Consider the following 109,658-nt stretch of genomic DNA (forward strand, 5'->3'; position numbering starts at 1 on the left):
CCCCATGCCGCATCCAAGTGATGTCCATACATATATAGGCTACAAAACCTCCTTCACATCAGCCACTGTAACGCCTTTGCAAATACTAATAGTAAGCTAAGCCTATAGCAGCCTATGACTCAATGTTACCGCTATAGTAGCTATAGGCTAAATTCCCTGTAGCATAACAAGTCATTTATGTATTACAAGTGTGAGAAAAGTATCTCCCACCATAGCAACCTATCTACAGTGGTCTGCAAAGTATTACTACATAGAACTAAGCAACCTACCTAATAGATGTAATGTCATCAGCAACTATTTATGCGCTTCTCCCTTGTCCGGCAGACAGTGAAACAACTGCTCCAACACCGCGAGATGACGCAGTTGGCCTATAAGAGAACACTGTAGCCACTCGTACCAATTACTTTTGTGATCTTTCTTTTTACAAGTTCATGTAGACCTGTTGTTTCTGATGAGTTGACTTTGCTAGAGAGAGAGGAGACTTAGTAACATTTACATTCAATAAGTCCCTCAGCGCTTAATAACATTTTTGAGGAGACCATCATTAGACAGGCAAGAAAGATCATATCGGACTCCACACGTGTACTGAACATTGAGTCCCAGTTGATGCAACCAGAAAGGTGTTATAGGGCAAGATTTCTCGATTTGGGGTCCGGGGACACTGGCCAAATCTCAAAATACTATAAATACTTATTTTCCACCATAATTTGCAAATAAATTCATTAAAAATCCTACAATATGATTTTCTGGATTTTTTTTTCTCATTTTGTCTGTCATAGTTGAAGTGTACCTATGGTGAAAATTACAGGCCTCTCTCATCTTTTTAAGTGGGAGAACTTGCACAATTGGTGGCTGACTAAATACTTTTTTGCCCCACTGTACATGAAATTAGTTGCAAAATGAATAGGAAATATAGTCAAGACGTTGACAAGGTTAATAAATAATTATTTTAAATTGAAATAATAATTGTGTCCTTCAAACTTTGCTTTCGTCAAAGAATCCTCCATTTGCAGAAATTACAACCTTGCAGACCTTTGGCATTCGAGTTGGCTTGATGGACACTTCTTACGTACCATACAGTCAAGCTGCTCCCACAACAGCTCAATAGGCTTGAGATCCGGTGACTGTGCTGGCCACTCCATTATAGACAGAATACCAGCTGACTGCTTCTTCCCTAAATAGTTATTGCATAGTTTGGAGCTGTGCTTTGGGTCATTGTCCTGTTGTAGGATGAAATTGGCTCCAATTACACACCGTCCACAGGGTATGGCATGGCGTTGCAAAATGGAGTGATAACCTTCCTTCTTCAAGATCCCTTTTACCCTGTACAAATCTCCCACTTTACTACGACCAAAGCACCCCCAGACCATCACATTGCCTCCACCATGCTTGACAGATGGCGTCATCACTCCTGCAGCATCTTTTCATTTTTTCTGCATCTCACGAATGTTCTTCTTTGTGATCCGAACACCTCAAACTTAGATTCGTCTGTCCATAACACTTTTTTCCAATCTTCCTCTGTCCAGTGTCTGTGTTCTTTTGCCCATCTTAATCTTTTATTTTTATTGGCCAGTCTGAGATATGGCTTTTTCTTTGCAACTCTGCTTAGAAGGCCAGCATCCCTGAGTCACCTCTTCACTGTTGACGTTGAGGCTGGTTTTGCGGGTACTATTTAATGAAGCTGCCAGTTGAGGACTTGTGAGGTGTCTGTTTCTCAAACTAGACACACTAATGTACTTGTCCTCTTGCTCAGTTGTGCACTGGGGCCTCCCACTCCTCTTTCTATTCTGGTTAGTGCCAGTTTGCGCTGTTCTGTGAAGGGAGTAGTACACAGCGTTGTACTAGATCTTCAGTTTCTTGGCAATTTCTCTCATGGAATAGCCTTCATTTCTCAGAATAATAGACTGACGAGTTTCAGAAGAAAGTCTAAAGAAGGACAGTTTTATTGCTTCTTTAATCAGAACAACAGTTTTCAGCTGTGCTAACATAATTTAAAAAGGGTTTTCTAATTATCAATTAGGCTTTTAAAATTATAAACTTGGATTAGCTAACACAATGTGCCATTGGAACACAGGAGTGATGGTTGCTGATAATGGGCATCTATCTGTACACCTATGTAGATATTCCCTAAAAAATCTGCCGTTTCCAGCTACAATAGTCATTTACAACATTAACAATGTCTACACTGTATTTCAGATCAATTTTATGTTATTTTAATGGACAAAACATGTGCTTTTCTTTCAAAAACAAGGACATTTCTAAGTGACCCCAAACTTTTGAACGGTAATGTATGTATATATATATATATATATATATATTTACATGTAATTATTTTAAGAATGTTACTAATAATAACAGATTAAACACATTTTGGCCAAGGGATCTGTGGATTAAGTTCAGAGGGGACAATACATGTAGGCCTAATATTATTAATCTACAATTCAGGTTGGTAGTCTTGTCCTGCAGTCAAATGACTACTGGCCTCATGGGTGCAATGTTATTCATATTTTTCATAAATAAACCTCGTTTTTTTTAAACAACTGGTTTTGTTATATTTCAGTCTTCTGTGATGTATATAAAGTATAATATTGGGTTGCATACTCAAAATTCAAAAGATTTCAACTCTATATCTGACATGGTACAGGTGTCTCCTTTTTTAAAGCCCATAACCATGTGTGTGAGGTGTATACTTTGGTTTCAAAGTAGATTTGTGTAAACAAATAAATAATTGATAATTGATGGAGTTCTGTGGATACCAATATCCCTGTGAGCCTCCCATGCCCATGTTGCCCAGGGTTAACCTTTTACTGCAGTGGGCTAAATCAGGGACACAGAGTGTTTCTTGGCAGTTTTAAACAAATGCACTGCAATTTTTTCACATTTTTTTATTGAACCTTTATTTAAGTTGGCAAGTCAGATAAGAACAAATTCTTATTTACAATGACGGCCTATACAGGCCAAATCCGGATGGCGCTGGGCTAATTGTGCGCCGCCCTATGGGACTCCCAATCACAGCCGGTTGTGATACAGCCTGGATTCGATCCAGGGTGTCTGTAGTGACGCCTTAAGCACTGAGATGCAATGCCTTAGACCGCTGTGCTACACGGGAAAAACTGTACAATGTGTGTAGAATTGCAGGATATTAGCTTTAAAGTTGGACCAACAAACAATCTCTCTGCCCCATGATAAAATGCATAGAACTGCAGGAAATTAGCTAGAAAACTGCTAAATGTTCTCTCCGATGCCAGTATGTGGACCTTTAAAATGTTCCATCACAAGGCCTGAGACTTGGTTCGTCCGGCCATGTACAACACTGGAGTTGTGTTCTGATTATCAGGGGGGTCCCTTACAAATTTGCTTTCACAAAAGGGTTCCACAGCCCCAAAAAGTTTGAGAACCCGTTATGCCAAGATGCAGGCTGAACAGATATAAACATTATTTTGTCCCCATGCCAATAGATTTTGTAAACAGCAGGGGAAACAGAGGTTGATTAGGGAGATAACAAGTCACAGCCTTGCTGGCATACATTCTATGTCTGTTGTGTCAATTGATTGTATGTATTTATGTGGAATCAGCAGCACTCTTTAATCGTGTCTAAATCGTGTCTATTCATTTTATTGACAATAGCCTATAAAAGTGTTTTTTCTTTACAACTTTCTTTGTGACACAATATTACAGTGCATGATGAAGAGTCAATTAGTGCATAATGTAGCCCTTTTTCTTTTACACATGATGTGATCTTCAATATACAACAAATAGCCTACACGATATAGGCAAATACCATGTATACAGATTAGTACATTTTTGTCATTTAGCAGACGCTCCCATCCAGAGCGATTTAGCGTTTGCTAAATTAAGTAACTTGCTCAAGGGCACAGACAGATTTTTCCCCCTAGTCAGCTCGGGGATTCAAGCCTGCGATCTTTCAGTTACAGCCCCAACGCTCTACCTGCTGTCCTACCAAGTAAGTATTAGTATAGTATATAGATAGAAATACATAATAATAGCTGTCAATATGACCTAGTACTTTAGTAATAGCCTACTATAAACATCAACTAGGGTGTTCTTCAAATGTGAAAAACAAGTTAAACTCATCAAACCCGTGTGACCTGTATAAATCAAACCCCACTGCGCACAGACGTCAGTTACACGTCTAGTTCTGAATTGCACAATTCAACAAAAAAATATCACTATGTCATTGGATTCAGGTTAAAAGAGACAGAGTGCCCTTACGTTGATGACTTTTTGCAAATCCAATCCGTTTTCTACTCATTCAACGTAATCACATAGATTTTTCGGGGGTTGAAATAACGTGGAAACAGCGCTGATTCAACCAGTTTTTGCCCAGTGGGAGTGGGACACCAACTAGTGGAACTGAAAGGAACCATGATAAAAGACTCAATAATGTTATTGTAAAAATCAGTGTACACATTGTACAGTGCAAGCAGTAATTGACACACGAAAACACAACACAAACCAAGCCTGTTCGTGTTAATTCTACTCTACATGACGTCCTCATCATGGTCCAATGCGTTTGGTACTCCCTGAACCTCTCGAATGGGTTGAAGACATCCGTATGTCAGTACTGCTGTCCAACTGTAAATACTCTGCAGGATCCGCGTCTTGGACATACATGAGACCACCAAATGAATCCACCATTCCCATCAGCGCGGCGAGGACAGTGAACGCTGTCCCAATAAAAAACATCCTCAAGACGTCTGTCATCATAGCTTCTCCAGTGAAATGGACGTGGTCTTGGGTTGGACAACCGCAGCGTCACCTTCATAAATATAAATAATATTAATTACATGTATTTTCCAAAACGTATACTAAATTACTATTACATAACCGGAAACGCAACCACATATTAACCGCGTGGTGGGAAAGTAGACTACCAAAATAAACGCTGCCAGAAACTGTTGAGTACTTACAATATGCCTGCCGATTTTAAACTTCAACTTGTGCAGAGTAGTTTAACTCCCGATCCAAGGTTGCCGTGGAAGACAGACTTTCCTTGTTATGACGACACAGGCTTTAGATATTCCTCAAGTTTTCTTTAAAACAGTCGAGGTAAATACGTTACTCTCCTCTTGATATCAGACGGCAATGTCATGATGCATCGCAGCGCTCTCTTGCTTCAAAGCATGTGTGTAATGACATCATCAAATCGATGGGAATTTCCAATTGTTGATACATAGGCCTGCAAATTATTTAATTTTAGTCTCTTTCACAGATAACTCACGCAAGATGGCAGAAAATGCTACCGAAGTCTGATTGGACTTAGATGGACTACTTGCCTGTGTGATAAGACAAGTGCTCTACATATTTTATATTTAGCCTATTCCCATTCCACCAAGAAATAAAATGACATAGCAGTTAAGGATATAACCACCATAGACTCTAGTTGTTTGACAATCCACTCAATAAGTAGCTCTGGGAAGTTAGGAGTTGTTGCACAATGCATTCTTTCCCACAGTTCTGAGACACATGTTGCTTTAGGCTATTTTCTGTGTGAGTCAAAGAGAGTGATTACACATACATTTATAGGTTCAGCTTCATACTCTGTGGTTTTCTTTTACAGTGCTATAACATACACCAACATACCCCTTGAGTAACCTTTCACTTTCATATATAATCAGACAGATGTACACTGAAAAGGGGACTTCCACATTAGGCTGGTGATTTGGGTACTAGTTTCGCCCATCAAATTTCACAATTTAAGCTTCAGCTTTCTGTAGAATCAGTGAATCAAACAACCAATGAGTATTGTTGTAGGCCTATTGTGGCCTCTCTCCTGCTATTTGCGGTCAGTCAGTCATACACTCTCATGTTTCTCCAAGGACTTGACATTGACCACAGGGAGCAAATGGACGGAAATTCACTGAGCTGCTAAAGGCACTCTGGGTAAAAGTTAACCAAGGATGGGACTTACTGGTTAAATAAAGGTTAAATAAACAAATAATATTCTGAATAATAGCATATAAATTATATGACTTTGGTCACATTGTTTTGTTTCTGGTCACGCACACTGGGCAAAAACTGGTTGAATCAATGTTGTTTCCATGTAATTTAACAAAACATTTAAATTGCTGATGTTGAATCAATGTGTAAAACTGATTGGATTTGCAAAAAGTAATCCAAATAAAATATGTTTTCCCTTTTTTGTCAACCTGTCCAATGACATGGTGACATTTTTGGTTGATTTTAAGTTGAATTCACGTTAGTTGACAACTCGACCAAATGTAAATAAAAACTAGACCTTGAAATGACGTGCCCCTGGAGTGCCCCTGGAGTGCCCCTGTCTATCCGTAAAAAAAATGAATACAATTTGTGCTATCTGGTTTGCTTAATATAAGGAATTAGACTTTAGACTTTTAAGTAGTATTTTACTGGGTTACTTTCAGTTTTACTTGAGTCATTTCCTATGAAGGTATCTTTACTTTTATTCAAGTATGACAATTGGGTACTATTTCCACCACTGGGCAATCCCCACCAGACATAATATAGAACTACAAACTAAAACTAGTAACTGTATTAGTAGGCCTAACAGTATTTTCTAAAGGATAGCTCTCCAAAGATGAGTGACACCATATTTAATATTCTCTAAGCTAACAAGGACCTGCCTAAATGACTATCGACCCGTAGCACTCACGTCTGTAGCCATGAAGTGCTTTGAAAGGTTGGTCATGGCTCACATCAACACCATTATCCCAGAAACCCTAGACCCACTCCAATTTGCATACCGCCCCAACAGATCCACAGATGACGCAATCTCTATTGCACTCCACACTGCCCTTTCCCACCTGGACAAAAGGAACCCCTATGTGAGAATGCTATTCATTGACAGGTCAGTGTTCAACACCATAGTGCCCTCAAAGCTCATCACTAAGCTAAGGACCCTGGGACTTAACACCTCCCTCTGCAACTGGATCCTGGACTTCCTGACAGGCCACCCCCAGGTGGTAAGGGTAGGTAACAACACGTCCACCAAGCTGATCCTCAACACAGGGGCCCCTCAGGGGTGCGTGCTCAGTCCCCTCCTGTACTCCCTGTTCACTCATGACTGCACGGCCAGGCACGACTTCAACACCAGCATTAAGTTTGCAGATGACACAACAGTGGTAGGCCTGATCATCCCACAACGATGAAACAGCCTATAGGGAGGAGGTTAGAGTCCGTGTGGTGCCAGGACAACAACCTCTACCTCAACGTGATCAAGACAAAGGAGATGATTGTGGACTACAGGAAAAAGAGGACCGAGCAAGCCCCTATTCTCCACGACGGGGCTGTAGTAGAGCAGGTTGAGAGCTTCAAGTTCCTTGGCGTCCACATCACCAACAAACTAACATGGTCCAAGCACACCAAGACAGTCTTGAAGATGGCATGACAAAACCTATTTCCCCTCAGGAGACAGAAAATATTTGGCATGGGTCCTCAGATCCTCTAAAGGTTCTACAGCTGCACCATGGAGAGCATCCTGACTGGTTGCATCACTGCCTGCTATGACAACTGCTCAGCCTCCGACCGCAAGGCACTACTGAGTGTAGTGCGTACGGTCCAGTAAATCACTGAGGCAAAGCTTCCTGCCATCCAGGACCTCTATACCAGGCGGTATCAGAGGAAGGCCCTAAAAATGATCAAGTACTCTAGCCACCCTAGTCATAGACTGTTCTCTCTGCTACCGCACAGCAAGAGGTGGTGCCAAGTCTAGGTCCAAGAGGCTTCTAAACAGCTTCAACCCTCAAGCCATAAGACTCCTGAACATCTAATCAAATGGCCACCCAGACTATTTGCATTGTCCCCCCCTCTTTTACACCTCTGCTACTCTCTGTTGTTATCATCTATGCATAGTCACTTAATAAATCTACCTACATGTACATATTACCTCAACTAACTGGTGCCCCCGCACATTGACTCTGTACAGGTACAGAGCTCTGTACAGAGCTGATGGCCCTGTATATAGTCTCGCTATTGTTATTTTACTGCTGCTCTTTAATTACTTGTTAATTTTATTTCTTATTCTTATTCATATTTTTTTCTTTAAACTGCATTGTTGGTTAGGGGCTCGTAAGTAAGCATTTCACTGTAAAGTTTACACCTGTTGTATTCGGGGCGCATGTAACTAATCAAATTTGATTTGATTTGATTTGACTAGGGAATGCCCAGACAAATGTCTAGTAGCTTGTCCTCAGAAGGAAGGTTTGGGTGAAATCACAGGGATATTGCATTAAAGGTCCGTGACCACTAGATAGCGATGATTAACAGTAGAACACCAGGGCAGCAACCTGGGCCCGTTTTGTACACGTCTCAGTCTATTGGGGAAAGGGGAATACCTAGTCAGCTGTACAACTGAATGCATTCAACCGAAGTGTGTCTTCTGCATTTAACCCAACCCTTCTGATTGAAAAAGGTATATTTAACAATGCCTCAGAGTAGGAATGATGATCAAGTATCACTTTTGCCTTTCAGATCACAATGGATCAGATTATCATGGACAGGGGTAGAGGACCTGCTCCTAGATCCACACTCCAGCTCTGAGACTCTTGATAAATACTGGCACAGGGGTGTCAAAGTCATTTGACTCAGATTACTATATTTCTGTTCCAGGTAATGCCAGCAGGGGAATAAAGATAACCTAATGGCAGCAGGGGAATAAAGATAACCTAATGCCAGCAGGGGAATAAAGATAACCTAATGCCAGCAGGGGAATAAAGATAACCTAATGCCAGCAGGGGAATAAAGATAACCTAATGGCAGCAGGGGAATAAAGATAACCTAATGGCAGCAGGGGAATAAAGATAACCTAATGGCAGCAGGGGAATAAAGATAACCTAATGCCAGCAGGGGAATAAAGATAATCTAATGGCAGCAGGGGAATAAAGATAACCTAATGCCAGCAGGGGAATAAAGATAACCTAATGGCAGCAGGGGAATAAAGATAACCTAATGGCAGCAGGGGGATAAAGATAACCTAATGGCAGCAGGGGAATAAAGATAACCTAATGCCAGCAGGGGAATAAAGATAACCTAATGCCAGCAGGGGAATAAAGATAACCTAATGGCTGTCCGGTACAAAATAACCCACTGTAACACAATATACATTAAAGCAGTAACTCAATGAAAAATAAAATCGGCAACAGCACATTTTAAATACTGTATTCAACGAGGCTATATTGCAGGGGAGGTTGGTGAGAGGAACGGGCTGGAATGGAATAAATGGAATGGAGTCAAACATGTGGTTTCCATATATTTGATGTTTTTGGTACTGTTCCATTTATTCCATTCCAGCCATTACAATGAGCACATCCTCCTATATCTCCTCCCACCAGCCTCCTCTGGTTGAGAGCTGATGGCCACAAGATTGTGGGCCATATTCTGTGGCCATATTCAATGCCCTACATTAGACTATTCATGGTCAAAGCTGGCAAACATGAGGATCAAGCAGTGAATGTTTGGAGAAAATGTTTGCGTCTCATGGCGATCCAGCGTACCAGTACTTGCATTGAGATTAAAATTGGAGGGCTGCACCTCTGTACTTTTGCAACGCAACGTCGTTTTGCATCTTGCATTGCAAGAGAGATGTGAAGGCCAACAGATAGGATTATGTCTAGAATAAAAGAGAAGAAAGTGAATTTGACAAAGTAGCCTAGTGTTGGCCTAGGGAGTGTTCTGTGAAGAGAGAGCACTGTTCTATCAAAGTGGCTGAATGTGACATGAGTTAGGCAGGGGGACTCTGTATTCAGGTCATCTGATGGAGGATGTCCTCAGTCTACACACACACACACAGGGCTCTGTTGTTGGGCTCGGTCATCGCTGGGTTGAGGAGTGTCCACACAAAGACTGGTCTCATTCATTGAGTATACAAAACATCAAGAACACTCACTCTTTCCATGACATAGACTGACCAGGTGAATCCAGGTGAAAGCTATGATCCCTTATTGATGTCACTATACTACTTCAATCTGTGTAGATGAACGGGAGAAGACAGGTCAAATAAGGATTTTTAAGCCTTGAGAAAATTGAGACATTGATTGTGTATGTGTGCCATTCAGAGGGTGAATGGGCAAGACAACATATTTAAGTTCCTTTGATTGGGGTTTAGTAGTAGTTGCCAGGTGCACCGGTTTGTGTCAAGAACTGCAATGCTGCTGGGTTTTTCATACTCAACAGTTTCCTGTGTGTTTCAAGAATGGTCCACCACCCAAATGGTCCATCCAGCCAACTTGACACAACTGTGGGAAGCAATGGAGTCAACATGGACCAGCATCCCTGTGGAACACTTTCGACACCTTGTAGAGTCCATGCCTCGATGAATTGAGTCTGTTCTGAGGACAAAAGCGGGGTGCAACTCAATATTAGGAAGGTGTTCCTAATGTTTGGTATACTTAGTGTAGAGTGGACGTAACAGTAAATGTAAATCAAGGGCACTCAAATTAGTATGATATGTTACGTTTGGTATGGTTACATAAGACAGAAGGTTAATAACCTTTTACTGCAGTGGGCTAAATCAGGGCCACACACAGTGACATACACTTTGAAACAATAGTATACACCTCACATACATGGTTATGGGCTTAAGAAAAAAGAAGACACCTTTACCATGTCAGATATAGAGTTGACATTTTGAGTTTGCATCCCAATATTACACTTTATATACATCACCATCACGCCTATTCCCGCTAATCCCCTCTGGCGTTCGACGGCGCCGGTTTACTACCCACCGGTCCTGGCAACCATCAGTACGCACACCTGCGCTTCATCATGAGGCACACCTGGACTCCATTACCTCACTTATTACCTCCCCTTTATCTGGCACTCCATTAGGTTCTTTCCCCAGGCAGTATTGTTTCTGTGTTTCATGTCAATACACTATTCCTATGTTGTATAGTTATTTGTTATATTAAACTTACCACCTGCACCTGGTTCTCGACTCCCAGCGTCTGTTTCTACAGCAATAGTGGATTCCGGTGCCACGGGGAACTTTAGTGACCAGACTCTTGCCTCCTCTCTTAAACATCACCTCATACCTGCTCTCCTCTCCTTTCCATGTTCAGGCCCTCGATAATCGGCCATTAGGTCCCGGGACCGTCACACACATCACCGAACCACTCACCCTCACTGTGGAGTCCATCCATCAGGAGAACATTCCCTTCATCACCAGCTCACAAGATCCTCCTCGGCCTCCCTTGGCTTCAAAGCCATAACCCCACCATCTCATGGTTGAGGATGAAAATCATCGACTGGGCACCCAAATGCAGAAGGGCCTGCTTTCCCATCCCCTTTGGATCCACGTCGGTTGAGAGTCCTGTGGTTGCCCTTCAGCCCAACATCCCGAAGGTATACCAGGACCTGGGGAAGGTATTTTCCAAAATCTGCTCCACCTGTCTCCCTCCTCATCACCGCTGGGACTTTGCCCTCAACCTGCTTGCAGGCTCTGCACCCCCACCCAGACGCATCTACCCTCTGTCGGTGGCTGAAACCAAGGCCATGGAGGAGCACATCCATGAGGTGCTCCAACAAGGTTTCATCCACACGTCCACTTCTGCAGGCTTCTTCTTCATGGCCAAGAAGGTTGGAGGGTTACCCCTGTGTATTGATTACAAGAGGACTCAATGACATCACCACCAAGTACCGTTACCTTCTCCCATTGGTGCCATCGAACAGCTCTGTGTGGCCCGGTTCTTTACCAAATTGGACCTGCGGAGTGCATACAATCTCATCCGCATCCGGGAGGGGGCTGAATGGAAGACAGCTTTTAGCACAATGTCTGGTCACTACGAGTACTTGGTGATGCCATTTGGCTTAGCCAATGCTCAGTCAGTGTTCCAGGCATTCGTCAACGAAGTGTCCAGGGATATGCTAAGACGCCAGGTGGTCGTGTATATCAACGGCATCCTGGCTACCTTGGAGGATCACATTGCTCAAGTCCGAGTAGTCCTGGAACGCCTCCTGGCTAACCACCTGTTTGTCAAGGCTGAGAAGTACCAGTTTCATCAGGAGGCTGTCTCCTTCCTAGACTACCAAATCAGCCCGCAAGGAGTGAAGACGGACATCAAGAAGGTAGATGCAGTCAGGTTATGGCCAGTCCCAACCACCATAAACGGGTTACAACGTTTTTTTGTGGTTTGCGAAGTTCTAACACCGTTTCCTCAGGAGCTTTAGCTCCATCGCCGCTCCTCTCTTCCAAGGGTGGTCCCCAAAGGTTGGTGTGGAGTCCCGGTGTACTACCCACCGGTCTTCTTTAGCTCCATCGCCGCTCCTCTCTCCTCAAGGGTGGTCCCCAAAGGTTGGTGTGGAGTCCCGGTGTACTACCCACCGGTCTTCTTTAGCTCCATCGCCGCTCCTCTCTCCTCAAGGGTGGTCCCCAAAGGTTGGTGTGGAGTCCCGGTGTACTACCCACCAGTCCTGGCAACCATCATTACACGCACCTGTGCTTCATCATGAGGCACACCTGGACTCCATTACCTCATTTATTACCTCCCCTCTATCTGGCACTCCCTTAGGTTCTTTTGCTTGTGTTTCATGTCAAGATGCTACTCCTGTGTTGTATTGTTCCATGTTTGTTATATTAAACTTACCACCTGCACCTGTTCTCGACTGCCAGTGTCTACGTTAGAAGACTAAAATTGAATAAAACTGTTTGACATAGAAAACACCGGAATTTTATTGTAAAAAAATAAATAATAATAATTAATAACATTCCACACATGAGACCAAAGAGGGTGCTTTTGATCACTGACTGCAAGAAAGGGGTACGGCCAACACCACCTTGCCACATACTGCACATGAAACAATTAACATTATGGTAATCCAGTGAATGTGTGGGGGGGGTTCACACACATGAATACATGAGCGGAAGGGTCACAAAGACAGAGTACAGATAATGGACTAAAGTGACCCAACTCCCTATGCCATTGTGTGTGTGTGTGTGTGTGTGTGCATTGGTGCGTGTGTGCGTGTGTGTGTGTGTGCGTGTGTGTGCGTGCGTGCGTGTGTGTGTGCATTTGTATATATGCTTTCGAGGTAAACAACACAGAGGAGCACATCTGAACTTGAATTGAGACGCATATCACATAGATAGCAGTGTGTGATTTCCACGAAAGTTAACAGTAACAAGCGTGCTGATCTCACGCTAGGCTTTGGCTCCAGTGTTAACCTAGCTGTGAAAAGAGGGTTCCATGGAGAGGTTGACTGCACGGACAAGGATGGGGCGTTGCTATGCTCTCCACGGGCAGCATAAGAGGATTTTCCGTCCTCGAGTCTGAGCAACTGTCACAAACACTCAGTCACCTGTTCCTGACCCCTTTCAGACACCAGGTCTGGAGTGGGAGAAAGGGGGATGGGGAGATACCTCTTTCTCACTGGTACCTATTTCTTTCCCTTTCTCTTTCTCAGCCTCTTCCTCTGACAATGTTTTTTAAAAATGAAGCGAAGAGCCCATTTAAGAGATGTTTTCCCCAATGCAACTTTCTGTCGACATATACAGTGCATTCAGAAAGTATTAAGACCCCTAGAATTTTTCCACATTTTGTTACGTTACAGCCTTATTCTAAATGGATTAAATCATTTTTTCCCTCATCAATCTACACACAATACCCATAATGACAAAGCAAAAACAGGTTTTAGAAAGGTTTGTAAATTTATAAAGAATAAAAAACAGAAATATCTTATTTACATAAGTATTCATACCCTTTGCTATAAGACTCGATATTGAGTTCAGGTGCATCCTTTTTCCATTGATAATCCTTGAGATGTTTCTACAACTTGATTGGGGTCCACCTGTGGTAAATTAAATTGATTGGACATGATTTGGAAAGGCACAAACCTGTCTATATAAGGTCTCACAGTTGACTGTGCATGTCAGAGCAAATACCAAGCCATGAAATCGAAGGAATTGTCCGCAGAGCCCCCGAGACAGGATTGTGTCAAGGCACAGATCTGGGGAAGGATACCAAAAAATGTCTGCAGCATTGAAGGTCCCCAAGAACACAGTGATCCTCCGTCATTCTTAAATGGAAGAAGTTTGGAACCACCAAGACTCTTCCTAGAGCTGGCAACCTGGCCAAACTGACCAATTGGCGGAAAAGGGCCTTTGTCAGGGAAGTGACCAAGAACCCAATGGTCACTCTGACAGAGCTCCAGAGTTCCTCTGTGGAGATAGGAGAACTTTCCAGAAAGACAACCATCTCTGCAGCACTCCACCAATCAGGCCTTTATGGTAGAGTGGCCAGATGGAAGCCACTCCTCAGTAAAAGGAACATGGAGTTTGCCAAAAGGAACCTAAAGACTTTCAGACCATGAGAAACAAGATTCTCTGGTCTGATGAAACCAAGATTGAACTCTTTGGCCTGAATGCCAAGCTTTATGTCTGGAGGAAACCTGGCACCATCCCTACGGTGAAGCATGGTGGTGACAGCATCATGCTGTGCAGATGTTTTTTAGCGGGAGGGACTGGGTGACAAGTCAGGATCGAGGGGAAAATGAACGCAAAGTACAGAGAGATCCTTGATGAAAACCTGCTCCAGACCGCTTATGACCTCAGACTGGGGCGAAGGTTTACCTTCCAACAGGACAATGACCCTAAGCACATAGCCAAGACAACACAGGAGTAGCTTCGGGACAAGTCTCTGAATGTCCTTGAGTGGCCCAACCAGAGCCCGGACTTGAACCCGATGTAACATCTCTGGAGAGACCTGAAAAAAAGCTGTGCAGCGACGCTCCCCATCCAACCTGACAGATCTTGAGAGGATCTGCAGAGAAGAATGGGTGAAACTCCCTAAATACAGGTGTGCCAAGCTTGTAGCGTCATACCCAAGAAGACTGGAGGGAGTTTGCTTCAACAAAGTACTGAGTAAAGGGTCTGAATACTTATGTAAATCTGATAATTCCATTTTTATTAGCAAACATTTCTAAAATGCTGTTTTTGCTTTGCAATTATGGGGTATTGTGTGTAGGGGGAAAAAAATGTGAATCCATTTCAGAATAAGCTGTAACGTAACAAAATTAGGAAAAAGTCAAGGGGTCTGAATACTTTCTGAATGCACGGTATGTGGGGCCCATTCTGGAATTGAACCCACTACCTTGGTTGTTGCTATAGCTAGCTCCATGCTCCAGTCAAATGAGCCTTTAACATTCTATTTTGTAAGCTTGTAAAACCCTGTCTGGAAGATGTTAAGAGTACAGGCCTCAGACTGTCCTATTTAAAGGTACATCCACACACAGTTTTTGGGAGCAGAATGGTTTGTACTGTGCATATACTGTAGATTGTACTGAACATTTGAGGAGTATTTCAGGGGCTATGTAAGAAGCTGTCACCCTTGTGTTAGCTACACTCTCTCCTGTGGTGCAGTGTGAGCACTGTTTGTACCTCCCTGAACCTGTCTGTGCCCAAGGCAAGCCAGGCATCCTCCTCAAGGCCATACTTTGGTACTATCTCAAGCAGTTTGTGGAATTATTTTATATTAGTGTGGGTTTGTCCCACGGCCACACACACACAGACACACACACACATTTGCAACAGTGCTAGTCTATTTGGAGTGTGTTTAAGTGCCCTCTCTGCCTCCTGCATGTATCTCCAGCCCACTGTATTCTAATTCCCCAATCCTCTTTGTGAAAGCGACGTGTGCCACTGACAGGAAACAGGGTTAAGCTGTACGCAGAGAGATTCATAGAGCAGCACTCGACTGGACAAAAACACACTGAGTATCCCATTCTGCTTCTCCTCTATCCTTGCAGGCATTTTCTTTCTGTCTTTCTTTCTATCCACCTCTCCCTCCCTCTATTAGTCTGGGCCATGTCTCTCTGCCATCTCACTCCTCCCATTCCCACCACAATCTCCCTTCAGGTCAGTGATTATTAGTTCTCTCACAGGGGCAAGGGGAACGTTGGGACGGCAACGACTCCACGACGACAAGCCTCTCCGGCATCATTTCCACGACGACGCCATCTCGGCAGGAGCATTACCACGGTGACACCCTCTCCTGACACGCCTAGCGGACACTGTGGGTTGGTTTGCAGGTGCACCCTGCGCAGAGATGGGGGAGGGAGGGACATAACTACCTTCTTTCTGTCTCTCTCTCTCTCTCTCTCTCTCATATCTCTCTGAGTATTTTTGTATCTGACCTGGGATTCGAAAACAAAGTTGACGGTAAAGACAACACTGGAGCTATGAGACCAAGATAAGAATGTGTTGAACCAGAGAACGTGTTGTGTCTCTCACAAGTAGCTCTGTTTTTCAAACTCAGGTCCTCAGCTCCTTTGACTCGTCTGGTTGGTTGGCTGAGATGGTTCTAATTTGTTCTGTTCTGTGGGAATTGTTTTGAGCTGGTAGCCCGGTTCAGGAACACCCAGTCCCTACGTGACTTGAGTCCACTTGAGGGACGTCACCGACAGAAGGGTCAGAGGGCGACGGTGAGGTCACCGACCAGAGTGAGAGACTGGAGCAAGAGAGCTTGGCAATTAGACCCAACATGGAGGGGTACGGCTACGAACACTTTGGGGTGGATGGAGAGCGGGACAGCCACCAGATGGACTACCGGAGGATCGTAGGGGACACAGAGCTACCCCGTCCCAGCTCCAACCCCTCACCCCAAGACGCAGAGCACCTCTTCCGCCTCAGCCCCCATGGGCATGGGCACGGGCACGGGCATGAGACGGCCGCCCAGCGATACAGCGCCACCCGCATCCAGGCTGGCTTTGGCCCTGAGAGGTGAGTCGGGCAAAGCAAGATTATGGTTAAAGCTGTACTAGAGTATTACTTAGTGAAATAAACTGGCATCCATTTGAAAAGAACAACATATTAGTGAAGGGCCAGGCAAAGAAGATTTTTAGATACTTGCTGAAATGTAGAATAGTTTACTAGCGTAGCAACTCTGGAGCTGACTCATGTTGAAATCCAACCTGAGTTGGAGTTGCACCACACGGGGTTGGTGGCACCTAATTGGGGAGGACAGGCTCATGATATTGACTTGAGCCAATGGTATCAAATATATCAAACACATGGTTTTAATGTGTTTAATGCCATTCCATTTACTCCCTTCCAGCCATTATTATGAGCTGTCCTGCCCTCAGCACTTCCTGTGAGTTTCACCCCGTTTTGCCCTCAGAACAGTCTCAATTGGACAAGGTGTCGAAAGCGTTCCAAAGGGAAGCTGGCCCATGTTGACTCCAATGCTTCCCACAGTCAAGTTGGTTGGATGTCCTTTGTGTGGTGGACCATTCTTGATACACACGGGAAACTGTATAGCATGAAAAACCCAGCAGCGTTGCACATCTTGAGACACTCAAACCGGTGGCCTCGCACCTACTAGCATACCTTGTTCAAAGGTACTTAAATATTTTGTCTTGCCCATTCACAATGGCACACATACACAATCAATGTCTCAATGCTTAGAAATCCTTCTTTAACCTGTCTCCTCCCATTCAACTACACTGATTGAAGTGGATGTAATAAGTGACATCAATAAGGGATCATAGCTTTCACCTGGATTCACCTGGTCAGTCTATGTCATGGAAAGAGCAGGTGTTTCTAATTTGTTGTATATTCAGTATATATTTGACTAATGAGCATTCAAGCTGTGGCATTAGTTCCTCCCACTTGTTTTGACTACTTTTCATTACTCTGCTTTCACCATGGTTACAATATGTAAATACAGCCCATTGAGTAGTATCAGTTTACACTGCCACATAGCCCTGTGTTTAGCTTGGCTTGTCAATAACCTTGAAGTTAAATCTCCTCGTTAGCCCATAATGAAGCTCTAGGACACCTGTGTCTTATATGGTTTATGGCGAGTCATTCTGAGGGCGGCCCCTAAACACATTGAAAAGCTATGATTCAGTGGCCTACTCTGATGCCAAAACAACAGAAACTGCCTCAAAGCTATTTTTGGAGTGGCAGGTCCCCCTTATGCCTTGCAGCTAGGGCAGCAGGTGGAGAGCTTAATGGGATCGGGTTTGAATCAATGCTTGAAATAGCCACCGGGTGTGCATAGAGGAATCTCTGACCCATATTGTGGGCGACCCACATTTAAAGCAATGAACTCAAGCACAGACACACAGTACCCGCCAGATCACCTTGGTACTTGTCAAGGCTGGGAAGGCCCTCTGTGTTTTGCGTAGTACTGGAGGAGGGGCTCCTGGTATAGTGCCACACAGGGAGTAGACCAAGGGACAATATACATCCCCATGATAAATGTACTTGGGGTGAATTCTGTTTTAATGCAGGGTGGATCACTAGTCACCATTACAAATGCATTTCGTTTTATTTGCTCTGAATATCTGTGTGTTGGTTGAGTGCACACAGCGACAGCAGTCCCACTCCATTTCATGCACAGGATCAAGAGTGCATGGGTTAGAATTCCCCACTCTCCAGGAAACGATGGTGACAAGGAAGAACAAAATGTGTATTTATTGCGACATTGCTTGCGTGATGGTAGGTTGCAATTGTTTGTCAGTGACTACCGTCAGCCACTGATGGTATTGACAGCAGTGAGCTGTCCGTCCTCCTTTTACAAAGGTGTGTGCTTGTGAGGGAGGTCTACTTCATCTGCCTGTGTATGTCTGTGTGTGTGTGTGCTCCTCTTCCCAACCCTGAACCATCACAGACATGGGAGAGTGTGGAACTGTTTGGTACGCAATGCTTGTGGATTCACAGGTCAACATACAGCACAATAGGCCAAGCCTAAATAATTCAGTCTGATTCTCCCAAATCCGTCAGCTTGAACGCCAATGGTCTATTGACTTTTGTGCTTTTATTATCTGAATGGTCTCGGCAGATAATAAAGGAGGGGGCCATTCTCTCTTTCTGTTTTAAACAGTCTGTCCTGTATTTGAAAGTGAAAGTCATAGGCCATGATATACAAGATAAGAAGGAGAAAATTTGGGTAAATTCCATCAATGTGTAGCCTCATCTATTGTAAATGTGTCAAATGTGATCTAGGCTATTTAAGGAGGTATGTAGCCTGGCAGGCTCTACTGGTCAGTTGAGGTCAATCTAGACCAGAAAATGCCACTGTCATCCGTATAATTGGTTACTAGTAACTGGTTGCATGTGACTTGTAAATCTGACAGTGGTGCTGTTCAGTTAATACCACCAAACGTTGCACCTCACTGAACCATCTGAGAATAGTTGATTTGTGGGTTTTGTCAAAATACAAAAGTCACTTTAGATTGATAAGTAGATAAGCATTATAAAAGTTGATTTCTACACATTTGAATGATTTATGATTCTTGATTGATCCAAAAACGGATGGTAGGAGGGCTGTTTATGTGGTTATATGTGGGTTATAAAATGATAATATATGGACTTTGGCACTGCCAGAATATAGTGCCAATTTCCCTGTAGCCTAAATGCATGATTTTCTCCTCCAAAAGATGTATGGTCTGCACTATGCATATTAGGTATATTACATAAATTACAAGGACATAATCTCACTAACCTGTAAAGTCTGTGATTGAGTTGGGATTTTACCCTCATGTTTTCGTATTCAATGAGCGCCCCACGTGGGAGGAGAGGGGATGTGACGCATCCATTTCCGACGCTTCTGCGAAAATATTCTTCTTCTTATTTAACGCGTATACACTAGCAGCGAAAGGCAATCAAATTTGGACCAGCCTCGCATCATCACTTGAGTTTGTAGTAGGGGAATTAATTGTGGGTTGGTTCCCTCCATAATAGAGAAAGCACACATTGCTTCCGCTCATTTTGGACTTGCTAGCTACAGCTGGAAAGTTCGCATTTCCGAACACCTTCAACGTGGTCAGCTTCAAGAGGTAGAAAACGGGCTGGAATTGATTTTTTTGTTTGACATTTTCTTAACGTAGCTAACATTAGGTAACTGTAAGTAAGACTAAGAACGTGGTGAGGTGGCTAATTGCATAGAATACAGAGCATCTTCAGTAATGAGTTGAAACATGTTAGTTAGCTTGCTAGCCGGCTACCGTTAGCTGACACATGCTCCTGCTGAATAACGCACTGATCATTTTGACCTGCGTGGCAAGAAATTAGATGGCTAATTTATAGTGCCGCTTTGGTGATAAAATACATTGCAAACGATATGTTAAAGACATCATATGATGGATGGAAATCTATAAATACTTAGGCTGCGGACAGTTTGCTAGATTAGTCATTAATCGTTAATATAGCCATGTTTTATTCTCCCCGCATGTATTTTGGGCTCAAGGCATTGTAACCATTGTTAGGTACTCAGCTGTACAGTAGCCGGTTAACGTTAGTAAGTGCTAGCTAACTACTGTAGCTAGCTACGGTATTGACAGGCATTGCTCACGGTTGCCTTTCAGCAGCTACCCAGAACACTGTAGGTAGTCTGGATATATATGTGCTTGAAGGAAACGGTTTTGCTGAACACATCATTGTTTAACACGCTTGATGGCTGTTTTGTTTGCATGGACAGCCACCACAAGCAATAAAGATAAAGATGTGCTCTATTTTCCTGGTGTTTATCCAGTAAATTGTCAAATATATATATCAAACATGAAAAAATGTAAAGCAACGTGTTTTATTTAACATTAATGCTGATGCTATTTTAGGCATGTATATTTACAGAACCGTGCATGAAAGGGTTAATTTCGTAAGGCTATATTTTGCCAGCATGCCCCCTCTAATAGAAAGGTTTCTTATAGATGTTAGTGGGTCATCCACATTTTGAAAACGCATAGTCGTTAGGGCGCAGCGATCTGGGTTTGTAAGTTTGGCTAGGTTTCAGTTTGACTATTTAAAGAAGTCATGATTTCAGGTTCGATAATAACACATAATGAGACTGTGAATAAAATGTCCATGATGGTAGTGGCTGCTTATCACTTGTTTTATTTGATGACTATTTAATTTCAAGTCATCTCCCCTCTATAGAGCTGCTGTCTGACAAAATCACAATTTTAGTATTTCTTCAATGTAAACAAGGCATACTTTTTTGACTGCTGAATACCAACTGTCAATTTCAGGTAGAGATACTTTTGTGTATGTGGACACACCTTCAGATTAGTGGATTCGGCTATTTTAGCCACACCCGTTGTTGAGAGGTGTATAAAATCGAGCACACAGCCAAAGCAATCTCAATAGACAAACATTGGCAGTAGAATGGCCTTATTGAAGAGCTCGGTGACTTTCAACGTGGCACCTTCATAGGATGCCACCTTTCCAATAAGGCAGTTAAATTTCTGCCTTGCTAGAACTGCCCCGGTCATCTGTAAGTGCTGTTATTGTGAAGTGGAAACGTCTGGGGGCAAAAACGGATCAGCCACGGTGTGGTAGGCCATACAAGAACACAAAGCAGGAGTGCTGAAGCGCATAGTGTGTAAACATTCTGTCCTCGGTTGCAACACTCACTACCAAGTTCCAAACTGTCTATGGAAGCAATGTCAGCACAAGAACGGCTCGTCTGGAGCTTCATGAAATGGGTTTCCATGGCCGAGTAGCCACACACAAGCCCACGATCACCATGCACAATGCCAAGCGTTGGCTGGAGTGGTGTTAAGCTTGCTGCCATTGGACACTGGAATGATGAATCATGCTTCACCATCTGGCAGTCCGATGGACAAATCTGGGTTTGGCGGATGCCAGTAGAACGCTACCTGCCTGAATGTATAGTGCCAACTGTTAAGTTTGGTGGAGGATGGATAATGGTCTGGGGCTGTTTTTCATGAGTGGAGGCTATTGTAGCAGCAATGTGTCCGTATAAATGCCCATAATTTTGGAATGAGATGTTCGACGAGCAGGTGTCCACATACTTTTGGTTGTGTAGTGTACCTCGTGAAGCAACTGCTCTCCTTTCGAACTAGCCTTATCTCTTTAATGTAGGAAGCTAAAAGAAACACAGATGGACAAGTAGGCATGAAATGGATTATGGTCATTATAGGTAAATACCACGTTTTCCATGCTAAACTATGTAGAATATTGGCCTTTTGGAAACTACAACTCCCTACTACATCGAATAGTTTGGGCTTGTTATCATTTGTCTCATTGATATCACAGAAGAAACCTGAACGAAATGCCTTGTTTAAATAATACAATAACAACAAAACACCAGCGTTTTGGGTTAATCACTCAGCACTAATAGTCATTCACAGGCACCTTTTAACCCTTCATCTATTGATGGCTAGTTATATTTGAAAATGCATCGAATGCTACAATCTAATGCCTGCTTGTCGTCCTTTTCATTTGACAGCATGGCTGATTACCTGATCAGTGGTGGTACGGGCTATGTCCCAGAGGACGGACTCTCCGCACAACAGCTTTTCTCCGTTGGAGACGGCCTCACCTACAAGTAAGTTCAGTTCAACCACAATACAAATGCCAAACAGAACCTCTCGTACTGTCCAAACCTAAGCGCAAGCGATGATGGACGATATGCGGGCGGCGCTTTGTAATGATGGCCAACACGTTTTGAATCGCAGATCTGCTCAACAACAGTCTGTTGTCGCTGATGGTCAAACGGCAGAAGAGCTATGCTCTAAAGGCGACGGGTTGACTTACAAGTGAGTAAAACGGTTGACTTTTCAACCATTTTGACACTATATACACTATACTGTAAAAATCTCTTGTCTCCAAACAATGAGTTCATATAGGGGAAGCAAATGATTGTCCCATTAAAAATAGATTTGAATCAATAAAGTACCTTGTTGATGAATTTGGCAGAAGTAAACACCACATTCGCCACCAATTGTATTTGAATTTTTAGCTGGCTGAGAAAAACACTGATCTGTACAGGTGAATGAGTAGGACAGGGGTAGTGGGGGTTGATTGCTTATTAACCTGATCTGTACAGATGAATGAGTAGGACAGGGGTAGTGGGGGTTGATTGCTTATTAACCTGATCTGTACAGATGAATGAGTAGGACAGGGATGGTGGGGGTTGATTGCTTATTAACCTGATCTGTACAGATGAATGAGTAGGACAGGGGTGGTGGGGGTTGATTGCTTATTAACCTGATCTGTACAGATGAATGAGTAGGACAGTGGTGGTGGGGTTGATTGCTTATTAACCTGATCTGTACAGATGAATGAGTAGGACAGGGGTGGTGGGGGTTGATTGCTTATTAACCTGATCTGCACAGATGAATGAGTAGGACAGGAGGGGGTTGATTGCTTATTAACCTGATCTGTACAGATGAATGAGTAGGACAGGGGTGGTGGGGGTTGATTGCTTATTAACCTGATCTGTACAGATGAATGAGTAGGACAGTGGTGGTGGGGTTGATTGCTTATTAACCTGATCTGTACAGATGAATGAGTAGGACAGGGGTGGTGGGGGTTGATTGCTTATTAACCTGATCTGCACCATAGGATGATATTTGCTTCCGGTAATGATATGACTGCATCTTGAACTGCTCTGAATAATCATAGTGCATGAACTGCTATTTGATTCTTTGAGACATTCAATCACTATCTAATCTTCTAGTAATGACATCTGACTGCACTCATATCCTAAGGCCCTTTATCTGCTCATTTCATATTCACTTGTTTTTACTTTCACTGAATAACCCTCAATCCACTTTCACTCTGTTTAAAACTAACTTGATTTCAACAAGCGAAGCATTGGACTGCCCCAATATGGCAGACGGTCATTGCATTGTATGTTGCCACAGCAAGCTACTTCACTAATTTCACCCCTTTGCCCAAGACTGTTGCCCAAAACTCTCTGCATCGTTTTGCTTCGTGAACATACCTCTGGCTAGAGGACTTGACAAAAATGACTATCTGCTATAAAATGCTTCCAACACCTACTTGTTAAAATAGAGTAACAGTCGCGTCCTTGTGTTGATGTTGTAGCCTATGTCTTTTGACTATATGTGGCTCCGTCCCAAATGGTACCCTGTCCCCTACAAAGTGCATTACTTTTGACTATAGGGAATAGGGTGCCATTTAGTATGGAACCTATGTTACAGATTAAATGGATACCGTAGGGCCTCCCAAGTGGTGCAGCAGTGCTCTGACGAGCCGGGCGCTTGCAAGCTGACACGGTAGCCAGTTGGACGGTCTTTCCTCCGACTCATTGGTGCAGCTGGCTTCCGGGTTAAGCGAGCAGTGTGTCAAGAAGCAGTGCGGCTTGGCAGGGTTGTGTTTCGGAGGACGCATGGCTCTTGACCTTCGCCTAAACAGAGTCCATAGGGGAGTTGCAGCAATTGTACAAGACTGTAACTGCCAATGAAATATCATGAAATTGGGGGGGAGGTGGGTAATTAAAAAAAAAAAATCTATATATATTAATTCTAAACCGATTTATGTGGCGTTTGTGAGAAAAACAATATTTAGACAACAAGCAGGTACAACTCAACCATTTTGTTTCTTACAGTTGAACCCTAATTGCTGCTGTAAGTTGCTCTGGATAAGAGCGTCTGCTAAATGACTAAATGTTAGGGTTCAGACTTAACAGCCACACAATAATGGTATTCACTATTTACACTACACATTTGAATGGAGAGTTAGTCCCAGTTCACAGGGGTTAATTGATTAGGCAGTGTGTGTGATACCGGCGCGTCCCTCCACTCCTTAATGAAGCACATCCTGCTTAAAGGCAAGGCAGAGCACATGACTAGCCCGAGGTACTGTCATGTGAGCGTCTCGGGGGACGACATCAGAGGAAGTCTGGGCCGGTGTTACCTGTATCATACAGCTGTGTCTCCACCATGGCAACCACAGACAACTGCCTCACAAACATGGCAACCCAGGACGGTAGCGACAGTGGCTCATTCTCAATTCGTCTTTCCCTATCTCCTCGGCTCCTTTTTAACCCTACTAAAGGAGAGGGTCTAAAGTCACTCCCCTCTGACTTTCTTCTCCAATGTATTTTGAGAGGGAGGCGGGGATGCAAGGAATCGAAGGCAAGATAAATTGAGAAAGCCAGATGTATTCTCACTGGCTCTAAGGCCTACTGGCTTTGAGGTGTTTGCTTACCTGTTGCTGCTGTAATCTGGCAGGCTTACTGTCCACACCAACACGCTGGAGCTGAATACACGCTCCCTTATCAAAGTGTTCGCCAGGGGGCTGAGAGTCTGAGATTTGCTGGATCAGGGTGAGCTGAGATGTTCTGAGGGTCCATTTCACCAAGCTGGATCAGGGTGAGCTGAGATGTTCTGTCAGGGTCTCAAGACCATTTCACCAAGCTGGATCAGGGTGAGCTGAGATGTTCTGTCAGGGTCTCAAGGCCATTTCACCAAGCTGGATCAGGGTGAGCTGAGATGTTCTGTCAGGGTCTCAAGACCACTTCACCAAGCTGGATCAGGGTGAGCTGAGACGTTCTCAAGACTATTTCACCAAGCTGGATCAGGGTGAGCTGAGATGCTCTGTCAGGGTCTCAAGGCCATTTCACCAAGCTGGATCAATATTCTTTCAGCAACTCAACATTTTCTACTACAGCAGACGATTCTGCTGCATGTTATTATCATATATTACCCCTGTCAAAAATAATTTGTCAATGCAGTCATTTTCTGTCAAAGGCTTCATGGGAGGATTCCATTATGATGTCTTATGATCACAGCCACCTAATCATCCTCGGCTTCTAATTAGCCCCGTTCAAGCCCCCTCATCTCTCCAACGCAATATTCTCCTGGGACATTGGTGTAGAAGACAATGTATTCTCAATCCACTTACGTGGCAAAGGGACGAGAAATGAAAAGATTACAATCGTGACATAATTCTACATGTGTAGTGCACTGCCTTTGCAGAAGTGTAAAACCATGTTATGAAGTAGTGCTATCCAGGCTTGTGTCAAATTGTCTGCATGAAATGAAGATGAATCAAGTCGCACCCAGCATTACTAGGTCCCGAAGCGGTTTTAATAACAGAACTGTCAGGCAATAGATATTTAAACATTAATAGTATGCAAGTCTAGACAGGTAAGTGCACTCTAAATCAGACCTACCCACTTTCTCTACTTAGTGGTTGAATGGTCATAACCATTTGGCTCATGCTGGTTAGGGGTTGGTCTGGCTAGTGAGAGCTGATCCAGAACCAGTGGAGGTTTGTGGTTTCCTTAAATGCTGGCAGATATTTTCCCCTCTGCCTCCCTGTGCCAGAATGTGTTGATGTTTGTGAGGTGTCTGGCAGTTGCAGGCGGACCCCTCCCTGTCCCGTTTTGGTAGACATATTTTAGGCCCCATCTCTTCACCCACACAGGCGGAGGAGAGAGAGGAATGTTCTGACGGATGATAAAGGACAGGGGGCCATTCTCTCTGTTTTTGTTTCTCTCGCTCGCTCCTCCCGTTCTATCTGCTTTAGAGCCATTCTCCTGCTCTCCATCTTATTCTGGTTTTCACTTTTTTCCCCATCTCTCTCTCTCTCTCTCTGACAAAGGCACACTTATTCGTCTCTCCCTCTCTGTCCAGTCTGTCTGTTTTCACACCCATCTGCCAAACCACCAGATCCACCCATTTGTGAAAAACACATCATCCTTCTTTTTCCCTCTGTCTCATATGCTCTCTACCGCTCTCTCTCTGCCTGCCATTGTGTTCATACAGTGTAAGAAATTAAGTTGAACCCCAGATGCTTTTGTCAAGCACTGGACTAATAGGGTGAGACAGTGTTTCTCTTTAGACTAGAGTACAAGGGAAGGGGCAGCTTGTTCAGCGATCACTAGAGGGCGAACTTATGAACGTACAATTTTTGGGATCAAAACATTTTCCATTAGTTCTTAACGCAAACTCGTAGTTTAGTTTATTCAAATTTATATCACGGGCAACTTTCGGGTCAGACTCCTCAACCATTGCGAGAACTAGTTTTCCCTATATTGTTACCAGGCTCGGTCGAAGTGGCAGTTCTAGGGGCTAATTTGCACATATTCCCCTTTTGGCTTTCAACACTTCCTGCTATGGACCCAACTCCAACATGGTGGAGGTACTTGTAAACGTTGAAATTGGGTGGGGAAAAGGGTGAGGGGTTTATAATAGGCCACTTCTGACCCACTGTCACCAGTTGGCTGGCAGTTGCATTGCACTGCACTATGAATCTTGTAGTCCTCTTGTCTTAAGCCATCTTTCTTTAGTCATGACAACCTGTGAACCTTGACCCCTGACCTTTTGCTCTGTCTGTCTTTCAGCGACTTCCTGATTCTGCCGGGCTTCATTGATTTTACCTCAGACGATGTGGTGAGTAGTCCTCTCTTCTCTGACTGTCAAGACCTTCCAGAAAGCTAAGACAATTCAATATAGGTTTTGAGCTACAGACTACCCTTCGACCTAGCTTCAGCCTACTGTTCTGTTCATGGGCTCAATTCCACTTTGTTCTGAGACCCTCTTCCGTAGCCCATTCCTCTTAAGTGTTCAGAGTAATGGGGTAGAGTAATGGGGTAGAGTAATGGGTAGGTACAAGCCATACGATGAAGGCTGCTCTTAGCCTGTTGAACTGGTGTCCTCCAGTTTTACATTTTTTTTTTCATATAACCTTTATATAACTAGGCAAGTCGGTTAAGAACAAATTCTTATTTACAATGATGGCCTACCTGGGAACAGTGGGTTAACTGCCTTGTTCAGGGGCAGAGCTACTAAATATTTTTTATATTTTTTTAACTACACATTTTTACCCTGTCAGCTCAGGGATTCGATCCAGCAACCTTTCGGTTACTGGCCCAACGCTCTAACCACTAGGCTACCTTCTGGTTACTGGCCCAACGCTCTAACCACTAGGCTACCTTCTGGTTACTGGCCCAACGCTCTAACCACTAGGCTACCTGCTGGTTACTGGCCCAACGCTCTAACCACTAGGCTACCTGCTGGTTACTGGCCCAACGCTCTAACCACTAGGCTACCTGCTGGTTACTGACCCAACGCTCTAACCACTAGGCTACCTGCTGGTTACTGGCCCAACGCTCTAACCACTAGGCTGCCTGCTGGTTACTGGCCCAACGCTCTAACCACTAGGCTACCTGCTGGTTACTGGCCCAACGCTCTAACCACTAGGCTGCCTGCTGGTTACTACTGCCCCTACGCTCTAACCCAGGCTAGGCTGCTCTAACCCTAGGCTACCTGGTTAACCACTAGGGCCCAACGCTCTAACCACTAGGCTACTTGCCGCCCCTACACTCTAAACCACTAGGCTACCTGCTGGTTACCTGGCCCTACGCTCTAACCACTAGGCTACCTGCCCCTGGTAACCACTAGGCGCCCCTACGCTCTAACCACTAGGCTACCTGCCGCCCCTACGCTCTAACCACTAGGCTACCTGCCGCTCTAACCCTAGGCTACGCTCTAACCACTAGGCTACCTGCCGCCCCTACGCTCTAACCACTAGGCTACCTGCCGCCCCTACGCTCTAACCACTAGGCTAACCACTAGGCTACCGCCCCTACGCTCTAACCACCACTAGGCTAACCTAGGCCGCCCCTACGCTCTAACCACTAGGCTACCTGCCGCCCCTACGCTCTAACCACTAGGCTACCTGCCCCCGCTCTAACCACTAGGCTACGCTCTAACCACTAGGCTACCTGCCGCCCCTACGCTCTAACCACTAGGCTACCGCTCTAACCACTAGGCTACCTGCCGCCCCTACGCTCTAACCACTAGGCTACCTGCCGCCCCTACGCTCTAACCACTAGGCTACCTGCCGCCCCTACGCTCTAACCACTAGGCTACCTGCCGCCCCTACGCTCTAACCACTAGGCTACCTGCCGCCCCTACGCTCTAACCACTAGGGCTAACCACTAGGCTACCTGCCCCCTACGCTCTAACCACTAGGCTACCTGCCGCCCCTACTCTCTAACCACTAGGCTACCTGCCGCCCTACGCTCTAACCACTAGGCTACCTGCCGCCCTACGCTAACCACTAGGCTACCACTAGGCCTGCCGCCCCTACTCTCTAACCACTAGGCTACCTGCCGCCCCTACGCTCTAACCACTAGGCTACCTGCCGCCCCAGACTGGTCCTTCCAGATCTCTGAAAACTACAGGGATAATGACTATGGGTGCACCAATTGGGAGCAGTACTGCTTCCTACACATTCCTTATTATTTCAGCAGACACTCCAGAGCCACTTCTGAAACCAAAGCCTTTTTACAGTATGCTGTGTCCACACAGATGCACAAACAACCCTCTGCATTCAAAGCCAAAACCTCATTCTGTAATTGCAGCTTTTCCAAAAATGCTCTCAGCTTCCTTCGTCATCCCTAACCTCCTAGCCACCCTATTTTTACAAAGATGGCCTCCCACATCTGGTCTCTGTGTCTTTTTGTCTCTCTCTGTTTATGGTTGTGCCTGGTTGGTTGGTTGCTCACTCTTCTCTCAGGGGATGATGTGAGCGTTAATCTCAGGCTTTATGTGAAATCCCTCTGCACTTCTCTCTCGTCCATCAGGAGTTTTTAATCTAATTGATATCTCTAATCTCCATTTTTGTCCAGACTAGAACACAGCTCTTGTTGCTGTGGAAGGTGCCTGTCTGCGTTGTTGCCGTGGCGTTGTGGGTAGTCTCCTTAGGGTTGTAACCTGGTCTATTTTCTTGACGGTGGAGTCAGTCTCTGGTAACTTGGACGAGCCTGTGTTTGTCTGTCTCAACTGTGAATACAGTCAAAGTTCATGCAATAATATTTGTTTAGACTAGTTTAAAATAGACCCCCCCACCCTCTTCCACACAGGGATGTTTTATAAGTGTGAGGTGGGCTTCTGTCTGGTGTTTTAATGGGGAAATTATTGCTGGTCACACCATGTTCAGAGGTGGTCTCTCAATTTGAAAGGTTAGTAGAATTTGGCAGGGTGGTGCAGTTGAGCTAACAAAATGGCTGCCAGTGTCCAGCCTTTTTCTTCACCCCCCCCCCCATTTCACAAACAGAAATAGTTGGTATGGTAGTTTACATTTGCCAAAGATAAGGGAGGACAGCTCTTGATGTCATAAAATGCACACTCTGGTTTTCTCATGGTTTTCTCATGCCATGTTTTCCCTCCCAGCTGAGAAGACTGTGGAAGTGGCTGTGATTGTTTTATTTTAGAAAAGGGAACTTTCCCAGTGTGTTGGCAGATAGTTTCTAACAAGGTCACGGCCTGATTGTGCAAAAATGTCCCCTCAGTCACATGCATCAGTTTAGTCAAAGCAACATCGGTCTTGTCTCTCTGATGACAGGTTTATACATTTAATTATTTTTCTTTTTTTTTTACATTTATTTAACTATGCAAGTTAGTTAAGAACAAATTCTTATTTACAGTGACGACCTAGCCCGGATGATGCTGGGCCAATTGTGCGCTGTCCTATGGGACACCCAATCACGGCCGGATGTGATGCAGGAGGCCAGGTGGCGATGTCTGCTTTCCAGTTGCATGTTCTTTATTTGCTGTTCCAACTCTCGTCTGAGACTTTGAGACTCATCGTCCAGTCAGCCATTGAAAGCATGCTTGAGAAATGTGACCAAAAGCTGTCATTTTCATTAGGCCAATCCACATAGGACAAATTTGCTTGTTGGAGCATGTCTGCCCCCTAGTGGACAACTGAGAAAGCAACCTTTACCATTACAAGCAATGATGGTCACCACCAGCCAACCCCTCTTTTATTCTACTGCTACTCTCTGTTCAACATATATGCATAGTCACTTTAACCATGTCTACATGTACATACTACCTCAATCAGCCTGACTAATCGGTGTCTGTATGTAGCCCCGCTACTTCTATAGCCTCGCTACTGTATATAGCCTGTCTTTTTACTGTTTTATTCCTTTACTTATCTATTGTTCACCTAATACCTTTTTTGCACTTTTGTTTAGAGCTTGTAAGTAAGCATTTCACTATAAGGTCTACCTGTTGTATACCTGAATACCTGTTGTATTCAGAGCACGTGACAAAAACTTTGATTTGATTTAATATTATCTAGTGTGCTGAGTGACTGATTTCCTGAACATGTTGTGGGTTATTGAGCCAAGATGTCCTCCTTACTTTCTCCACAAGGACCTGACCTCTGCCCTGACCAGGAAGATCACCCTGAAGACGCCTCTCATCTCCTCCCCCATGGACACAGTCACAGAGTCATCGATGGCCATCGCCATGGCGGTGAGACCTTGCAGCCTGACATTCGAGCCAGTAAAAAATATATATATGTGTGTCCTCTATGCTAGAAATTACTGTGCGCTTTCCACATCCGTCACATTCTAAGTGTTTTGTGTTGCTGGGGGGAAACGTACCATAAACAGTATTCCGTCTCCCAAAAGTGTGTTTTATTTGTCGGGTGTTTTTGAATGCCTTTAGCTCATGGGAGGCATCGGCCTCATCCATCACAACTGCACCCCTGAATTCCAAGCCAACGAGGTCCGCAAGGTTAAGGTGAGACCCCATAAACGCCTATGAAAGCATTTTCCCTTTGTAGTTAATGACTTGCATCATTTTATATTGATTGGTATTAAATGGGTTGCAGTGCATCTATACACACAATGGTTTATTAACAGATATTTGTTGTTTGTCCAGAGGTTTGAGCAGGGCTTCATCACAGACCCTCTTGTAATGAGCCCGCGTCACACGGTGGGGGACGTGTTCGAGGCCAAGACTCGCCACGGCTTCTCTGGCATCCCCGTCACCGAGACTGGCAAGATGGGCAGCAAGCTGGTGGGCATCATCACCTCCAGAGACATCGACTTCCTCTCCGAGAAGGACCACAGCCGACCACTGCAGGAGGCCATGACTAAGAGGGAGGAGCTAGTGGTGGCCCCAGCTGGTGTCACGCTGAAAGAGGCTAACGACATTCTACAGCGAAGCAAAAAAGGTGAGCCAGTCGGTCCAGTCCTTCTAGGAGTCTATTGTGGCCTGTTTTCTGGTACATTGTTCTATTGTATCATCCTCAACTTATTATTGATTAGATTGTCTTTGGTTTGCTGTACAAGGTCATTTATGAACTGTTTGAGGTTAGATGGCAGAATTACTTGGTCACCTTTAACTTCTTGGTGACAGGGGGGCAGTATTGAGTAGCTTGGATGAATAATGTTCCCAGAGTAAACTGCCGCTACTCTGTCCCAGATGCTAATATATGCAAATTATTAGTATTGGATAGAAACACTCTGAAGTTTCTAAAACCGTTTGAATGATGTTTGTGAGTATAACATAACTCATATGGCAGGCGAAAACCTGATACAAATCCAACCAGGAAGTGGGAAATCTGAGGTTTGAAGTTTCATTTAAGTGATTGCCTATCCAATATGCTGTGTCTATGGGGCCAGATTGCGCTTCCAGCCGATGTCAAGTCTTTAGAAAGTTGTTTGAGGCTTCTATTGTGGAAGGGTGTCGAATAAGAGCTGTTTCAACAAGTGGGCTAGGCTGAGGCCAATCAGTTGTTTACTGCGCGGTGTTCCTTCTTTTTCCTCTGTAATGAATAGGCTATTGTCCAGTTGGAATATTATTGAAGATGTATTATAAAAAGACCCTAAGGACTGATTGTAAACATCGTTTGACATGTTTCTTCAAACTGTAATTTTTTTTTTTTTTTTTTTTTCACCTTTATTTAACCAGGTAGGCTAGTTGAGAACAAGTTCTCATTTGCAACTGCGACCTGGCCAAGATAAAGCATAGCAGTGTGAACAGACAACACAGAGTTACACATGGAGTAAACAATTAACAAGTCAATAACACAGTAGAAAAAAGGGGAGTCTATATACATTGTGTGCAAAAGGCATGAGGAGGTAGGCGAATAATTACAATTTTGTAGATTAACACTGGAGTGATAAATGATCAGATGGTCATGTACAGGTAGAGATATTGGTGTGCAAAAGAGCAGAAAAGTAAATAAATAAAAACAGTATGGGGATGAGGTAGGTGAAAATGGGTGGCTATTTACCAATAGACTATGTACAGCTGCAGCGATCGGTTAGCTGCTCAGATAGCAGATGTTTGAAGTTGGTGAGGGAGGTAAAAGTCTCCAACTTCAGCAATTTTTGCAATTCGTTCCAGTCACAGGCAGCAGAGTACTGGAACGAAAGGCGGCCAAATGAGGTGTTGGCTTTAGGGATGATCAGTGAGACACCTGCTGGAGCGCATGCTACGGATGGGTGTTGCCATCGTGAACTGAGATAAGGCGGAGCTTTACCTAGCATGGACTTGTAGATGACCTGGAGCCAGTGGGTCTGGCGACGAATATGTAGCGAGGGCCAGCTGACTAGAGCATACAAGTCGCAGTGGTGGGTGGTATAAGGTGCTTTAGTGACAAAACGGATGGCACTGTGATAAACTGCATCCAGTTTGCTGAGTAGAGTGTTGGAAGCAATTTTGTAGATGACATCGCCAAAGTCGAGGATCGGTAGGATAGTCAGTTTTACTAGGGTAAGTTTGGCGGCGTGAGTGAAGGAGGCTTTGTTGCGGAATAGAAAGCAGACTCTTGACTTTTCGTCTGGATTTTGTGCTCGCGCATTGTGCCTTTGGAACAGTGAACTAAAAGCGCGAACAAAACGGGAGTATTTGGACATAAATATGGACGTAATCGAACAAAACAAACATTTCTTGTGGAAGTCCTGAGAGTACATTCCGACTAAGATCAGTAAAGATAAGTGAAGTTTTATAATGTTATTTATGACTTTTGTTGACTCCACAATTTGGCGTGTAACTGTATGGCTTGCTTTTGTGGCTGAAGGTTGTTCTCAGATGATTGAATATTGTGGTTTTGCCGTAAAGCTTTTTTTAAACCTGACACAGCGGTTGCATTAAGAACAAGTTTATCTTTAATTCTATGTAAAATATGTATCTTTCATCAAAGATTATGATGTACTTCTGTTATTTGATGTGGCTCTGCAATATTTCCGGATATTTTGGAGGCATTTCTGAACATGGCTCCAATGTAAACTGAGGTTTTTGGATATAAATATGAACTTGATCGAACAAAACATACATGTATTGTATAACATTGAGTCCTGGGAGTGTCATCTGATGAAGATCATCAAAGGTTAGTGATTAATATAATCTCTTTCTGCTTTTTGTGACGCCTCTCTTTGGTTGGAAAATGTCTGAATGCTTTCTGTGAATCGGACACTGTGGTTGGATTAACGAGAAGTGTATCTTTTAAAATGGTGTAAAATACTTGTATGGTTGAGGAATGTTAATTATGAGATTTCTGTTTTGAATTTGGCGCCCTGCACTTTCACTGGCTGTTGGCGAGGTGGGACGCTAGTGTCCCGAACGATCCCAGAGAGGTTAACAAAGTCTCCCCCCCCACACCACCACCAGGCAAGCTGCCCATCGTGAATGACAGTGATGAGCTGGTGTCCATCATCGCCAGGACAGACTTGAAGAAGAACAGGGACTACCCCCTGGCCTCCAAAGACTCTCGCAAACAGCTGCTGTGCGGAGCCGCCATCGGCACCAGGGACGACGACAAGTACAGACTGGACCTACTGATGCAGGCTGGGGTCGACGTGGTTGTACTGGTGGGTTTGAGGTTATTTTTTTATTTATTTTTTATTTCACCTTTATTTAACCAGGTAGGCTAGTTGAGAACAAGTTCTCATTTACAACTGCGACCTGGCAAAGATAAAGCATAGCAGTGTGAACAGACAACAACACAGAGTTACACATGGAGTAAACAATTAACAAGTCAATAACACAGTAGAGAAGAAAAAAAAGTCTATATACATTGTGTGCAAAAGGCATGAGGAGGTAGGCGAATAATTACAATTTTGCAGATTAACACTGGAGTGATAAATGATCAGATGGTCATGTACAGGTAGAGATACTGGTGTGCAAAAGAGCAGAAAAGTAAATAAATATAAACAGTATGGGGATGAGGTAGGTAAATTGGGTGGGCTATTTACCGATAGACTATGTACAGCTGCAGGGATCGGTTAGCTGCTCAGATAGCAGATGTTTGAAGTTGGTGAGGGAGATAAAAGTCTCCAACTTCAGCGATTTTTGCAATTCGTTCCATTCACAGGCAGCAGAGAACTGGAACGAAAGGCGGCCAAATGAGGTGTTGGCTTTAGGGATGATCAGTGAGATACACCTGCTGGAGCGCGTGCTACGGGTGGGTGTTTGCTATCGTGACCAGAGAGCTGAGATAAGGCGGGGCTTTACCTAGCATAGACTTATAGATGACCTGGAGCCAGTGGGTCTGGCGACGAATATGTAGCGGGGGCCAGCCGACTAGAGCATACAGGTCGCAGGTTATGGTTAGGATCCAGATGGGGTTTAGGTTGGGGTAGATGGTTGACCTGTTTATACAGTTTTGGTGGACATGGTGGTTAGGGGCTGACCTGTTTATACAGTTTTGGTGGACGTGGTGGTTAGTGGTTGACCTGTTCATACAGTTTTGGTGGACGTGGTGGTTAATGGTTGACCTGTTCATACAGTTTTGGTGGTTAGGGGCGAGTTACGGTTGGGTTTCAGGTCTAAATGGCAGTAGACCGTGTCACTGCAGTGCAGACATGACTTGTTTTCTCTGTTTCTGCAGGATTCCTCACAAGGCAACTCTGTGTATCAGGTCAACATGATCAACTACATCAAACAGAAGTACAGCGAGCTGCAGGTGGTGGGAGGGAACGGTGAGAGAGTGGAGCGCTGGGACAGGATTTATCACTATATGACACTTCCAGCCATCCTTGTTTCAGATCTTTGAGAGGCTATCAAGATCGGTCTTGGGGGGAAAATACATTAGACACTTACACACCAAACCTTTCTTTTCCTGCCTTCTGATGATGTTGTGTTGTCTCTTGTAGTGGTGACGGCAGCCCAGGCCAAGAACCTGATTGATGCCGGAGTGGACGCTCTGAGAGTGGGTATGGGCTGTGGCTCCATCTGTATCACCCAGGAAGGTAGTGACCCCACCCCCTGATACTATCAACGTTACAGGATCAATTCACATCTGAATGCAGGAGAGGATGTTGCTGGTTTTATATTTCTCAACCCACTTGCGGAATTGACTGAGTTGAAATGGAATTGACCCAACCCAGAATCTACACCTTGAGTGCAATGTGCAATTTGGAATTGTAGTATTACGTCTAAATGTTATGAGTTTAGTGATATTAAATAGAAATGTGATAATTCGCATAGGATTCTCTACCCATAGCAGCTGGCTTTGGATCAGTTCTACTGTATAGGTCAACCGCTGAAGCTACACAGCAAAACTGGAGAAGGATCAGAGCAGCGAGTAACCAACCAAGATGCTACGCTGGTTGCTAGTCTCTGTCGTTGTGGTGATTTATGAAGGATCTGCTCTCGGTTACCATGGCGACAACTTTCTCCACAGCATTGCGTTCAGCAAATGATGGCAAACGCATTTCCTGTCTCCGTCTCCCGTAGTGATGGCGTGCGGGCGGCCTCAGGGCACCTCGGTGTATAAGGTGGCAGAGTATGCTAGACGTTTCGGTGTGCCAGTCATCGCAGACGGCGGCATTCAGACCGTGGGCCACGTGGTCAAGGCTCTCTCACTCGGGGCATCCACAGGTACCTTTCATTCACTTATTAATTGCATTCACTCTTTCATAGTCATTCATTGTTTCATTGTCATGCATTCATTACCATTCACTCTTCTGTTGTCATTTATTCACCCATTCATTCATTCATTAGCTTAATCCTTCATGAACCCCTTTTATAGCATGCACTAGGTCAATATGGTTAATTTCATAGGCTAGAATATATATATATATCTATATATCAGGGCTGTCCAATTTTGGTCCTGGAGGGCCAAAACACTTCTGGTTTTCATCCTCTCCTTCTAATCATTCAGACCTGGGACACCAGGTGAGTGCAATTAACTACCAGGTAGAACCAGAAACCAGAAGTTTTTCAGCCCTTCAGGAGCAGAATTGAATAGCCCAGGTCTATAGTCTAACAGTATCTTGATGTCTTTGTGCTAGTTTTCTGTTTACCACTGTTGATCTCACCTTTATTCATCTAATCCACTGTTGATCGCACCTCTATTTATCTAATCCACTGTTGAGCTCATGTCTATTTCTCTAATCCACCGTTGAGCTCATGTCTATTTCTCTAATCCACCGTTGAGCTCATGTCTATTTCTCTAATCCACCGTTGAGCTCATGTCTATTTCTCTAATCCACCGTTGAGCTCATGTCTATTTCTCTAATCCTAATCCCGTTGAGCTCATGTCTATTTCTCTAATCCACCGTTGAGCTCATGTCTATTTCTCTAATCTGAGCTAATTTCTCTAATCCACCGTTGAGCTCATGTCTATTTCTCTAATCCACCGTTGAGCTCATGTCTATTTCTCTAATCCACCGTTGAGCTCATGTCTATTTCTCTAATCCACTGTTGAGCTCATGTCTATTAGAGGAATAGACATGAGATCATGTCTATTACTCTAATTCATTCAAAGCTGATTGATGGTAATCGATATAACAAAACACTAGCTGTAATGACAATTAGTTCGAGAAATGTGTACCAACCAATGATTTTGAGTTATGACTTCTTCCACCCCTCCCCAGTGATGATGGGCTCGTTGCTAGCGGCGACCACGGAGGCTCCGGGGGAGTACTTCTTCTCGGACGGCGTGCGGCTGAAGAAGTACCGCGGCATGGGCTCTCTGGACGCCATGGAGAAGAGCACCAGCAGCCAGAAACGCTACTTCAGGTAGGGAGGACATCACACACCCAAATCACATCCTATTCCCTGGCCTGTATAGTGCACTACTTCTGACCAGGGGCCATAGGGAATAGGGTGCCATTTGGGACTAACTCTTGATCAGACATTAAAATTCATAGGAGGGTTGGAATGAAGACCAGGTAAACAAAGTTATTGCACATCAACAGTTGCTGTTAATTAAAAACTTTTTATGGATGGGGGGCAGTATTGAGTAGCTTGGCTGAATAAGGTGCCCAAAGTAAATGGCCTGCTCCTCAGTCTCAGTTGCTAATATATGAATATTATTAGTAGTATTGGATAGAAAACACTCTGAAGTTTCTAACACTGTTTGAATGATGTCTGTGAGTATAACAGAATTTTAATTGAGATTTCTGTTTTGAATTTGGCGCCCTGGACTTTCACTGGCTGTTGTCATATCATCCCGTTAACGGGATTGCAGCCCTAAGATGTTTTAATCGCTGATGAGTGAAATTAATATTTTATGTCTGATTATATACATGTATTTATTGGTTTGTCCTTCATTCAGACGGTTCACATTGTGATACAATATATGACAAATGTAAGTCATTTTCTCAAAACAAATGGTGCCAACTTTCCTGTGTTTAAGCTGCTCTCTTGTTTGAGAATTTCGCTGTCCATCAGCAGTGTCTAACCCGTCTCTGTCTAACCCGTCTCTGTGTTCTGACTGGCTGATTCCACAGCTGTGTCTAAACCGTCTCTGTGTTCTGACTGGCTGATTCCACAGTGAAGGGGACAAGGTGAAGGTGGCTCAGGGCGTGTCCGGCTCTGTCCAAGACAAGGGCTCCATCCACAAGTTTATCCCCTACCTGATCGCTGGCATCCAACATGGCTGTCAGGACATCGGCGCCAAGAGTCTCTCTGTTCTACGGTGAGTTGAGTGTGTGTGAGGTAGAGGGGACCAGTGTGTGATCTCTGATAATAGTGTGTGTGTGACTGAGTGATCTCTGATATTGTGTTTTCCACAGCTCCATGATGTACTCTGGAGAGCTGAAGTTTGAGAAGAGGACCACGTCTGCTCAGGTGGAAGGAGGAGTCCATGGGCTTCACTCGTACGTTGGACTCTGTCTCCCACACACACGCACACAGTGGAATTTAAATGTGTGTGTAGCAGTAGATAGCGATGACTTTTCTACTACTGATAGTGTTGCCTCTTTCTCAGACATCAGTCCTTTCTCTCCCTCTTTCACCATAGATGTTCTGTTGTTCCATGTAAGTACACGTACATAGACCTGTGAAGTGAAGGGTGTGGCCTAGTGGTGGGCTCCACATCGCCATTTGCATGTAGAACAACTCTCCCCTTGTTTCTAAATTGAATGGCTAAGTTTAATCTTGTTGATTTAAATGATCCAGGTGGGAAATGTAAATCTTACCTTTAGATAAGTGCTTCCCATCTTGATGTTTGAATCTGGCAGCTAGCCATAAGGACGGCTAATATGGCGATGTGACGTTCCCCTTCAGACTATTATCTTGTTAGTGGGAGGAGGGGTGCTCGCCATTTACGTATTTCATCTTTGAATGGGGATGAATTATGGGAAGCTTTGTTAGTCTCCTCTCTGTCCACTAGCCTCCTTCCATCCTCTCCTTCCCCAGTTATCCATAGGGCAGATAACCCTGTAATAACTGGCAAGATGATGGGGGATTGAATGGGATTTGTCAACCTTTGTTTTATAGTTGAATCAGTATCTTATTGCTTAGACAGATTGATAGCTGATGTAGTAGGAAAGGGTTCTATCCGGTTGTTTTAGAGCAGGTAATAGGAATTGTTTTGTGTTTTAGGGCAGGTGATGGGAATTGTTGTGTGTGTTTTAGAGCAGGTGATAGGAATTGTTTTGTGTGGTCGTTTATATTATTGATTATCATTAACTGATTGATGGTATCATTGTGTTTTCGCGATGCCCTCTCTCTCTGCAGTTACGAGAAACGACTTTACTGATGGAGGGGCCAGAAAGAAGCGGACTAGGGCTGCCCCCGACGCCCCCACCCCCGTTGTGACCAAACGTACCCGCCACATCTGACACCCACCTCATCACTCTCCCTGCCGACTCCCCACACACCCCACGGGAGAGGTCTGGGGGGGACACCTGCAAAACAAACACCATCACCTGGGAAACATGGGATTTTGCACTTACGAAGTGGAACATCAGGGTTTTCACCATAACCCCCTCCCAGAATACCGGTCCCCTTGGGGGGTGTGAGAGCGTGTTGAAGGAAGTATTTGTGCGTGTGTGTGTGTGTGTGTGTGAGGACAAACTCAGTGAAGAAGGTGCTGTTATGCTATCTTCCTCTTCCTGGTGAAACTGAGAGAGCCATACTGTCACCCCTCTGTATTCCCTGGGATCTGCTCGTACTGACACCTCCACATCAGAAGCCACAAACATCCCAATCAAACTATATATGTGGAAAAACACTTGTCTTGCTACTCTGTGCAAGTGTATTATGGCAATCCTCCTTTATCTATGTAGTTAGCTCTGTTTATGCAGAAAGATGTTAACTGCTTTGAGAAAAGTATATTGTTTTGTTAAACTTTTGACTGTGATTCAACCGACAGACTCATTAGCTGGGATTCTAGACTAGGTGACGTTTCCTCGCTGTAGTGGCCATGTCATACCCCCCTTAGTCGACGTGAACCAATCAACTAGTGGCCTATCACAATGCTTCTAGTGTGTTGAGAGCACGGTTGGGGCCAAAAGATCGGCAAGGGACGTTTTTAAAACCACAGTGTCTGTCTCAGATGGGTAATGCGATAATCTTTTAGACTGGAATGAAACGAGTTTAGAGAATTGTTTGATTTAAAAGCTGCAGAGCAGGGTTCCCCAACTGGTAGCCCACGTGCCAAATTTAACCCACGTGGTTTAATTTGGCCCCCCCGGTAAATAAATAATTATTATGCTTGGAACAAGAGTGTAAAAACACCAGTTTATCAGAACCAAGTGATTTTAATTTTGGATATCTGTTCCCAAGTATTCCTACAGATAATAAATACAGAGATGTCATCGTATACTAAATGTAAGCAAGGTTTGAAATTATTGTTTAAGTTATATCTGTTTGGACCTCCTGCGGTCAATTTGCAGTCTACAAATGATTTGTAATTATGTTCCGGCCCCTGCCCATCCACCCAAGAAATTGTCCCGTGGCTGAATCTAGTTGACGATCTCTGCTGAAGAAAGTCCCAGTGGCTCGAAGGAGCATGAAGGGTTTTGATATGCATGCTTTTTAGTTTTTTAAAGCCTCAACACGGCTCTATTTATATTCCGCTTTTTTCTAATTCCGTACATACTGCCAAATCTATCAACATGCTCTCTGTTACACTTTGGTGTTATTAATACTAAAAGCCCAAATTTAAAGCTACGAATCGCCAGCAATGTAGTCCCTCGCTCCACCCCTGTCCCAGATTGTGGCACCAATTGCTAGCAGCTTTGACCTGCTCTGATTACCAGAGATATGCCTTGAAATGGGGGTCGATGATGACCGCACAAGACGGAAAGTCTTAAATTCCCGTAAGAACTGTGTATGTGCATGGCGCTATACATCCTCCCCACCCCCTTTCTCACTGAGATACCGTATCTATATCATTCAGCTTGTGTAGGAATAGATTTTTCTAACTTTTTTCGTAAACAATGTCCTTTTTGCCAGATGTTTTTTTTAGGATGTCTCTAAGCTGTAGGGGTGACTTTCTTTCCGTTTTGTGCTAATGTACTTTGCCCTACCGGGACCTCACTTAACTAACAGTACTCTTACAGTTGACATGAATATTAAGTAAATATGTACATGAAGATGTATGGAGAATTATATACCTGTATCCTGTTTGAAATGGTTGTTTGCAGTCTCCCACCTTTAGTTATGAGAATCTCCACTGACTATGAAACAGGCCTTGTTTACAATGGGATTACAACAGAAACCGGTCCCTAATGCTGTAAAACAATAAAAGTCCAAATATGTTGATTTGTGGGTTGTTATTAAGGCTGGGAATTTCCAGGGACCTCAGGATACAATATATTGTCACGATACTTGTGTGCTGATACAATATGTATTACGATTCTAGATGTATTGCGATTCAATGTTCCAAACACATTTCTCACCATATGTCTTCTGCAGAGGGACAAGAGTCATGAGTTTTGATCAGTCGTGGAAGTAAAAGTGTTGAATACAAATTGTCTACCTAATTTAAAAAGATGGAGATCAAGCTATGAAGTAAAAATACTGGTGTTTTGGGGCAGATGCAGCCAACTGGTGCAAAAATAATATTGCGTTGTCAAAAATACTATCCCCAAATGTAACTATAGAAGATACGTTATACATGACCTGGAACTTGGTGAAAACAAGACATGCACACTTAAATGTTGACATTTCTCTTTATTTAATCATCTTTTGAGTAAAGTATTTTTTTAACATTGATAAAATATCAAGCGGCTCATATAAAATGTACTGCGTGTCAGTCCGAAGTTAAAGCACAATAGTATCGGTGCTATCCTACCAGTATAGTTCACTGCTGCTCTGCTACAATGTTGCTGTTAGTTCAAATCAAGCTTTCCTTTATTGGATGGATCTTAAAGCACATCTCTAACATGTCTAATTCTTCATGTAGAGGCTCACAAACACAATGATATTTTACTGAATTGAAACAACTTGGCATTGAATAACAATCTTACTCTATGAAAATGTAAAGTACATTTTTTTATCAGTCCCGTGTAGCTCAGTTGGTAGAGCATGGTGCTGGCAACACCAGGGTTTGATTCCCACAGAGGACCAGTATGGAGAAGAATGAAAGTATGAGAATGTATGCACTCACAATCTGGATAAGAGTATGTTAAAATAAGATTTTCAGTAGTTGTTTATTAAGTGCTTATTTCAATCACAGTATTATTTATTTGAATGCAAAACGTTTTGTACAAATGTATTTTGCTTTCCTGTGCCCCTCTTGAAATGCACAGGAAAACGCAACTTTTATTAACGTATCAAACTTCATCATCCAATAGCAAATGTGAAAAAAATGTCACAAATTTCTCCTTGGCATGTGGCATTCTGTGGCACTTAAAAGACTCCTGTCAACATTCACAAACATTCCCTCAGTTCATTTACTCAAACATTTGGCACTATTTTACCTTTCTTGACAATGAAGGCTAGGCTGGTGAATCAAACCGCTCGTTGCTCCTTACAGATCGTGACACCATCTTGAATCCTTCTTCACAACACCTTATTTCAGTCCAGTCCTCAGTCTTTAGCCCTTGACTGTTGAGAGCTCTGCCTACAGGTCAATTGTCTCACTGCAGATGCTCATCGCATCAATCTGTCTGCAGACATTGACGAACTCCTCTTGTACGGACCGGTCCGCTTCAGACTCTAGGTCAAGACTCTCCTGTGAGGCTGACCCCAGTGTGCGATAGTGTCTCTGCATGTGTGAGCCCTGGTGGCTGGAGGCTGTAATGCGGCTTGAGCTGCCGCCTAGGGATGAGGGTTGGGCGTGCCCCTCTGGGCTGGAACAGAGGACCAGAGAGGACCCCCCTAATGAGGGTCTGTACAAGGAGCAGGAGGAGGAACTTCCCCTCCAGCGTTCTGGGGAAGAGGAGTTGGAGGACAGGGAGGGAGATGGTGGAGCACCCAGGATGGTGTCGCCTGCCATAGGTCGGTTTGGTAGAGGGGTTGGGGGAGGAGGGGGCATCTCCACGCAGGAGGTTGTCCGGTACAGGCCTGGGTCAGCTAAGAGGGTCTCTCGAAGCACCTGGCCACCATTGGGCAGGGTGGACGTGGAGTAGGGGACGTTGAGTGACAGGTCACTGCAGCAAAAGGGTATGGACGTTCTGAAGAGGCTTATGGGAAAGAGGTCCTCACTGAAGAGCGCCTCATCAATACTACGGCGCAGGTTGATGGGCGATGGCGGCCGCAGGTCAGCCGTGGAGTCGCTGGTGAAGGAGGAACCCCCGGACGCCTCTCCACCACCCCTGTCCTCGGGCTTGCTGGAGCCCGGCAGATCCAAATTCAGGTCCAGGTCTCTGTAAGCCAAGGCCCGGTTGCTGTGGTACAGGAGGTCCAGGCCGTTCAAGCTGCTGCCTAGCCTTTCATCCACCAGCGTGTAGAGGGGCAGGCACTCTGTCTCCCCGTGCCCAATGTCGCAGATGGCCAGCTTCTCCTGCTGGCTCAGGGTCCACTGGTAGGTTCCCGGCATAATGGGCGACTTGATCGCCAGCAGCTCCGTCCAGCAGCTTCCAGGCTGGGGAAGGTGGTCAGAGCAGTAGATTGGCTGGGCCACCACCAGGGCTAAGGTGAGACAAACTCCGGCCTCACAAACCCTGCAGCTGAGCTGGAAGGTCCACCAAGGCCAGGGGCGGAACACATCTGCTCCTCCGGCGAGCCCCAGAGAGTGGAGCATGGCGTACAGCTGCAGCCCGGCGCATGCCATGCAGAACAGAGCCGAAAGGCACACTGTCGCAGCCGCACGGTCCCAGTCCCTGCTCTCTGCGAATGGACAGCGGTTGTATCGCTCAGCTGGAGTGGGCGAGGTGTTATTCAGGTGGTAAATGTGCTTTGAGTCCGCCCGTACGTAGCAGAAAAACACAAAATAGGCGACCGATAGAAAAGAAACCAGCGCCACAAACGCTCCCCGGGAGATGAGCGAGATGAAGAGGCAGAAGGGCGCCCTCCTCTGGTAGAGCCTCAGCAGTGCTACAGGACCAAAAGCTGCTGCGAAGTGCAGCAACACCAGACAGGCCAGGAAACAGGGTCTCTGGAAGGCTGAGTAGGATAGCTGCATCCTGGAGCGCATAGAGAGGAGCAGGAAGACCAGGCCGAAGGCTGCAGTCAGGCAGGGGAACGGGGCTTCGTAGAGCAGCAGGGAGGCCTCGGTGGAGGGCAGCCGGTCCTGATGGCCGTAGGCATCGTAGAGGAGGGAGAAAGCCCTGGTACACCCTGCAGCCAGGAGGAAGACGCTGACCAGGCCGAAGTAGCCACAGCCGGAAGGGCAGCGCAGGGGCAGGCACAGCAGGTTGAGCGCCGAGGCCAGGGTCACCATGGCGAAGATGGAGCCCAGACCGTACACGTGTGCATCCCACGCTAACCCCCAGGCGGCCATGGCGCTGTTCCAATCAGAGTGCAGGGATACGAACATGGGCCGGGACGGAATCAGGAATGGGTTATTTGATTGGTTTGCGGAGGGGGTGTTGGCGGTGGGGAGGACGTCAGAGGTGGTAAGCGGCGCCCAGGTGTCGGAGATATTGCAGATCCCCGAACGTTCCTGATTGCAGTCTGGGAGGTAGGTGGCTTCACTGCCCATTGGGTCAGACAGCCAGTCTTCAGCATCAGGAAGGTTACCTGAAAAAACATGGGAAAATATAGAATTTCAATTTCGATTCCATAAAAAGTTGATCGCTTTTTAAAAAGCAATTTGTCATGAGGTTTGACATGTGAAATCCACCTGTGGCCATCTGACCGTCCCAAATATAGATCAATGCCATATGCAGCAGCGTCTATACAGCGCAATGCTGCACAGCCACATCGTCCTCAGGATGCTGTTTTCTGATAACAGCATAGTAATACAATTTACCAGCAGAGGGCAACACCCAAGAGAGTCCATTCTAAACAGGCACACATGAGAATACACAGCGTTTACTCAACATTCGAGCCTAGACACTAATGGGCTGAGGGCCAAGTCTGTGAAAGCATGTGAGCTGAGGGCCAAGTCTGTGAAAGCATGTGGGCTGAGGGCCAAGTCTGTGACAGCATGTGAGCTGAGGACCAAGTCTGTGAAAGCATGTGGGCTAAGGCTGTAAGGAGGCAACCTCCAACTGGACTGGGCCTAGAAAGGGGGAAGAGAAAAGGGCAGATCAGTGGGGCCTGAAGACCACAGAGCTGATTCCTTCTTTCTATGACATAAGCAGCCAGTGAACATCTGTTGTTTCCATACAAACATGGCTGACGATGATTGTATTATACATGTTATTCAGTGCACCGTGGGAGGAAATGGCTGTTTGTGGCTTGGTTCAGGACAGACTTGGAGTGTCCCTTTTTAAATTGTACATGCGTGTATGTTAGAACTCTGGCTTGGCTGCAAGACTCATCTGTGCTGTTAAATGTATATGTTTATAAAGGCTACTGGTAAGATAATGCATGGAAGATGACTTGGATGTGTGTACCTAGTAGTCATTACACACAAATGCATCACGGATGGGCACTAGCGACAGTTTCCCTCGCACGGTTTTAGGCTCTTCCTTTTCAAAGCGAGCTTTACAGACTTCGGCAGCTAACATCTTACATGACGTCCATAATAGCCATTAGCCAAAGCATTATCTTCAATCAATGCCACTTCAGTAAAACAGATCAGCTAGGACATCAAACAGACCAGCGGGCACCCATTTATTTCCATGCTTCTCCTCACTCCTCCTTTTGAAGACGTGAAAACACAAACAGGCCGGATTACATCTTGTATCCAGACACAGACACACAGCCTCATCAGTCATTCAAGCCCAGCCCTATCAGATATAATCTACCGGAGGTTGGTGGCACCTTAATGTGGGAGGACAGGCTCGTGGTAAAGGCTGGAGCAGAATCAATGGAATGGTATCATTCCGCTCGCTCCGTTCCAGACATTATTATGAGCCGTCCTCCCACCAGGCTCCTTATTGGGCTACAGAGACAGAGACAAATGAGCAGGATATCCTGGTATACAGGGAGGTACTAGCAGTTACAGAGCTGCATGATTTGTGGGCTGCTAGATGTAGAGTACCTTGTGACTCTGTGAAACGTCTCTCTGTGATAGTGGTGTGAAGTGGACTGTGGGTTGGATTTGATTAAAATAAGGATGCTTTTGAATATTGTATAATGCAACCCAGGCATTTGTCAAATGGTCCCAAAATGTGGTTTGTATGGTACTAAAATGCAGTTTGGATGATACACGAGAATAGATCATGTCTGGTGGTACATTGATTGCATGTTGGTATGCAACCTCGATTTATGTACAAACTTCTGTACCACAAAACGAAGTAATGTATTTATACATTTAAGTTGTCCCTTTTCTCTTGTGATATATGAGACCCTAGCTCCTCTGATTGTGTTGTGTTGTATGGTAGCTGTCTGTTTCCCCACCCCGTCTCAGTCCCAGATCCGTAATGGACTGTTTTGTTTGTGACGTCTCTTCTATACTGGTCCTGTTTCCTCCCTCGAAGACCATTCTTCTTTTTTTCTCTCTCTCTCTCTCTGACACACACGCTCTCTCTTCCTCTCATAACCTCTACCCCATCATAACCTCTACCCCATCGTTGTGTCTCTCTCTTCCTCTCATAACCTCTACCCCATCATAACCTCTACCCCATCGTTGTGTCTCTCTCTTCCTCTCATAACCTCTACCCCATCATAACCTCTACCCCATCGTTGTCTCTCTCTTCCTCTCATAACCTCTACCCCATCGTTGTGTGTCTCTCTCTTCCTCTCATAACCTCTACCCCATCATAACCTCTACCCCATCGTTGTGTGTCTCTCTCTTCCTCTCATAACCTCTACCCCATCGTTGTGTGTCTCTCTCTCTCTTCCTCTCATAACCTCTACCCCATCATAACCTCTACCCCATTGTTGTGTGTCTCTCTCTTCCTCTCATAACCTCTACCCCATCATAACCTCTACCCCATTGTTGTGTGTCTCTCTCTTCCTCTCATAACCTCTACCCCATCGTTGTGTGTCTCTCTCTTCCTCTCATAACCTCTACCCCATCATAACCTCTACCCCATTGTTGTGTGTCTCTCTCTTCCTCCCGCATTGCCCCTTCTCTCTCTCTCGCTCTCTCACTCTCTCCCTGTCTAAATACACTGCCTGGCAAACCCTGGCTCAATTGAGCTCTAATGTGAACAGCTTTGGGTATGGTGTGCATACATGTGGCCATTCAACCATATTGAGGATGCTGAAACACAAAACCCAGTGCCTTTTTCTCTCAGTTGAATGCAAGAGTGCTTCCTGTTAACATGGTGTGTTGTAGAAAGGTTGTTATTAAGACTGTATTCTCCACCTCCCATCAGCCTCGCTGGTCCCTCTCATTTGCCGACCAAAGAAACCTCCCCACTCTAATCAGGAAGCCCAAACCACAACATTGACTCCTGAACATTTCTATCAAAGCCTGACTCGAGTGGCTGATCCTTTTAAAGAGGGGCTTCAACATAAACCTCAGCGCTGTCCTGCAGAGTACTGATGGTCTTCTTTTGGAACTCGTTTAGTCTTCATTCCGTGCTCAGCCACCGACTCCCGAGATTCGGTGTGAGTTGATGACGAACCCGTCAAGCTCTGGGAAATATGAACCTGAGTGATCGATCTGTCTTGCGGCACGACGTCACCATTTTTATTTTACCTCTGACAGACGGTTACGAGACGGGTGACCGTGGCTTTAATCATGGCGCTAATGCTGTGAAATACTGACTGCCAATGTTTTAAGAGGCTTTATTTTTCCCTGATGCAGGTTTTTTAAATTAGGCCTGCTGAATCTTTAATGGGCAGAAACGAAACGTATTTAAAGAGGTTCCTCTGTGCATCGTTCCATGATGTTTCTCTATCTCTCTCTAGTCCTCTGTAGGATATAGTATACCCTAGCACAACATCGCTATTGATACATTCCCTTTAAGTTTCGCACAGTTGCGCATTTAATGAGTGTCCGTTCAGCTGACTATATAGCAGACTGCAGTTACAACAGTCTTGTATTCGTCTAAAATCCACTGAGGTGAATCAGCACACTAACAGCTCTGACATAGCTTATTACTCAACTAATCTGGAGGGTGAAATGAACAATACATTGTATTTGTTCTGATAGCGTTAGAATTACACTGGCTGCCAGGGGTTCTGGGCACTCCCATAACAAATCAGTGCCCCTCCCCAAAAGCAATAACATGGCACCCCCATAGAATATTAGTGTTGGTTCAGCCCACTATTTTTCAGCCACCTGTATGAGTCAGTAACTCATTGGAACCATCCCTGATGATGACACCTACAGACAGTGGTTAAATTGTAATCATGTTATGATAAGAAGAGGTGCCTGATATGTTGCTTATCTGTCACTAAAAGATTCCTTTTGAAGATGGCTATTACTACAGGAGAGACGAGAAGCAGTGTCATAACGATAATGATGTAATATTGTCATACCAGACACCCTGCCTGCACAGTGTGGAAGATGTGGGCGGGGTTTAACACAAACGGGAAGCGCCAGGCGAGGCAACTGCCACAGATAAGGGTGGTCATGTTGTGGCAGGCCAGTCGCTTGTTCCGCCCGTTTGTTTACTTTCCTGGGCGATGCCCTAGCTGCCCCGCGGGCACAGTGGAAAACGTGACTGGGGTTTCTGGACTAGAGCCAAGGGTTCCTGCCTGTCTCGCTCGGGTCAAATAATCGCCCATCGGAGCGTCCAGCCAGTCCGCCGGCCTGGATACCCGCCCCTGTTGGAATGTGGCCGTGCGACGGGGACAGCGTAGTCCGGTCCGTTCCATCGCGTGTTGCTGCCTAGTTATAGTCTACATTCCACTTGTGACGAACCCCTCAGGTTTACAGTCAGTCACATATATGAATGTCATGTCACTGCCCGGATTCAATGCCAACAGCCTGTGTATGTATATATGTAGACACCATAATCAATAACAAGCTCCTTTACAATAGCTTGGGCAGAGATTTTTGTAGAGGGTTAGAAAATAGAGAAAAAGGAAATTCCAACTCATCAGGTGCAGGACAGAAGAACGTATTCAAGAAAAAGATGACCTGACGATGATCCAACTCGGATCAAAGTGTTGTCTTTTTTGTGCGTCAGTTTAAATCGCCATTGAAACATACCAGAGTTGCGAACATACTGTAAGGTTCCCATAGTTCAACAGAAGTTGAGCGATTAGTATCAGACTTACGTCAGACAATGTAATACTATTTTAATGTTTCCATGGTGATGTATGTCTTTTAACTCAGCAGTTATGCCTTAAATACATCTGTTTTTATCTCAATATCAAATCATTTCTGGGCAGCAATTAAGTACTTTGTTATTTTTTTCAATTAAAATTGTAAAAAAATAAAATGCTTCTTAGAGTAACGGTTTTCTTCCGCTGAAGGAGAGGACCAAAATGCAGCGTGGTTAGAGTTCAACATGTTTAATCAAGACCATACACGCGAACACTACAAAACAATCAATGTGAAAACCGAAACAGTCCTATCTAGTGCAATGACAGAAGACAACCACCCACAAAACCCAACACAAAACAGGCTACCTAAATATGGTTCCCAATCAGAGACAATGACTAACACCTGCCTCTGCTTGAGAACCATATCAGGCCAAACATAGAAATAGACAAACTAGACATACAACATAGAATGCCCACTCAGCTCACGTCCTGACCAACACTAAAACAAAGAAAACACAAAAGAACTATGGTCAGAACGTGACACTTAGCAAAGACACATTTCTCAAGCAAGAATTTTGCTAGGACTATGGTAGTGGTCTGAGTGAGGGGCCTAAGCTTTATGGGAGGGATATGGAACCTCAAAACCAGCTGTTATTGGCAGAGAGGTTTAAAACTCTCTTTGTTATTGGTCTATGGGCAGCAGGTAGCCTCAAGGTTAATGTTGGGCCAGTAACCGAAAGGTCTCTGGTTCGCGTACCAGAGCCGACAAGGAGAAAAGTCTGTCACTGTTCCCTTGAGCAAGGCTCTTAACTCTAATTGCTTCTGGGGCATTGTACGTGACCCTGGCCGTGACCCCACTCTCTGTGGGTGTCTCAGGGAGAGTTGGGATATGCAAGAAACACATTCCCGTTATACTCTTGTGTGTAACAGGAGAAATATAAGCACCCCCAAATTATTATTAAATATTGCCTGTCGCCAGGCAGTCCAAAATACATCCCACCTGAACAGGCAGAAATCACAGCCGGTCTTGTCAAACAGCTCTTACGTTAATACGGCATTATCAGCATTTTCACAATTTCACACCATTATTCCAACCTCATAGTGTGGAAATACAGGTAACTACCAAAATAAATGAACCAGCAACATAAAGTGTCATAATAGGGTGTTGGGCCACCACGAGGCACCTGAACACCTTCAATGTGCCTTGGCAAGTTGGCGTAGATTCTACAAGTGTCTGGAACTCTATAGGAGGGATGCGACACCATTCTTCCACCAGAAATTCCATCATTTGGTGTTTTGTTGATGGTGGTGGAAACCGCTGGTTCAGGCGCCGCTCCAGAATCTCCAATAAGTGTTCAATTGGTTGAGATCTGGTGACTGCGACAGCCATGGCATATGGTTTACATCGTTTTCATGCTCATCAAACCATTCAGTGAACACTTGTGCCCTGTGGATGGGGACTCCACTCCCATCAGGATAGACATGATTCACCATAGGTTGAAGGTGATCACTCAGAATGGCTGTGTATTAATTGACATTTACCTTGCCCTCTAAGGAATCGAGTGGACCTAAACCATGCTAGGAAAATGCACCCCACAGAGCCACCAGAACCTTCATTTACTCAAGGGTTTCCATTATTTTGGCAGTTACCTGCATATATAAAACACAGGGAAATCACGTTTTTGACAGCACTGAGCCTTTAATACTCTTAATATGCCCCCCTTTTATTGATTTTCATCACATCAACTGATAGGTAAATTAGAACATCAGTGGTCTTGAAGGAAATAGGAGGAAAGGAACCAGTTGAAGACTATTTGTTCCAGGATCCCAGTGTAAACCTTGACACCTGACTGCAGAACTCAACTCCCACTGACATCCTCCCCTCCATCTTTCTAATTGGTCTCCTGTTGTCCCCGCGTCAGGAAAATCCAAGGCTTCATTTAGCATTCATCTGTTTTCCTTCACTTTCAATTTCACTGTCCTCAGAAAGGCAATTCAGCCGGAACGACTGTTGGAGGAGCTGTCATTCATATTGAAGAGGAGAATTGTATTTTGTGGCAAAAAAAGTGGAAAGATCTGATATGATCCTAAAACTCCTTTACATCAACAGACCCTGGCCTGCTACAGTCCTACATAGGAACATGTTATGGACTGATTTGATATTTGATTTGCATGATAAGGAGGCAGCAGATTCTCTCTCTCACACACACAAGCCTCTGTGGTGACACGTCATCTGCAGTAGCACATTTAACTAGTCTATTTTTACTATTCGGCTGAATAGGTCTGCTATTTCTGGGCAGTAATGTGGGTTACATCTGCTGCGGAGAAGTGGGTTTCAAATGAACCTCTTAATTATCACATGATTAATGAATCATTACTGACCAACCACCAGATGTTTCTACTTCTTCTCTACCTGAGATGTTCTTCTGAAAAGGGTTGCTACTAGTCAAACGAAGAGAGGAAGAGAGGTCCTTAGCTAGACTCCGGCTGGTAAATGTTCAACAACACGGTACAACCAACAGTCACCTCCCTTTGGAGGCAATTAGAGACTGTAGGAAGGGCTGAGGGAAATGTTTCTGCCTGGCTGCTGTGACTCTCAGACAGATTGTAACAGTAATAGGCTGCTTTGCTCTTCAAACTGACAGTGTGTTGAGCTAGATTGGGGAAGTAAGTAAGCGAGGAGTGATTGGAGGGCTTGTGATATAGTGTGTTCAAGTGTGTGTGTTTCTAAGGGTGTGTGCATGCATATCTTTGTGTGTCCAGTATCTTATTTGTGTTTGTGTGATGTTAAGTGCGATCCAGTTACCTGTAATCAGTGGCTTTGACGTTGTCGTCGTAATGACTCCTGGTGGTATTTGTATTTATTATGGATCCCCATTAGTTCCTGCTAAGGCAGCAGCTACTCTTCCTGGGGTTTATTATGGATCCCCATTAGTTCCTGCTAAGGAAGCAGCTACTCTTCCTGGGGTTTATTATGGATCCCCATTAGTTCCTGTCAAGGCAGCAGCTGCTCTTCCTGGGGTTTATTATGGATCCCCATTAGTTCCTGCTAAGGCAGCAGCTACTCTTCCTGGGGTTTATTATGGATCCCCATTAGTTCCTGCTAAGGAGGCAGCTACTCTTCCTGGGGTTTATTATGGATCCCCATTAGTTCCTGCTAAGGCAGCAGCTACTCTTCCTGGGGTTTATTATGGATCCCCATTAGTTCCTGCTAAGGCAGCAGCTACTCTTCCTGGGGTTTATTATGGATCCCCATTAGTTCCTGCTAAGGCAGCAGCTACTCTTCCTGGGGTTTATTATGGATCCCCATTGGGTTCCTGCTGGAAGGCAGCAGCTACTCTTCCTGGGGTTTATTATGGATCCCCATTAGTTCCTGCTAAGGCAGCAGCTACTCTTCCTGGGGTTTATTATGGATCCCCATTAGTTCCTGCTAAGGCAGCAGCTACTCTTCCTGGGGTTTATTATGGATCCCCATTAGTTCCTGCAAGGCAGCAGCTACTCTTCCTGGGGTTTATTATGGATCCCCATTAGTTCCTGCTAAGGCAGCAGCTACTCTTCCTGGGGTTTATTATGGATCCCCATTAGTTCCTGCTAAGGAGGCAGCTACTCTTCCTGGGGTTTATTATGGATCCCCATTAGTTCCTGCTAAGGCAGCAGCTACTCTTCCTGGGGTTTATTATGGATCCCCATTAGTTCCTGCTAAGGAAGCAGCTACTCTTCCTGGGGTTTATTATGGATCCCCATTAGTTCCTGCTAAGGCAGCAGCTACTCTTCCTGGGGTTTATTATGGATCCCCATTAGTTCCTGCTAAGGAAGCAGCTACTCTTCCTGGGGTTTATTATGGATCCCCATTAGTTCCTGCTAAGGCAGCAGCTACTCTTCCTGGGGTTTATTATGGATCCCCATTAGTTCCTGCTAAGGAAGCAGCTACTCTTCCTGGGGTTTATTATGGATCCCCATTAGTTCCTGCTAAGGCAGCAGCTACTCTTCCTGGGGTCCAGCAAAATTAAGGCAGTTATACAATTTTAAAAACATTACAATACATTCATAGCAGATTTCACAACACACTACTCCACTACCACATATCTACAACACACTACTCCACTACCACATATCTACAACACACTACTCCACTACCACATATATACAACACACTACTCCACTACCACATATATACAACACACTACTCCACTACCACATATATACAACACACTACTCCACTACCACATATATACAACACACTACTCCACTACCACATATATACAACACACTACTCCACTACCACATATATACAACACTACCACATATATACAACACACTACTCCACTACCACATATCTACAACACACTACTCCACTACCACATATCTACAACACACTACTCCACTACCACATATATACAACACACTACTCCACTACCACATATCTACAACACACTACTCCACTACCACATATATACAACACACTACTCCACTACCACATATCTACAACACACTACTCCACTACCACATATCTACAACACACTACTCCACTACCACATATATACAACACACTACCACTACCACTACCACATATATACAACACACTACTCCACTCCACTACCACATATCCACTACAACACACTACTCCACTACCACATATCTACAACACACTACTCCACTACCACATATATACAACACACTACTCCACTACCACATATCTACAACACACTACTCCACTACCACACTACCACATATATACAACACACTACTCCACTACCACATATCTACAACACACTACTCCACTACCACATATCTACAACACACTACTCCACTACCACATATATACAACACACTACTCCACTACCACATATATACAACACACTCCACTACCACTACAACACACTACTCCACTACCACATATCTACAACACACTACTCCACTACCACATATCTACAACACACTACTCCACTACCACATATATACAACACACTACTCCACTACCACATATATACAACACACTACTCCACTACCACATATATACAACACACTACTCCACTACCACATATCTACAACACACTACTCCACTACCACATATCTACAACACACTACTCCACTACCACTACAACACACTCCACTACCACATATATACAACACACTACTCCACTACCACATATATACAACACACTACTCCACTACCACATATATACAACACACTACTCCACTACCACATATATACAACACACTACTCCACTACCACATATCTAAACACACAACTCCACTACCACTACCACACTACTCCACTACCACATATATACAACACACTACTCCACTACCACATATATACAACACACTACTCCACTACCACATATCTACAACACACTACTCCACTACCACATATATACAAACACACTCCACTACCACTACAACACACACTCCACTACCACATATACAACACACTACTCCACTACCACATATATACAACACACTACTCCACTACCACATATATACAACACTACTCCACTACCACATATATACAACACACTACTCCACTACCACATATATACAACACACTACTCCACTACCACATATATACAACACACTACTCCACTACCACATATATACAACACACTCCACTACCACTACCACATATCCACTACCACATACAACACACTACTCCACTACCACATATATACAACACACTACTCCACTACCACATATATACAACACACTACTCCACTACCACATATCTACAACACACTACTCCACTACCACATATATACAACACACTACTCCACTACCACATATCTACAACACACTACTCCACTACCACATATCTACAACACACTACTCCACTACCACATATATACAACACACTACTCCACTACCACATATATACAACACACTACTCCACTACCACATATCTACAACACACTACTCCACTACCACATATCTACAACACACTACTCCACTACCACATATATACAACACACTACTCCACTACCACATATATACAACACACTACTCCACTACCACATATATACAACACACTACTCCACTACCACATATCTACAACACACTACTCCACTACCACATATATACAACACACTACTCCACTACCACATATATACAACACACTACTCCACTACCACATATCTACAACACACTACTCCACTACCACATATCTACAACACAAAATCCATGTGTACGTGTGCGTATGTTATCGTGTCTGTATGCATGTGTCTGTGCCTATGTTTGTGTTGCTTCACAGTCCCCGCTGTTCCATAAGGTGTCTTTTTATCTGTTTAAACAAAAATACATGATTCTACTGCTGCATTAGTTACCTGATGTGGAAAAGAGTTCCATGTAGTCATGGCTCCATGTAATACTGTGCGCCTCCCATAGTCTGTTCTGGACTTGGGGACTGTAAAGAGACCTGTGGTGTCATGTCTTGTGCATAAATGTCTGAGCTGTGTGCTAGTCGTTTGAACAGACAGCTTTGTGTTTCTAACAAATACAAGTAGTGATAAAGTCTGTCCTCCACTTTGAACCAGGAGAGATTGACATGCATATTATTAATGTTTGCTGTCTGTTTACATCCAAGGGCCAGCCGTGCTGCCCTGTTCTGAGCCAATTGTAATTTTCCAAAGTCCCTCTTTGTGGCACCTGACCACACGACTGAACAGTAGTCCAGGTCGACCAAACTAGGGCCTGTAGGACCTGTCTTGTTGATTGTGTTGTTAAGAAAGTAGAGCAGCACTTTATTATGGCCAGACTTCTCCCCATTTTAGCTACTGTTGTATCAATCTGTTTTGACCATGACAGTTTACAATCCAGAGTTACTCCAAGCAGTTTAGTCACCTCAACTTGCTCAATTTCCACACGATTTATTACAAGATTTAGTTGAGGTTTAGGGTTTAGTGAATGATTTGTCCAGAATACAATGCTTTTAGTTTTTGAAATGTAAAGGACTAACTCATTCCTGTGGTGTCCTCGGTACAGGATCCACCCCATCTTCATCCCCATCGTGCCACTCCTCATCAGGAACCACTGAGGAGATAGAGTTACGCAATTCAAACTCAGAGACAATAAAAACAACATACTGTAGAGTAAAGTACTGCACATGACTTGAATCACGACCGCTCTGAGATCGTTAGAGCAACACAGATTACGGGAATACTCTGTAATCTCCAGGTCGCCGAGAGAAAATGGCACAGTTCAAACCTGAACTGGCTTGTCTTGGAAGGCAGTTGAGAGATGGGGATGGCAGAATGGGAGGAAGATTTCATAACCCAGATATGTCAAATGCATCCTTCTCTCATCTGTTTATCCATAGCCAGCCATCCGTGGTCCAGTAGTCGGGCCTGTGTAGTCTAATCACATTGACTTCTTCCTCTGTGTGTGTGTGTGTGTGTGTGTGTGTGTGTGTGTGTGTGTGTGTGTGTGTGCGCGTGCGTGTGCGTGCGTGGATATGCATCCTGACCTGTTACGGCCTGACATCATCCATCTTACAGATGTAACAAGGGAAAAACAACGGCAAACAATTTCCATTTATCTCAAGTCAAAGCACTCATACAGAACAGACTGAACAGAACAGACTGCCTTATTCTAAAGCTATCTCTCTCATTCTCACCAACGCGCTCGCTCGCTCCCTCTCTCCTCTCTCTTCTCTCCTCTCGATGCATCTTAAGCAGTGATCTAGTATCAGCGTACCACAACCCAAACTCTTAATTCTTAATCTATCGCCAGTCCTCGATTCTAAACCTCTTGGGCTAAAGGCCCATTCCCTGACAGACTGGGTTCTAAAGCAGGGCCCACCCATTCCCTGACAGACTGGGGTCTAAAGCAGGGCCCACCCATTCCCTGACAGACTGGGCTCTAAAGCAGAGCCCACCCATTCCCTGACAGACAGGTCTAAAGCAGAGCCCACCCATTCCCTGACAGACAGGGGTCTAAAGCAGGGCCCACCCATTCCCTGACAGACTGGGGTCTAAAGCAGGGCCCACCCATTCCCTGACAGACTGGGGTCTGCACAAAGCGAGAGGGGGACAGTTAATGAGGGGCTGGTACTCCCACTACACACAAGTAAGTGCACATCCTTAGGTTTGGCAGAGGTCTGTGCTTACTCCCAAACCCTCAGGGTGCGAAGAAGGGTATGCACACACAATATTTTCTCTCTCTCTCTCCTGCACACTGTGCCTACGTTCTTATAATCATAGCTTATTGTATCCATATAATTTCCTGCTTAGTTATTACCTTTACCTGAACTGATCTGTTCTTACATTGGTTGCCTCTAGATTCTAATGTCCATCTGTATGTTAGCAGTGCTAAGGTTTATCCCTCTCTCCACTCTTAGAGGAGATTCCTAATGTGTGTGTGTATAATGGGTGGCAGGATTATTTATAGATATTGTGTGTGTGTGTGTGTGTGTGTGTGTGTGTGTTTGTGTGTGTGTTTGTGTGTGTGTGTGAGAGAGAGAGAGAGAGAGAGACAGAGAGAGAGAGAGAGAGAGAGAGTCCACTAACTGAACAGTGGACCAGGAGTATCCTACTTGCTACTGTGATTCCTGAAATGCAGAGCCAGTTGGAGTATTTTTCAAATCCGAATTTATACTTTTGTTGTTTTGTTTGCTAGCTCAGCTGATTAGTTAGCTCTGTCTGATTAGCCACCAAATTATGATATTGTTAGCTAGCCACTTAATATAACTTGTTTTCTAGCTAAGTTAAGCTAGCTTAGTTAGCAATGCTGTGAATACAACTTTCATCTGCTGCCGACATCAGGATAGTAGAACACTATACTAGAGCACTATACTAGAGTACTACACTAGAGCACTAGCTCCAAAAGAGGTTATAGCTTTGACTGCATGTGAATTCAGAGCCATTCAGTGACTAGCTACACAACACACATCATTTTACCAGGCTCCTGTGAAGCTCTTGTAATTAAAGTCCACCACAACATACTGTACCCAAGAGTTTCCTGATGGGGAAGTGTGTGTTTCATTTCACTGTGTATTAGAAACACAGCGTGAGATCATTGTGATGGGATTTATCCAGTGGTTGATCAGGCAGTATAATTCTGCTCTCACTTCTGCCAGCATACACATCTCCATCACTGTCATACACACACACACACACACACACACACACACACACACACACACACACACACACACACACACACACACACACACACACACACACACACACACACACACACACACACACACACACACACACACACACACACACACACACACACATATGGAGCTTAGAGTGATGCGAAATCGAAGCCGGTAGGATAGGAGGGTGAAGAGAGACAGACAGTCATATTAGGTTTCATTAAAACTGGATGTAGCTACAATACCTCATCCTCCAATTTCCTGCCCTTCCCACTCTGGCTCAATGCAATCAGAATATTGCATCACTGTGCACAGGCTTATTGGGTTAGTTTTGTAGACTTCATACTAATGGGAATACGTTGCATTCTCTAAATGTATATTTCAATGAGTATTATTAGTAACCTTGGGTGATGAAATGTGTGTGTGTGTTTGCCTGATCAACAGTCTACTCCCTGAATTTACATTTTGGACCAAACAAACACATGAGCCTAGCAATGCACAGGACGGCAACGGCTAATCAGGGTTACCGTGGTAACACAGTGGTGGCATGTTAGCCGACGATGTCGGGTCTAACGCTGGGTTCAAGTCATTTCCCCCGAGCTGCCGTGCTTCAAAGTAAACCACGCAGTTTATTAAAACATGTGGGTTGAATCACCTCGGGGTTGCTTCGTTCGTGGTCTATTGGTGATTGAAGAGATTGACCATACTGTACTGCACTTCCGACCCCGGCTGACCTCGATGGTCTGATTTGCCATTTGTGCTTTTAAGAGCATCTAAATGAAATCAGTCACTGTTCAAATCACATGGTTGATGTGAAAATAGATCTAGCTATATATGTGTGTAAAACCACTAATCAATCCAACCATTGAAAATACATTTGTTCAAGGCCTCCCGAGTGGCGCAGTGGTCTAAGACACTACATCGCAGTGCTAGCTGTGCCACTAGAGATTCTGGGTTCAATTCCAGGCTCTGTGGCAGCCGGCCACGACCGGGAGACACATGGAGCGGTGAACAATTGGCCCAGCGTCATCTGGGTTAGGAGAGGGTTTGGCCGGCAGAGATGTCCTAGTTCCATCGCGCACCAGCGACTTCAGTGGTGGGCCAGGTGCAGTGCATGCTGATACGGTCGCCAGGTGTACAGCGTTTCCTCCGACACATTGGTGCGGCTGGGTTAAGTGGGCATTGTGTCAAGAATCAGTTCAGCTCGGTTGTGTTTCGGAGGATGCACGGCTCTCAACCTTCGCCTCTCCCGAGTCCGTACGGGATGGCAGCGATGAAACCAGACTGTAACTACTGTCATGACGTTGGCTTGGGGGTAGGTTTATGATAGTCATAAATACCTCTTCCCCCCTTTTCCCTCTCTATTCCCTACTGTTGTGACATTTGACATAGAGATTCTGGGAACATCAGAAGGTGGGGGGAAATTAACTATATTCTGGTAATCCGACCAATTGAGCATATGCGGTGGTACTTAATGAATATGATGTCAGTTCAGTTGTCATCTGAGACATTCTCATCGATGATAGGATGACATAAACTCTACAGTGGAAAGTCTACACATCAGAGTTATCGTATTCACATGGAATTGTTGTTCAATTTAAATGTTTGAATATAAAATTATTGGTGAAGAGATTAAATGTAATTTTAGCTTCCAAATGAGAGATTTGAGTTTTCATTAGGTTAGGGCTCAGTGGCCCGCCCCTGTGAAGAGTCATGGGTTATAAAACTTTTCAGACACACCCTTCTCGCTCCACTATATAAAGCCTTGATGAAAATGTAACCTCCTGTTCCAAGTACGTGAGGCCTGCAGCCTCTGCGTTAAAAGGACTAACATGTCAACTATAGAACAAAGCGTGAGCTTTGGTTGCGAATGGTATGAACTTTGAACTCTTATTCACTACAGAAGTGACATATCCTAGCCGTTGAGTTAGCAACATCAGCTGCAAACGCGGGCTAGGAAAGAACAGACAGAGTATTCCGTCTACCACACAACAACGTTACTACAACGTATCCAATTGACCACCAGAGACATTCTTCAAAGGACTTGGTTTGGCAACACGGCCTTCCACCAACCTACCGAAGCGCAGCTCAGAGTAAATATTTATTGCATTTGACTTTTCCAAATGGGTGGTAATTTAGAATGCATAAGATACTGTATTTACAATAGCACAGCTTCTCCCTGTGTCCCTCAGTCTTCCCGCTCTTTCACTCAAACCCAGCCCCTTTTCTTTTGTGTAACCAGCTGTCATATCTGTTCTGCCTGCTAGGGACGTTTTCCTTTATGACGTAATTTGCAATCAAGGTATGATTCATTCTTTGTATATGTAATTCTGTGTGATTAGTTAGGTATTTAGTAAATAAATAATTAAACCCAATTTTGTATTGCTGATTCAACTTAGCCAGGGTTTGTGAAGATAACCAAGAAGTAACGATTAATATTGACTGCTATTGATGTTGTCACGCCCTGGTCTTAGTATTTTGTGTTTATATATTTATTTGGTCAGGCCAGGGTGTGACATGGGGTTATTTTGTGTTGTGATTTGGTATTGGGGTTTTAGTAGGTATTGGGATTGTGGCTGAGTAGGGGTGTCTAGCATAGTCTATGGCTGCCTGAGGCGGTTCTCAATCAGAGTCAGGTGATTCTCGTTGTCTCTGATTGGGAACCATATTTAGGTAGCCTGGGTTTCACTGTGTGTTGGTGGGTGATTGTTCCTGTCTCTGTGTTAGTGTTCACCAGACAGGCTGTATTAGGTTTTCACGTTCCGTTTCTTGTTTTTGTATTGATCGTGTTTTGTCTTCATTAAACATGTATCGTACTAACCACGCTGCATTTTGGTCCGACTCTCCTTCGACGGAAGAAAGCCGTAACAGAATCACCCACCACACCCGGACCAAGCAGCGTGGTGACAGGCAGCGACAGCAGAAGCAGCGAAAGGAGGAATGGACATGGGAAGACGTTTTGGATGGTAAAGGTTGTTACACTTGGGAGGAGATACTGGCTGGAAGAGATCGCCTCCCATGGGAACAGGTGGAGGCACTTAGGATAGCAGAGGCAGCCGGAGATAGGAGCCGACGATACGAGGGAACACGGTTGGCAATGAAACCCGAAAGTCAGCCCCAAAAATGTCTTGGGGGGGGGGGGCTCAGGGAGAGTGTGGCAAAGTCAGGGTTCAGACCTGAGCCAACTCCCCCTGTTTATCGTGAGGAGCACCGATCAAAGGACTTCTGGACTTGGGAGGAAATATTGGACGGAAAAGGACCCTGGGCACAGCCTGGTGAATATCGACGCCCCAAAGAAGAACTGGAGGCGGCGAAAGCGGAGAGGCGCTGGTATGAAGAGGCAGCACGGCGACGCGGATGGAAGCCCGAGAGTCAGCCCCAAAAATGTATTGTGGGGGGGGGTGCTCACAGGGAGTATGGCTACGCCAGGTAGGAGACCTGCGCAAACTTCCTGTGCTTACCGGGGGGCTAAAAAGACCGGGCAGGCACCGTGTTATGCTGTGGAGCGCACGGTGTCTCCAGTGCGGTTGCATAGCCCGGTGCGGTACATACCAGCTCTTCGTATTGGCCGGGCTAGAGTGGGCATCGAGCCAGGTAAGGTTGGGCAGGCTTGGTGCTCAAGAGCTCCAGTGCGCCTGCACGGTCCGGTCTATCCAGTGCCACCTCCACACACCAGTCCTCTGGTGGCAGCTCCCCGCACCAGGCTTCCTGTGCATGTCCTCTACCCAGTGCCAGCACCACGCACCAGGCCTTCAGTGCGTCTCGCCTGTTCAGCGCTGCCAGACCCTTTCTCCTCTCCAACGCTGTCGGAGTCTCCCGCCTGTTTAGCGCTGCCAGAGCCTTCCTCCTCTCCAGCGCTGCCGGAGTCTCCCGCCTGTTCAGCGCAGCCAGAGCTTTCCTCCTCTACAGCGCTGCCGGAGTCTCCCGCCTGTTTAGCGCTGCCAGAGCCTTCCTTCTCTCCTGCGCTGCCGGAGCCTCCCGCCTGTTCAGCGCAGCCAGAGCTTTCCTCCTCTCCTGCGCTGCCGGAGTCTCCCGCCTGTTCAGCGCAGCCAGAGCCTTCCTCCTCTACAGCGCTGCTGGAGTCTCCTGCCTGTTCAGCGCAGCCAGAGCTGCCAGCCTGCATGGAGCAGCCTGAGCTGTCAGCCTGCATGGAGCAGCCTGAGCTGCCAGCCTGCATGGAGCAGCCAGAGCTGTCAGTCTGCATGGAGCAGCCAGAGCTGTCAGTCTGCATGGAGCAGCCAGAGCTGTCAGTCTGCATGGTGCAGCCAGGGAGGTCAGTCTGCATGGAGCAGCCAGGACTGCCAGTCTGCATGGAGCAGCCAGAGCTGTCAGCCTGCATGGAGCAGCCTGAGCTACCAGCCTGCATGGAGCAGCCTGAGCTACCAGCCTGCATGGAGCAGCCAGAGCTGCCAGTCTGCATGGAGCAGCCAGAGCTGTCAGCCTGCATGGAGCAGCCAGAGCTGTCAGTCTGCATGGTGCAGCCAGGGATGTCAGTCTGCATGGAGCAGCCAGGGTTGCCAGTCTGCATGGAGCAGCCAGAGCTGTCAGCCTGCATGGAGCAGCCTGAGCTACCAGCCTGCATGCAGCAGCCTGAGCTACCAGCCTGCATGGAGCAGCCTGAGCTGCCAGCCTGCATGGAGCAGCCAGAGCTGTCAGTCTGCATGGAGCAGCCAGAGATGTCAGTCTGCATGGAGCAGCCAGGGCTGCCAGTCTGTATGGAGCAGCCAGGGATGCCAGTCTGCATGGAGCAGCCAGAGCTGTCAGTCTGCATGGAGCAGCCAGAGCTGCCAGTCTGCCATGGAGCAGCCAGTCAGCCAGTCTTCCAGATCCACCAGTCAGCCAGACTCTTCCAGATCTGCCAGTCAGCCAGACTCTTCCAGATCTGCCAGTCAGCCAGACTCTTCCAGATCTGCCAGTCAGCCAGACTCTTCCAGATCTGCCAGTCAGCCAGACTCTTCCAGACCTGCCAGTCAACCAGACTCTTCCAGATCTGCCAGTCAGCCAGACTCTTCCAGATCCACCAGTCAGCCAGGATCTGCCGGATCCAACTACCTGCCTGAGCTTCCTCTCAGTGCTGGGATTCCTCTCAGTACTGGGCTTCCTCTCAGTGCTGAGCTTCCCCTCAGTGCTGAGCTTCCCCTCAGTGCTGAGCTTCCCCGCAGTGCTGAGCTTCCCCGCAGTGCTGAGCTTCCCCTCAGTGCTGAGCTACCCCTCAGTCCCGAGCTTCCTCTCAGTCCCGAGCTACCCCTCAGTCCCGAGCTACCCCTCAGTCCAGTGGGGTCCTTGGTGAGGGTTATTAGGCCAAGGTCGGCGGCGAGGGTCGCCAATTTAAGGACGCGTTACAGGGGGACTAAGACTTGGTTGGAGTGGGGTCCACGTCCCGAGCCGGAGCCGCCACCGTGGACAGACGCCCACCCGGACCCTCCCCTATGGGTTTTTGTGTGCGGCCGGGAGTCCGCACCTTGGGGGGGGTTCTGTCACGCCCTGGTCTTAGTATTTTGTGTTTATATATTTATTTGGTCAGGCCAGGGTGTGACATGGGGTTATTTTTTGTTGTGTTTTGCTATTGTGGTTTTAGTAGGTATTGGGATTGTGGCTGAGTAGGGGTGTCTAGCATAGTCTATGGCTGCCTGAGGCGGTTCTCAATCAGAGTCAGGTGATTCTCGTTGTCTCTGATTGGGAACCATATTTAGGTAGCCTGGGTTTCACTGTGTGTTGGTGGGTGATTGTTCCTGTCTCTGTGTTAGTGTTCACCAGACAGGCTGTATAGGTTTTCACGTTCCGTTTCTTGTTTTTGTATTGATCGTGTTTTGTCTTCATTAAACATGTATCGTACTAACCACGCTGCATTTTGGTCCGACTCTCCTTCGACGGAAGAAAGCCGTAACAGATGTAAAATATTACTAGGTCTTTCAGAGTTTATTCGGAAGATAACAGCTCTATACATATTATTTTGTGGTGCCCCGACTCTCTAGTTAATTACATTTAAATGATTAGCTCAATCAGGTAATATTAATTACAGAGAAAGGATTTTATAGAATAGCATGACAGCACGACATTATCAATTGGGATACCAGGAAATTAGGGAGAAAAAGGGGTAAAAAAAAGTATAATAATTGATTGGTTCTGCTATAAATCCTACGGCTGTGTTGTATGGTATCTACAGTGCGACAAAACAAGTGAACCTCCTACGTCGCCAAACACACCCAGCGGAGATTCAAATGTATCATATGGAGTGTGTATTATTTAGTCTTGCCACCCCCCATTAGTGTTGATGATAATGGTAATGTAGGGAAAGGTAAAGGGGTAATCTGTTTGGGGGGGAAATGAGTGGAGATGGGGATCTAAAGCAGTGCCGCGATGGGTTTAAAGAGACTCATTTATCATCCCCCACACCTCCTCAGCCACAACCCCCCTTCTCCTCCTTTACTCAAGCCTTTCTTTACCCCCATCTCCACTTCCCTCTTATCTCATTGACCTTGCTTTGCTCTCTGCAGCTGGAGTTTGTCTTTGAAAGGGATGAGATTGGCATAGTGTTACCGTACACACACACACACACACACACACACACACACACACACACACACACACACACACACACACACACACACACACACACACACACACACACACACACCCGTCAAGGGCGAAGGTGACACAACAAGCATATTCTGAATCAATGGAAGCTCATTGGTTTTGGTTGTGATTTGCACGTCTCCAACATTGAAAAGCTGTGCCTTTACTTACACCTCTCTGAAACAGAAGGCTTTGACGGGTGGACATTCTCCTTCATAGCCGAGGGATAGGCGATAATGTATTATAGTACCGGGTGTCCTGCACTCTTTTCACATTTGAATCTCCGCTGGGTGTGTTTGGCGACGTAGGAGGTTCACTTGTTTTGTCGCTGCAGGATTCTGCACAAGACAAATGCATAGATTGTATCTGCACTGGAACAGAACGAAATAGCAGAGTTCTCTCCCTCCCCAGTTTTCATCCCTGCTTTGATAATCACCAGCATCATCCTTACAGAGACATTTTAGCCCTCCACAACCACCCCTACAGGAGGAGGGAAGGAGGGTGGATGATGGCTGGAGGGAGGGAGGGAGGGTAGACAGGGAGAGGGGGAGCCTAAATGACCAGGCGCACGTTCAGCATCCATGAACAGGGGATGTGGAGGAGAAAGGAGCGGATGGTCCCATATGATTGGGGTTTGCTGTTGGAATACTAATACAGACCACAGAGTATTCCCTCCTACACTCTTAGAACAAAAAAGGTGCTATTTAAAACCTTCTTCGGATGTCCCAATAGGATAACCCTTTGAGGAACCCTTTTTGGATCCAGGTAGAACCATTTTGGGTTCTATTTAGAACCCTTTCCACAGAGGATTCTACCTGAAACCAAAAATGGTTTCTCCTATGGGGACAGCCGAAGAACCTTTTTGTACTTTCCATCCAACCGGTTGACTCTATCTGCACACTGTCTGTCACACCGTGCAGAAACCAGGCCGGAGCCGGAGCACAACACAGTCATAATACAACACAGTCATAATACAACACAACACAGTCATAATACAACACAACACAGTCATAATACAACACAACACAGTCATAATACAACACAACACAGTCATAATACAACACAACACAGTCATAATACAACACAGTCATAATACAACACAACACAGTCATAATACAACACAACACAGTCATAATACAACACAACACAGTCATAATACAACACAACACAGTCATAATACAACACAACACAGTCATAATACAACACAACACGCAACACACTATATTTCACACAGAGGACACCTAGATATAACAAAACAACGCATCAGTGTACTGATTCAAAATAAGAACACATACAAATACTTAACAGATACAAATATTGCACATGACCAAAAATATCCTAAAACACTGCGTACTACCACAGCTATCCCTAGAAATAACGAACGAAACGAAAGCTGCCAATGGGATTCTCCTCCAAAGTTGTGCTCATGCCCAGACACAACACAGTGTGCTGTGTTGCAGTAAACACAACCAAATAAACTATTATTCTCACTATCGCTCATCCGTATATTCATCAAAGATAATCAGTCCCTCAGGATTGTTGCTGATATTTGCAGGCTAAGGTGCTTGATTTAGCTGCAGCAACTCTGACATTCTTCACATTCTGTCTAATTTATTGTGAAACAGAGCTGAGGAGTGAAAATGTTTGTTGACGTGTCGGTTGATTGAACCATATTATGCAGTAAATGTACGGGTGGTGATTGGTTGAAATTGCGTGCTTCTTTTTGTACTGCGGCGATGGGTCAGTGTTATGCGATAATATTGCGATGATTCGACTGTTTTAATGCGAAAGGAGTGCAGTGATTGGGTCAAATTTGCATGCCCTTGCATTATATGCAGAGAACTGTTGATTTTTCCAAAACATTTGCGATCGGGGAATCCTGTAGGGACTGACTGATGGCATGTCAAGTGGCAACATTAAAAGGCGGTACGGGGTTTATGCACCAATGATATGCTTATGCTCTCTATCATACGTAGTTGGCTTTTAGTAATGGTGTGCTGAAAGTGACAGAAATGTGTAATAATGATGATAATTGCATACATTCCAGTGCATAGATATATACAATAGTAGGCCCCTGTACCATTCTCCTGTGACACTGCCTTCTGGTTGGCCATAATCATCTCCTCATTGTATCACCTGACCTTTGACCCTCCTATGATTGATGCGCCTATACAGGGGGGAGGGGCTTCCTGAGGTTTATTATGAATACAGACTCCAGACAGAGCCAGCGTCGCTACAGTGGCGGTGGGGGTTGGCGCCGGGCTACGGGTACTCCCTCAATGTCATGTGAAAGTGATACTAACTACCCCCCCCACACACACACACACACTACAGTACCTCTCTCTCCTCCCCCACCTCTTCAGGCACAGTGGAGCGTTCCAATATCATCTGTTTATAAAAAATAAAACAACCACTGCATCATTTTTAGGGTCTGTTCTAAAGCGGTGGAATTGCATCTTTCCTTCCTTCCGATCTTCCTTCCTTGGAGTGATCATGTATGATAGGGACATGATAGGGGACAGTGTTGTTTCCACTACTTTGCGTTCACCAAGTGATTATCTCAAGGAAGGAGAATAATAAAGATGCTAAAGAGATATAAGTATTTGAACTGGGACTTGGGCTATATTAGCTAGAGAGAGGTTTGTGGCGACTCATTTCAGAGATGCCATCCATCATTCACTTTCTTCAGCCTTTTTCTTGAAGAGACTGAAGACCCCCATTTGGTTTGAATGATTGATCACATCCATTGATTGTCATTTAGCCTGCCCATCACTAATACTAAATCAATATGTCTGTTGATGTGTTGGAGACTTACCTCCGGGTGTTGGTGAGTTAACCCTTAGTGTTCTATCGTCTGTCCTGGTGGTGGTGTTTGCTCCCAGTCGTTCCTCCACAGGCCCTGCTTTGGCCTCGGAAAAACCCATGTCTGGTGAACTCTGACTGGGCTGAGTTTCAGTGACCGGGGCCTCTTTAGTTCCAATGTCGGTGCTTACGGTCGAGGCCAGATGTCTTGTGGTGACCCTGGTTTGTGGGGAAATGGGTGGGGTGCCAGAGTCAAAGGGTTGTCTGGTCAGTGTGGTCTCTACCTGTGTTGCGTTGACGGTGATCCTTGGTGGAGTTGTGACCAGGGTTGTGGGGACTGTGGTTTGTGGGGACGTTAGGTGTGGGACAGAGGCTGTGAGAGGGTCACTCTGGGGAACTAGTTCATCTTGGATCTTCGTTTCCTTGGGGAAAGACTTAGTGGTGACACTCCAACTGTGCTTTGGCGTTTGGGCCGTTTCTGCCATTTCGTGTGTTATTGTCTGTGGCAGTATGTTTGTGCTGGTGAGACTATCGGAGGATATATCAACCCCCTGTGACATAGATATAGAGGATATGGAATCTAAGACAGCGGTTATAGAATCTAAGATATCTTGGGTGTTTGGTTGTGTGCTCTTGTTAGGAGTGACTGTCTGTGGGTTTGTTACTGTTCTTATCTCAGTGGAGCTCGGGTGACTTTCAGTCCAAGAGGTGATGGTGGAGGACTGAGGGCTTTTATTAATACTCTCCTCCACAGACCCTGAATGTCCCGGTGAATTCCCAGGCTCCGTTCGTCCCTCTGTTGGTCCCTCTGTTGGTCTCTCTGTTGGTCCCTCTGTTGGTCCCTCTGTTGGTCCTTCTGTTGGTCCCTTTGACAGTTCCTTTGGTGGTCTCTCTGTTGGTCTCTCTGTTGGTCCCACTTTTGGTCCCTCTGTTGGTCCCTCTGTTGGTCCCTCTGTCGTTCTCTCTATCGGTCCCTTTGACAGTTCCTTTGTTGGTCCCTCTGTTGGTCTCTCTGTTGGTCCCTCTGTTGGTCCCTCTGTTGGTCCCTCTGTCGGTCTCTCTATCGGTCCCTTTGACAGTTCCTTTGTTGGTCCCTCTGATGGTGTGGTCCTTTGGGGCCCTGCATTCTTAGTCTGTGACTTCCCTCCAAACGGGTTGAGCGAAGGAAACGACGGCGCCGCCGGGAGTGATGGGAACCTGGACAAGCTGGGCTGCTTTGGCATGTACGAGCCTAGCCAATAGGACCATCCCTTACTGGCAGGCGGTCCTGTCGGCTTCGTAAGATCCACCTCTTCATCCGCAAACACCGTCGTGTGGAGAAGAATGGCGAGGAGAGAGCACCATAAGCACAAAGCCATCATCTGGTGAAGGTGATGCATGTTGCCGACAGTGAAGCGGAGCGGCTAGTTAGGCACCGGTCACATACTGTCCTCCATTCCCCGGGCCCCCTAGGGCACGTTGGCTCGCTCTCCTGTGAAGTGACCTAAAACACAGATGCACACAGGACATTGAGTGACATACTTTCACTTTGTCACAGTACAGTTAGTTTGACTTGATACATGGATATGTGTTGTTGAGCTGAAATGTGTCTGCTGGCTTGTTTTCCTGGAGAGGTTATTTAAACGGGACGTTTCTGCTCTGTTTCATTTCGTGCTTGACCTGTTTTTTGTCTGTTTTTCCAGAGAATATAATATCACATGTTGATGATGTTATACGACCCATAATACAGCAGGGCAGCCATTAAAATGGACTGCTGAAGTTAGCAGGCCGGGAAAATGTTGTCCACCACAAATCGCCACAAGAACGACGATGTTATTGGACACATATACTTAGTGGTGTCAGATTCTGAGGTCAGTATTTATGTTAGGAAGTTATGTGTCATTCATATGTATACTTGGTAAGTGTCTTGGGACAACCAAACATGAAATATACATCTGACCAATCACAAAATAAACTTTCCAGATGTCATGTATTTTCTCAGCACTTTAGTTAGCGCTAACTTTTACATAACGTGTGTGTGTGTGTGTGGGTGTGGGGGGGGGGGGGGGGGGGGTGGTCCGTCCTCTGTATAGAAATGGAAGGGGAACTCTTTTCTTGGAGGGTAGGAACGGGTGGTTCAAGGTCTCTGTCCAGTTGCCTCAGTGAAGAGATTGGAGCACCGATGGAATTTTCCATTGAGAACAACCTGTGTGCTTTAGTTGTGTTTGAACCCACCTCCCTCCAACTCTCTTTCATTCCCTGTTTGATTTGTTCTTTAAAAGGGGGAGAAACCCTCTGGTTAAGTGAGAGTTTTCCTGTAGTGAGAGAATAACATCAGTATTCAAGACAATCAGCCATTTACTCTCTCCTGCTCTTCATCAAGCTCTTTCCTTCTTTCCCTGCAAATATATTCCTCTGCTTTTTCATCTCTCACCCCGTTTTCAGTACCTCCCCCTCTATCTCCTTCACTCCTTTACACCTCTCCATTTATTTCCCCATACCTCTATCTCTGTTACTCTGTCCTATGCTACATCTCTCTATCTCTCTGTTACTCTGTCCTATGCTACATCTCTCTCTCTCTCTGTTACTCTGTCCTATGCTACATCTCTCTCTCTCTGTTACTCTGTCCTATGCTACATCTCTCTATCTCTCTGTTACTCTGTCCTATGCTACATCTCTCTCTCTCTCTGTTACTCTGTCCTATGCTACATCTCTCTCTCTCTGTTACTCTGTCCTATGCTACATCTCTCTCTCTCTGTTACTCTCTCTGTTACTCTGTCCTATGCTACACCTCTCTCTCTCTCTGTTACTCTGTCCTATGCTACATCTCCCCTCTCTGTTCTCTCTCTCTGCTACATCTCTCTCTCTCTCTCTCTCTCTCTCTCTCTCTCTCTCTCTCCATTACTCTGTCCTATGCTACATCTCTCTCTCTCTGTTACTCTGTCCTATGCTACACCTCTCTCTCTCTCTCCATTACTCTGTCCTATGCTACCTCTCTCTCTCTCCATCTTCCGGCGCCGACAGAGATCTCTCTCTAGGAAACTCTGTTTTTTGGATCAGGTCATAGGCAGCCGAGAAGAACTACTGAATATAAGATCAAACTCACCAAAAAAAGAATACTCAGCCTTACAACCAAAAGATCACATGCAGGACCAAAAAAAAAAAAACGAAGCGGTCTTCTGGTCAGACTCCGGAGACGGGCACATCGTGCACCACTCCCTAGCATTCTTCTTGCCAATGTCCAGTCTCTTGACAACAAGGTTGATGAAATCCGAGCAAGGGTAGCATTCCAGAGGGACATCAGAGACTGTAACGTTCTCTGCTTCACGGAAACATGGCTAACTGGAGAGACGCAATCCGAAGCGGTGCAGCCAGCGGGTTTCTCCACGCATCGCGCCGACAGAAACAAACATCTTTCTGGTAAGAAGAGGGGTGGGGGCGTATGCCTTATGGCCAACGTGACATGGTGTGATGAAAGAAACATACAGGAACTCAAATCCTTCTGTTCACCTGATTTGGAATTCCTCACAATCAAATGTAGACCGCATTATCTACCAAGAGAATTCTCTTCGATTATAATCACAGCCGTATATATCCCCTCCCAAGCAGACACATCGATGGCTCTGAACGAACTTTATTTAACTCTCTGCAAACTGGAAACGATTTATCCGGAGGCTGCATTCATTGTAGCTGGGGATTTTAACAAGGCTAATCTGAAAACAAGACCCCCTAAATTTTATCAGCATATCGATTGCGCAACCAGGGGTGGAAAGACCCTGGATCATTGTTACTCTAACTTCCGCGACGCATATAAGGCCCTGCCCCGCCCCCTTTCGGAAAAGCTGACCACGACTCCATTTTGTTGATCCCTGCCTACAGACAGAAACTAAAACAAGAAGCTCCCACGCTGAGGTCTGTCCAACGCTGGTCCGACCAAGCTGACTCCACACTCCAAGACTGCTTCCATCACGTGGACTGGGAGATGTTTCGTATTGCGTCAGACAACAACATTGACGAATACGCTGATACGGTGTGCGAGTTCATTAGAACGTGCGTTGAAGATGTCGTTCCCATAGCAACGATTAAAACATTCCCTAACCAGAAACTGTGGATTGATGGCAGCATTCGTGTGAAACTGAAGGCACGAACCACTGCTTTTAATCAGGGCAAGGTGTCTGGTAACATGACTGAATACAAACAGTGCAGCTATTCCTCCGCAAGGCTATCAAACAAGCTAAGCGCCAGTACAGAGACAAAGTAGAATCTCAATTCAACGGCTCAGACACAAGAGGCATATGGCAGGGTCTACAGTCAATCACGGACTACAGGAAGAAACCCAGCCCAGTCACGGACCAGGATGTCTTGCTCCCAGGCAGACTAAATAACTTTTTGCCCGCTTTGAGGACAATACAGTGCCACTGACACGGCCTGCAACGGAAACATGCGGTCTCTCCTTCACTGCAGCCGAAGTGAGTAAGACATTTAAACGTGTTAACCCTCGCAAGGCTGCAGGCCCAGACGGCATCCCCAGCCGCGCCCTCAGAGCATGCGCAGACCAGCTGGCCGGTGTGTTTACGGACATATTCAATCAATCCCTATACCAGTCTGCTGTTCCCACATGCTTCAAGAGGGCCACCATTGTTCCTGTTCCCAAGAAAGCTAAGGTAACTGAGCTAAACGACTACCGCCCCGTAGCACTCACATCCGTCATCATGAAGTGCTTTGAGAGACTAGTCAAGGACCATATCACCTCCACCCTACCTGACACCCTTGACCCACTCCAATTTGCTTACCGCCCAAATAGGTCCACAGACGATGCAATCTCAACCACACTGCACACTGCCCTAACCCATCTGGACAAGAGGAATACCTATGTGAGAATGCTGTTCATCGACTACAGCTCGGCATTCAACACCATAGTACCCTCCAAGCTCGTCATCAAGCTCGAGACCCTGGGTCTCGACCCCGCCCTGTGCAACTGGGTACTGGACTTCCTGACGGGCCGCCCCCAGGTGGTGAGGGTAGGCAACAACATCTCCTCCCCGCTGATCCTCAACACTGGGGCCCCACAAGGGTGCGTTCTGAGCCCTCTCCTGTACTCCCTGTTCACCCACGACTGCGTGGCCATGCACGCCTCCAACTCAATCATCAAGTTTGCGGACGACACAACAGTGGTAGGCTTGATTACCAACAACGACGAGACGGCCTACAGGGAGGAGGTGAGGGCCCTCGGAGTGTGGTGTCAGGAAAATAACCTCACACTCAACGTCAACAAAACTAAGGAGATGATTGTGGACTTCAGGAAACAGCAGAGGGAACACCCCCATCCACATTGATGGAACAGTAGTGGAGAGGGTAGCAAGTTTTAAGTTCCTCGGCATACACATCACAGACAAACTGAATTGGTCCACTCACACAGACAGCATCGTGAGGAAGGCGGCAGCGCCTCTTCAACCTCAGGAGGCTGAAGAAATTCGGCTTGTCACCAAAAGCACTCACAAACTTCTACAGATGCACAATCGAGAGCATCCTGGCGGGCTGTATCACCGCCTGGTATGGCAACTGCACCGCCCTCAACCGTAAGGCTCTCCAGAGGGTAGTAAGGTCTGCACAACGCATCACCGGGGGCAAACTACCTGCCCTCCAGGACACCTACACCACCCGATGCTACAGGAAGGCCATAAAGATCATCAAGGACATCAACCACCCGAGCCACTGCCTGTTCACCCCGCTGTCATCCAGAAGGCGAGGTCAGTACAGGTGCATCAAAGCTGGGACCGAGAGACTGAAAAACAGCTTCTATCTCAAGGCCATCAGACTGTTAAACAGCCACCACTAACATTGAGTGGCTACTGCCAACACACTGTCAATGACACTGACTCTACTCCAGCCACTTTAATCATGGGAATTGATGGGAAATGATGTAAATATATCACTAGCCACTTTAAACAATGCTACCTTATATAATGTTACTTACCCTACATTGTTCATCTCATATGCATACGTTGATACTGTACTCTATATCATCGACTGCATCCTTATGTAATACATGTATCACTAGCCACTTTAACTATGCCACTTGGTTTACATACTTATCTCATATGTATATACTGTACTCGATATCATCTACTGTATCTTGCCTATGCTGCTCTGTACCATCACTCATTCATATATCCTTATGTACATATTCTTTATCCCCTTACACTGTGTATAAGACAGTAGTTTTTTTGGAATTGTTAGTTAGATTACTTGCTCGTTATTACTGCATTGTCGGAACTAGAAGCACAAGCATTTCGCTACACTCGCATTAACATCTGCTAACCATGTGTATGTGACAAATAAAATTTGATTTGATTTGATTTGATTACTCTGTCCTATGCTACATCTCTCTCTCTCTCTCTCTCTCTCTCTCTCTCTCCGTTACTCTGTCCTATGCTACATCTCCCTCTCTCTGTTACTCTGTCCTATGCTACACCTCTCTCTCTCTCCATTACTCTGTCCTATGCTACATCTCTCTCTCTCTCTCTCTCTCTCTCTCTGTTACTCTGTCCTATGCTACATCTCTATATCTCAAGTGTAGCTTATAACACAAACAGATCAATCACCTTTTAATAGCACTACCCTAGGCCTGATCTCTCTACAGGACATTCAGTGACTTGACCCTGTCTCTGTGCCCCATGTAGTGTTGACCTTAGTGGGCCTCACTACCTCTCTGAGCCTTCCTGGGGGTAGTTGGCTGGATACTGAGGCATGAGTTGTGGTGCTGAGGGGCACACTCAGAAACATACAACTGCCCACACATTACTGCCTTCTATCAGGACTCTGAGTGTACATGCTTGAAATACATTTCCATTGAGGAATGGTTGTACTTACACACACACACACACACACACACACACACACACACACACACACACACACACACACACACACATACACACCAAAGCCCCCAAGAGTTGGTTAATTCTTGGTGCGTTACAGAAAGGCAAATAAACGGTACTTAATGCCGTCTTTGTAGAACATTGAGATATTTATTGTGAGATTCTATTCTTCAGAAGAAACACGTTGCCTTTTTAGTTTCACGCTAAACAATTCCAATTAGTTATTAAGCTTGAGAGAAAAAAACTATGCCTCTGCCCTGATTGGGTTTTTGTTCAATTTGACACATATTGATCAATTATTTACACAAGGGGGATTATCCATCATTTAATTTGGCTAACATTCTCAAATTCCACTCCCCTCACTATCAATTACACAGGCATGCCAGCTTCCTGTTTCAGTCAGAAGATTACCTGACTAATTAGTGTCTATGCCTTTCATAGAGAGCAGAGTAAAATACCCCCCCACCTTCACCCACATGGCCATCCCTAATAAGCTTATATAGGAAGATAGACAGCCCAATTTAAGATAACAGGGGGTTGGAGTTCTCAGTTATTCTCACACATAATCATTAGGTTATTCTATGATGTTATCTACATGTCTACCATCCTGCCATGTGAAATTGTGTATGTCTCACAACTGTCAACTGCATAACGCTTAAAACACAGGAAATCAAGATTTGAATTTTAGTTTGCCTCCGTTTAGTCCTCTGTGAGCAATCAACTCAGTTTTAGTGCACTTGTGGTCAGTTGTAAACATGAAATATGTCTGTCTGTTAGGGAGCCCTCTGTCTTTCCTGACATGCAGCAGAACAAGTGGAAAGAGAGAATGAGAGAGAGTAATAAGATACACATGTCTGTCTGTTAGGGAGCCCTCTGTCCTTCCTGACATGCAGCAGAACAAGTGGAAAGAGAGAATGAGAGAGAGTAATAAGATACACATGTCTGTCTGTTAGGGAGCCCTCTGTCCTTCCTGACATGCAGCAGAACAAGTGGAAAGAGAGAATGAGAGAGAGTAATAAGATACACATGTCTGTCTGTTAGGGAGCCCTCTGTCTTTCCTGACATGCAGCAGAACAAGTGGAAAGAGAGAATGAGAGAGAGTAATAAAATAAGATAAACGTGTCTGAACAAGTGGAAAGAGAGAATGAGAGAGAGTAATAAAATAAGATAAACGTGTCTGTGGGAACATTTACAAGCCTTCTCTTTCTTCACTGGTGTTTTGTTCCACTGCACCTGACAAAGACAGGTCCTGTCCCACTGCACTGTGCTCAATGGAGCAGAGAGAGAGAGGAGGAGAGAGAGGGTTGGAAGTCATGTCACGGCAGGGATATAGATGGAGAGAGAGGGTTGGAAGTCACGTCACGACAGGGGGATATAGATGGAGAGAGAGGGTTGGAAGTCACGTCACGACAGGGGGATATAGATGGAGACAGGGGGATATAGATGGAGAGAGAGAGAAGGAGAGAGAGGGTTGGAAGTCACGTCATGACGGGGATATAGATGGAGAGAGAGAGAAGGAGAGAGAGGGTTGGAAGTCACGTCACGACAGGGGGATATAGATGGAGAGCGAGAGAGAGGGTGAAATATAGATAGTGGAAGGAGAGGAGATATATAGAGAGAGAGACAGACAGACATGTTGCATTCTGACTTCATGACAGTCCACTAACTCCTTTCTGTTCTCTCTAATGCTTCACTCAGTTTATTGCTAAATCTCTCCTTTTGTGTTTTGTGTGTGTGTGTGTGTGTGTGTGTGTGTGCGTGAGTGTGTTCGTGCGTGTGTGTGTGAGTGTGCGGCGTGCCCTTCCTTACGTGTGCGTGTACTCTCACCCACTCTCTTAACCACCACCCATCACCATGCCAACAATCACATCATATCCTCAAACACACTATTTCCCCATGAGGATTATCAGCATTATTCTGTCATTATCCTTTCTGTCATTTACATTAATCTCCAGGACAATGGCTTTAGTGGTCTGCTGTGTGACCGCTGTGGTACTGAGAGGATAGAGATGGATATCTGATTGGAGACCGGTCCTTCAACAGCCTTTTAACATTTTACACTAATGAAGTGATTTTAAATTAAGAATATTGGTTAGGTTTATGAGAGAGAGAGAGAGAGAGAGAGAGAGAGAGAGAGAGAGAGAGAGCAAAGGCTATGGAAAGGTAGAGCTAGCAAGAGAGCACAGAGGATGAAGGGAGAGAGGGCTGGAGAGAGAGAAAGAGGGAGGGAAGAAGGCTGAAGGGTGTGCAGTGAATTGGAGGTGTGGACTCTTGTCCTCCCTGAGAGATGTAAATGGATTCTGCTGGAGCATTCGCAAATGGAGATGATTTGACTCTGGGCGATACCACTTACGTTTAACAGGTTGACCATAGTCTCATGAAGGCACAGGGATTGATGTTTCACACTTCTTGGCAATGGACTGATTTTCGTGCACGTCTCAGATTTGCTAAAGTGTGTGTGTTTGTACAGTGCCTTCAGACATAATTCAGCGTGAGTTGGAGAGTGAGGAGGGCTACATTAACAAAGCCCTGACACCCCAGTCTCTTCATCCTATCTTCACTGGCCTTGAGTCTGTACAGGAATGTCAATAAAACAGACTGAATCAAACTGGCCACGTCATCTTTAGTGAGTACAGATTTATTCATGTAGGTGGGCGACACTTCATTTGAAGGTAGAAACATTATTATCTGAAAGTATACTTTATGGGCCAGTTTCCCAGACACAGATTAAGACTGGTCTTGGACTAAAAAGTGCTTTCCATGGAGAATCTCCATTGCGAATCCTTTTTGATCCCAGATTAGGCTTGATCTGTGTCTGGGGAAGCTCCCCTATGGGTAATACTCCTGGTTTCATTCCTGGCGATTGTTGAGAAATAATGAGACATTATTATCCATCATTTAATCCTACATTTGACTGAATATTAAGATTTTTCCTCAGTATTTCACAGTACAGTATCTGTCTAATATGTGCATACTAGTACACTTGATTTATTGTTTAAGTATTTCCTAATGATCAAATATATTATTCTAAAAGCTAGACTATTTCTAAACAAAACATTTCACGATTGACCTGATCAGTTACATCAATGAGTTTATCCAAGTATGAAATGGCTTCTTCAGGATCATGTTTTACAATGTTACTCAGATAATGATCTAGATGTAAAACATGGGGGTTCATACCAAAGTCTGGCAGCCCGGATGTTGTTGACGTAAAACATGGGGGTCCATACTAAAGTCTGGCAGCCCGGATGTTGTTGACGTAAAACATGGGGGTCCATAATAAAGTCTGGCAGGTCGGATGTTGTTGATGTTGTTGATGTAAAACATGGGGGTCCATACTAAAGTCTGGCAGGTCGGATGTTGTTGACATAAAACATGGGGGTCCATACTAAAGTCTGGCAGTCGGATGTTGTTGATGTAAAACATGGGGGTCCATACTAAAGTCTGGCAGCCTGGATGTTGTTGATGTAAAACATGGGGGTCCATACTAAAGTCTGGCAGCCTGGATGTTGTTGATGTAAAACATGGGGTCCATACTAAAACATGATGGGGTCCATACTAAAGTCTGGCATGGGGTAAAACAAGGGGTCCATACTAAAGTCTGGCAGCCCGGATGTTGTTGATGTAAAACAAGGGGGTCCATACTAAAGTCTGGCAGCCCGGATGTTGTTGATGTAAAACAAGGGGGTCCATACTAAAGTCTGGCAGCCTGGATGTTGTTGATGTAAAACAAGGGGGTCCATACTAAAGTCTGTCAGGTCGGATGTTGTTGATGTAAAACATGGGGGTCCATACTAAAAAGTCTGGCAGGTCGGATGTTGTTGATGTAAAACAAGGGGGTCCATACTAAAGTCTGGCAGCCCGGATGTTGTTGATGTAAAACAAGGGGGTCCATACTAAAGTCTGGCAGCCTGGATGTTGTCTGCAGCCCGGATGTTGTAAAACAAGGGGTCCATACTAAAGTCTGTCAGGTCGGATGTTGTTGATGTAAAACATGGGGGTCCATACTAAAGTCTGGCAGGTCGGATGTTGATGTTGATGGGGTCCATAAAACAATGTTGTTGGGTCCATACTAAAGGTCCATACTAAAGTCTGGCAGGTCGGATGTTGTTGAATTAAAACAAGGGGGTCCATACTAAAGTCTGGCAGCCCGGATGTTGTTGATGTAAAACAAGGGGGTCCATACTAAAGTCTGGCAGCCTGGATGTTGTTGATGTAAAACAAGGGGGTCCATACTAAAGTCTGTCAGGTCGGATGTTGTTGATGTAAAACATGGGGGTCCATACTAAAGTCTGGCAGGTCGGATGTTGTTGATGTAAAACAAGGGGGTCCATACTAAAGTCTGGAAGGTCGGATGTTGTTGAATTAAAAGAAGGGGGTCCATACTAAAGTCTGGCAGCCCGGATGTTGTTGAATTAAAACAAGGGGGTCCATACTAAAGTCTGGCAGCCTGGATGTTGTTGACGTAAAACAAGGGGGTCCATAGTAAAGTCTGGCAGGTCGGATGTTGTTGAATTAAAAGAAGGGGGTCCATACTAAAGTCTGGGAGCCCGGATGTTGTTGATGTAAAACAAGGGGGTCCATACTAAAGTCTGGCAGCCTGGATGTTGTTGATGTAAAACATGGGGGTCCATACTAAAGTCTGGCAGCCCGGATGTTGTTGATGTAAAACAAGGGGGTCCATACTAAAGTCTGTCAGGTCGGATGTTGTTGATGTAAAACATGGGGGTCCATACTAAAGTCTGGCAGGTCGGATGTTATTGAATTAAAAGAAGGGGGTCCATACTAAAGTCTGGCAGCCCGGATGTTGTTGAATTAAAACAAGGGGGTCCATACTAAAGTCTGGCAGCCCGGATGTTGTTGACGTAAAACAAGAGGGTCCATACTAAAGTCTGTCAGGTCGGATGTTGTTGATGTAAAACAAGAGGGTCCATACTAAAGTCTGGCAGGTCGGATGTTGTTGATGTAAAACATGGGGGTCCATACTAAAGTCTGGCAGGTCGGATGTTGTTGATGAAAAGAAGGGGGTCCATACTAAAGTCTGGCAGCCCGGATGTTGTTGAATTAAAACAAGGGGGTCCATACTAAAGTCTGGCAGGTCGGATGTTGTTGACGTAAAACAAGGGGGTCCATACTAAAGTCTGGCAGGTCGGATGTTGTTGATTAAAACAAGGGGGTCCATACTAAAGTCTGGCAGCCCGGATGTTGTTGACGTAAAACAAGGGGGTCCATAGTAAAGTCTGTCAGGTCGGATGTTGTTGATGTAAAACAAGGGGGTCCATACTAAAGTCTGGCAGGTCGGATGTTGTTGAATTAAAACATGGGGGTCCATACTAAAGTCTGGCAGGTCGGATGTTGTTGACGTAAAACAAGGGGGTCCATACTAAAGTCTGGCAGGTCGGATGTTGTTGAAGTAAAACATGGGGGTCCATACTAAAGTCTGGCAGCCCGGATGTTGTTGATGTAAAACAAGGGGTCCATACTAAAGTCTGGCAGCCCGGATGTTGTTGACGTAAAACAAGGGGGTCCATACTAAAGTCTGGCAGCCCGGATGTTGTTGATGTAAAACAAGGGGGTCCATACTAAAGTCTGGCAGCCCGGATGTTGTTGACTCAGAGTGAGGATCAACAACCATCTAATTTTCCACATCACTGCTTGTCTTTCTGAAACCAAGCTAGCCAATGTTTGGCTGTCCTTTTAGGAAAACACCTGGTGTTGTACTTATGTCATTGAAGCTTGAATGCTTCATAGTCCAAATTGAGGTCATTTCATTCCAACTTCAAATCCAATCCATGAGTCGGATAAAATCTTAATTGAAAATAATGGTAAACTCTCATATTTCTACAGGGTCAGTTGAATTGTGTTGAGATGGAGACCCCAGCCTGCAGATGCAGTATGTCAGAGAATGGATTTGACATTGCCGGGCAGTCACGGTCAATAGTCCCCAGTGGTTATTGACTGTGACCACTCCTGTGTCCTGGTTTACCTACTGGTCAGAACAGCAGCCAACCACCAGGCTAGGATCCAACAGGTCTGAATCACGACTGACCAGGTCCAGAGGAGTCACAGTCATGGCAGCTAGAGGAGCCAACACCCAACCATTTCCTATTACATGCAGTGGTACTTCAATCTGATCAGGTGTCGCACTAAAATGAACAACTAAACATCTTGCCATCTGTGGTCTATCAAATGTAACTAGGTTAATCTCGGATCGTGACTGAAATTTGCTCGATTAACATTAGTATCTGAGTAAAAACAGAACCTGTTTATACTCCCCAAAGAGTTATATTACATCGCAGGTATTCACCTAATCTGAATACCGTTCCCCCATGACGTATTCAACCATTCAACCTGCTTGATCATAGATCCTATGTTCATCCAGCCTATCTCTGGTATCCCATTTCCCCACTGCCCTTACTACTGACAGAGTGAACTATAGCCTACCTGCCTGTGAATACCTAGTTATTAGAACATCCTACCAACGTTAGTTTTAGCCTTTTAGTCAATGAATGTGACGAACCTGTCTATGACAAGCGTCACCCACTCAGACACCAGCGTTCCACTGACTAGCTTTGCCATGGTGACGAACGTAGCAAAAGACGTCTTGCTAATCCTGTGATGTGAGGGTCTTAGTGGTCTGCTATGCTGCTTTTACCAGAGTGCTGCTCCCGCTGATCCTAATGGTACATATGTGCTTCACACACACACACACACACACACACACACACACACACACACACACACACACACGCACACACGCACACACACACACACACACACACACACACACACACACACACACACACACACACACACACACACACACACACACACACACACACACACACACACACTGTCATGCTATAGAGGTGGAGGATGTTTGTATAGACTCCAATACACACGCCTATAGTATCCACTGGCTCACATGATGACATGAACGCCATTAATTTCTACAGTATACATACACATGTTCATAAATTCATCAGAATGTACACACACACACACACACACACCTATGTAGACAAGCAATCCCAGGCATACATTAACACAGGCAAACACACACACACACTGCTGACCATGGCTATGCTGCAGATTTAGCCCAGAATGATTCCTTCCCTCCTCCTGATGCTAGTCAAACAGCCTCAGCTGCTGCCTCCGTGTGTGTGTGTGTGTGTGTTAATGTATGCCTGGGATTGCTTGTATACACAGGTGTGTGTGTGTGTCTACCTATAAAGGCTGTAATAGAAGAGTGTGTGTCTTGTCATCTGGAGAGATTGAGCAGCTGAATCGACACCCTCAAATGTGAGCTTGTAGAAAGTGTGTTTTTCTGTAAGAGTGAGAGTCTACCTATAAAGGCTGTAGAGGAAGAGTGTGTCGTCTCTGTGACGGTGTGTGTGTCATTCTCTAACAGCTCTTTACCTTTTTTCTCTATACATGAGGATCATAAACTACACACACACACACACACACACACCATTGAAAGTGTTCAGAATAAAAGAGAGCCACTCACCCAACCACAAGTGAAAAGGAAGAGGTTGTGAATCCACTAAATCCAGCAGGGAGCTGCAGCAGAGAACCGTCTCCCTGTGTGTGTGAATGTGTGTGAAATTCTGTTCCAGGCACTCACTCTCTCACTCTCTCCCTCCCTCCTATTCTCTCTCTCTCTTATATTCTCTCTCTCACTCTCCCTCTCGTACTCTTGTTGGCTCCCTCTCTCTCATTCTCTCTCTTCTTGCTCACTCTCCTCTCTGTCAGCCTCTCTTCTCCCTCCCTCTCTTCTCCCTCCCTCTTTCTCTCCCTCCCGTCTCTCTTTCTGCCCCTAACCCCCTGCATAAGTAGTCCAGTGTGAAGCTCTGTGACAATGCCTGTGGTCACACGTCACTGAGCAAATTGTTCATTAGGAGAGTCTCTCTACAGTGTGGACACTGGCCACTAGATAGTTAGACGGGCAAGAATGTCTAGTACACTCAATCTCAAGTACACTCAATCCCACACACTTACAAATACACTTACAAGTACACAACAAGTATACTTACAAGTACACAACAGACACAAATGTATTAGCAAGCACACACACACTTTGGCAGTGTACAGTCGTGGCCAAAAGTTTTGAGAATGACACAAATATTAATTTCCACGTTTGCTGCTTCAGTGTCTTTAGATATTTTTGTCAGATGTTACTATGGAATACTGCAGTATAATTACAACCATTTCATAAGTGTCAAAGGCTTTTATTGACAATTACAAGAAGTTGATGCAAAGAGTCAATATTTGCAGTGTTGACCCTTCTTTTTTAAGACCTCTGCAATCCGCCCTGGCATGCTGTCAATTACCTTCAGGGTCACATCTTGACTGATGGCAGCCCATTCTTGCATAATCAATGCTTGGAGTTTGTCAGAATTTGTTTTGTTGTTTGTTTGTCCACCCGCCAATCAATCTTGAGGATTGACCACAAGTTCTCAATGGGATTAAGGTCTGGGGAGTTTCCTGGCCATGGACCCAAAATATCGATCTTTTGTTCCCCGAGCCACTTATTTATCACTTTTGCCTTATGGCAAGGTGCTCCATTAGGCTGGAAAAGGCATTGTTCATCACCAAACTGTTCCTTGATGGTTGGGAGAAGTTGCTCTCGGAGGATGTGTTGGTACCATTCTTTATTCATGGCTGTGTTCTTAGGCAAAATTGTGAGTGAGCCCACTCCCTTGGCTGAGAAGCAACCCCACACATGAATGGTCTCAGGATACTTTACTGTTGGCATGACACAGGACTGATGGTAGCGCTCACCTTGTCTTTTCCGGACAAGCTTTTATCCGGATGCCCCAAACAATCTGAAAGGGGATTCATCAGAGAAAATGACCCCAGTCCTCAGCAGTCCAAACCTTTTGCAGAATATCAGTCTGTCCCTGATGCTTTTCCTGGAGAGAAGTGGCTTCTTTGCTGCCCTTCTGGACACCAGGCCATCCTCCAAAAGTCTTCACCTCACTGTACGTGCAGATGCACTTACACCTGTCTGCTGCCATTCCTGAGCAGACTCTGTACTGGTGGTTCCCCGATCCCGCAGCTGAATCAATTAGAGGAGACGGTCCTGGCGCTTGCTGGACTTTCTTTTGCGCCCTGAAGCCTTCTTCACAAAAATTGAACCGCTCTCCTTGAAGTTCTTGACGATCCGATAAATGGTTGATTTAGGTGCAATCTTACTGGCAGCAATATCCTTGCCTGTGAAGCCCTTTTTGTGCAAAGCAATGATGACGGCACATGTTTCCTTGCAGGTAACCATGATTGACAGAGGAAGAACAATGATTCCAAGCACCACCCTCCTTTTGAAGCTTCCAGTCTATTATTTGAACTCAATCAGCATGACAGAGTGATCTCCAGCCTTGTCCTCGTCAACACTTAATATTTGTGTCATTCTCAAACCTTTTGGCTATGACTGTACTCTATTGAACATAATCAAACATGCATGCACACACACACACACTTTATGTTATTCTATCCTCGTGGGGACCTAAAATTAATTTCCGTTCAAAATCCTATTTTCCCCAACCCTACCATAACCCTAACCTTAAGCTGTAACCCTAAACCTACTCCTAACCTTAAACCTAACCACTAACTCCTAACCTTAATTGTAAACTTAAAATAGCCTTTGTCCTCATGGAGACATGGGAAATGTCCCCACGAGGGAGAATTTTTACTTGTTTTACAGGGACTTGCAGGGACTTTTGGTCTGCTATCCAGTTGCAAACACACACACACACCACGCTAAACCCTCACATTATGTCATGCCTCCAGGTCTGTGAAGTTCACCTTTGACATGATTCAGGTCAATTTTTCAAACTCTGGCCGCCTTATCTTTGATGCCAATCTGAGATCTAAGATGTCCAATCAGAAATGTTAGGAAAATTATGATTAAATGACTGAACAAATCATTTTAAATGGAACTGTAACTAAGTAAACTTATACTCTGTTTTATTATATCTGATTAACAATATGAGTTCAGATAAGGTAGTGCATTCCTAGGTTTTCTGTTAATTAGAACTGTCAGCTAAGCGGTGATCGATAATATTGAGGGGTCAAAAGTTAATTCTGTTGTGTTGTGTGTCCTGTCTATGTGCTGGGGGGGTCAGAATGAACTCAGAGTTAACCTTTAAAGTTCCCTTTGACCCGGTCTGGAGGAGGAGATTAATTTTAGGAGCAATGAAATGACGTCATGTTATTGTATATAAACTGATTTGATTGGTAATTTGGGAGTGTGCTCCGAGAATAAATTCTGTTACCTATTATTGATAAGACTGGTCTCCGTCTATTTTATGCAAACAAGAATCTTACAAATTCTCATGAAATAGATTAAGGGAATTCAATTAATGAAAACACATTGGTATAATTCAATTACAGTAACAATTGGTCCTTCGAGCCGGATTCCACAAACTTGCCTCTGTCGTCCGAAGGGAAAGCCGAAAGCCGTGCACGGACGAGTCTGGACTCGTTATTTAAAGACCTGGCCTCTGGATTGAGGTTTAAAAAAACAGGCCAGTATAAAGATCTAAGGGCGACAGAGAAGGTGATGGAATCGAACCGGCATTGCTTTTCCCAGTCTACAGGATGAAGGTAAATAGTCTTTATTCTCAAATTTGGGAGGAATTATTTAAGATATTTTTGATTGAATGTTCTAAAGGAGTTTGGATTTAATCAATGATAGGTGCTTGAATATTCTGAACAAATACACTAGGTTTCTACTTTGTGTTTTAACCAAAATCGATAGGAAGGAAGGTAAGAGGTTCGAAATGACCTTGGTAATGAATTCTAACACAAATAAACATATAGGAAGGAAGGGATATAGTAAGTTTTGTTAGATAGAACGGTCGTTCTGTACAAATAGGATAACCATTAATTCAAAAGACATACCTAAATATAAATTAGGCTTGGTGAGAAGGCAGGGTAACCTAGGCGAACGGGAAAACTGAACCTATTCAATACTGAAAGAAAGTAATATCCACGGAGGTGGTGAGGGAAACATAGTCTAGAGAAGTGAGATATGAGATATTAACGTTGAAAGTCCCAAGGAACAATAGTTTATAATGAGCTTATAATTGTAAACGGGTGAAATTTTATGTCCGATCAAAAGTCAAATATATAGACGAAGTTTCCAGAAAGGAGAAATACATATAGAAACCCATACACTTTGATTATCATTAAAAGAGACACACACATAGTCAGACAGGAGAGCAACTAAAGTAACTGAGTAACGGTAAATACACACACGTAGTCAGACAGGAGAGCAACTAAAGTAACTGAGTAACGGTAAATACACACACATAGTCAGACAGGAGAGCAACTAAAGTAACTGGGTAACGGTAAATACACACACATAGTCAGACAGGAGAGCAACTAAAGTAACTGAGTAACGGTAAATAGCCTATTCATAGAAATACACACACATAGAAGGTAAAAAATAGAAAGGCATAGATAAGTGATTAAATACCATAGCTACTAGTAACGGTAAGGATTTAACTAACATGGGTAGTAAATCCTCAAAGGAGGGCCCGGAACTAACGGGAGACGAGCGTTATATGGAACAGAGAGACAAAAGAAACATTGATTTCGGTCTAAAATGGAGAAAGAAATACGATTTTGATGGCCGTCTAAATGAAGAAAAGCTGGAATCACTTATAAAACAGATACATAAGGAATGTGGAAAAAATTTGAAAAAGCAGAGTAAACAGGGGTTACACACAGCCGGAGTTTGGCTTTCAGAAGCAAAAAAGAGAGTTGAGGGTGAAAATAGGAGGAAACCCAAAAAGAGCCAAGATGCGCTGCCCTCCGCTCCCGCAGATGAAAAAGTTAGCCAATTGGGCGGGGGTGAGGGTAACAAACTATATCCTTCTCAAGTATACCAAGAATACAGAGGTAATCTTGTCTATGAGATAGTGGTTGTGAGAATACGGCTGCAGGAGCTACCTGCAATATCACCACCCATATATGTGAAGCCTGCTGAAGCCGAGGGAGGGATAATAGAGGTAGAAAAAGGAAAAAAGTCGAGAAAAGTGGATAAGGTGAGTCAAAAGAAAAAGATAAAATGTTTTAATTGTAACGAAACTGGACATTTCGCCCGGGAGTGTAACACTCCCTTCAAACGTCACCACCAAGATTGTAATTTAACTAAGGGGAAGATCAGAGGTGACAATCTGGTAAAAAAAAAAGGGGTCAGATACAAAGAGAGCGAGATTAATGAGAATCTTCGCTGAGGAAAAGTTTGGGCTTTTAAATTAGGGCTATTTTCTGTTGTCCCAATGCCGGAGTTACGAATACAGACAATTGTAAAATGGGTCTATTTGCGGAGTTTCTCAGTCAGTTCCATAGCGTTGGTGATATAGTGGTGAGCAGAGCTGTCTTGCAAACTGCACGTTTTTGGTTGTAATTAAACTAATTGTTTTGCAGAGAAAGTTATAGTCACTAGTATTTGTATAAGATATAAACTGGACATTTTAAATAGTTTGTTTGGTTCAAATTGAAAGACTAATACATTCAACTCAAAATAAGGACGGAGCGAATTTTGGTGCAAGACGATGTCAGTTCACTAAATGATCTGTTTGAATAATGTATTGGGAATAGAGTTGTAATTAAAATGCTAAATCAAAGACGAGACAGCTACTTAAATCTAATGAATTCTAAATAATAACGAAGAGACAATTACGATAGATTTGTGCCCATCGAAATGTTCTTATGAAAATTAGCGAATGGAGAGATGAGAGATGTTGATTGATGTTGTAAATTCTAATTCAAGATTCAACAGATGTGATAAATTAGGTTTGGTTTATCGAACCTGTACGTACTACTGTTGCTGTTGACAGCCAACAATTATTTACAATTCATTGAAAGTCGTTGTGGCTTGGGTCTAGGTTGAGCGCTTGTTGATGACATCACTCGCAAGGCACTTTTGTCGCCACGGAAATGATGTTGTGACGGAGAAAATTGTTTGTGTCTTTTAGAAGGAAAATGCGTGCATTATGGTTTTGAGTCACTTTTCAGAAGTTGATAAAAATGTCCAAATACATTTTTAAAAGTAGCTGTAAGTCGTCAGGGTAGTCAGGAAATTCGCTAGGTGGGCATCATTGATTTGTGGTGTTTATTTGGACTGTATTTGGCTATGAGAAAGGGAGATCTGAATGTCTGAATCGTAAAACATAGTGATAATGGATTCTGATGGTTATTGATTCCTGGTTTGATTGTTTAAGTAACACCAATGAATTTGAGCACTGTTTCCATTATGTGGAACAATGTTAGGGTATTAAATAAAGGTGAAATAATAAAAAATAATAAAAAATACAAATCCTGCCTGGCTACAGCTCCATCTCTTCATTAATTCATATCTACTATTCGTAACAACATCGTATGAGTCTGCCTCCCCCAAACTCTCCTTTCTGATAGTGCCGTAATACAAATCCTAAGTAGTACAAGCAGCTTCAAAGGGGCTTGATTTTAAACATCACACAGCTGTTATGTAGACCTCCTGTGCAGAGCATGTTAATGGTAACCAGGGGCTCAGCAATGAGCTCCCAGCCCAGCCTGCGGTCCCTGGTGAGGGGAAAATGTAATATTTCCCATGAGGCCGTAGTAGTCTGCGTTGGAAGTTTCAGCTTCTGTCTAGAGCGATCTAGTCAAACGAGCATTGATCTGCCTGTGTGTGTGTGTGTGTGTGTTTAAATGCCAGTGTTTAGGCCTACACCATGGTTCTAACAACGATCATAATCCAACCCCAACACACATCTACAGTATGTACAGTATGAAGATGTATTGAACAGTTGACCAAGGCACTGACTTTCTGAAGACAACAACATAACCCATTGACACACAATAACCATTGCTGAGATATGGAAGTCCCTTTTGGCCTATGGTATGTTCATGTGATTGGTATCTGATGGAGTTGTTGTGCGTGTCGGGGTGATTCTACTGCCCGACAATGACTGGTGTCTTTAGGACACGAGGAGGTAGACAGACGTTTTCCCCAGAGAATAGGCAGTGTGTGTGTGTGTGTTCACTCTCTCTCCGACCCGTCCCTAGGTGTGTGTGTTCCCTAGGTGTGTGTGTGTGTGTTCACTCTCTCTCCGACCCGTCCCTAGGCTCCTTGCATCCGGACAGTATAAATGGCAGCCTGTGAGGTTCATAAAGTTGCTTTGTTTGAAGGAAACAATAGAGTGGAACGGTCCATATTAGCTGTGCCATCTATAGCTCCACTGCCCCTTCCCTCTGTTCCTTTTATTAGAACACAGGATAACATACGCTTTTGTCATGGAACTATTTCAGTAGTGTTTTGATGCTGTTGAAGTAGGCCTGAAGTCTGTTTTTATGTTATCATTCTGTTGTTACAATTAAGCGTATACCAGTACACACACTCTCACATACACTTGCACACAGTACATTAGAACATACATTCACATAATAACATCTCTCTCTCTCTCTCTCTCTCTCCCTATCTCTCTGTATGTTATCTTTATATCTCCCCATCTCTCTCTCCCTCTCTTTATGTTATCTCTATATCTCCCCATCTCTCTCTCCCTCTCTGTATGTTATCTCTATCTCTCTCCCCATCTCTCTCTTCCTCTGTATGTTATCTCTCTCTCCCCATCTCTCTCTCCCTCTGTATGTTATCTCTATCTCTCTCCCCATCTCTCTCTCCCTCTCTGTATGTTATCTCTATCTCTCTCTCCCTCTCTGTATGCTCTCTCTCTTCCTCTCTGGATGTTATGTCTATATCTCCCCATCTCTCTCTCCCTCTCTGTATGCTCTCTCTCTTCCTCTCTGGATGTTATCTCTATATCTCCCCATCTCTCTCTCCCTCTCTGTATGTTATCTCTATCTCTCTCCCCATCTCTCTCTTCCTCTGTATGTTATCTCTCTCTCCCCATCTCTCTCTCCCTCTGTATGTTATCTCTATCTCTCTCCCCATCTCTCTCTCCCTCTCTGTATGTTATCTCTCTCTCTCTCCCTCTCTGTATGCTCTCTCTCTTCCTTTCTGGATGTTATCTCGATCTCTCTCCCCATCGCTCTCTTCCTCTGTTTGTTATCTCTGTCTCTCCCCATCTCGCTCTCCCTCTCTGTATGTTATCTCTATCTCTCTCTCCCTCTCTTTATGCTCTCGCTCTCCCTCTCTGTATGTTATCTCTATCTCTCTCCCTCTCTGTATGCTCTCTCTCTTCCTCTCTGGATGTTATCTCTATATCTCTCCATCTCTCTCTCCCTCTCTGTATGTTATCTCTATCTCTCTCCCCATCTCTCTCTTCCTCTGTATGTTATCTCTCTCTCCCCATCTCTCTCTCCCTCTGTATGTTATCTCTATCTCTCTCCCCATCTCTCTCTCCCTCTCTGTATGTTATCTCTATCTCTCTCTCCCTCTCTGTATGCTCTCTCTCTTCCTCTCTGGATGTTATCTCGATCTCTCTCCCCATCGCTCTCTTCCTCTGTTTGTTATCTCTGTCTCTCCCCATCTCGCTCTCCCTCTCTGTATGTTATCTCTATCTCTCTCCCTCTCTTTATGCTCTCGCTCTCCCTCTCTGTATGTTATCTCTATCTCTCTCTCCCTCTCTGTATGCTCTCTCTCTTCCTCTCTGGATGTTATCTCTATATCTCCCCATCTCTCTCTCCCTCTCTGTATGTTATCTCTATCTCTCTCCCCATCTCTCTCTTCCTCTGTATGTTATCTCTCTCTCCCCATCTCTCTCTCCCTCTGTATGTTATCTCTATCTCTCTCCCCATCTCTCTCTCCCTCTCTGTATGTTATCTCTATCTCTCTCTCCTTCTCTGTATGCTCTCTCTCTTCCTCTCTGGATGTTATCTCGATCTCTCTCCCCATCGCTCTCTTCCTCTGTTTGTTATCTCTGTCTCTCCCCATCTCGCTCTCCCTCTCTGTATGTTATCTCTATCTCTCTCTCCCTCTCTTTATGCTCTCTCTCTTCCTCTCTGTATGTTATGTCTATCTCCCCATCTCTCTCTCCCTCTGTATGTTATCTCTTTCTCCCCATCTCTCTCTACCTCAATGGGAATCAGTCTGGCCACCAAAGTCATCTCTATTGGCCATCTAACAGCATCCACCAGCTATCTGCAACCTGCTACTATAATGCATTATAACCAGGGCTTAAATAAAAAATGAACACCCACCAGATTTTGCCATTGCCGGGTAAAATGTCCATATTCACTATTTGTGAATAAAAATAGTCAAGTATGATCACATTTATAGTAAAATAAATGTTCATTTTACCTTATTTAACTAGGCAAGACAGTTAAGAACAAATTCATAATTACAATGATGGCCTACCAAAAGACAAAAGGCCTCCTGCGGGGACAGGGGCTGAGATTCAAAATAAATCAAATGTAAATATAGGACAAAACACACATCACAACAAGAGAGACAACACAACACTACATAAAGAGAGACCTAAGACAACAACATAACAAGGCAGCAACACATGACAACACATGTTGGTAGCATGGTAGCAACACAACATAACAACAACATGGTAGCAACACAACGTGGTAGCAGCACAAAACATGGTGCAGACATTATTGGGCTCAGTCAACAGCTCAAAGGGCAAGAAGGTAGAGACAACAATACATCATGCAAAGCAGCTACAACTGTCAGTAAGAGTGTCCATCATTGAGTCTTTGAATGAAGAGATTGAGATTAAACTGTCCAGTTTGTGTTTGTTGCAGCTCTTTCCAGTCGCTAGCTGCAGCGAACTGAAAAAAAGAAGGACCAGGGATGTGTGAGCTTTGGGGACCTTTAACAGAATGTGACTGGCAGAATGGCTGTTGCATGTGGAGGATGAGGGCTGCAGTAGATATCTCAGACAGGGGGGAGTCAGGACTATGAGGGTTTTATAAATAAGCAAACGCTGCTGTCAAAGTATTTCTGCCGTTTTGTTTCATAGCTGGTCAATTACGAATCCTATTCAGCACTTCGCGCTGCAACACTGCCTGGCTGTGCGCTTGTGAAAAGCTGAGTGAAATATTCATTTTTAGAAGCACTGCGCACATGCATAAAAGTTGGTCTAATTTACTTGAAACGAGACTGTGTTGTTGTGTTTCTTGACTATTTACATTGTTTTGTTCACAAGCTAGGTTGTTTTTCTATGTTTGAGTTTTAAATGCTAGGGAAGAGGTGACAACGCTTCTAATAGTCAGACTGAAAGTCACAGTCACAAACATGACTCTAGTCGCGCTACCACGGTAACCTCCCGACCTTAAAGGCAGTAGGTGAAATGTTTTGTCTCATCTGTGATATTTTGGTTAAAAGACTCACGTCACAAAACATTTAATTAAACATTATAAACTGGGTGGTTCGAGCTCTGAATGCTGATTGGCTGAAAGCCATGGTATGTCCAGGCACTCTGTGTTGTGTCGTACAAAGGAACAGCTCTTAGCCATCGGTATATTGGCCATATACCACATCCCCTCAGGCCTTATTGTTTAAATATACCACATTAGTTACTTCTTACTAGTAATACATTTATTGTTTTAGAGACATTACAAAGCATGTTCAGCAATTGTCTTTGTGTTTTGGTGTAATTATTGCACCCCAAAAATATTTTGTCTGGTACTTGCCACAGTGGCTAGTGGACCAGAAAGTTGATTTGAAGCCCTGATTATAACACACAGTTAAGCGTATACCAGTACACACACTCTCACATACACTTGCACACAGCACACAGTACATTGGAACATACATTCACATAATAACATCTCTCTCTCTCTCCCCATCTCTCTGTATGTTATCTATGTGTGTGTGTGTGTGTGTGTGTGTGTGTGTGTGTGTGTGTGTGTGTGTGTGTGTGTGTGTGTGTGTGTGTGTGTGTGTGTGTGTGTGTGTGTGTGTGTGTGTGTGTGTGCTTTACACCTGCATGTCTCAATATTTATGCTGGCATCTGTGGACAATGTAATGGGATTCTATTCAATATGCAAATATCCTGTGAATATTGATGCAGTTCCTTCACACACATGAATACAAACACAGTCAAATGAAAGGAGAGGGTACTTTAAGCTTCTTAAATACAGGTGTGTGTCTTCCCTACAGCAATATGTATGCATACTTTGGAAATAATATAATATTATTTGTACATTGTGTATGTGAGTGTGTACTAGTCAACTAAAAAAGGTCACCAGAGGCATATGAAACCAAGTGACTGAGTTGTGGCACCACTACCACGGTCTAATACAACTGTCACAGTGTACATGGAACCTTTCATAAGGACGATCTAAGGGAGGGAAATCCAATATGTGTGTGTACTGTGTGTGTTTGTGTGTACTGTGTGTACTGTGTGTGTGTGTGTGGTCTCTTAAAATGCACGACCGTGTTCCAGCATATGGCTTATGTCTCATGCAAGGGCAAAGTGCATATGTATCAGTGAGCGTGATTATGCAGGTAGACGCGCGCGTGTGTGTGTGTGTGTGTGTGTGTGTGTGTGAGAGAGAGAGAGAGCGAGAGATGGGGAGAGAGAGATAACATACAGAGGAAGAGAGAGCTAACATACAGAGGAAGAGAGAGATGGGGAGAGAGATAGAGATAACATACAGAGGAAGAGAGAGATGGGGAGAGAGATAGAGATAACATACAGAGGAAGAGAGAGATGGGGAGAGAGATAGAGATAACATACAGAGGAAGAGAGATGGGGAGAGAGATAGAGATAACATACAGAGAGGAAGAGAGAGATGGGGAGAGAGATAGAGATAACATACAGAGGAAGAGAGATGGGGAGAGAGATAGAGATAACATACAGAGAGGAAGAGAGAGATGGGGAGAGAGATAGAGATAACATACAGAGGAAGAGAGAGAGCATACAGAGAGGGAGAGCGAGATGGGGAGAGACAGAGATAACAAACAGAGAGGAAGAGAGAGAGCATACAGAGAGGGAGAGAGAGATAGAGATAACATACAGAGAGGGAGAGAGAGATGGGGAGATAGACATAACATACAGAGAGGAAGAGAGAGATAGAGATAACATACAGAGAGGGAGAGCGAGATGGGGTGAGAGATCGAGATAACATCCAGAGAGGAAGAGAGATGGGGAGAGAGAGATGGGGAGATAGACATAACATACAGAGAGGAAGAGAGAGATAGAGATAACATACAGAGAGGGAGAGCGAGATGGGGTGAGAGATCGAGATAACATCCAGAGAGGAAGAGAGAGAGCATACAGAGAGGGAGAGAGAGATAGAGATAACATACAGAGGAAGAGGGAGAGAGCATACAGAGAGGGAGAGAGATCGAGATAACATCCAGAAAGGAAGAGAGAGAGCATACAGAGAGGGAGAGAGAACAGTATATACCCTCACGGGTATATACTGTACTACTCACTCGTTGAAGAATACCTCACGGGTATATACTATTCACTCGTTGAAGGATACCTCACGGGTATATACTATTCACTCGTTGAAGGATACCTCACGGGTATATACTGCTCACTCGTTGAAGGATACCTCACGGGTATATACTATTCACTCGTTGAAGGATACCTCACGGGTATATACTACTCACTCGTTGAAGGATACCTCACGGGTATATACTATTCACTCGTTGAAGGATACCTCACGGGTATATACTGCTCACTCGTTGAAGGATACCTCACGGGTATATACTATTCACTCGTTGAAGGATACCTCACGGGTATATACTACTCACTCGTTGAAGGACACCTCACGGGTATATACTATTCACTCGTTGAAGGACACGTCTACGGGTATATACTACTCACTCGTTGAAGGATACCTCACGGGTATATACTGTACTACTCACTCGTTGAAGGATACCTCACGGGTATACACTATTCACTCGTTGAAGGATACCTCACGGGTATATACTATTCACTCGTTGAAGGATACCTCACGGGTATATACTATTCACTCGTTGAAGGATACCTCACGGGTATATACTATTCACTCGTTGAAGGATACCTCACGGGTATATACTATTCACTCGTTGAAGGATACCTCACGGGTATATACTATTCACTCGTTGAAGGATACCTCACGGGTATATACTACTCACTCGTTGAAGGACACCTCACGGGTATATACTATTCACTCGTTGAAGGACACCTCACGGGTATATACTACTCACTCGTTGAAGGACACCTTACGGGTATATACTATTCACTCGTTGAAGGATACCTCACGGGTATATACTACTCACTCGTTGAAGGATTCCTCACGGGTATATACTACTCACTCGTTGAAGGATACCTCACGGGTATATACTATTCACTCGTTGAAGGATACCTCACGGGTATATACTATTCACTCATTGAAGGATACCTCACGGGTATATACTATTCACTCGTTGAAGGACACCTCAAGGGTATATACTATTCACTCGTTGAAGGACACCTCACGGGTATATACTATTCACTCGTTGAAGGATACCTCACGGGTATATACTATTCACTCGTTGAAGGATACCTCACGGGTATATACTATTCACTCGTTGAAGGATACCTCACGGGTATATACTATTCACTCGTTGAAGGACACATCACGGGTATATACTATTCACTCGTTGAAGGATACCTCACGGGTATATACTACTCACTCGTTGAAGGACACCTCACGGGTATATACTATTCACTCGTTGAAGGACACCTCACGGGTATATACTATTCACTCGTTGAAGGATACCTCACGGGTATATACTATTCACTCGTTGAAGGATACCTCACGGGTATATACTACTCACTCGTTGAAGGACACCTCACGGGTATATACTATTTACTCGTTGAAGGATACCTCACGGGTATATACTATTCACTCTTTGAAGGATACCTCACGGGTATATACTATTCACTCGTTGAAGGATACCTCACGGGTATATACTATTCACTCGTTGAAGGATACCTCATGGGTATATACTACTCACTCGTTGAAGGATACCTCAAGGGTATATACTACTCACTCGTTGAAGGATACCTCACGGGTATATACTATTCACTCTTTGAAGGATACCTCACGGGTATATACTATTCACTCGTTGAAGGATACCTCATGGGTATATACTACTCACTCGTTGAAGGATACCTCAAGGGTATATACTACTCACTCGTTGAAGGATACCTCACGGGTATATACTATTCACTCGTTGAAGGATACCTCACGGGTATATACTACTCACTCGTTGAAGGATACCTCACGGGTATATACTACTCACTCGTTGAAGGATACCTCACGGGTATATACTACTCACTCGTTGAAGGACACCGAACATTCTATATTGAAAACCTCAAATCAGGTGATTATGCTCACTTTTGAGGATGAAATGACATCTACAGTACATGGATTTTGACCATGCTTTACTTGGACAGGAATAGGTGCCGGTATTCATGTTGGATGCTGGTACTGTTAATGTTCAGGTGCAGGAGCTCCACAATACGTTTGAGCTAATATTCTATAAGAGGAAGAGGAGCTCAAGCAGTAGAATATTTAGGTGCCAGTACTCAGCTCCAGTGAGCTCCTGCCCAAGTCAACCACAGGATTTTGAGGATGGCATTTAAATAGAATTTAATTGATTGATTAATTGATTGATTGAACACAAATGACACCCAGCTTTTGGCAGTACAGGAATGCAAATGTAATGAGTCTCTTCCTGTGGGATGTTGCCTGATCAATGAGTGTATGTTTAATACAATAGGTTGTATAGCCCAGGGGGATTAGACAGACTGTTCCATATGAATGATAGGTGATCGACAGAGCAAGAGAGGGGACAGGTGTCACAGACTGGAGGAAGAGGGATCTAGTTATTTGACAAATAGAGATTGGAGTCTGTACCGAGAAGAAGGGAGAGATACAGAGAGAGTGAAAAGCCAACAGAGAGGAAAGGGGATGAGAGAGACGGGCAGAAAGAGAAAGGAAAATAGGTAGAATGTTGCATAGAGAGAGAGAGAGAGAGAGAGAGAGAGAGAGAGAGAGAGAGAGAGAGAGATCCGCTCACCAACCAAGAATTCACTAAATGGGACAAACAACAAACTGAGACTCTGCATGCAGAATTCTGTTAAAATATTCTGTGTACAACGTAAAACACCAAATAATGCAAAAAGAGCAGAATTAGGCAGATTCCTCTAATTATCAAAATCCATAAAAGAGCCATTCAATTCTACAACCACCTAAAAGGATGAGATTACCAAACCTTCCATAACACAGTCATCATCTACAGAGGGGTGAACATGGAGAAGAGTCCCCTAAGCGAGCTGGTCCTGGGGCTCTGTTCACAAACACATACAGACCCCACAGATCCCCAGGACAGCAACACAATTAGACCCAACCAAATCATGAGAAAACAAAAAGATAATTCCTTGACACATTGGAAAGAATGTGAAAAAACAGAACAATCTAGAATGCTATTTGACCCTAAACAGAGAGTACACAGTGGCAGAATACCTGACCACTGTGACTGACCCAAACTTAAGGAAAGTTTGACTATGTACAGTCTCAGTGAGCATAGCCTTGCTATTGAGAAAGGCCGCCGTAGGCAGACCTGGCTCTCAAGAGAAGACAGGCCATGTGCACACTGCCCACAAAATGGGGTGGAAACCGAGCTGCACTTCCAAACCTCCTGCCAAATGTATGACCATATTAGAGAGACATATTTCCCTCAGATTACACAGACCCACAAAGAATTTGAAACAAACCCATTTTTATAAACTCCCATATCTACTGGGTGAAATACCACAGTGTTCCATCACAGCAGCAAGATTTGTGACCTGTTGCCACAAGAAAAGGGCAACCAGTGAAGAACAATCACCCTTGTAAATACAACCCATATTTATGCTTATTTATTTTTCCTTGTGTTCTTTAAACATTTATACATCGTTGCAACACTATATATACATAATATGACATTTGTAACGTCTTTATTGTTTTGAAACTTCGGTATGTGTAATGTTTACTGTTAATTTTTATTGTTTATTTCACTTTTGTATATTATCTACCTCACTTGCTTTGGCAATGTTAACACATGTTTCCCATGCCAATAAAGCACCTTGAATTGAATTGAATTGAGAGAAAGGGAGAGAGAGTTCTAAACAGTAGAAAGAGAGAGAGAGAAAGGGAGAGAGAGAGTTCGAAACAGTAGAAAGAGAGAGAGAGAAAGGGAGAGAGAGTTCTAAACAGTAGAAAGAGAGAGAGAGAGAAAGGGAGAGAGAGTTCTAAACAGTAGAAAGAGAGAGAGAGAGAGAGAGAGAAAGGGAGAGAGAGTTCTAAACAGTAGAAAGAGAGAGAGAGAAAGGGAGAGAGAGTTCTAAACAGTAGAAAGAGAGAGAGGGAGAGAAAGGAGAGAGAGTTCTAAACAGTAGAAAAGAGAGAGAGAGAGAGAAAGGGAGAGAGAGTTCTAAACAGTAGAAAGAGAGAGAGAGAGAAAGGAGAGAGAGAGTTCTAAACAGTAGAAAGAGAGAGAGAGAGAGAAAAGGAGAGAGAGAGTTCTAAACAGTAGAAAGAGAGAGAGAGAAAGAGAGAGAAAGAGAGAGAGTTCTAAACAGTAGAAAGAGAGAGAGAGAGAGAAAGGGAGAGAGAGAGTTCTAAACAGTAGAAAGAGAGAGAGAGAAAGAGAGAGAAAGGGAGAGAGAGAGTTCTAAACAGTAGAAAGAGAGAGAGAGAGAGAAAGGGAGAGAGAGAGTTCTAAACAGTAGAAAGAGAGAGAGACCCATATTTATGTTGATTTATTTTCCCTTTTGTACTTTAACTGTTTGCACATAATATGACATTTGAAATGTCTTTATTGTTTTGGAACTTTTGTGAGTGTAATTGTCACGCCCTGACCTTAGAGAGCTTTTATTGTCTCTATTTTGGTTTGCCCAGGGTGTGATTTGGGTGGGCATTCTATGTTCATTTTTCTATGTTTTGTATTTCTTTGTTTTGGCCGGGTATGGTTCTCAATCAGGGACAGCTGTCTATCGTTGTCTCTGATTGGGAACCATACTTAGGCAGCCCTTTTTCCCACCTGTGATTGTGGGTAGTTGTCTTTGTTTGTTGGCACTATAGCCTTTAGCTTCACGGTTGTTTTTGGATTGTTTATTGTTTTTGTCGGCATCATATAAATAAAGGAATATGTACGCTCACCACGCTGCACCTTGGTCCTCTTCATTCAACGGCCATGACAGAACTGCCCACCACCAAGGGACGAAGCAGCGTGGTAAAGAGATAAAGGCAGCGAAGGAGGAGCGGCGGTGATATGAGGAGGCTAACCATCGAAGCAGGGGGGGACACAGGGATTGTGGCAGAGTCAGGATTCAGACCTGACCTGTTGGAGGGTGTGTGTGTGAGGTGGGGTAAAGGCATGAGGAGGGCACTTCTGGGGCAGGGCCCAGGGGGACTAGGAGGTATTTTCTGGGACTCTGACATTTATCTGCCTGACTGCTCCTGAAAGTGATCCTGCTGAGTCCGACACAGGAAATCTCAGGCTTTCCAAACACACACCAACGCCACGGAACAACAACACACACACACACAGCCAAACTGACAACACACCTACACACACACAGCTCCACTGGAAATATGCACTGACAACATACACACAATCCAACTGACAACACACATGGCCCTGGTGAAACCCCAATGAGTAGAGTGATAAAGTGGGATGGGGGTTTTGAGGTACATGGGACCCTCCTCAGCTAAAGCACAAAATAAGCCTTTAATTAATGGTAATATGATTAGCTCATTACATATGTTATAACCAATTTAAATATATTCTTATAGCAGTAAATGATCTCAAAATGAAGTATAACAATGTATGTCAATAAAGGAATAGGAATATACTGCTATACCTTGTGGATCCCTAGGACCAGAACTGAACAACAACAATTCTACCAATGATGAGACATACGCCTTGTTTAAATCCCCTAAAAATGCAGTAACCCACCCTCCCTTCCTTGAGGTAATGATAGGATTTCTGAAAGGAGAAATCCTTTCTATATTTAAACTAGGCCTGAACTTCCACTTTGACGACAATTGACAAAGTAATGTACTTGGTGTCTGGCACCACCATGTGGCAGCACAGGGAATTGCTTTGGTATGCATCTACAACAGAACAAGTACTTTTCTCCATGTCTGCTAACAATCCATCATGACCAATAGAATAACACACAGTAACAGCCTCATGTACTGCGGTGTGTGCATACTGTCGTGTTATTAGATACTTTTGACGCCAGAAGGTCAAATCGGGGGACATGATACAGGCCTACTTTTTCAGTATGAAAAGATCTGCTGTCATACTTGGCAGGAAACCGTCATACTTGGCAGGAAGAGGCTGTTCTTTTCAAATATTTGCCTCTGTCGAACAGCCAAGTGAACAAACATGTCTTTTCGTACAAGAGCGGCCCGATGCCATTTGTGAAACTATGATCAATAGGTTATCGATGTACAATTATTTACAATGTAAATAAACAGTCCTAAAATGCAACGTAAAGACAGGTCCGATAACATGAGTTCTGTTTGTGGACCGAGACACCGAGTTGGTTGTTGCCCACTGCATGAATTGAAGCGCACGAGCATAAAAAAAAAAGAAACTAACAAAACTAACAATGGGTGACAAAGAGTTGGCATGATGACACAAACAGGCACTCAGGCAGTTTTCTCCCTCTGTAACTAAACTTCGAAACCTGCTCTAATTCTTTCCCCTGTTCCTTCCCCCAGTGACTCCCACTCTGGGACAACCATGTCTGTGATAGTGGAAGCGGGGCGGTTCATAGCCCAGAGCATCATCTACTACTACACCAGCCAGAGACCAGGGGGCGATACCCCCTCCCGCTCTCACCATCTCCACCACCTCCTCCTTCTACTCCCTTCTAGACTCTCCTCTTCCCTCCCCTCGTAGTCCCTCTCCACCCCCTTGCTCCCAGACTTGCCCTGGGAGACCCGCGTTTCAAAGGTCGCCCCCTTCTGGTCCACGCCTTCTCCATCGGCGGGTACACCTTCACCCAGCTGCTCAGCCAGATGGTCAGGGAGCCACACAAGTACCCAGGCCTGGCCCAACGGGTCGTAGGACATGTCTATGACAGCATGGTGGTCGGGTCGCTGGAGCATATGGCTAAAGGTGAGAGAGAGGGGAAGGAAAGGAGGTAGGATTGTCAGTTTGGATTATTACTCTGAGAGAGGAGTGGGATCTGCTACTGAGACGGTGTGTGGGTGTGTGTATGGGTTAGTTTGTGTGTGGGTGTGTGTATGGGTTAGTTTGTGTGTGGGTGTGTGTATGGGTTAGTTTGTGTGTGGATGTGTGTATGGGTTAGTTTGTGTGTGGGTGTGTGTATGGGTTAGTTTATGTTTGGGTGTGTGTATGGGTTAGTTTGTGTGTGGGTGTGTGTATGGGTTAGTTTGTGTGTGGGTGTGTGTATGGGTTAGTTTGTGTATGGATGTGTGTATGGGTTAGTTTGGGTGTGTGTATGGGTTAGTTTGTGTGTGGATGTGTGTATGGGTTAGTTTGTGTGTGGGTGTGTGTATGGGTTAGTTTGTGTGTGGGTGTGTGTATGGGTTAGTTTGTTTGTGGGTGTGTGTATGGGTTAGTTTGTGTATGGATGTGTGTATGGGTTAGTTTGGGTGTGTGTATGGGTTAGTTTGTGTGTGGATGTGTGTATGGGTTAGTTTGTGTGTGGATGTGTGTATGGGTTAGTTTGTGTGTGGGTGTGTGTATGGGTTAGTTTGTGTGTGGATGTGTGTATGGGTTAGTTTGTGTGTGGATGTGTGTATGGGTTAGTTTGTGTGTGGGTGTGTGTATGGGTTAGTTTGTGTGTGGGTGTGTGTATGGGTTAGTTTGTGTGTGGGTGTGTGTATGGGTTAGTTTGTGTGTGGATGTGTGACAGAGAAAATCATTTAAAATGTAATTAACCTTGACCGGTAAATAAAATAACCTAATCATGACCAATAGAATAACACACAGTAACAACCTTATGTACTGAGGTGTGTGCATACTGTCCTGTCATTAGATACTTTTGACAAATGACATAGGCCTACTTTCCCAGTATGACCCCTCATACTAGGATAGACACCGACATTCTTGTCAGGAAGAGGATGTTCTTTTGAAATATGTGCCTCTGTCGAACAGCCAAGGAACAACTCTGTCTTTTCCTCTTGTTCAATAGTTAATCACAATGTATGAAGTCAGAACGTGCAAGAGCGGCGCGCGCCCGATGCCATTTGTGAAACTATGATAAATTGGTTATGCATTTACACTTATTTACAATGTAATGATGACAGTTCAAACAGTCCTAAAATGCAACGGAAAGACAGGTCCGATAATATGATTTCTGTTTGTGGACCGTGACAACGGACCTGTACTCTCGTGACATTTAACGGCAAATGGAAAAGCGTATGTGAAAATGCAGTTGAGTTTGTTTTTGTACGCCCACTAGGTGAAACGAAAGGCACGAGCAAAACCAGGACACCCTATGGACTGGAGCGGCGCAGATCGAATAAACTCAGGATCTTGAAAGTTGTGGTTATTTCCAACCCTATCGAGTTCGTTTATAACGGACTGTTCATGAATGCTCGAATCTATTAAAGAGGTTAATTCACAGAAAGAAGACCGTGGAGGGTGGGCATATTTCAACTGCTATGAGGATTCTCAAATTCTTCATGGGGTACAATTGCAGAACGCTATGAACGCTGCCTGCTGTGTGACATTGGCTTTGTTTGAAGAAGTTGCATGAAACTGGGTATGTAGAAATGACAGATGCTGAGCTATTCAACCATTTAGTTATTTGCGTAATTTAAGTTATTTGGCATGAAGTAGTAGAGCATAGTAGAGCATATTAACAAAATGGACCTGTATCTGTGCTTTTATTGAACCTTTATTGAAGACTGCTGTAAGACTGACACATATCACCACATGGACAGGCTGCACCCTTGGTTGTGTTGTTGAACTGTCCTAAGCTTAAAACGTTTGTGTGAACTGTAGTGTCTTAGCTCTTATTACTTATTTATGTGAATTTCATTTTTTTTTGTTTTGCTGGCCTGGTCCCAGATCTGTTTGTGGTCTTGCCAACACCTGTCATCATCAAGCCAAACATGACAATGAGTGACAAAGAGTTGGCATGATGGCACAGACTGACACTCAGACAGTTTTCTGCCTCTGTTACTTAACTTCTACTCCTGCGCTAATTCTTTCCCCTTTTCCTTCACCACAGTAACTCCCACTCTGGGCCAGACATGTCTGTGATAGTGGGAGAGTGGCGGTTCATAGCCCAGAGGGTCACCAGAAGCATCACCTACTACTACACCAGCCGGACACCAGGGGGCAATAACCCATCCCCCTCTCCTCCCACCATCTCCCCCACCTCCTCCCATCTAGACACTCCTTTTCCCTCACCCTCCCTCTCCACCCCCTTGCTCCCAGACTTGCCCTCTCACCACAACGTTTCCTCAGTTCTCACCCCTTCCGCTTTGGATGTACCAACCCTCTCTCCATCCTCGCCCACCTTCTCCCCCCGTCCCCTCCTCCTGCTTTTCCCGTGGCTGGGCGCCCGACCGGGGGCCATGGCGAAGTACCGGGACCTCTACCTGGCACGCGGCCTGGACATCCTATCTGTGGAGAGCACTGTGTGGCACTTCCTGTGGCCTCGCTGGGGGCTGGAGTACGGGGCTGAGGTCCTGGAGGTCCTTGGAGACCCGCGTTTCAAAGGTCGCCCCCTTCTGGTCCACGCCTTCTCCATCGGCGGGTACACCTTCACCCAGCTGCTCAGCCAGATGGTCAGGGAGCCACACAAGTATCCAGGCCTGGCCCAACAGGTCGTAGGACATGTCTATGACAGCATGGTGGTCGGGTCGCTGGAGCATATGGCTAAAGGTGAGAGAGGGGAAGGAAAGGAGGTAGGATTGTCAGTTTGGATTATTACTCTGAGAAAGGAGAGGGTTCTGTTACTGAGACGGTGTATGGGTGTGTGTATGGGTTAGTTTGTGTGTGGATGTGTGTATGGGTTAGTTTGTGTGTGGATGTGTGACAGAGAAAATAATTTGAAATGTAATTAACCTTGAAAATAATCTGTGTGTGCCTTAGGCCTGGGTCTGACCCTGTTCCCTCATATCGAGCCCCTGGTGCGATACACTGCTCTCCTCTACTTCTGGCTCTTCAAGTCCCAGACGGTGTACTACTACGACAAGTCAATCCAGGTCTTCTACAACAGCCCCGTCACCGCCCCGGCGCTCTTCTTCTTCTGTGAGAACGACGCGCTGTGCGACCCCGTCGCCATGGAGGCGGTCCTCGACTTCTGGAGGAAGCGGGGCATTGCTGTGGAAACCGGGAAGTGGAAGGAGTCTGTGCACGCTGCTCATCTACGCTGTCACCCGGAGGAGTACCTCTCCACGTTGGAAAAATTTATGATCTCGCTCAACATCACCCCCCTCAGGGCTAAGATGTAAATGGCTCATGTGCTAATTACAGTGGAGGGGTTTGATCATTCAATAAAGCCTGCATACTCATGTGCCAAAACAAATGTTATAACAAAATTATAACATAGTGTAGTCATGTAGCATGTAAACTTTTATCCATAGAAACTTGTTTGACACATACTCAGCATATGGGTCACGAGGGTGTCAAACCCTCAACACACTAGTTTTACTTCCCTGTTGCTATAATAACAACATATCCAATCCTAACTCCTAGCATGTGTTTTGACTGTGCTACGTATTATTATCTATTTGTACAGATATAGGATCTTAATTTGACCAGCATTGTCGTAGCAAAATAATGAATGTTTAGTCCATAATGTTTCTTGATCAGTGTTCAGGCTATTAAAAGTTGTCAACATGAAAAGTGCAGTACTGTTAATATAATTGTGTTCGTGTGGGTTTTCAGTGAATTTTCTGTGAATGTATGTAAATCACAAAGCTTATCTTCATTTCCTGCGGTACTGGAAAATTCTCTGCAACAGGAGTAATCAAATGAAGTTACGATATCTGTATGTGAGCTTACTCAATATTGTCCATGACACAGTCCATATGCATCAGATAAGGCCACGGTCACTATCTTTAAGGTGAAACACATGACAGACACAGCTCACTATACGTTGATTCGCAATAGATATTTATTTAGTACTTATTGTAAATATTGATTGTAATTGTTTTTACATGAGTATATATTCATTCTCAATAGCTGGTGACAGGGAGTACAGTGGGAGAGAGGAAGAGAGAGGGAGAGGAAACATTTTGAAGATGAGAAAGAACTGAAGAGGAGGAATACAGAAAGGAGTGGGAGGGTTTGAAGAAAGGAACGGACCTGTTCTGGAAGTAGGTGCCTGTCAATAGTAGTGTAGTGAGTGACAAACAATCTGTGGGACGTTTTCTTATCAGGCATTTCCGGCAACTGTTGCATATTCAATCTAGTTTGTATTAAACTTTTTTTTGTCTGTTTTGGTCTCACAAAACTGAGTGTTCTTTATGAGGAAGCAAAGGGTTAAGCATGTGACGACGTATCACGGCCAAGGGTACATGCTGTGAACTGCCATGTGATATTGACTGCACACACCCCAGTAGGCATAGGTTTGCACTTGCGGAACAACCTGTGTCTAACCTCTGGCACCGGCAGAAAGAGACTTTGAAAGATACATAAATATAGGCACGTGCATGTGTAACGGGGTAGAACCGTTGATATTGTGAACGAAGCATTGTTGGGCTGTCAGACCCAGGTGTGGCTAATTTATCCTACGTTACACACAGTAAGTGTTCAGAAAGAAGACTGAATAAGGATAAAAAATAAACTAATGGGTCAATTATTATCATAATAAAATAGGTAGACTGTTAGACGCATGAACACTGTTGTTACACCTGGTCTTAGAGCAGTTTGATTATTCTGTAGGGAAATCCAAGACACTCCATTTAGTATGCCATGTCATAATTACAGCAACCATGAAAATAGGGTAGCTGGATGGGTGGGTGTATAACATAAAAGTCTAGCAACCCAAATGTTGAGAGTTCAAATCTCATCCCAGACAACAAACATTTTAGCTAATGATCAACTTATTCCTCCCTATTTTACCTATATATTTTGAATGTATTGATATGTAGGCTATGTGTGCTGTTTTTAAATGTATGTAGTTCTGTCCTTGAACTGTTCTTGTCTATGTTGTGTATTATGTTATGTTTCATGTTCTGTGTGGACCCCAGGAAGGGTGATGAGACCTCTTCAGAGGACCACCACCAGCCCCTACGAAGGAGGGTATGAGACCTCTTCAGAGGACCACCACCAGCCCCTACGATGGAGGGTATGAGACCTCTGGACTTCTTCATGCGTATCAACTCTATGAGTATCAGGCCAAAATGATTCTGCACGGATGTTCTCTTATCATGCGTTTCTAGAATATGTTGTAATTACAGTATATGTTATAACTGTGGACACCAATGTGTTGTAGCAGGCTTATGGGAACAAGGAGCGTGCTAGCCATGTACTGGTGGAAAAGAAGATCCGGAGAAGAAGTGGTGGTGGATCGGCCACACCCTCCGAACACCCCCTTTCCAACATCACCAGGCAAGCTGTATCCTGGAACCCACAAGGGAAAAGCGTATACTGAATTAACACCTGGAGGTGAGAGATGAAGGAAGATACAAGGAAAACCAGCATGAGGTGGAACCACAGGAGGTTGGTGGCACCTTAATTGTGGAGGACGGGCTCGTGGTAATGCCTGGAGCGGAATAGGTGGAATGGTCTCAAATACATCAAACACATGGTTTGATGACATTCCATGCAGCCATTATTATAGGCCCTTCTCCCCTCAGCAGCCTCCACTGTACTGTGGATTGAGAAGAATACTGCCCAGAACAGTGTGATTGAGAGCAGCCTCCACTGTACTGTGGAAAGAGAAGAAGAATACTGCCCAGAGTGAGATGGAGAGCAGCCTCCACTGTACTGTGGAATGAGAAGAAGAATACTGCCCAGAGTGAGATGAAGAGCAGCCTCCACTGTACTGTGGAATGAGAAGAAGAATACTGACCAGAGTGAGATGGAGAGCAGCCTCCACTGTACTGCGGAATGAGAAGAAGAATACTGCCCAGAGTGAGATGGAGAGCAGCCTCCACTGTACTGTGGAATGAGAAGAAGAATACTGCCCAGAGTGAGATGGAGAGCAGCCTCCACTGTACTGTGGAATGACAAGAAGAATACTGCCCACAGTGAGATGGAGAGCAGCCTCCACTGTACTGTGGAATAAGAAGAAGAATACTGCCCAAAACAGAGTGAGATGGAGAGCAGCCTCCACTGTACTGTGGAATGACAAGAAGAATACTGCCCAAAACAGAGTGAGATGGAGAGCAGCCTCCACTGTACTGTGGAATGACAAGAAGAATACTGCCCAGAACAGAGTGAGATGGAGAGCAGCCTCCACTGTACTGCTCGGCCTCTGACCGCAAGGCACTACAGAGGGTAGTGCGTACGGCCCAGTACATCACTGGGGCTAAGCTGCCTTCCATCGAGGACCTCTACACCAGGCGGTGTCAGAGGAAGGCCCAAAAAATTGTCAAAGACCCCAGCCACCCCAGTTATAGACTGTTCTCTCTACTACCGCATGGCAAGCAGTACCGGAGTGCCAAGTCTAGGACTAAAAAGCTTCTCAACAGTTTTTACCCCCAAGCCATAAGACTCCTGAACAGGTTATAAAATTGCTACCCGGACTATTTGCATTGTGTGGCCCCCCACCCCAACCCCTCCTTTTACGCTGCTGCTACTCTCTGTTTATCATATATGCATAGTAGCAAATAGGAGAAGGATAGGCTGAAAGGACTGTGCAGACAGGAGAGGTGAATAAAGATCAAACCGAAGCCAATGGGGTAAATAGTTCGACTGTTCGATGCATGAACCCTAGATGGGGCCTGCTCTCATGATGTCCTATGAGTGTCATCCGATGAAGATCATCAAAGGTTAGTGATTAATTTTATCTCTATTTATGTTTTTTGTGACTCCTATCTTTGGATGGGAAAATGGCTGTGTATTTTTTGGACTTGGCGGTGATCTAGCATAATCATATGTTGTATTTTCGCTGTAAAGCATTTTTAAAATCGGACACGATGGGTAGATTAACAAGATGTTTATCTTTAATTTGCTGTATTGGACTTGTTAATGTGTGAAAGTTACATTTAAATAAATGTGAAATTCTGTGTAGCTAACTGAGTTCAACAACTGGGGCTGATACGTGGTTAGTGGGCATCTTGTATATTTACATCTGTGATCAAAGTTCCTTGACCTCACACAGATGTGTGCTGCCTTTAATGAATTACCGTAGTCCTATCAAATATGGTGGATAAATGAAGTTTTCTCAGGCCATTTAACATTGGAGGCAAAAAAGTCAGTAACGGTCTACTTAACCGGGTGTGTCTTGCATAGACATCAATGCAATAGGAGCTGGGTCTGGTGTACTTAGTTAATTGACTTTCATAGACGGATGGGTTGTTTAGCAACAAAACTGTTGGAGCAAAACAGGCTGGGTTGGCTTAGAATCAAAGGATTGTTGATATCATTTAAACAATATTTCCCCTCCAATTTTTTTTATTGAAATTAATAAATAAATGTGCACAATGAGCACTTGTTGTCTCTCAAATACATCGTTACAGTTTTGGTTAGCTAGCTAGTGTGGGATTCTGTGTTTTACATTATAGCCATTACCATATATATATGATTAAATATTATCTGATGTTGTGTGAAGTATCTGCATTTGTGCACTTGAGCATCATCATGAGATTAAACAACTGCTTGCTACATCTACTTGCCTGTTTGTGTGTGTGACAAGAACTGAGTAACATGGTGTGACCTGCATGTCGCAAAACTGTAGATAGCAGCCCAGCAGATGCTTTGTCCTTGTGTTTGTATGTGACAATATTGAGCACATGGTGTGACTTGCTGTATGTTACAAAGTTGTGGTCAATTAGGTATAGGGAGGGGTGGTCATCACAAGGTTTGACTGAGATGGAAAAATACTGAACAACACAATAGCAGGAACTGAGCAACTGTTATAACTAGGCTGCGATACCAGAACAGTAAGAATCTATACATCGACGGAGGGAGGACACCAAGAAGCGCCAAGAGGCGGGGACCCGCCTGAGTGCCTGCGATAGGCTGAGCAAGTCTAAACCACGCTCAGCCTCTACTGTGATAGGCCAACAGATGGGTTGGAACTATGTCTATCACAGTATAAGAACAACTGTTTACGTACATCCTGTCAGTTCCCTGTTCTGCCCTGCATGGTATTACAGTGAGCCCGTATATACGAAAATTGCATTTGCCATTTATTACTTAGCTAATGAAAAATACATAGTATACAATCGGTGACTCATTGTTATATTTATCCTGATACCAGATTCGAATTTACACAACTCTAACAATTGGTGACCCCGACGTGATCTGGTAGAAGGACTACGCTGGAGATTGTCCGGCTGATTGGCCATTGCTGTCATCGGACGGTGTTTCTCACAAAAAGACCGGTCTACTAAAAAGGTAAGCAGATACCTATTGTAAGAACTGAAATTCTGCATATTGGCATTATCCAAATTAATTTTGTGAGAACACCTGTTTGATGTAAGTTACTAAATTTAAACTATTATGATGTGTGAGATTGGAAAATAGTTGAGAAAGTAATATCTCCATTGGCAACTGCAATTTTATTTTTGATCAATAATACTTAATGATGCATTGTGTATGGGATGTACTAGTATGCCTGGCTGGTAGGTGGTAACAGAGAACACTTACTACATGTATGAGTGGTGGGTAACGAGTGACCACCAAAGTGCGAATGGAAAGCCATATGATGCGAGTGTGATGTACTAGGCAGGGCCAAGTGTGAATGACAGATATTTAAATTGATTACTTGGACTTGAGACCGATTTAGCCCTATGGAGAGGGTCTCTCTAAGATCCTAACAAAGCATAGGTGTGTGTGGAGTACATCGGGTAGTAAAGTCAGCGCACTGACTACCAAGTTTGAGTGAGACATTAAGTTGTTGTAGAAACGTGATCCGGTCGACACGTTAGTC

At 44.6% G+C, this 109,658-nt stretch overlaps 3 protein-coding genes and 1 long non-coding RNA gene across 11 annotated transcripts; 2 read left to right on the forward strand and 2 right to left on the reverse strand.

Moving 5' to 3' along the window:
• Nucleotides 1-3,595: 3,595 nt before the first annotated feature.
• LOC112233926 lies at nucleotides 3,596-5,495 on the reverse strand. The gene is made up of 2 exons (XR_002950822.2): nucleotides 4,932-5,495; nucleotides 3,596-4,780 (listed from the first exon to the last, which is right to left on the reverse strand). It is a non-coding gene; the product is annotated as an uncharacterized LOC112233926 (long non-coding RNA).
• Nucleotides 5,496-15,719: 10,224 nt separating this feature from the next.
• LOC112233928 (inosine-5'-monophosphate dehydrogenase 1b) lies at nucleotides 15,720-41,454 on the forward strand. Of its 6 annotated transcripts, none has more exons than XM_042300475.1 (16): nucleotides 15,720-16,708; nucleotides 22,182-22,280; nucleotides 22,411-22,491; nucleotides 27,051-27,099; nucleotides 30,874-30,975; nucleotides 31,171-31,245; nucleotides 31,387-31,681; nucleotides 34,126-34,325; nucleotides 35,345-35,435; nucleotides 35,610-35,705; nucleotides 36,193-36,336; nucleotides 37,335-37,479; nucleotides 38,237-38,380; nucleotides 38,478-38,561; nucleotides 38,705-38,721; nucleotides 39,424-41,454. In XM_042300475.1, the coding sequence occupies exons 1-16, from the start codon at nucleotides 16,470-16,472 to the stop codon at nucleotides 39,525-39,527; spliced, it is 1,965 nt and encodes a 654-aa protein (XP_042156409.1). In that variant the 5' UTR covers nucleotides 15,720-16,469; the 3' UTR covers nucleotides 39,528-41,454. The 6 variants fall into 6 exon arrangements, with proteins under 6 accessions (XP_042156409.1, XP_042156410.1, XP_042156411.1 ...); XM_042300480.1 differs by lacking the exon at nucleotides 15,720-16,708 and adding an exon at nucleotides 19,524-19,770; XM_042300476.1 differs by lacking the exon at nucleotides 22,411-22,491 and having other exon boundaries at nucleotides 15,722-16,708.
• A 396-nt stretch (nucleotides 41,455-41,850) lies between these two features.
• Nucleotides 41,851-82,345, reverse strand: LOC121839790 (proline-rich transmembrane protein 4-like). Of its 2 annotated transcripts, none has more exons than XM_042300473.1 (3): nucleotides 82,196-82,345; nucleotides 67,839-69,308; nucleotides 41,851-44,817 (listed from the first exon to the last, which is right to left on the reverse strand). In XM_042300473.1, the coding sequence occupies exons 2-3, from the start codon at nucleotides 69,202-69,204 to the stop codon at nucleotides 42,758-42,760; spliced, it is 3,426 nt and encodes a 1,141-aa protein (XP_042156407.1). In that variant the 5' UTR covers nucleotides 69,205-69,308; nucleotides 82,196-82,345; the 3' UTR covers nucleotides 41,851-42,757. The 2 variants fall into 2 exon arrangements, with proteins under 2 accessions (XP_042156407.1, XP_042156408.1); XM_042300474.1 differs by lacking the exon at nucleotides 82,196-82,345 and adding an exon at nucleotides 67,361-67,411 and having other exon boundaries at nucleotides 67,839-67,939.
• A 19,479-nt stretch (nucleotides 82,346-101,824) lies between these two features.
• LOC112233924 lies at nucleotides 101,825-105,053 on the forward strand. Of its 2 annotated transcripts, none has more exons than XM_042300482.1 (3): nucleotides 101,825-102,287; nucleotides 102,834-103,492; nucleotides 103,703-105,053. In XM_042300482.1, exons 1-3 carry the CDS (start codon nucleotides 102,262-102,264, stop codon nucleotides 104,062-104,064), a joined length of 1,047 nt encoding a protein of 348 aa, XP_042156416.1. In that variant the 5' UTR covers nucleotides 101,825-102,261; the 3' UTR covers nucleotides 104,065-105,053. The 2 variants fall into 2 exon arrangements, with proteins under 2 accessions (XP_042156416.1, XP_042156417.1); XM_042300483.1 differs by having other exon boundaries at nucleotides 101,828-102,362.
• The last annotated feature ends 4,605 nt before the right edge of the window (nucleotides 105,054-109,658 follow it).

Source organism: Oncorhynchus tshawytscha, linkage group LG17 (assembly GCF_018296145.1).
Source record: "Oncorhynchus tshawytscha isolate Ot180627B linkage group LG17, Otsh_v2.0, whole genome shotgun sequence".
NCBI classification, from domain to species: Eukaryota; Metazoa; Chordata; class Actinopteri; order Salmoniformes; family Salmonidae; genus Oncorhynchus; species Oncorhynchus tshawytscha.

Excerpts from the sequence above, each read along its gene's own strand:
- LOC112233928 (XM_042300475.1), top strand. The coding sequence starts at position 16,470 with ATGGAGGGGTACGGCTACGAACACTTTGGGGTGGATGGAGAGCGGGAC. Across the intron at positions 31,246-31,386 it reads ACGAGGTCCGCAAGGTTAAG|AGGTTTGAGCAGGGCTTCAT; the intron begins GTGAGACCCCAT and ends TTGTTTGTCCAG. Across the intron at positions 35,436-35,609 it reads GCAGGTGGTGGGAGGGAACG|TGGTGACGGCAGCCCAGGCC; the intron begins GTGAGAGAGTGG and ends TGTCTCTTGTAG.
- LOC121839790 (XM_042300473.1), bottom strand. The coding sequence starts at position 69,204 with ATGCATCACCTTCACCAGATGATGGCTTTGTGCTTATGGTGCTCTCTC. Across the intron at positions 44,818-67,838 it reads TAACTCACCAACACCCGGAG|GTAACCTTCCTGATGCTGAA; the intron begins GTAAGTCTCCAA and ends ATGTTTTTTCAG.
- LOC112233924 (XM_042300482.1), top strand. The coding sequence starts at position 102,262 with ATGAGGATTCTCAAATTCTTCATGGG. Across the intron at positions 102,288-102,833 it reads ATTCTCAAATTCTTCATGGG|TAACTCCCACTCTGGGCCAG; the intron begins GTACAATTGCAG and ends CCTTCACCACAG. Across the intron at positions 103,493-103,702 it reads GCTGGAGCATATGGCTAAAG|GCCTGGGTCTGACCCTGTTC; the intron begins GTGAGAGAGGGG and ends TGTGTGCCTTAG.